Genomic DNA, 121896 nt, shown 5'->3' with positions numbered 1-121896 from the left:
GAAAAAAAAAATCGTAATGGACAGCAAAACGAACTCTTTAGCAGTCACTTGGCAGGATTCCAACCAGAAACTGTTCGTTGACAAGTCTTGCCTGTATTTCGCGGAGATTAACGAGGAGAAAAAAAAATGAAAAATTTAATGTCTAAATAAAACTTAAGAAGGCTAACGAGCTGGAAACTCCAAATCACTCATAAAAAAATTATAATAAATAAATTACACGATTAATGGCTAGAAATACAAAAAAACTGCCCCCAAATGCGACCCTTTTACCTGGAAGGCACTTCAATTGGTCCCAGAAAGTTTATGATCTGTTTAAGTTGGATCTGGAATCGTGCAATTACGCAAAAACTGTGGTGGAGTGATAAAAAGTCAAATATGTTGTTTTTGTGCCAAAGGAGGACAATCGACTAAATTTGTTATAACTTCGATCAAATTCAAAATTTTGAGTTATTTTGGAGGTAAAGCTTCAAGAAAAAGAAAACGTAATAAAGAATAGCCTTGAGTTGAAAAAAGGGTAGTTTATTGTATGCATTATAGATGACGCACGTGTTGCCCAAAAATTAAAATCAAAAAATTTCTGTAATTGACGCTATCTTAAAAACCACTTTCCAGAACTCAGAACATAACAAAAAATTGCACGTGTAAATATTACATTAAAAGGTAGGTTCTCTTAAAATTTCATCTATTTCCATCCATACATTCAAAATTTATGTACAAAACAGAGTGTTGCATCTTTTTCGTATACATTCCTTATTTATATCGATTTTTCTGCGGCATTCAACAGAGTCAACCACGATATTGTCATTGGAAAGCTCGAACGCCTAGGTTTCTGTGGAACTCTTCTTGATTGGTTTCGGGGCTACCTATCTGAAAATAACAGTTAGCACGAGAGACTCTTTCTCCAGAAAACTCTCTGTCTCTTCTGGTGTGCCTCAGGGAAGCCATTTAGGACCGATTATCGTCTTAACCTACTTCAACGATGTGCTCTCACTCCTCGACGGCCCAAAGCTATGCTATGCTGACGACCTAAAATTCTAGGCTAGAAGTTTCAGCTCAAATGTCCTGTGATTGATTTTCGGAGCTCATTCATACTAACGTTTCTTCTCTGAAACATTTTCTAGAATCAGGATAAAGAAGTGAAATTTTGTGAGTCACGTCACTCGACTCGCAGAAAACTCCCCAATATAGCAAAAACAGTGAACAGATAATATGGACGACCATTTTTGCCGACCCCTGACTCGAGATTTGAAATCTGAGACAATTGAGCGTCTCGCAAAACTTCTATGTGGAAATTTTCATCTCAATCCAATGCACAATAACATGAATACCGCAAAACATTGAACAGTTTATATGGACGACCCCTTTCGCAGACCTCTGAATTAATATTCGACTATTGAAATCAATTACTCGTTCCTTGAAAATCCCATGTACCAAGTTTCCATCTTAATCCAATTTATTTAAGCATTAATTTCGCAAAAAACAGTGATAATATGGACGACCGCTTTGGCCGATCTTTGATCCTGAATTTGAATCTTGGAATCGATTGATCGTTCCTCAAATTATTCTTATGCAAATTTTCATCACAATCCGATGTATAATAACGCCAATATCGCAAAATCATTGAACAGTTGATATGGGCGACCCCTTTTGCCGACCCCTTCTACAAAAAGTGATAACTGAAATCGGTTGTCCGTTCCTTTAAATCCCGTCTGCAAATTTTCATCTAAATACAATGCATAATAACGCCAATATCGTAAAAACATTAAAAAGTTTATATGGACGACTCCTTTTGCCGACCCCCGACTCTGAATTTAATACCTGGAATCGATTGCTCGTCCCTCAAAATACTCATGTGCAAATTTTCATATCAATCCAATGCATAATAACGTCAATTTATTAAAAACACAGAATAGTTAATATGGACGATCCCTTTTGCCGACCTCTGACATGAAATTCAATGCCTGGAATCGGTTTCTGATCTCTCAAAGCTCCTATGTGCAAATTTTCATCCCAATCCGATGAAAAGTAACGTCAATATCGCGAAAACAATATTTGTCTTGTATGGGCGACCCCCTTCAGAAGGGGTCATCCGAAAATCTAAGAACATTTTTCATCATTCCTGGTCCTAATGAGCATCCATGCCAAATTTCAGCTCTCTAGCCCATAAGACGGCTGAGTCTATAGAGGACAAACAAACAAACAAACCCACAGAAATTGCTTTTTATATAGGGGAGAGTGGGGATACTTGATCCTCTTTTCTTATTTTCACCATATCTTTTTGGAAAAATTTAGCAACTTGCACTCTTTGACATTTTCTGACAGCTTGTAACTTCAAGTTTCTATGCTCCAAAAATTAGAACGATACTTGAACCCGTTGATGAACTAGAAGCATTTTCGTGGGAGTAAAAAAATTGCGATTTTTCTGAAGTTTTCAGGAAGCCCTAATCCTTTATAGAAATCAAACAAAACCCCAAGATAGGATGTTAATTGACTATTTTGGTCATGTTTGATTTCATTTCACAATTTATAGCAGACATAAGAAGAAAATTCTATAACTTTGTCTCAACGCTAATAACATTGCAAACTTAAACTTTATAATTAAGAGAAAATTAATTATTTTTGCTCTTTTCTTCAGACAATTGTTTGATAAATATTAGTTTTTGGATAAATATTAGTAATTTCGTGATCAGCAATCATAACGATCAATTCAGAAAAAGAATATGCCATTTGGAAGGGGGATCAATTGTACCCAACTCTAGGGGATCAATTGTACCCATAATCAACATTTTAGAAAACTTTTTCTGAAAAAAGTTGAGAGTTTTCCATTGCTTTGAAAATATGGCATTATGAAGTTCATTTTACGCTCGAACGATTGATACATTGGAACAAATATTTTTTTTCATAATTTTCCCATGTAAGGAACATTTTAAAGTGATGAAAAAAGATCTTCAAGTTACATTTTGTGAAATTTTTCAAACAAAGTTCAATAACTCAAACAATTATTTTGTTAAAATTTTTTAAACTACAAGCATTGTTATTTTGCTCGTTTTGGCACATTTTTCTAGAACATTTGATCTTTGTAAGACATTCCAGTTTCGAGATATAGCTAAGGAATCAAGTATCCCCAGGGATCAAGTATCCTCATTCTCCCCTACAGATTATCATTTCTTTGAACATACTTGGTGTCTAAAAAATCTCAGTTCTGCACTATGTTTTTTGACATTTTCCGAACTCCAACTTTTGTTGATTGATCGTGCTGATACGTAAAAAAATTAAAAATTAAAACAAAAGATTATTTCGTCGATATTTGCGACCAGGGGACGCACGCAAACTCTCGGCACTATTGAGGACGAAAGGCAGTCATGCGATTTCTCCATGGATAAATTCATGAAAAGGATATGGGCTAGATATGTTGGTCTTTGGATGAAGTTACTTTCTTTTATTAAACGGGATGGTCGCAACAATCATTATACGTTTTTTTATTATCAGAATAAGTTCTTTCTTTTTTTTTTTTTTTGAAAAAAGGTCCGAGAGTCATTTTACGTTGTTAATTTTATTGAAATTTTATATTATGAGATTCGTTAGATATAATAGGATAAGGAATGAGTTGCTTATTGAACTACTGGCTCATTAAAACAAAAACTTTGGTATATCGGCTTTATAGTACTTAACTAAGATGGCGCAAAAATTTGATTCCTACTTTCTAAGAAACACTTTGTACATGCACTCGATGGTAGTTGTAAACAAAAATATCGTTCACACAGATCACACTCTAGTCCACTTTTGTTTTCAATATTATTTGACTGTGATATTGATGCTAAGCTCCTTACACACACGCACACGTTGTCGATTTTCGTTAGCTATTTGTCACGAAACTGCTTAGAGTTGGATTCCATCTAATCTTTTCATTCGAAAAGAGCATTATCGTTGAGCTCTTCATTATTATCTTTGGTGATCTGGGCTTCGCCCTTGTCTGAATCTTTACTGGTACCTCCAGCCAACGGATTTTCCGTGGTTTTACTCCGATCGTCCGACTGAACGATTTCGTTAAGCGACAGCTTCTTTGGCAACGGTTGCGAATGTGCGACAATTCCGTACGGCCGCAGATGATAGACTAGATAGTCCAGAACGTACATCTGGTTCGGGGATACGTAGTGGAACGATATGGCATTGTCCGAACAGCAATCAAGACCCTGATGAAATGGAAAGAAAAGTATGAGTAAGAAGGACAGTATGGTGCGTTTTTCGTACGAAACTTACCTCATCTGTTTTATAGTAGATATATTTCCAGTACCAAAAATCTTTATCTACGTGATTGGGTATAAGATGATGTTCCGGAACAAATGGGAAAAATCGTCCCCGTCCGAGCGAATCTCTAGAGTCACCAGCTAACACCTTAGCCACTTCCATGCATTTTCCTTTAAGAAATCAGAGAATGATGTTAGATGCTTAGTATTTTTTTTTTTGTTTATTGTCTTCATACCCATTTCGACATCTTCAGCTCCGTTGTGATCTTGTCGACAGTTTTGGTTAGGGATGGCTTCTTCCACGAATCTCTTGACGGCAGTTTTGCTAAGAACGTAGCCTGCGCCCCCGGACATGTACCCTTGCTTCACAAAAGGTTTAAATTTGCAACCGAAATAAATTGGAAAGCTCGCTGAGTATGGATACAGCATGTATCGAAGATTCTCCAGCACCACGTATCTATTTTAAATGAATGGTTGAAGAATACCTTCTAACTTTAAAACTTTAAATTTATTTCAACTTACGTGTCATCATCAGCCTTAAGAAACCAGTCTGCATCGTCCAGATGATGCTGATAAATGTACTTAAATGCCTCTTTGGTTTTGGCCCAAAGATTATCCCGTCCCTCGCTGACAGGAAGAGCAACTGAATCCAACAGTGGATCTACATAAAAAAATGAGTTAGCTCTGTGTATTTACATTTTAACAAGCATCAATATGTTACCTTCTTTGGAGCTCATAAAAATGAGTTTGTTGCAACGCGCACCCCAGGTTCGCTTGACATGCAGTGCTTTCTTTTTGTGATTGCTAGGGTTGGTCATGATCCAACACAGAACCCGTACTTCTCGCTGCAACTGATTCGCCATTGAGGAGTTCTCGTGAGCGTGAGCTTCTTCGTGGGCCGCATGAAACCCAACGTCTTTCTCCGGCCCTGCTGCATCCTTCAGATCGTGTCCTGTGTGAGGATCACTAACGATAGGAGGGGGAGAACCACGCGAATGGTAGTACTCCGGAAACGATGGCACCCGACTGTTATTGGAGGTGATAAAGGTGGCAAACATGAAGCCCAGGACCGTCCCAAAGATGAGTGTGACCAGCGTTCGGGGCTGGCCATGGTTGCGAGTTCCTGAGTGAAGAAATGGAATTAATTGCATCAGTGGTTTTTTTTAATATAGGGTAATTCCTTGATCAATTTAATCTAATTTATTTAATACTATGACTATGTTACAGTTGTTTTTACCGTCGACAAGGTTCAAGCGTTACCTAATTCCGTGGGTTGGAATTTCAGTCAGGTGGAAGTTTACTGTTTACTTGTTTATTTTTTTTTGTTGGAATGCTTTCTGTAAAGCCATTTTACGTGAGGCTTTGATTTGTTTGACCAACAGACACGTAAGGTTTAGTAAGAGGCGTCAGATTAGACCAGCTGAACACTGAACGGGACCTGGTAGAGTTTCAGAGTCAAGCTAAAAAAACATAAATTGTTGTTTCATAACCCGTACCGATAAGATGAGCTTTTGGCGTTTGATTTTGAAAGAAAATAATGTGTAGTATGTAGTACAGTATCGTTCATAATTGTATAGAAATTGGAAGCACTTGCACTGTCACTTCGACTTTGAACTTCCATAACTTATAACTCTGATGATATTTTTGTATCATTTTTTTGCAATAGAAAGATCTATCACACTATTATATTACACAATTTGAGCTTTCTGGAGCTTGTGTGGCCTGAGATACAGTAATTCTACGAAAATTGGACTTTTTGGACTTTTCTCATTCAAACTGCAGTATCCCAGAAACTACGCTACACTTTTGATTGAAATTTTGAAGGAGATTGTTGAAATATTGAGCTAGCATGTCTGAAGTTTTTGAAAAGTTCTATCGATGAGATCGAAAGCTACGCGAGGTACAATATTTCAGGCATGAACCTAGAAATGCGATTTCTAAAGAATTTCGGACGATTCATGAGAACAATATTGTTTCCATCAACAAATCCGTCAGAAAATGTCTGGTAAAACAATGAAGAAAATAAAAAATGGAATAAACGATCCATTTGAGTCTTGAAATCAGAATCTCGCGATATTGTTTTGATTTTTTGGAAAATAGAATTTTCCTATGGAAACATTTGTCCATTTGTGACTTATCAAAATAACAGGATATATACTATACTGCAAATGGCGATGCTGTTCTTCTAAAACCTCATTGCTAATTTTGAACAACTTCTCAAAACAACCTTCCTCAATCTTTGGTTTGATAAAAATGAATGTCAATTTTTAAAACTCCGATATTATTTTTCTGGACGAGTAGCTTCTTGATTATCAAAATGATACCTTCTACCTTCTACGTCATAATTTGAATTTCAGACCTAATCGAGCTATAGATCGAACTACAAAAAAAAAAAGTATTAAAACGAGAAAGAACTACATTAGATGGATTGGGTAATTGAAGATGTTTCCCAAGGTGTTTTTTGGGAATTCAGAGTAAATACGCGACTACTCTGTTATTATATCAACAACTTGGATACCATAAAACAGAATTTCTAATCAAAGGTGTCTATCACTCCAGCTTTTCTAATAATTTTACGTTATACATACAATAAAATAATTAGAATGATTGAATTAATAATCGAACTTAATAACCGGACCATACCGATAATGACAATGCTGTTCTTCTAAAATCTCGAACTCTCAACAACTTCTCAGAGTAACTTTCCTCGATCTGTTTTGAATGAAATAAATTACACTCCTATTTATAAACCTCCAATATTATTTCCCTGGACTATTATCTATCTTTTACTTCATTATTTGAATTTCACACCTAACAAAAAAATAGACAAATCTATCAAAAAGTATTGAAACGAAAAGGAATAATTCATGACAGGAAACTGACCAAACAGCATTCTGATCCAATAAGCCTCTAGTTCTTGTAAAATGCTTGATTTAAGAATAAGCCTTCGAAATTCATAAACCGCAAATGCACACTTACTAGAGCATTGGGGAGAAGAATACGATTACTTTACCTTGCCTAGTAGCACATTGAACATTGAATATTTAACCATGTGCCAATTGGTAACATCCTCATCCAACTAATTCTTGTACAATTCAGTTACAATACTGTCAATTCTAATCTAACTTGTGCGTGGTGAAAAAGTGGGAAAATCAATATTTAAATTTGTGATATTTCCACTGCGCAATGCTGTTGTTGTCCAACGGAAGGGAGGGCAAGTGTTTTAACTCTCATTCACCTTATCAACATGGATCATCAAAGAAAAAGTATACGATATTGAACCACCTTTTAATTTATTTTCTATGATCTCATATCGAATACGGCTACGTGCAACCGCCCTTTCAGGTTTATGTTAGTTTAGAGTCTGTTTCCAAACTGTCAACTTCCAAAAACACAGTAATGCATGCCGTCGCCGTGACCCATTACAGCCTAGGGTACGGGTAAACAAATCGAGTTATCGAGATGAAAAATTACGTTATAAAACCTACGTTTTGAAAATACTCACTTGTCAGATGGATGGTTTGTGTTCGAGATATTGAGATAACTAAATAATATTTTGTCTGGGCGCTTATGGAGCTGTCAAATTTTAAACGCGGTTTTCTCGAAATTGAAATGTTGGCGCATTCGCCTTTTACTTAAATCGATACTGAACTGCATTTTAAGGCGCTTTTTAGTATTTCAAAGACTTTAGAATGGGTTTTAAGAGACGCTCCTCTAGCGCTAAGGAATTGGATATTTGAGCTATAATCCTTCATCAAACTGCTAAATTTCTTCATTAACATAAATTGACGTGAATGAAACATAGATTCTATGCTTAATTTGATTCCAAAAAACATGTTGGGATTCAAAAATACTAATGTTTTTTAACAGCCAAACACTATTTCTCCTTTTTTATATTATAGATGGCAGCACTATCTTGCGATTAAACGGAATTGAGACCCATTTTCGGCTATCCGGAACTATCAAGGTGTGCTGTATGATTTTGGTCAAGAAATAAGTACTTTCTACCGTGTGAACGCCTTAGAAATTCAAGAATCAATAGCTCAAAAACTTAGAGTTGCATCAAGGTCACTAGAAAGTTAATTTCTTGGACCGATAATCAGAATAATGTTGTATTTTTCGATGGCTTGATGAAACAGGCACCTATAGAAGTATTAGTAGTATGATTTGCAATTGAATCGGAAGTTTAGTTGAGCAGGAAAACTTTGGCGATGGTATATTCTTCTGCCGTGATATGCCGTAGTGACGTATATGCCATACCCAGATCTCGTCATTAAGGGTGTCCCTTCCCCCACTTTCCACTTCTCCACGACTAATCATGAAATGTGATACTGTATACAGATCACATTTTATGAGGGGTCCCGGAGAAGTGGAAAGTGGGGGAAGGGAGAAAGACACTCTTAATGACGAGATCTGGAAATGGCATATACGTCACTTCGGCATATTACGGCAGTCTTGTGCTGGTAATTTTTCGCAAATCCCGAAAAGCTTTCTGCAGCGTTAACTCCAACAAAAACGTTTTGGAAAACTACCTCAAAATGAATAATATGGGCCAATAACTCCAAAAAATCAATATCGAGAATAAATTTGGTTTTAACTGCAAGATAGTGCTGCCATCTACGACTTAAAACTGAAAAAAGTGCGGTTAACTGGAAAATAAAATCAATGTTTTTGAACTCCAATCAGTTTTTCTGATTCAAAATCAACCCAGAATGTTTGTTTCATTATTTCACGTCATGTTAATGAAGAAAGTAAACAATTTGGTAAAATATTACAACTCAAATATCAAATTCCTTAGTACAAGAGGAGCATCTCTTAACACTAAACATACCGGATTGTCGTGACTGGACGTTTTGCGTGTTTAGCTGCACAACCTTCTGTGTCAAAATTCGTTTCTAAACTGACTGGATGATGGAGCCTTTCCGACTTCGTTAAGCTACATTTTTCTCTTTTTCGCTCGTACGGAATTCACCATCGTTTTTTTCTCTCTCTCTCTCGTTCTCACATAAACGAAACCCGAAAGCGAAGACGTGTGTGTATATACAGTTTCTACCCAACGTTGCCACATCTAAATCTGTACCGCTCATTGAAAAAATCTTTTTCATCTGTATCGAAAACTCAAAAATCTGTACCAAAATCTGTACCGAAGAAAACAAAGTTCATCATCACATTCATCAGTTCAACATCAAAAAATATTTTTCATAACAATCACTTGCTAATGTTCATGATATTTATACAAAGTTTTGTTAAAACGATTTTTGAGCGTCACATTTAATAAGACATTTTTCGATCCGCCGTTTTATCTTAAATAACATTTCGTTCTAAGGATAGCGTCCAATGTGTCAACACTCAAACGATTACGAACTTTGGTTTTATTGGCATTTACTTGCTAGAAAATGCGCTCAACCACTGCTGACGAGTGGGGGATTATAATCGGATATTTAATTATTAGTAGCAAATTTTGAAATCTAATTGTTCCATCGTGTAATTCCCAGTAAGGAACTCCCACCGTCAGAGTAATAAAGGATAACTTTTGACTTATTTTCTATAAAGTTTTCAATAAACTCAATAAAAACAAAATGGAAAAACTTTTTTTCAGTTTTTAAAAGTCAAAAATCTGTACAAATCTGTACCAAATTTTGAAAATCTGTCATCTGTACGTACAGATTCTGTACCAAAAAGGAGCTAAAAAATCTGTACCGGTCTAGATAAATCTGTACATGTGGCAACCATGTTTCTACCTACCGTTCTGCAAATCTTACCAACACTTCTGCATTTACTTTTACCTGACTGTTGCACCGTGCCAAATGCGCAAGTTATATTTTCATAAATTTTCTTTTTATTATCTTTCTTTGCCTTATACTCTACATCCTTCCTCTCCCCTACTCTTGTTAATTGAAACTCATTTACTTAACAGTGACATAAAATTTGGCTCTAGGCTCACAATTTTAATATTTAATAATCTTATATTTCCAGAATAAAACATCGAAAATCACACACTCTCTACCAGATTTGTCTCTCGGAGCAAAATATTTTTCTTATTTTACTTGAATTACTCGTGATTCATTCAATTTTGCCTCTTAGAGTAAACGATATTTTCCAAAATTGACTGCTCGAGGTTTATTAGAATCACTCGGGAATTTGTTAAATTGGCCTATCAGAGCAATATATATATTTCATAGCCGCTCGAGGCCTACTAAAATCATTCCCAACTCTTCCAATTCAGCCTCTCAAATACATTTTATAATTTTCTTTCCTTTATCTAAAATGGCCTATTGAGCCCTATCATAGTCACCCAACCAAATTTGCCTCCCGGAGCAAAATACTTTTATATAAGCATCCACTCAAGACCTATAGAATCACATGAGATTCTCCACAAAAGGAAATCATTATTTTTTAAAATTACCGCTCAAGGCCTATCAAATCTCTCTATATTCTATGAATTCGCCTCTAGAAGCAACATTTAATGGCCGCTCCAGCATTTTAGGATCAGAATTCTTTCAATGTTGCCTCTCGGAGCAAACATATTTAATGGCGGCTCGAGTCCAATTAGAATCAGCGGTGTTTAAACTCGCCTCGGAAAGAATCATTCGGCTGATTTTTTCCGAGTTTAACTTGTTGTGTTGATTTTATCTTCGTTCCAATCATGACGTGATTGCACACAAAACGAAGAGAACAGTTCCGAGTTGATGTTTTCCCCTCCTCGCAGGAATAAAATCACACCAATGAAACAACAGAACGAAGCTTACCGTACACGAATGCTCACGAGCGATCGTTGCCCGACGGACCGAGTTAACATTCCTCGCACCCTTCTCTCGCTCGTTTCCCGTTCCCTTGTATCTATCACTTTTAGCCACGCCCCCATGCGTTGTCCGATTGATGTGTTCGGCTGCCGAACGAAAACGATTTTTTCTTTAATTCGCTGAACTGTTTGTTTGCTTCGCTGATGTTTCTCCCCCGATCAGAGATGCCAATGTGCCTGATTTTTCAGGCGTTGCCTGATTTTTCGAGGCTCTGCCTGACAACCTGAAAAGCCATTGATTTTCCCTGATTTTTGAAAATCTGCCTGATTTTGCCTGATTTTTGCGAATGTCATGAAAAATGGGTAGTAAGAAACTGAAGTAGGTACCATAGCTGAAGTGAAAAGGTGAAAATGTGGTTGAATCCAAGCAATCGAAAGATTCCCGTTAATTCTTATTGAAAAAGAGAATTGAAGGGAATCTTTTTATCTTTTGATTGATTTGATGCAGCAGAATTATTCAACTAAGCAGGCTCACAACACATATTGGAGTGAAAATGTGGAGCGATGACCAAAAAAAAAAAAAAAAAGGTCATCACTTTGAGCGAAATTTCCGTTACTTTAACGTAGCCTGATTTTGCCTGATTTTATTTCGCAAGTTCCCTGATTTTTGAAAATAAATGTTGGCAACCCTGCCCCCGATTGCTGTTTACTCCTGCCGAGTTTACCCGAAGCTTACTTCCTGATGCTTTCCGAGTTGAACTTTAGATAGCATCATTGCAGATTGAGTTTAACGAAATAAAATCGTTCTGCAAAGAAGGGCAAAGTGCGAGTATGTAGACTCGCGATTTTAACATCTCTGATTAGAATCACTCGAGATTCTTTTTGAATTTTGCCACTCGGAGCAGAACTAAAAATTTAGTTTTTATGCATGAATCACTCAAAAATTTTGGTACTTGCCACTCGAAGCAAGTACTTGGCCACTCGAAGCCAATTAGAATCACTTGAGATTCTTTCAATGTTGCCTCTCGGAGCAAACATATTTTCAAAATAGCCGCTCAAGGCCATTCAGAATCACTCGAGATTCTTTTTAATTCTGCCACTCGGAGCAAAATTATTCATTTCTTATCCAAGAATCACTCAAAATTCCTGGTACTTGCCACTCAAAGCAAGTATTTGGCCACTCGAAGCCAATTAGAATCACTCGAGATTCTTTCAATGTTGCCTCTCGGAGCAAACATATTTTCAAAATGGCCGCTCGAGGCCATCCAGAATCACTCGAGATTCTTTTAATTCTGCCACTCGGAGCAAAATTATTCATTTCTTATCCAAGAATCACTCAAAATTCTTGGTACTTGCCACTCGAAGCAAGTATTTGGCCACTCGAAGCCAATTAGAATCGCTCAAGATTCTCTTTTATTTTGCCACTCGGAGCAAAACCTGTGTTCTTTCTTACCTCTATTCGAACCTACCAACTGTGCCATTGTCGTGACTGGACGTTTTGCGTGTTTAGCTGCACAACCTTCAAAATAAAAGAGAATCTTGAGCGATTCTAATTGGCTTCGAGTGGCCAAATACTTGCTTCGAGTGGCAAGTACCAAGAATTTTGAGTGATTCTTGGATAAGAAATGAATAATTTTGCTCCGAGTGGCAGAATTAAAAGAATCTCGAGTGATTCTGAATGGCCTCGAGCGGCCATTTTGAAAATATGTTTGCTCCGAGAGGCAACATTGAAAGAATCTCGAGTGATTCTAATTGGCTTCGAAGGGCCAAATACTTGCTTTGAGTGGCAAGTACCAGGAATTTTGAGTGATTCTTGGATAAGAAATGAATAATTTTGCTCCGAGTGGCAGAATTAAAAAGAATCTCGAGTGATTCTGAATGGCCTTGAGCGGCTATTTTGAAAATATGTTTGCTCCGAGAGGCAACATTGAAAGAATCTCAAGTGATTCTAATTGGCTTCGAGTGGCCAAGTACTTGCTTCGAGTGGCAAGTACCAAAATTTTTGAGTGATTCATGCATAAAAACTAAATTTTTAGTTCTGCTCCGAGTGGCAAAATTCAAAAAGAATCTCGAGTGATTCTAATCAGAGATGTTAAAATCGCGAGTCTACATACTCGCACTTTGCCCTTCTTTGCAGAACGATTTTATTTCGTTAAACTCAATCTGCAATGATGCTATCTAAAGTTCAACTCGGAAAGCATCAGGAAGTAAGCTTCGGGTAAACTCGGCAGGAGTAAACAGCAATCGGGGGAGAAACATCAGCGAAGCAAACAAACAGTTCAGCGAATTAAAGAAAAAATCGTTTTCGTTCGGCAGCCGAACACATCAATCGGACAACGCATGGGGGCGTGGCTAAAAGTGATAGATACAAGGGAACGGGAAACGAGCGAGATAAGGGTGCGAGGAATGTTAACTCGGTCCGTCGGGCAACGATCGCTCGTGAGCATTCGTGTACGGTAAGCTTCGTTCTGTTGTTTCATTGGTGTGATTTTATTCCTGCGAGGAGGGGAAAACATCAACTCGGAACTGTTCTCTTCGTTTTGTGTGCAATCACGTCATGATTGGAACGAAGATAAAATCAACACAACAAGTTAAACTCGGAAAAAATCAGCCGAATGATTCTTTCCGAGGCGAGTTTAAACACCGCTGATTCTAATTGGACTCGAGCCGCCATTAAATATGTTTGCTCCGAGAGGCAACATTGAAAGAATTCTGATCCTAAAATGCTGGAGCGGCCATTAAATGTTGCTTCTAGAGACGAATTCATAGAATATAGAGAGATTTGATAGGCCTTGAGCGGTAATTTTAAAAAATAATGATTTCCTTTTGTGGAGAATCTCATGTGATTCTATAGGTCTTGAGTGGATGCTTATATAAAAGTATTTTGCTCCGGGAGGCAAATTTGGTTGGGTGAGACCAAGCCCACCGGACGTTGCTATTTTGGTCGGTATTTTAGATATTTTGATTGGTTGCGTTTTTATCTACTTACTGATTTTCGCACCCACTGTTGCCATCCAGGTCGGTATTTGTGTTTGTTTGTTTTCTGCTAGCGACGACCGGCTGTGTTGCTACCGGGTTGCTACATATTCGAATCCTGTAACAACCTACTGCTCGAATGCTATTTCTCGAATCAAGTTAGCAACTGTTGGTGCGATGATGGGTTGATAAATATGTTGCTGAATGTACTCGATTCTAGGTTTAGCAACCATTGGTGGGCCTGGTCTGACTATGATAGGGCTCAATAGGCCATTTTAGATAAAGGAAAGAAAATTATAAAATGTATTTGAGAGGCTGAATTGGAAGAGTTGGGAATGATTTTAGTAGGCCTCGAGCGGCTATGAAATATATATATTGCTCTGATAGGCCAATTTAACAAATTCCCGAGTGATTCTAATAAACCTCGAGCAGTCAATTTTGGAAAATATCGTTTACTCTAAGAGGCAAAATTTAATGAATCACGAGTAATTCAAGTAAAATAAGAAAAATATTTTGCTCCGAGAGACAAATCTGGTAGAGAGTGTGTGATTTTCGATGTTTTATTCTGGAAATATAAGATTATTAAATATTAAAATTGTGAGCCTAGAGCCAAATTTTATGTCACTGTTAAGTAAATGAGTTTCAATTAACAAGAGTAGGGGAGAGGAAGGATGTAGAGTATAAGGCAAAGAAAGATAATAAAAAGAAAATTTATGAAAATATAACTTGCGCATTTGGCACGGTGCAACAGTCAGGTAAAAGTAAATGCAGAAGTGTTGGTAAGATTTGCAGAACGGTAGGTAGAAACTGTATATACACACACGTCTTCGCTTTCGGGTTTCGTTTATGTGAGAACGAGAGAGAGAGAGAAAAAAACGATGATGAATTCCGCACGAGCGAAAAAGAGAAAAATGTAGCTTAACGAAGTCGGAAAGGCTCCATCATCCAGTCAGTTTAGAAACGAATTTTGACACAGAAGGTTGTGCAGCTAAACACGCAAAACGTCCAGTCACGACACGGATGACTATTTTTTTTATTCTCAAAATTACACGTATTTTATAATTAAAAAATTTTTTTTCAAGTTTGTAGACTTTGAAGAACGTATAAAATATATCGATTTAGACCGCCTGGGATCAAATGATCTCTAAACCCGCTAAAACTCTTTTGTTCTTGATTTTTGCAAAATTTATAGTTATGGGAAGCTGGTAACGTGATTCAAATATGATTTCCAGATAATATTCAGTTACAATCATTTATTTTTAAGTTATTCAAAGTCTAAGAAAAAAATACGAAAAAACACGCTTTTTTTGTGGCTAATCTACTCATAAACTTTATTTTGTGGGTTCCTGGAGAGTATTTTTTTTATTAAAACTAAGGAATTACCAGTTCACACTACAAATACATTTAAAAGATTAAAAATAACCTATTTCCAAATTCTTTTAAAACTTGCTCCTTATTCTTCCATCTCCATTCAATAATCACTTTCCTCAACTCAAACATGCTACTGTTAGGGTATCTTCTGATTATAAAACTAATCGTACGAATTACCAACCATACGCCTGTTTTCAAGGATTTATCGTTACTATTTAACCTCACACTTAACAAATCTTCAGGTTTATCAATGGTCAACTTTAAATTTGTTCTCAGAACATTTTCTAGCCAATTCCATAACTATTTCGAAGTTGTGCATTTTTTTATTCTATGCTCGTTGCTGTCCTCCTGAGCATTCTGAGCAGTTGCTATCTTGTAGGTTCCCGATGTTGTAAGCTCTTAATTTTCCTTTATTTGGAATAAGATCGTTGAAGAGCATAAACATGCTCGATCGATCGGTGCTGGATATCAATTTAGAGTTGGAATTTATCCATATTTCTTTCCATTTCAAACGATCCATGGGCGAAGGTTTTATCGATTTTCCATTGATGAAGCTCCAGTAAATTTTGTTCGATGTATCAAGCTGAGAAAATTTCCTTGATTCTCCTCGCCTCCACAATCCATTCCCTAGTGTTTTGACAAAATCTGTTAATTTGTGGGTGTTCAAGTAAATAAGCTTCATCATCATTTCTGATCAAATTATTGATAAACAGTGCTTTCGATTTGGCTTCTGGATCAATTAAATTCAAACCACCTTCCTCGCACGGTAGGTAAAGCTGAATACGATTTGTTTTGAACATCATTTCACGCCAAGGGTATTTTCCTATCATTGTCTTCATTTCCGCTAGATGTCGATTACTAGGGGGAATAATTTGCGCTAAATACCAAACTTTGGAAAGAACAAAAGAATTAAAGAACGATACACATTCTAAAAGATTCATTCTAAAATATGTATTTTGATCGGTTCAGGGCAACTTCGGGATTTTTTTTTCTTTTTCTAGGATTTTAAATCCCTTGAGTTATTCATCCTCAAACGCTTCGAGAAAAGTCATGCACATTAGACTGAGTCGATTTGGGGTCATTTTTGAATTTCGCAAACCCTGGGGTCTTAAAAGCTTCGTCTTGGTCCAAAACTCATCCATGATTTTTTGCAGAATTTTTAAGTTACGTTTACATGAGTAAATTTGAACTTTTAGGTTTGTATGGGAAAATTGAATATTTTGTACTGAAAAATCAACATCATTTTTGTTTCGTCTATGGAACCAAGTCAGCTGATGGCTTTTGTGCCAATTTATAAAATTCCTAAAGGAAATTTACCGCTAAACAACTTTGTCGAAGACCGTAACTTCGTATCTTATTAAGAAAAAAAGTTATTAGCTGTTTAACAGGGGTATGTCTTTTTGCACTGATAAACAATAAATTCAATTGACATCCCTGCAGAGTGCCTAGCGAGGTATTGCGTGATGATTTTCCATGCAACACTTCGCGAGGCTCAAGCAGGGATGTCAATTGAATTTATTGTTTATCAGTGCAAAAAGACATACCCCTGTCAAACAGCTAACAACTTTTTTTCTTAATAAGATACGAAGTTACGGTCTTCGACAAAGTTATTCAGCGGTAAATTTCCATTAGGAATTTTATAAATTGGCACAAAAGCCATCAGCTGGTTCGGTTCCACAGACGAAACAAAAATGATGTTGATTTTTCAGTACAAAATATTCAATTTTTCCATACAAACCTAAAATTTCAAATTTACTCATGCAAACGTTACTTATAAATTTTGCAAAAAATCATGGATGAGTTTTGAACCAAAACGAAGCTTTTTAGACACCAGGGTTTAAGAAATTCCAAAATGACCCCAAATCGACTCAATCTAATGCACATATGGATTTTTATTTTTTACTAGCTGACCCGGTAAACTTCGTTTTACCTTTTAATAAATAAATCGTAATAAATGTTTTGTTTCATCCACACGTCCTTAACTTCATCGTGCTCGCGAATCGAATTTTTTGAAAATCGTACTAAATTGTACGGCTTTCCCATTTAAAGTTGATTTAGTATGGGGACCCCCCTCCCTTCCATAAAAAATGAGATTCTTGAAACTATTATACAAACCATCTCTGACCCAAAAAAAAACCGCGGATACCAAATTTTACTTCATTCCGACCAACCGTTTATACGTGATGTTATTACAAAGAAAACGCTTCCATTTTTAATATATAAGATTTTTTGTACTCAAAAATGTATGGTAGCCCCCCTTTCCCCTTTATATCTGTCCGCTCAAAAAAGGTGGGGCTTCAATTTACAATAGAAACATTTCTCGTATCCAAATACCCTCACATGCCAAACATGGTTCAAATATACTCGATCAGATCTCCAGTTATACTAAAAATTGTAAGGGAGACCTCTCCTCCCCCTTTTCATCCACCTTTTTGAAGGATTAAGGGATTAAGGGATACCAAATATTCAAAGGAGCATTTCTCGTACCCAAATATCGTTCCATGCCAAATTTGGTTCCATTTGCTGTTGTAGTTCTTGAGTTATGCAATAACAATTGTATGGAACTTCCCTCCCTCTTTCCTTTCTCCCCGCTGGAAGAAGGAAGGGGTCTCAAACAATCATTAGAACATGTCACGTTCCCAAATATACGCCCATGCCCAATTTGATTCAATTTGCTTGATTAGTATTTGAGTTATTTGAAAATTAAAAAGAGGGCCCCTCTCCCCTTTATATCTCCTTACTGAAAAGAGGGAGGGGTTTCAAATAATCATAGAAATATTTTTCGTATCCAAATACCTTCCCATGACAAATTTGGTTCCATTTGCTTTATAAGTTTTTGAGTTATGTAAAAAAATATTAAAGAGGCCCTTCCCCTTTCAACTGCAAAAAGGGAGGGGTCTCAAATAATCATTGAAACATTTTTCGTATCAAAATACCTTCCCATTCCAAATTTGGATCCAATATCTTGAATAGTTTTCAAGTTACATGAAAAATTGTAAGGTAGCCCCCCTCCCCCCTTTCTATCACCCTACCGAGAGAAGGGAGGGGTACCTTATATTCATTGAAATATTCTCCATTCCCAAATACCACCCCATGCCCCATGCCCAATTTGTACCATTTGCTTGATTGGTTCTCGAGTTATGCAAAAAATTGTCTTTTGTTTGGGAGGCCCCTCCCCCCCTTGATGTTAGGGGGAGGGGTCCCAAACTATAATAGGAACCTTCCTCGGCCTCCAATACTCCCACCTGCCAAGTTTCACGTAAATCGGTTCCGTAGTTTCTGAGTCTATAGGGAACAGACAGAAAGACAGACAGACAGACAGAAATTCATTTTTATCTGTATAGATTTCTTAAGATGATGGTCACAAAAAATGTAAAAAAGTGGTGTAAAAAACAGTACTTTTTAATTAATCAACCGCCAAAGCCGTTTCAGAGACAATAAACAAATTTTGTAAAGTGAACTCGAAAATGGACGTAATTTGTGATATTTTGGCATTTTTAGGTTTATAAAATACGAAACACAGAATTCTTGACGGCAGAGAGTATTCAAATAGTTTGTAAAAGCATTACTATTCACATTTACACAGTAAATTTTAGGGAGTAATATTAACTTTTGTAGAAAAGTACTATTCTTATTTCGCACTTTTTTCAATATTTTTGTTCCTCAACGCTAATTCTTCGCCCAAAAAAGTAAACTTATGCTTGATTTATCCGTTGAACAATTTAAAGCAAGTTGTAGAAAATGATGATTTTATATCGTTCATATTTGAATAAGCAAAACACATAAAGTGTTACCGCCAAAAAGTACAACCACCGTTCCGTTAGCGATAGTTTTACCACTGACCACACTGACTTGACACTTAGAACAAAAATTCAACCATTTTCTGTCTAATTTTTTTTGGTCAGATTTTGTAGGTTCACAATATCGACGGCAGATAGCGAACCTGAAAATTCGACAAAAATGATGGGTTGATAAATATGTTGCTGAATGTACTCGATTCTAGGTTTAGCAACCATTGGTGGGCCTGGTCTGACTATGATAGGGCTCAATAGGCCATTTTAGATAAAGGAAAGAAAATTATAAAATGTATTTGAGAGGCTGAATTGGAAGAGTTGGGAATGATTTTAGTAGGCCTCGAGCGGCTATGAAATATATATATTGCTCTGATAGGCCAATTTAACAAATTCCCGAGTGATTCTAATAAACCTCGAGCAGTCAATTTTGGAAAATATCGTTTACTCTAAGAGGCAAAATTGAATGAATCACGAGTAATTCAAGTAAAATAAGAAAAATATTTTGCTCCGAGAGACAAATCTGGTAGAGAGTGTGTGATTTTCGATGTTTTATTCTGGAAATATAAGATTATTAAATATTAAAATTGTGAGCCTAGAGCCAAATTTTATGTCACTGTTAAGTAAATGAGTTTCAATTAACAAGAGTAGGGGAGAGGAAGGATGTAGAGTATAAGGCAAAGAAAGATAATAAAAAGAAAATTTATGAAAATATAACTTGCGCATTTGGCACGGTGCAACAGTCAGGTAAAAGTAAATGCAGAAGTGTTGGTAAGATTTGCAGAACGGTAGGTAGAAACTGTATATACACACACGTCTTCGCTTTCGGGTTTCGTTTATGTGAGAACGAGAGAGAGAGAGAGAAAAAAACGATGATGAATTCCGCACGAGCGAAAAAGAGAAAAATGTAGCTTAACGAAGTCGGAAAGGCTCCATCATCCAGTCAGTTTAGAAACGAATTTTGACACAGAAGGTTGTGCAGCTAAACACGCAAAACGTCCAGTCACGACACGGATGACTATTTTTTTTATTCTCAAAATTACACGTATTTTATAATTAAAAAATTTTTTTTCAAGTTTGTAGACTTTGAAGAACGTATAAAATATATCGATTTAGACCGCCTGGGATCAAATGATCTCTAAACCCGCTAAAACTCTTTTGTTCTTGATTTTTGCAAAATTTATAGTTATGGGAAGCTGGTAACGTGATTCAAATATGATTTCCAGATAATATTCAGTTACAATCATTTATTTTTAAGTTATTCAAAGTCTAAGAAAAAAATACGAAAAAACACGCTTTTTTTGTGGCTAATCTACTCATACACTTTATTTTGTGGGTTCCTGGAGAGTATTTTTTTATTAAAACTAAGGAATTACCAGTTCACACTACAAATACATTTAAAAGATTAAAAATAACCTGTTTCCAAATTCTTTTAAAACTTGCTCCTTATTCTTCCATCTCCATTCAATAATCACTTTCCTCAACTCAAACATGCTACTGTTAGGGTATCTTCTGATTATAAAACTAATCGTACGAATTACCAACCACACTGTGTTTCGACCACACTGACTTGACACTTAGAACAAAAATTCAACCATTTTCTGTCTAATTTTTTTTGGTCAGATTTTGTAGGTTCACAATATCGACGGCAGATAGCGAACCTGAAAATTCGACAAAAATGCCCTGTAGGAAAAATGAACCTGTTTAGCCCGATTTTATCGTAGAAATTGCCTGTTTTCATTTCAAAGTTGGGTGGCATTTCCTAACTGGGATAGCATTTCTTCAAATCGATCGATGCGATCTGGAATCGATATTGGGTACTGTTGGAAAAATTATCCAGAAAACAAAATCGAATGTCCAGTCAGTGTGGTCAGTGGTTTTACTATGCTATCAAGCTGTAAAAGCGATGTAATGTTTAGATGCATTTTTTATAATAAAAGAGGTTTCTGTACTCATAAGTTTCAGTGGCAATTGAAGATTCTTGGCGAAATTACAAATACAATTACAATTTGCACATACCATTCATGATTGATTTTTTTTATTGTTACATTATACGGCTAATAGCATCAAAGCATCATCCGTCAAACAAAACACCAGAAACAAAATGTATGAGCATGTGTTAATTCTTTGAATTCTACAAACAGACCTAGATTATTTTGTTATTGCTTTGTTACTTTGTTATTGCTTTGTTTGATGAATCTACGCCTGACCGTTTAGTGCAATCGTGATCATGAATAAATGAAAAAAAAATCACCTCGACCAGGAATCGAACTCGAGCCTACTGATTACTTCTCCGACATCTAACCAATAGGCCAAATCGTCAGACGATACAAGTTAAGCTGTAGCTCTATTACTCAGTTGACTTCATCGAGTCGAATTCGCTGCTAGATTTCCCGGCAGAAAACGCTCATTATGCCTTCATTAATGGTGCTCATACTGCCTCGGGGGGTTTCTCATTATGCCTCTACAGTGACTGATTTTCAGCTTTCGGCAAAAAATTTTAAAATGCATTTTTAAACATTTTTATCTACTTATTCAAGTTTCATCCAATTAGGCCATAGACTATTTGAGTGTCTGAACACGAAACAATGATGTAATTCACATATTACAGCTGTTCTCTATGGTTTAATAAGCGTTTTCCTTAAGGTGGCCATTATGCCTGATAATTTTCTAATTTATGCTTCTTTTCCTCTCTTCTATTTCCTTTTTTTTACACTTCTTTCCTTCCACCTTCTACACGCTCAACTTCCAAAACCTTATCCATGGTTAAATCCGTGGCAACATAGAGTACTGTTCTTGTTTCGCTTGCATGAGCAAAATTATTGTGTATTTTATTCTTGGTTACTTACTTTTGTCACTGAATAATTCGCAAGTAGTGTGTTTATAAATTATAATAGAATAAATTTTCGTTCACTGTACATACAAATACTAAAAAACGTACAAACAAATTACATTGATGCAAAAATAGATTGCATATTCGATTCAATGAGTCATTCTTGCTTTTTTTTATCCTGCGGTTCGTATTATCTCTCAAGAGATACTTGTGAAATGTGATTAATTTTCAATGTTTAAAATGCACTTCAAAGAAAATGTAGTTAGCCGGTATCAGAATGGGGGTAGTTTAGTTTATTATCTTAACATCGTCTGGCAAAGGAGGGTGTCTGAATGAATAAAACTTAAATCTAGGTTGGCTTAATAGCGGCACGTTATCCAAACAAACGGCAAAATTGTGCCTAGGAAACAAAATGAACGAAAATCAACATGAATCGATGGCTTTGATTGAAAATATACCTTTAACCCTCCATTCAACTGCATACTGCATGAATTATTAATTAGTTTTTTTGTCGATAGATATGACTTTGTTGACCTCTAGAAAAATCGTTTTTGAGTTTAGAATTATTTTTCAAATCATTTGATTTGTATTTTCGATAGCCATTAGTTCCTGAAATATGAATTTCAGGTGTTCGTAATGATAGGTTCTAGCTTTAGTTATTTAGGTAGAACCTGCATAGAAAAACGCATCCGATGCACAATTGTTTGCGCGGTATCAAGCGCTTTTTGCAATTTCCTGTTTATCACTTTATAATATACTCTAGAACATGGGTGGCCGAACTATGGCCCACGGGCCACATGTGGCCCGAGAACAACTTTTTGTGGCCCGCGAAGCTCTTTTTGGAAAAGACATATCCTAAAAATTGATCAATTTTCTTGGTCTGCTTATACCATTTGAAAAAATATATCTAAATCTACTCTAACGAAATTCAAAACAAAGATCTGAACATCCATTGAAGTGAATTCTTTTTCAACAATTCAGTTCATCCACCCAAATTAAATAACTTTTGCAAATTATGTGAAATATCGAAAGTTTGCTCTGTGAATTTTCCAATTTTTATTGTTTGCTAAGCTTTAACAGAAAAGGGTATATTTGTAAAGATTTAACCAAATCCAAACACATTTTAATTGGCATCTTGCTCTGTATTTATGAACATCAATAATGAAAAACTAGACAGAATTTACAGTTGGGTAGTAGCATTCAACTAGAACGACTTTATTTTAGCAAAATGTTGACTCGAAAAAGGTGCAATGATTAAAAAAGACTCAAATTCGTATTCAATTTGTTCATAGAAGGCTTTCCAAATCCACTTGTCAAATCGAGATATCGAAAAATGAAGACAATGTTCGATTGAATTGAGATTGATGTCCGCGTCCGTACTTTGAAAAATCAAAATTATTTATGTTATAAATAGAGTTTGTTACAAAAAAAATCTTTTAATTGTCAAAAGCTTGTGAACGCTTCTTTTTTTCAACAGTACCATTCTGCGTTTTTTTATGTATTTCAAATATAATTTTTTTAAAGAAAATTGGTTAACTTGAAAACTTTGGAAAATGGGCGGTCATTTTTATTGTATTTGAAGACCATCATAAAAGGGAATAGGCTTAATAGCGGCACGTTATCCAAACAAACGCGAAAATTGAACCTAATTGACTTTAGGTCCATTGTATTTTGTCACGCCATTTGACATTTCTGGTATAAAAAACAAACGAGATTTTAAATGCCTTGAAAAGATTGACGTACATAAGTTGGGAGGGATAATTCATTTCGTATTGTGTAATATTTCTAATATTTTTTAAATGTAGTAAAATTTGTAAAAATATGCAAGTAATAAAAACGACTTATTAAATTAAATTGAATCTATACGAAGGTTCCCAAAAAATTTTCAGCACGTTTCCGGGCCGAAAAAATCCGGACTATTTTCATCAAAAAACTTGGCAAAATCCGGGAATTTGATTTCAAAATTAGCGACCAAAATTCCAGGAAATATCAATAGCAAAAAAAAACTTGAAAAAAATGTCCATCAAAAGTTATCAGCAGATTTTAAATCGCATTTTAGATTGCCACGAAACCTTTCATGATTATTTTCATAAAACTTACTTAAAAATTCTCGTTTTGGATGAATAAATAACAAAATTTTACAATATAATTTGATTTTTTTGTTCGATTTGGCAAAAAAGGTGAATAAATCGAATTGAATTAAATTGAATTGAATTTTTTAATCAAATCTGGGCAACCGAACCGGACCGGACTTTTCCCAAGTTTTGTATTAAATATCCGTGCAGTCTGGCAAGCTTACTTAATCTTTACTCGATGTGACTTAGGCAAATGTTTTTGTAGCGATTTAAAAAATGTGATAATTTTTTTTAATACTCCAGTAAAATTTTTTGGCCCGCCAGCCAATCTCATTTCTGAAATTTGGCCCACCTGTTAAAAATGTTGGCCACCCATGCTCTAGCTAGAATCTAGAACGAACCAGTCAACAGCAGGCAAATAAAAGATGTGTTGGAGAACCACGTGAAATAAAATTCTAAGTTTTTCTTAATTTTTAGAACCGTTGATAAAATATCATAAACCGTTGTTATAAATAAAGGAACGCGTCGTGTTGTGGTGTTTACTAGAAATAATTGGTAGAAAATTATCCCACTTCATAATCTTAGAAAATAATCGACAAAATTTTAGTTTTAGATCAATATTGATGTTATGAAATCGTTTGGTACATCTTTGTACCTGAAAATAATCACATTTTCGTATATGATGGAAAGAATTAAAGAAACATGAGCTATCAAAGAACGAAAGAACATAAGCCGTGAATATCATGAATTTTTCGAAAAAGATACAACGGCTAACCGGCAGGACTTGAAGCGGAGATTGCAGGTTGACTGTCCTGCAAAACAGGTGTTCGCTACGAATCCGGTAGGAACAAGACGAGCGGGGGCGCAACGAGCGAGGTGGTTAGACCAAGTGGAGCGTGATCTGGCGAACGTGGGGTGCCCGAGAAATTGGAGAACGGTTGCTATGAACCGAGTGAATTTTAGGAATTATGTTCGTCAAGTTATGTCGTGAGACGGAATACTATGTAAATAAAAATAAAAATAAAGCTTAAAAAAATAAACTTTTTGCACTTGTTGCAATGAAAAACTAGTTAGAAACCATTCACCAGACATTGTTTTTGCATCTTGAATTCTGATTTACAAAGTTAAAAAAAATAAGGGCAACAAGTTACAGAGTCTTTATTAAACCGTTTTGGGGAATATTCAACAGCAGTTTCAAAGTTCGAAATTTAGACAAAATTTGAATTATTTATTCAATTCAGATGCACCAATTGATTTTTTTTATTTAAACTAAGGAATTTCATTTTTAAAATGAATATAGGAAAAAATGCAAAAGAATTTCAAAGTTATAATTTCTAAATTTATTAAAAATAAATCAAAAGTATTGTCAATCAAAAAAAGAAAAAAACAATTATTTTTGATTTTCAAAGCATAGTAAAATTAAATTTTGCAGTTTAAATTGATTGATACTCGAATTAAACTACCTATCCTTTTTTTTAAACTGAACTTCAGGACTCATAGATTATGAGTTCAAGATAACATTTTGATACATTGAAATTGCAAATTTTGAAATAAATTTAAAAAAAATGTAACTTTTGGTAGTAGCCATAAAAAGGTTAAAAAACATTTCTAAATCCTCTGCTGCATACTACTTCATATTTGGTTTCGAACTTTTTTTAAAATATTTTTAGCATGATTCAGTACTGTCAAACAAACTATTTTTACAACTTTAAAAAACTGATTCCGTACATTATTTTAACAGTAAAAAATTATTGAAAAACAGATCTATTTTCTGACAGTAAAAATGTATCCATCAAATAAAAATCTCAACGTTTTCAATTTTCATTCAGTAGAGGATTAGGTTTGTTATGCAGAAAAATGTGGATTTGATTTCAGTGAAAAAAGTAACAGTTAATTGTTCAACATATATTTTTATGTTGAGTCAATTTCTCGAGGTAAAATTAGATAAGTGTGCCGGTTAATAATAGAGTTATAATGTATTTTGTAATGTTTGCATGGAAACAACCCCTGTATCAAGAAAACAAATCTTATAAATTTCTTCATACACATGCTAAGCTAAAACTAACTTTAAGGATTTATGCAAAAACAAGTTGATAAGTGGACAAATAAGATTTGAAAAATCAAGAAGACTCAACATTTTTAGAAACTATGAGCTTAGTTATAAAATGCAGGTAACAATAAATGATATGTAACGAAGCTTTTTAGACCCCAGGGTTCGAGAAATTAAAAAATTACCCCAAATCGACTCAGTCTAATGTACATGTTTTCAAATCTGTAAAGCCTTTGTTTCACAAATTGATTGTGCCGTCCTGAATTCGAATCATTTATCAGATACTGTAAATTCTTGTTCTGGTGATATTGGGTTTTGAAATTCAAAAATCATTGATAACTAAGAACCCTAAAGTTTAAAAATCCTCAAGTTTAGAAATCCCCAAGTTTAAAAAAGCAATAGAAAAAATGTAACTATGTATTTGTGATATCATTGAAAAATATTTATGAGCTTTCGACATCAAAGATTAAAATTCAATGTACAACTTCGTTGAAGACTTCAAATTTGTTTTGACTTATGCTTTCAATAAAATTTTAATTTATTTTGATTGAAAACTATTCCAAAATATCGTTAAATTCTCATAATTCACCAGACTGTGAAAAATAAACTTAAGGCACGCCACAGTTTTCTCAAAAGTTTCAACTATTCGCTGTTAACCCCCCGGGCAAACGGAATAACGTAAATTTGGTTGACTTGTGCTATCGAAAAGAAATAAACTAAAAATTATCAATATTATTGCTATAATTTTCCAACATTCAAATTCAAGGATTTTTTTTTCTTAACACAAATATGTATATTTTGAGGAAAGTACCATACAATGTTGAAACATTTTAGATTTTTGAAGAATTTGCATAGAGTCTTCTATCGACATAAACACACCCTTAAGAAAAAAGGAAATTTTTTTTCCGGTTTTTCCTACATTTTATTTCAATTTTCGGCACGCATCAGGTTAGAAATAAGTTCATTTGAAATTTTCGCTAATTTTCAAATGAATCTTAACATATTCAAGCTTTAAAAAGTGTAATTTAAAATTTTCTGGATAAATTATGACCAGTGATCGAAAAAAGTTAATTTTCCAATCAGTGCGTTTGGTAGGAGATGGCAACTAGGCAAATTTTCGGCGATGTCAAATTATTATTATTAAGCTACAAAAAAAAAACACCGTGTCGTGCATAAAGATGATTGTCTTGTGTTTAACTCTAAAATTAAACACTATCACTGGAAAATTATAATATTAGCATCTTTTTACGTTTCCATTCAAAATTTCACTTCAATTTGCTTGCTTTTATATGATTGATAGTTTTTTTTTTCAAATAATTGTAATGATGTGCGATACTTGAACAAATTTTAAGAGACTTTTTGGATTTCTCAGTTTTCGGTGAAATTAGTGAGTTTTTTTCAATTCAGAGGAATTTAAAGTGAAATCAGAGAGTAGTTTAAGAATTTCCAATCTTATGATATTCTTCTTACACATTTTCAAACTGTTAAATTCTGACTTGGAAATTGAATTTTGTATTCTGGATTGAATCCCTGATCTTAGAACCAAAATTGAATTTCGGTTTCCTTTTCTTAATTTTCCCGGTTTTGGGTCTGATTTCTGGTTTTCCCGGTTTTCCCGGTTAGATTTTCAATTCCCGGTTTTCCCGGTTAGATTTTCAATTCCCGGTTTTCCCGGTTCTGTGGCCACTCTGGCTCTTGCCAAAAATATGGAAAGTGATACATTTTATCGCCAGATCTTGTCAAAACTAACCTGTTTCGTTGGTGTACAGTACAGTGTACAGTCTTTGTCTTTGTCATAGAAAATCGGACTGACGAATATTATGACTTCGATGTGAAAGGAGGGTTTTGATTGTTGCTATTTGAGGGTAAATTGTTGACGTGAACCACAATGCATGGTTATTGAGAGAATGTTATGCATTCTTAAATAGTAAAGCTGTTGAGAAGCAAAATGCAAGGGGAGCCTGAAATATTTTTCTGACATTTATCCTAAGTATTCCAGATTCTCGCTAATCCGGCCCTTGCAAATCCGGGAAATTTAGTTTAAAAACTTGAGAAAATGGAAGTACATATTCTGTAAAGCGTTGAGTGTCACAATGTCCGACTTATCTCGACGACGATACTGTCGATAAAATCGACAGATACCATGAATCGGAATCTAGTGACACATACTTAGAGTTTAATGTTTTTTCAGCATTCTGACGAACTGTTATCAATAAATTTGTAACTTACCTAGCTCAATAACTTTCATTTCTGCTCGGTGTCAGTTTAGGCGCCTGCAAACACTGATGATGACTGCGCTCTATGCTACGTTGCCAAGCTCCGCAGGAACTTATAGACACATTAAACCTTAATTGAAAACGAATTATTTATAATCTCACAGAAGAGCTCTGCTCCATTTAATTTTTTTTTCTGTTATTCTACAAAATCTCCAGTTCTATATGATCGGTTTCATATCACTCGTTTCAATGCACGTGAGCTTCCTGGGCCCTTGCTGATCATCACACGCGTTCTCCACCCACAATGTTCGGTTTTTGCCAGAAGCCACGGGCTATTATTTTCTCTATAGCCCTACATTGTTTTTCTCGTTGACATCAGAATGAAATTACTGCCATCAAAGAAGCGCGAGAGAAAAAGAGCTCTCTTGTAGTTAATAGGAAATCGGTTTTCGCGGCTCTGCGGTGCCACCGGGCGGTTTAATTTAGTCACGGTTCGGTGTCATTAATTCGACTGGTCAATAGCAATGACCAGCTGTTTAAATGCAGCATCAGCGAAATGATACGATATGGTTCGTTTAGCGCCACTTGTTTTGCTCGCGAGTTCAGTTTCGTCTGGAAGACCTGGCCGCACCGAGTACTGTCCCAACCAATGAAAATTGGGCTGTTGGTTCTGCCTGTTGTGGAGGCTTTTTGGGTGTGCGAGTTTTTATACAAGCACACATACACGGGGCTGAGCTTTTTATTTCACCGTCGCTTCTGCTGATAAGTTTTGAAGTGATGTTTTACTAGGTGATGATAAGACACCTGCCAAAGGTACAAATAACCGTAAGCAAGCCTGAAACATAGAAAAAGAAGACACATTGAAATAGATTCGAAGGTCTTATCCGGAGCTGTCACTAATTGACGTTTTGTTCTACAGTTGAAAGATTGGTAAAGCTTATGAATTGGGATGAGGGTTGAAAACTAAAGTAAGCATTGCATGAGATGAAAGAAGATGAATGGAATTAATTTATGGAACACAAGCTCATTTGACATAAATATCATCTATTATTCTTGGACCTGGTATAGTTGTCATTTGGAAATCTCAATAGGATAAAAACGTTTAAGAATGAAAGCTCAGAGTTCAAAATTCACAACTCAGATGAAAGAATGAGTTTTTAAATTTATATTTGGAATTTAGATTCAGAATTTGCAGCTCAAATTCCAATAGTATAGACTCAAACTCGAGATTCAGGTTCAGATTTAATTTTCAAATTCAGAGTTCACATTTAAAAAAAAATCCTGTTTAAATAATAACAATTTTAAACTAAAAAAATTTGGAATTAAATTTTAAAAAATATCACAGTACAGATAGCATTTTTCATTTAAAAAAAGATAATTTGGTTCCACAAAAAATGTGCGTAGATAGCCATACGTTAAGCAGCATTTTACATTTCTGAATTGTTGCGAAGCAGTTTATATTATGAGTTGCGGCAGCGGTATAAGCTGTTTTGAGTTTTTGTTTTCGTTAAGTTTAAGGTCGGAGACACAGTGAGCGCGAAGAAGTTTTATAACTAATGTTATAAAAACTAAAAATAAAGACAAAATAATGACAAAACTGTGGCAAAAATATATGAAAAACTTTTACAAGAATTTTAAAATCAAATGACAAAAATCGGAAACAAAATGATGACAAACGAAAAAGTGAAAAAAGACAAAACATTGAATAAAATACGGTATAACCAACATTTGAAAAAAAAAATGACAAAAACCTGACAGAACTAGTATAAGGACAAATATTTGACAAAAAATTACAAACATGACTTAATAACAAAATTAACAAAATTATGATAAAACTTTGGCAATAAAATGACGAAACCTGACATAACTAGTACACTGAAGTTTTTTTTACGCGGGGGATTCGTACCGCGTAAAAAAATCCGCGTAAAAAAACCGCGTTAATTCGAAAATCCGCGTAAAAAAACCGCGTTAATTCGAAAATCCGCGTAAAAAAAAACCTCGTTAATTCGAGAATCCGCGTAAAAAAACCCGTAATTCGAAAATTTACGTAAAAAAACCATTTTAATTAAAAAATCCTGGCAAAAAAGTACGTTGCTAATAAAACACGTAAGAACCATGATTATTAAAAATTTTCGTACAATGATAGTTTATTTTAAAGATAAAAAACGAAATCAATTAGATAAATAGAATACTAGAATAAAGTGAGGCTTATTTCACAGTGTGGAATTAAGTTCGTCTCATGTCCCATGTCTCAGGTCTCATGTCTCATGTCTCATGCATGCCTTACGTCTCATGTCTCATGTCTCATGTCTCATGTCTCATGTCTCTTGTCTCTTGTCTCAGGTCTCATGTCTCTTGTCTAAGGTCTCATGTCTCATGTCCACGTCTCTTGTCTCATGTCTCAGGTCTCATGTCTCATGCCTCAGGTCTCATGTCTCATGTTTCATGTCTCATGTCTCATGTCCCATGTCTCAAGTCTCAGGTCTCATGTCTCATGTCTCACGTCTCACGTCTCACGTTTCATGTCTCATGTCTCATATGTCTCAGTCTCATGTCTCACGTCTCACATCTTATGTCTCATGTCTCATGTCTCAGGTCTCATGTCTCATGTCTCATGTCTCATGTCTCATGTCTCAGGTTTCATGTCTCATGTCTCATGTCTCATGTCTCATGTCTCATGTCTCAGGTCTCATGTCTCATGTCTCGTGTCTCAGATCTCGAGTCTCATATTTCAGGTCTCAGGTCTCATATCTCAGGTCTCAGTTCTCAAATCTCATGTATCACGTTCTTAGTCTCAGAGCTAAGATTTTCCCAACTACAAAAAGATTCTAAAGTGTTTTCTTTTGAAAAAGTCTTAGAATATCTCTCTCGCCGCGTTAATTCGAAAATCCACGTTAAAAAATCCGCGTAAAAAAAGTCGCGTAAAAAAGTACCGCGTAAAAAAAACTCAGTGTATAAGGACAAATTGTTGACAAAATATTTACAAATATGAAATAATAACAAAAACAAACAATAAAATCACAAAAATCTGCCAAATATTTATAAAACTATAGAGAAGCAAATTCGGTTCAGAACTTCCACCATATTCAACCATATTGTTGATAGTAAATAAGTCCCGAATATTGAATTTCAAAAGACAGACTCCAAAAAGTCTTACAGACTGCATAAAGTTAGACTTAGCTTGCCAGATTGCCTAGATTTTGCGCGGATTTTCTCACTTAACTTGCAAAAATTTAAATTGAGTTTTTAGAATTATTTCCAAAAAAAATGTTTGAACAATTTTTGTCAAAATAAACAACAACAATTTTTTGGAAGCCCTAAATGAAATATTTACAAAATTTTCCTGGGTATTGGCTGGATTCTGGAGAAAATATGCCCGGTTTATGCAAGGTTTAACATAAAATATCCCGGATACAGATTACAGACTCGGGATAGAAATTTAAAATTTGTATTCAAATTCAACTCGAAATTAAGTTTTGTAATCAAGATTAAAATATCAATATGAGGATTTAAATAAAGATTCAAATTGAAGGAGATCGCTGTTTCATAACTTTTATTTGTAATCAAAATTAGTCTCTATTTAGAAACACAAACCTGGTGAAAATCACAAATTTAGAAATAGTTGAAAACTATTCACAGGGGATTTATTATGATATATAAATTGACTATTGATATTTCTTGTTGATGAAAGAACTTGTATTAAATCATCAGGTGGAATTCAGCTGGAAATTTTATTTGACATCAATTATATTTCAGATTCTTAAAAAAATTGAAACTAAAATTTTATTCAAATTTACAAGAGAAGAAAATTAACCCTATTTGAACCGTAATCCTCATTTGTTCCTCTCATTTCTGAATATTTGATACATTGCTTCACCATCAATGCTTCAAATGCAATGTTTGAAAAAAGATTGCTTATTTAAGTGAATACAAAAAATTTTCTTTCAAATGAAGTTTTATTTTGTTTCGATTATATAAAGCATGGATCACGACAAATCTGGACGCACTGTTTATTATACCAAAGCGCTTCTAGTTGTCGGATCTGGAATTTTTTTGTTATACAACAAGATTCCAACGAAGTTCGACGGATGCATCCTCATGGATGACGAAACGTACGTGAAGATGATTTTGGGCAGCTTCCTTACCAGGCTTGGCAAAAGTCATCGTCATGAGGCGTGAAGCTGTGACTGTGAAGCATTTGGTCCGTCAAACTCAATTGACTGTTCCTTAACGACCAGTCACTTCGTTTGCCAGTCATTCATTCCCCATTCATTTGAAGCTAAAATAATAACCTAGTCAAGCAATCGCATTCAAGCGACCGAAGACGAAAAAGAAACGCATTTATTATTATTGTTGCTCCTGCCAGCAAGCCGAAGACGACCGAAAAGGAACAAGAAAAGCATTTATTATTATTGTTGCTCCTGCCAGCAAGCTCGTTTTCAGTTTTTTATTGCTATTGTTGCTCTCTGCCAGCAAGTCGTTCAATTAGTTGTACATGAAGTCAGCAGCCGATCGAAGTGTGAAGAGATTTGCCAGTCATGCGAGTAGTGAGGCTCCGTCAATTGAGAACAGTGCCAGTCGTTCGATGAAACAAAACTAGTCGGTCAAGCGTGACGGGCGAAATTTACCATCACTGTTCCTTACCAAAAATTTCATAAGGTCTGAGGTCAGCGAGTAGGGTGTCCAAACTATGATGAGTGGTACTCGACGAAAAGTTCGAAATTTCATCAAAACAACATCGGAATATTTTTTTTTATTATTTTTTTTAAATGCAATAAAAACCTTACATTTAGGATGATCCATGCTTTATCTGAGTAGAACGCGCTCCCTACGACGGATGTTGGTGAAGCCCCTCGTAAGCTGGTTGAAAATGAGATGTGAGTTCCAGGCACGTGGAAAGTTGTTTAGAATATATAGAAATAAGAATATATAAAATTCGGAAAAAAATGTCAAATTGGGAAAACGTGTTCTCGAAACAATAGTTGTGAGATTTTCGGAGTAATTTGATAATGCAGTTTGTCAAAATTCAGTTAACCCTCATCCGCATCAGAGTGTCATTTTGACACTATTGCAAGTTAGATGGCTTATTGTTACTTTTTTCAGAAGCTTCAAAATACAAAAATTTCTTCGGGGACCCTAAATGAATTCAAAAGTTCTTTTATATTGTATTTTTACTTTTTTATGGACGAACCCTGGAAGCCTGGACAAAAAAACTCCCTTTTACGACTTAGAGTGTCGATTTGACACTCTAAAAGTAAAATCTATTTAAGTCGTTTGAATAATTATGAATTTCGTATAAAACTTATATCAATAGAAACCTTCTAATGTCAGTAAAATATGTTTAGAACATTATATATAGCTAAAGCTTCTAGTTTTCTCGTTATTCAGCATGAAAGAAAAACATCCGAAAAAACATGCCTCACGAAAAACTGCTGTAGTTCATATATTACACGTCCAAAAAAATATTTGTCTTATGCATATGAAAGCTGAAGTTAATGTCTACATCATGAAGCCAAGAAAACAAATTTTTTTTTATGAAATGCTCACAAAAAGTTCAAAAAAGTGGTCTGAAAACCCTACTTTTCAATCGATTGCTTGTAAATACTGTTTGAGCGATGCTAGAGTTTTTGAAAAAATATGACTACAAAATCTATTACAATTCAAACATTTAGCTGTCTTTAGATTTTCCATGCAACAAAAATTGAATTTACTGGAATTTTTTAAAGTTCACTACTTTGCGCGATTTTTTTACAAATTGAAATTTCATCTGTTTTTGTGGTCCACTGTCAGGTTGTACCCGGATTTTCAGTGCTTTTACTTTGTTTGGACCAATCAAATGTATATTCATTGGAAAGCAAATTTAATCTACATTCTAGTGAGGTGCAACAATTCACGCTGTGAGATTTCATAAAAATATGAAAATTATAAACGTTAAATCATTCCTGAATTTCTAGCCTCATTATTTCATTATTTCTTCTTTTAGCTTGGCTCTCTGCCCAAATCATCACCCACCGTACCTACTCAGAGAGAAAACAAACAAGAAATAATGAAATAATGAGGCTAGAAATTCAGGAATTATTTTACGTTTATAATTTTCATATTTTTGTGAAATCTCAAAGCGTGAATTGTTGCACCTCACTAGAATGTAGATTAAATTTGCTTTCCAATGAATATACATTTGATTGGTCCAAACAAAGTAAAAGCACTGAAAATCCGGGTACAACCTGACGGTGGACCACAAAAACAGATGAAATTTCAATTTGTTTTAAAAAAACACGCAAAGTAGTGAACTTTAAAAAATTCCAGTAAATTCAATTTTTGTTGCATCAAAAATCTAAAGACAGCAAAATGTTGGAATTTTAGTACATTTTGTAGTCATATTTTTTTCAAAACTCTACCATCGCTCAAACAGTATTTACTAGCAATCGAATGAAAAGTAGGTTTTTTAGACCACTTTTTTAAACTTTTTGTGACCATTTCATTAAAAAAAATTTAAAAAAATATTTCTTGTCTCCATGATGTAGGCATTAACTTCAGCTTTCATATGCATAAGGCAAATATTTTTTTGGACGTGTAACATATGAACTACAGCAGTTTTCGTGAGGCATGTTTTTTCGGATTTTTTTTCTTTCATGCTGAATAATGAGAAAACTTGTAACTTTAGCTGTATATAATGTTCTAAACATATTTTACTGACATTACAAGGTTTCTTTTGATGTAAGTTTTGTTTAAATCGGTCTAACACGCCAAAAGTTATAACGATTTGAGCTTATGGTGTCAAATTGACACCACAAGTGCTGATTAGGGTAATGAAATCTAATGCGGATGAGGGTTAAAAGGAACAACTGAAACGAAATTGATAAGTGCGAAACATTTCAGAGACGCAGATTTCATCACTGGTCATCTTTAAATTTCGGAAAAACACCATTTTGTTATTTCACAAACGTTTACTTAAAGTTTTCCACCGAGTTTATTAGAAGACATTACTCATGGGAAAAGAATTTGCTGCCAAACGCGTTCGAATTGCAACTTATTTTGCTTTCGTAAATTCAAACGGCTACTGGCGAAATGAAAAAGGTTCAAAATTACAAACAAAAAAAAAAAGAACTGGATACCAACTACCTCACGATTCATTCGAATTTTGTTAAGCGCGTGATTCCTACAAAGGTAAACTAATTTCTTAAATTTTTATGTACTTATATCTGTAGTTGAGTTTAACACGTAATTTCTATCCGTAGGTCAAAAAAATCATCAAACTTTCCAGAAAAAATAGCGAAGGAGGAAAACAAAATTCGAAAATTTCAACCTGTACATTGAAATATCAAATCATTTATTTTCATCTTGTTGATTTTTTTAAAAATGATTATTTTATGGAAAGTTGTTAAAATTTTGAGAACAAATTCAAGAAATAAACTTTTAATTTAAAAGGGATACGCGTATTTAAAATTAGTTACGCAAGTTTCAAAAATCCTTATAAGGTCACAAATTCAAACGAATCCGAAATATATTAAATACCCAGAAAGAGTTTATTATAAATCATTATTCGAATTATTCGAATCGCCATACCACTTAGTCTTTTTGGTCGATTTTGCTGGCCAAATACTCGTCTTTCCGACTAGACGAAAATCCTTTGGCTTTTTATGCTGTCCTCTCTTGTGCTGAATGTAGGAATTGTATAGACCACCGATTTAATATATTGTTCCGTCTTCGTAACGTTTTCAGATCAATAAACATGTTTGTTTTGGAAAAAAAGTGTATTCCTCTGGAATAAGACCGATTTTATTTTATACAAGCTTCTTCTTGGTTCGAAATCAAAATCTCAGTTGAATTTTATTAGAAAAATCCCGAAAAACTATACTTGTAAACGCAAAAAGCATTGAAACTACTAAATTGATGATTTTCTTACAAGATCCGGTAATTTTTATTTTTTGTAACTTACCAATTTTTTCAAAATTCTCATTTTTAGGAACAATTTGTATTCACAGCCGTGTTAAAAAACAGCTATCGTCACCCTTTTGTTGGTTCCATAAGTGAGATCCAGTTGGCGTTGCATGTCAAACAGCTTTGCTGCAAATCGCCAATTAAGTTTCGGTCAAAATACAGTCCACTTTGTTAATGTTTTATGAAATTGAGTGAGTGAGTGAGTTCATTCAACAAAGAAAGGTCTGTCAGAGCTGCGATTGCTCCCGTAGAACGAAAAGAAATTATTGAAATTGACCCAGCAACCTTTGTCACTTTTCAGCATGTTTGTCGATATCGTATTATCAGAACGATGGCTTTTATCATAGAAAGACGCTTACCGACCACGCTTTCCATGATACTTCCAGTTTTCTCTTGATCATGATTCATGAACATGTGCAGTCAATAATTTTTTCGAACAGTGACCATCGCTTTCCATTTTTGTCACTTCGCTAGCGAGACCTTCGAAGGTCAGTCAGAATATTTTATTGTGACTGACAGATTTCGAAAATATCAATCAATTTCGCATGTCCCGATATTTTTCGTCTTGGTTGAAATACTTTCTAAATATTGAAAGAATTTGATGGAAACTGATGTTCAATTTATCTGAAAAGAAGACTCCACGTTGAAACGGGAAACGATTTCTTCCTCCAAAAATGTTTATTTTAAATAAAACTCAAAATTTTGTAATGGAAGAATAATATCCTAATCAGAAACTGATAGATTCAAAAGTTTGTCTGGGTTCTGAATTGAATCAATTGAGAGCAAACTCGAACTACTATCAATAGAAAATTTCCAACCAAGAAACGCTCGACACGCATCATTATTTCGGCTCTCGGCTTTACTCTCTGCCCAAATCACCATCCACCGTACCTACTCGGAGAGCAAACAAACACGTTTTGCTGGACGTGCTGCTTGTGGTTCTAGAAATTCAGGAATGATTTTACGATTATAATTTTCATATTTTTGTGAAATCTCACAGCGTGAACTGTTGCACCTCACTAGAATGTAGATTAAATGTGATATCCAATGAATATACTTTTTATTGGTCCAAGCATAGTAAAAGCACTGAAAATCCGGGTACAACCTGACGGAGGACCACTAAAACAGATGAAATTTCAACTTGTGAAAAAATCGCGCAAAGTGGTCAACTTTGAAAAACTTCCGTTAAATTCATTTTTGTTGCATCAAAAATCTAAAGAATTAGAATAAAATTTGTAATGATATTTTTACATAAGCTCTACCACCGCTCAAACAGTTTCTACTAGCAATCCAATGAAAAGTAGGTTTTTCAGACCACTTTTTTGAACTTTTTGTGACCATTTCATTAAAAAAAAATTTAAAAAATATTTCTTGGCTTCATGATGTAGACATTAACTTTAGCTTTCATATGCATAAAGCAAATATTTTTTGGACGTGTAATATATGAACTACAACACTTTTCCTGAGGCATGTTTTTTTTCGGATTTTTTTTTCTTTCATGCTGAATAACGAGAAAACAATAAGGTTTAGCTATATAAATGTTCAAAACATATTTCCCTGACATTACAAGGTTTTTATTGATATAAGTTTCATTGTAATCGGTTAGATATTAAAAGAGTTACGACGGTTTTAGCTTGGAGTGTCAAATTGACGCTCCTAGTGCTGATTAGGGTAATGAAATCTAATGCGGATGAGGGTTAAACGAACCCTCCCACAACGGGCTACTACACATCATCTATGTAACATACGACAAAAATCAAATATTTTTTAGCATTTTTTATCAAAAGAGACTGGGCAAAAAAATATGAAACTTGGTTTTCTCGTGTACACGGACGTGCATCAACAGTTTGAAAGATCTTGACGAGACGAGCAAAAAAACACTAGGTATAGGGCCGAAAAAATCTAGCGTGGGAGAAAAAAGTTATGAAACAAAGAAGTTGGTTTTAGTAAAAAATCAGCTCGAAGCTGATTGGAGAAAATAGGCAATTTGAAGCTTCGAGGTGTATTCCACGTCATCCTCTATATATCATTCTGGAAAAGCCGGACCTGACCGGATTATTCGGCCGGGCCGGAGAAGGGCATGAATGTGTTAACGCAATGCAGAAGGATTCAGTGGCTATGGTGGCTCGGAAGAACCCGAAGTCGAATTGCCTCGAGCCTGGCGAAAAAAGGACTTGCCTCAACAATAAAGTCTATTCATCTCAAATGAATATACATTTTTGAATAAATTTTGTTTTGTTTTATTTTTATTGAAGAATCGAATCAAACCAACTAGCATTTACCTTTCAAATCAGTGAATGGGAACATGGTATTATTTACAATTTGGCTAGGTGAATGCGAAAAAGGTAAAATTTACCGAAAAATAAGGGTGGATAAAAATCAGCTCGCTTCTGAGTAAATTTCATCCATGTAGGGGAGATGAGGGCATAACGAGCACCCAGGGCATAATGAGCACTACTCTTTTCTACGAAAGTACGTATTTTCTTAAATAAATTTTCATGAGGATTTGTTTCGTACTTCCTATAGTATTAATTTTTCACAAAAAAGGAATCTCCTTATCATCTTTACAGAGATATTTAAAAAAAACTAGCTTGGTTCTCAAGTTACGAAAATATTATAATTTTTGAGCACCACGAAATAAGCTCTTATGATCTTAAAATTATCTTGATCTATAATGTACGCACTGCATTACGATGTACACATTGTTTCTCAATTTTTACCATCATAAAATTTTTGATTTTTCACTTTTATCAATTTTAAAACACGTTTTTACTTAAATTTATTGACTGGGGGCATATAGAGCACCATATTATCGAGGCATAATGAGCATTTTCTGCCGTAGAATCTAGCAGCGAATTAAAATTGATTTTTAGCGCCACATCTTGACTAGTTTTCATCCGACGATTTAGCCTATTGGTAAGGTGTCGGAGAAGTAATCAAAAGACTAGCGTTAGATTTCTGTTCGAGGTGATTATTTTCCATTTACAATTCATGATCGATTTTTTTATTGTTACATTATACGGCTAGCAGCATCATCCTCCGAACAAAGCACATAATGTATGACCGTGCGTGAATTGTTTGTATTCTACAAACAGACCTAGATTATTTTGTTATTGCTTTGTTTGATGATTCTACGACTCACCTGACTTCATCGAATTGAATTCGCTGCTAGATTCCCCGGCAGAAATCGCACATCTTGCCCTGATTAATGGTGCTCATACTGCCTCAGGGGGGGTTCTCATTATGCCTCCACAGTGGCTGGTTTTCAGCTTTTGGCAAATTTATTTAAAATGCATTTTTTAACGTTTTCATCTAGTTTTTCACGTTTCAGCCCGTTAGGGAATAGGCTTTTCAAGTGTCTGAACACGAAACAATAATGTAACCTCCATATTATAGCTCTTTTCTATGGTTAAACAACCGTTTTCCTTAAGGTGGCCATTATGCCCCCATCTCCCCTACATTCGAAAAACAAATTGCGCGTTCTCTTTTAGAACATAAACGAACTTTTGCTCTAAGATATTCAAACTGGGATGAGAAGTATACAGAATCAAGGCAAATAAGACTCAACTGAAACAAATTTGAGCTAATTTTCATAAAATTTGACACAAATGTTAGTTTGGACATAACGATTTGATATTTTGCAATGAATATTTTTAGTAACTCGCTGTAAAATACGGCACAAATCGACTGATATTAATCAAATTTCTTAAAAAAAGCAAATTCAACATAAACCAGGGTCTCCATCCGTGCGACAAAAGCGGGACATGTCCCGCTTTTTTATTGAACGACCCGCTCTCCCGTTTTTTCTCAAAATGTCCCGCTTTTTTTCTTGGAGAACTTTTACAGAGGTCACTAACTTACACTACAAAAAATCAAACTTTAGCCTCAATTTGAAATTATTGGTTCAACACAGAAAAGCTTCCAAAAACGTTTTTTTTTTTTCAAAATAAACGGCATTTTTCATATTTCATAGAAGACAATACTGAATAACTCTAATGTTCTAGGCATTACAGAAAGATTCTTATTTAGTTAATCGTTCTCGGAGCACGTTCAACCAATGCAATGTAAAAAACTTTGGTATGAAGAAAATACTGTTTAAGTTTACATCTTAATTTTTCGCCAGAATCTTAATTAAACAATATTACAATGATGGAAGTTTTCTTGAGTTTCTAAATTTTTAAAACAAATTTGATATCAATTTTTTATTACACGATGGGTTATCAAATCCACCGTTTAAATGTAGGACTTGAAATATTTTCTCTAATTCGTGAGATCCGTCGAAATTAAAAGTGCTCATGGCAAAAACCAGTGAAAATAGAAGTCATGTTAGAGAAAACTGAACAACATCAATGCTCGTGAAAAAAAACTTTAGCGTATTTTCTAAGAACAACGTTGGATGATGATTGGCTATATAATTGAGCTGTTTTTAATTTAAAAAAAAAATTTAAGTTTTTTAAACGTCCCGCTCTTTTCGGCTGTGTCCCGCTTTTTTGTGAAATGTCCCGCTTTTTTCTGAAAGTGTCTGGCAAGCCTAACATAAACAGCTTTAACTGAAAGTTGCATGGCTAGATGATTTCCAGTCCATTTAAGAAAACGTGATCTCCGTAGCAAACCAATGCAAAAAAATCGACATTACAAGATTATTTATTGTATTGAAATTATTTAACATTTTAAACTGGAGGAGTACAAATCAATATAAAATACAAAACATGCACTGAAAAAAATATCATGATATTCTAAAAATGTTTGATTTTCTTTAAAGTCGCGAATGTCATAAAGATGGTAAAAGGCTATAATCGAAACCAGAAATAAATAAAATAATTTACAAAACAATTACATAGTCACACAAACCAAAGAAACCATTATGATCTTTCTATTGATACTGACATAGTGCATATTCCCTTCATATCTTCTTAATTAAGTTTTGAAGCTCTTGAGCGTGAGAAATTGATTTTGCTACTGTTTGTGACCTACAAAATCAGTGCAGTTGTGCAGCGGATTATTAATTCAAATCCTGCACAGTGTCGTAGGTAATTTTTCAACATTTTCCGGATAACATTTTATGGAACCATGTTTAATTAGATTGAGTGGAACGAGCCTGTCAGGTAAATGACAATTTCGTGCATCATATTTCTTGCAAACAAGCACATTATCTACAGCCTGGATCCATTGCAACCTCCTAGAGTACGGAACCACCGCGTCTTATCAGCATTTTTAATAATAACTCCATAAATTCAATTGTTCTACCATTAATTGCAGCGGAAAATAATAAGTGGTTTGGTAAGCTACCATTCTAATCAGTTTCAGTAATTTGTTTCCAAATTGCAAAAACAAGTTTTTTTTTAGTTTTTCAGCACGATTCGTACATATTATATTGAGTTCGAGCTTAGATTTGAGCTTGCTATTAGCTGCGGCCCCTCCTAGCCAATAGCATAATGGTTGCACTTCGTGATGGTTCGAGATAATGAGATAATCAACATTGCACCATTGTCTGAACCAACTGACAGATTGCTGGGAACAAGCAATACAATCTCTCTGTACAATTTTGAGGATCTCTTCCTTTCAAATGAACCAATAACGAAGCCGGCCAAGTCCGTGTAGTCGATAGAGGACGGGAATCTTGAATTGTTTTGCGCAGACCGGCTGTGCGCCCTCCACAAATCTCACGTTGATTTTTCGGGGAAAAGGAAATGTGGCAATGGAGATCACCTTGGTAAGTAATGTGGCCAAGTAAAACTTATGCTCCTTAGCTCCTAAATATTATTCAGTGAAACTCCTATCATGTTCTCTGGTGCAATCAATACCTACACAAGTTTTAAATCAAATTTTCTATCTGGTTTGCCTATTTTTTTTTTTTTTTTTTTTTTTATGGCGTTTAAATAGCTCGGGGAGCTGACGCTGGAAATGAAAATTAGAATAGTTTGGAGAAGAAAATTTAAAGTTTAGAGAAGGCAGCGTAGAATAGTAAGCGATCTTGAGACGTTGGTTAAACCATCAAGCACTTCATTATATCCATGGAATATGGATAAAATGCAGTTCAAGATAATAAACCAACCCCTCCCGATACCAGTTGGAGGAAGGACATGGGCGGGTTCGAGACTGGCCTCTACATACTCCCCACGCATCTAACTACATTTAATTTTTGTGTTATTAAAGGAATCATTTTAACTTATCTTATATGTTTTTCCTTCCTTCATCGTCGTCTGTTGAACGTCTGCTTCGTGTCTCCGCCCCAATTCCACTGGTATGTGTGATGGGTTTCGTGATAGTTGTCTCGGGGTCCAGTCATCATATGACTCCGAATCGTATGCGCAGGGGTATATGAAAATAAAAGAAAGAGAAAAGGAGAGGAAAGAGAAATATAAAGGAAGGAATTAGTTCTTGCATGAAGTAATTGAAGTGTTATTTGCTGTTTTTCCCTAATTTTTTGTCTTTCATTTTCTAAATTTTGAAATTTTTGTTTTTCTTTTTAGAGTTTTTCCATTTCATTGCTAATCATACTCGCTAACTTTCAGCTACTCAGTTCAGAGTGGCGGTTACTCAGTTGTCGCCAAAACCGCACCTACTCAGTTCTGACTAAACGGCCTTTACTCAGAACTGACTAACAGCCCTTTTCACGACAACTGAGTCATGGTTACTCAGAATGCGCGAATAATTCTGAAGCGGTTTTTGGCCGCTTTTTTCATGCTAGAATAACGAAAACTTGTATTATTATTCAGACAAATGATGGATTTGTTGGTTGATGAATAATAAAAGTCCAAATATTACACCTTTATTTAAAAAAAAAATCCACAAACTTTTTGATTTTTTTTTGGCCCGTCGGGTTCCGTCTCCCGGGCCGGGACCGAACAAGATGACAAATCTATTTGAACCATCATTACTTCGTCGCAGAATTCTGTAATATAAATAAAACCGTATCAACATCTAGAAATTACCTTTAAAATCAATATATTCACCATGTAAAATTTCAAGTTTTTGCTGCACAAAACCAACCAAGTCTGACCACTTCGCACAAACTGATCAACATTTACTCAGTTGTCGCCGTCAAGCACTCGAGTTCTCTGAGTGCCGAATTTTCTGACATCTGAGTAATTTTTCCGCTGATATCTGAGTTCATTAAGATCAGCCGTCGGCTGCTTCATACATGTGGCGACGTCTGAGTAAAAGGTAGGCGGGCTCTGAGTATTTCAAATTTAGAGAGTACTATTTTACCAAAATATGGATGTGAGAGTTTGTTTTGCTTTTTGGAGCAAGCCTATTTCAAACTAATAAAAATTCTAGCTCAAATTAATAGTAGAAGTAAGCTACCTTATTCCTATCACAACATCACAAAATCATGAAAATTTACCAGAATATGGATATAAGAGCACATCTTACCGTACCCTACCTACCTCACATAGTTGAATGTTAAAATCCATCATAATTTACAAAAAATCTACATAGGGGTTCTATTAAAATATACCGCATGCCTATTGTAAAATGCCCGAAATCAGTAATTAGGACTACCTACTCATTGTTATTCTTCAAAACCGTACATTCTAATATATACTTCCATAGATGAATTTCAAACTAAACCGAAAAACGTAAAGATTTGCTAAAAATGAATAATTAAATAAAAAGCAAAAAAACGTCTTACCAAATGAAATATAACATTTTCCAACAACAGCATTCCCATCCAATGAGCCTCTAGTTCTTGTAAAATGCTTGATTTAAGAATAAGCCAACGAAATTCATAAACCGCAAATACACACTTACTAGAGCATTGGGGAGGCGAATACCATAACCTTTACCTAACATCGTAATACTTTTCACACGTTTTCTCTATTTTTAATTCTACAAGACTAAACCATCTAACTACCTAACCAAACGAATTATGCCCTATTGAAAGTATCAACTTTTATTATGGTAAATTGTGATACTTTCACTACCAAATGTTGCGATTGTTCTGCGGAAGGGAGGGCAAGTGTTTCAACTCCCATTCATCTTATCAACATGGATCATGAAAAAAAAAATAGACATCTTTGAACCTACTGCTGAATTTAAACTAAATAAAGATGTCCAGCTCCTCTTCTAATTTAGGCCATATTATGACACCATGTTTAACAAGATTGTGTGTAACGACACTGTCAGGAAAATGATGGGTTGATCCATCATTTTCACAAACATACACACCGCAGCCGTTAACCCATTGCAACTTAGGGTACGGAAATTTTCTATCTGGTTTGCCTATTCTATCAATAACATTGATTTGAGTTCTTTTAAACTCGTTGTAAAAATTACTATGTATTTGTCCTGCGAATCAATGAAAAAATAATACTTTCAATTTCATAGAAATTCATCTGTGATAGAATTACATACTTATACAAATGACTGTTATTTCTCCTTGTTTAAACTTTGAGAGATTGTGCTGATGAAGTTTGCTTCATTTAGAATTGGAACAAACTTTTGCTCATAAGGCTATGATCATTTAGTATCCGGACACTTTATTTCGGTGATAGCTACGTTACTAGAACTCGGATATGCAAAACTTTTAGTAGCGTTGTGTTGGTTATGAAAAGAACTATCTTGACTATTTTTGATTGATTTTTAAGTTAACATGTGTTTGAGATATTTACGATGCAAAAAGACATGATAAGAATAATTTTGCACAAATTTGCTCCTTTTACGCATTTTGCGCCTCGAAAATTCTTCATTGTTGACTTGAAAGCTCATAAACTGTTGATTTTTTCTGATTTTTTTTTTTCGGACCAAATAATTAAGAAGTATAAGGAGCCACTCTAGGATCCCCACGAAGTTCAAACCAACCATAGGAGTGCAACCCTTGATCCTAAATATGGTTAAAAGTTTATGGTTATTGGGGATAACTGAATGCAGACTCTTTAAATAGTGCAAAAATCCATTTCGGACCGGCAAAAAGTGTTGGCTGACTAGAAGACACCAAGTAAATAACTAAATATGATCAGTTCCAAAGATCGCAATCTGTGCATCCGGTTTTTACGCAATATGACAGATGTGTTCTGATTGAAAAAAAAAAAATGTTAAAACCGGATTTAAGAGATCAAATTCTTCGAGATGTCTACTCATGAAAAGGTTCCAACCAGATTCCAATTGCCTTTTCCAGGTGAGTTTGTGTAAAATATCATGATTTTGCAAAGGTTTTGCTCCGGTAAAAAATATAAATCAATACATGATTGAAAAAAGTGTGCAAAGATAAAAAGAGATTTTATGAAAAAGTTAGAGTATTTCTTGAAATCCTTGATAAATATATATTATATTTTTACATTAAATGTCATAATAACACCTTCATTTCCTCCATAGAAAGTTTTTCGATCAAATGAAATACACACGTTTGTAACTGCCCGGATTCTAAATGATCATAGCCTTATTGTGGCGCTCCTGGTGGACGGATTCGGAAGTTCTTGGTGTCCACGTGTCGGAAATTTTGTCAGCTTCATGTACGTGTTTTCGACATTCCGCAAATCGACCGTACTTTGTAAACAATCAACATAGAAGGCGAAAGAAGAGAAAAAGTTGAACACAGTTTTAGATTTGGATTTATTTAAGGCATCAGTTAGTGAATTCATGATATAGCATTCTTAGTGAGCAAGTAGGTAATTGTTCTTTTAAAGGAATGTAACGTTATGTTACAATGTTATTCAGATAAGTTATTTGTAAAATCCATTGTGCTCTGCATCTAGGCTAACTAAACAGTTGAAGAAATTTCGTATGGCGCGTTTTCAAACGGTATAAGGAAACAATACTGTCGTAACCGGCCATTTCGCACCTTGAACCCGTGAATATCCTTTTCGTGGTCAACTAAGTAGGCCATTATTTAGCCGAATGGAAATGGCCGGTTACGACAAATACGACGATTCGTATTTACCATCGAGTATAGAGTGCTAATAGATTTTAAAAGAAAGTTAAGTTTGATTAGTTAGTTTTTTACAGGTTTTGTTGCAACAATTATCTGAAAGAAGTGATGATTACAGAGCATTAAAAATCATAAAATCAAATTTGTATTAGTTCAATTGAAATTTCTCCCAAATAACTTATTGTACAGATTGACAGAAGCTCAGAACTTAAATCACTAGTTGCAGTATAAAGGGGTCGATTTTTTTTTTTTGAATGCCTGGCTGGAATGAATCCAATTTCTCTCAACAAAATAGTATAGCTGCCTAAACTTATTTTAAAATTAAATAAACATTACATACATTGATATCGACAACGGACTGCATGCTTATTAATTAGCAAAACAAAAAAAAAAACATCATTGTACAACGTCTTCGGACGGGATTTTAAGAGATAATAACTACTCCGTCTTCAAGATGTTTCAATCAACACTTACCCGTTTCCATGCCCCTAATAATTAACATGAGGAGTAACCATACTTCAAAGGCCAACGGAACGCAGACATCACTAGCGATGACCTACCGAAAGCTCCAGGATTGCTCGGCGTATTTCACCGGAAGTCGGAATGGCGTTTGTTGTTTTTTCTTCTTTCACTGACCGCTCGATATTACGTATTCACGGAATTCACTTCGCGACACTTCCTCCGGCGCATTGATGTATAGTTGGTACTGGAACCGACCAACTCTCTAATTTACTAACGAGTATTAGGGATTTCGTCTAACAATAGCCCGAATTAACTAATTCCGATTTTCTCCAGATGGAGGGCTGCGTATTTTAGAACACAACTGCAGCCATCATCGACTAGAATCAGAACGCAGAATGAAAATCACCGACAATCATCGAATCGCCACTCACACTGAAAAATGAAACTAGTCCAGTTCTGGTAGTTGTGCAATGGAGGATAAAGAAAACTCAAATTTGTGTTTTGCTGTGTGAGATCCTCAGTGCGGAACGAAATTAAAAAATCAATGAGAGGAAAATAATTAATACTTAAATGAATACAAAACGTCTAAATGGTCTTATACTTTACTAATTATTACAAAACTTTGACATCTTCATCAATTTTTGTTGTGTTTCATTCTGAAGGTAGCAAAGTTTTAAAATATGACAAACCCTTTTTTTCTTATAGTTTAAATTTTACAGTAAGGTGGCATTAAATTGCTATTTTCAAAATTTTAAAAAAGAGTGGATGGTTTTTGGTCAGAGAGAATTTCCACTTGATGGAATAGCAAATAAATTTCATTCATGTACGTCGTGAAGCTGAACTGACTCATAATTGAGTAGAATTGGTTGAAAATTCGTCTGCGGCGTGTTCGTCATTGAAATTCGATCAGCCGTTCCGAATCCGGTCGAAAATTCCGAACGTCAATCGCGTTTTTGCCTTCTCTTTTTTTGTCTCCGTTTGCCCTCTGCTTCGTTTTGCTTTGAACGACCGCTTTCTCGTGGATCTGTTCGCGGTTTTCGGAAACAAAAGCTCCATGTTGCGAAATTTGCTCCAAATTTGTTATGTTTGATGTTATTTAACTGTTTTAAAATCGGTTCCGCGAGTGATTCGAACATTTGAAAATCGTGCATCGCAAAGAATTGCCCGGAGAAAGAAATTCCGCCTTCGATAATTGTGAATTTTCCCAGAATTGCTTCTGCTGCTGTTGGACGGCGTCGTTCGTGAAAGTGATTCTTCAATTACAAGTTTTTACGTGAAACTTTGCTTCACTAGCTCGCAAAAATGTCTCTGCGCCAGTTCCGGAAGCCAACGCATAGTGGCGTCAACGGATCACTACCGGAAGGAACAGGTATTTTAGGAATAACCAATGTTTTTCCGTCAAAATTTATTGGCGAAAGATATCCTTGTACATTCAAGGACGAATACAACAATTTTTGGCAGGATTGGTTCAATTTTTTTAAAATAAGTTTCAATTCGCAAAATCTCAGACGTAGAAAGCAATTAGGAATCTAATTTTGATTTAAAACAAAAAATAATTTTTAGTCTGTGTATAACCTACTTTTTTGTATGAATTTTGAGGTTTTTTTTTTTTCAAAATTCTGGCTTGTTTTGGTTTATTTCATTTTGTGGTATTCATTCGTAATCCGACCAGCTTTTTGTTGAGACTTTAATTTGAGGTTATGTACTGGAATCATGAGAAACGTAACACCGTGGGGCTAATTTTGAGAATAGTGATATAAATTAAAAATGGTATAATAAATAAATAAATAAAATAAATAATGACTAACTTGATAGGAAATACATCCCAGAAAATAAAAAATCACTTCGATTTTTCATGACAAAACATAAAATTTTCCCATACAAACCTAAAATTGTAGATTAACTCATGTAAACGTTACTTTAAAATTCTGCAAAAAACATGGACAAGTTTTGAACCAAAATGGAGCTTTAAAGATCTCCGCTGCCATTCCAAGCAAGACTGTCCCATGTAAAAAAAACGTGGGCATCAAATTTATTGTAGTTCATTTCAACCGATAAACCATGGAGTTTTACTGAATACTTTTTTTACCAAAATACGGAAACATTACGCAAAAATCTTAAGAACAGCAACTGTTCAAAGAACCATGTGAATTAGCAGCTGAACGCCAACTGCCTATAATAATTCAGAGCAAATTTCATATTTTCCAGATGGTGTCAAACTCACGCTAGCAACGGGTCGCAGTCGCATTCAAGTTATGGATGACAGTGAAAGCGAACCGGAATCGCCCAATATTTCGGCCAACAAACTGCTAGTTGCACCTATTCCTATTCCGGCGGTTGGGGCCATTTCGTCGTCTCGGTCCTCCCCGACTCCCCCAGCTGACACCAATGCGACGTCCAATAGTTCAACGAATAGCAACCCGGCACCAGCTCCGGTTTTAACGGTCAAACAGAAAGAGCTTTGTCTGCAGCGTGTGCGGGCAGAGCGTCCCGACGTTGACACCATGACTGTTCAGGACGTTCTGGTGAAGAATGGCTGGGACGTAGAAAAATCTTTGGAGACCCTTAAAGATAGCTGCTACACTGGAACGAATAAAAGACGGTTCATCCCATCGCCGGCATCGGCACCCACAGTCCAACAAACTATTATCCAGAAAGCAGCTGAACTGAACAATTTGGCGCAACGTCCGACTAAGAAGCGTCGCCTACAGCCCATCAATGATGGCAGTGACAGTGACGACGATGATCGACCCCAAGAGCGCGTTTTTGACAGCGACGACGATAGCGATGAGGGCACCAACTATGGAATGTCGCGCGATCGGAAAGAAGTTTTTGAATTTTTGAACAAATCTACGGTAAATGAACTGTCGGCAGTTAAAACATTGTCCACAAAGAAAATCGACCTTCTTACAGAATTAAGACCGTTTGACGGTTGGGATGATATGGTGGACAAATTGAAATCTCATAAATCTCTGCAGACCGATATTTTAAATTACGCCCAGGAATACCTTAATCGTCGGAACAATCTTGTAACGATAATGAACAAATGCCGAAAAATGGTACAAAAGCTTGAATCTGCCATTGCTGCTGGCGGAGGATTGGTCGATCAACCTTCCAACATTCCAGACGGTTTCAAATTGGCCGAATATCAGATGGTCGGATTGAACTGGCTGTCGGTCATGCATAGGAACGATATGAATGGAATATTGGCAGATGAGATGGGTCTGGGCAAAACCATTCAGGTGATTGCTTTCCTAGCTTGGCTAAAAGAAAACGATCTGATCGAGCATCCGGAACTGATCGTGGTTCCATCCTCTACCCTGGACAATTGGGATAATGAGCTTAAAAAATGGTGCCCCGATTTGATAGTAATGAAATACTACGGCAGTCAGGAGGAGCGCCGTGCGATCCGGATAGATTGGGCCAAAAACGGAATTGACGATGTGGATGTGGTTCTTACAACTTATCACATGATGGGCGCCTCTGGAGAAGAGAAAAAGATGTGGCGTGTTACACCGTTCCAGTATGTTATCTTCGACGAGGCTCACATGTTGAAGAATATGACCACCCAGAGGTACGAAAATTTGCTAAGAATCCGTGCCGAACGCCGAATCCTTCTGACCGGAACTCCTCTTCAAAACAATCTTCTGGAATTGATGTCGCTGTTGTGTTTTGTAATGCCGAAACTTTTCGGTGGCAAGGTGGAAGACGTCAAGGCACTGTTCAAAGCGAATGTAAGTTTAAATATTTTTTTAATACGAAATTGTTGCAACTATGTAATAAAAATTGTTTACACTTTTCAGAAAACCAAAGAAGGAGAGGATCAAGGTTCGTTCGAAAAGAAACAAATTGAGAGAGCAAAACAGATTATGAAACCTTTCATTCTGCGGCGTCTTAAGCGAGATGTTTTGAGTTTCTTGCCACCCAAAACGGAAGAAATTGTATGTTAAGTCGTAAATTTCAAACGTTATTGGAAAACCAATACTACATTATCTTTATTTTATAGATAAAAGTACCAATGCTGGACTCGCAGAGGGAAAAATATATGTCGATGGTTCAGGATTATTCCAACGCAACCGGAGTGTTCAAATCCGGCAGCGAAATCAGTGGAATGTCGGTTATGATGGACATGCGAAAGTTGGCCAACCATCCTCTACTTCTAAGGTAGTATTTTTTAATTGTTTTTGCTTGCTGAATAAAATACATCATATTTTGTTAAAATTTGTTTGATTCACAGGTACTATTTCTCGGATGCGGACGTTCGCAAAATGGCTCGCAAGCTCGCTGGAGATTCCGATTACAAGTGTACCAATCCGGATGATATTTTTTTGGATATTGCCTATTTATCAGACTTCAAGTTATATCAGCTGAAGGAAAAATACACGGTTCGTTTAACTTAACATCCCTTTCATCAGTTCAATCTTTCAAATATTTTTCTCATTATACTTTTAGAGTTTGTATGATCTTCATCTACCGGATCAATTGATTTTGGCATCCGGCAAGTTTCGGCAGCTAGACGAGCTGCTGCCTAAGCTCAAGAGTGAAGGCCACCGGGTGCTTATTTTCAGCCAGTTTGTCATGATCCTAGACATAATGGAAAAGTACCTGTCAATTCGGAAACACGAATACCTGAGATTGGACGGTCAAACGGTGGTGACTGATCGACAGGAAATGATTGATCTCTATACCAACGACAAGAACATCTTCGTGTTTCTGCTCTCCACTAGGGCTGGTGGATTGGGTATTAATCTCACTGCTGCTGACACCGTTAGTATTTGTTTGCTTAGGCTAGGAATATTAGAAATTCTTCATATATGTCACTCGCTTCCAGGTTATTATACATGATATCGACTTCAATCCGTACAACGACAAACAAGCTGAGGATCGGAGCCATCGAATGGGTCAAACGAAGCCTGTTACAATCTACAAACTGGTTTCAGAAGGGTCGATAGAAGAAGGTATGCTGGCGATAGCTCAAGACAAGCTGAAACTGGAGAAAGACGTCACGGAAGAAGGTAAGCGTAAGATGTTGTCTACAACTATGCGCATTTTCACAAAATATTTTCTAAATAACAGGTGTCGACAAAAAGGAAGAACACAAATGCATGGTGCGATTATTAACGTTGGCACTTGGCATGGACGAAAACAAGGCTGAGACAATTCTGGCTAATGAATCACCTAAAAAAGCTAAAGAAGAAGACGAATTTTAATTTTCCACTTTTGTAATTCCCTTTTAATTTTAACAATTAGGTACTACTTAATGCGTTTCCGTGATTAAGGCACATTCTTGCTGTATGCATTTTATTGTAATATGCAAAATTTCGACAAAATATTTATGCGAAACCTGAACGCGCTCTGCAGCAGTGTTACCTGTATTAGGCTAGATGTGCCCGTTTAGTAACTTATTTTCTAAATTTTCTGTTCTGTTGACAGAAGGAGATTAGTGCTTAATCATCTCAAGTCTTCTCTTTATACACCGATCCATTTTTTCAGAACCATTATCTCTTCCCTGCACGTACGGGCAAAGATCATTGTCGAGGCGTATTCCTATTATCCGTAGGCTGTAAAAGTATCACGAACAAAATATTTAAATAAAAAAAACAATAATTGTACCAATAAACGTAAGCGATCAGGCATCTGATTATTATATTACTAAAAATGGATTCAGGTAGCATTTTCTGCCTTCGAAAATAAATCCTGTTAACCTTCATTTATCAATTTAGGAGTCCGGCACGACGATCGGCCTAGGGCCGACATAAAAGTGTGCGTTTTTAGCGGATAAAATACGACGCTATGAGCTTCTGGGCCGGATTCTCTTCAATGCCCGTCTTGATACCAGTCAAGCGTCTTTCTACAATTCAAGTTATCAGTTGGCTGGCCACCAAGCGCGGACGATATTCATCAGGCAGTAATTCACAAATACTGACAACCGAGAGATAATTTCAAAAATGGTTCTGTGGAATTTGATTCTTAATTAATTTTAAGTTTTCATGTTCATCACCATTCGGCTGGCAAATTGTGTGGATATTGTGCAACACGAGGCCCCGTAGTGGTCATATCACCTCTTAATCTTATTCACAACTCCTATCTCAACAACAACCGAGCGTTTGTTCTCCAGATCAGGGGCTGCTCAAAGAGCGTCTGTCTCGCAGCGAGTGGCCGGATTTATGAAATGCGGCTCCCGCCAGCTAAGTCCAAGATGGCAGCCCCATCGAGGGATAGGAACCTTAGGCTAACAACCTACTGCTCCCGATTTATTAAATTGTTACGGAATCAGAAAGAAATTACCGAACTGGAACTTTGGCGACATAGACACGAATTCTAACTTGGAACGTTTTAACCCCTGCCCAACACGGCAAGCTGGCTCAACTTGCTAGAGAAGTTAGCCGCCTCAAGCTTGAAACTCTGAGACTAAGCGAAGTCCGTTGGCCTAACACTGGAGAACACAAGACACAGTCCGGGCAAGTACTGCTTTACTGTGGCATACGAGGAGAACACGCTACTCGGGAACAAAGAGTTGGGGTCCTATTAAGCCAGCAGGCCCATGCGGCCTCATAAAATGGGAACCGATAAACGAAAGAATAATCGGAGCCAGATTCAGAGCACGGGTTAGAAACCTTACAATGGTCCAGTGTTATGCGCCAACTGACGTTGCCGATTTGCAGGAGAAAGAGCAGTTTTACAGTCAACTGAATAGCTTGGTTGAGAAAATTCCAAAGGGTAACATTCAAATCCATTTGGGCGACTTCAACGCAAAGATTGTTTCCGACAATCAGGACCTTGAGCGCATCATAGGGCGCCATGGCCTAGGATAGATGAGCGAAAACGGAGAGCTGTTTGTAGAATTTTGTGGCAACAACAACATGGTGATCGGTGGATTGTAGGTTTCTGAGGGTTGGATGCCTTCTTTCGACGAAGCATCGGACCGTGAAGGCCCTAGAAGAAATTCGAAGGCCAAGCCACACAGACAGGCAGAACCTTGCTACCGATGGGGGAACCATACATACATACAACAACATGGTGATCGGCGGATTGCTCTTTCCCCATCGACCAGCATATAAGGTCACTTGGGTATCAAGAGATGGCCGAACAGAAAATCAAAGAACCACATCTGCATCAGCCGAAAATGGAGAAGGAGTCTTCTTGATGTCCGCAACAAACGTAGTTCAGTCAGACATTTCATCTGACTAAGAGTTGCGCATGTTCAACGGCGCGCGTCGATACGACGTTTGCCGGTTAGAAAATCCAGAGGTGAAAATGGCATACGTTGAACAGCTTGAATCTCGAGGAGCTGCCGACAGACGGAACAGTCGGAGAACAGTGGTGTGGAATCAAGAATACCTTAACCACGACGAGCCATGGTACTCTCGGTAAAGTTTGTGGAAGAAGGAGTGAATGGATGTCGGATGAAACTTGGAGGATGGTCGATGATCGGAGAAAGGCGAAAGTCGGAATTGAGCAAGCTTGTACAAGCTCAGCCAAAGAAGCCGCTCGCTCACAACATGCGGAGCTGGAAATGGCAGATAAACGAGACAAGAGAGCTTGGACAAACTCCCTAGCCGAAGAGGGAGAAAGAGCAGCCAGCAATGGAGATATCCGATTACTTTATGACATTTCTCGCCGCCTTAGTGGTGCAAGGACTAATGCTAGAATGCCGCTTAAAGACCGAGCAGGTCAGTTATTGACTGATCGAACAGATCAGCTCAAACGATTGACTGAGCACTTTGAACAACTATTCCGAGTCACGAATAGCGATGGCCAACAGAACCCGCAGTAAGTCGCATGAATGGCATCAACTCGGAAGCGCCCTTGCTGGTTGGAATAGAAGACCAATAAAAAATCCAACAAAGCACCTGAGATCGATTGCATCCCTGCTGAATGCTGAAAGCCGACCCTGCTTTGTCAGCACATATGTTGCACCGTCTATTCACTGATATTTGGGATACTGCAACATTTCCGGCCGACTGGGTGCAGGGTATCTACGTAAAGGTCCCGAAGAATGGAGACCTGACAGAGTGCGGTAACTGGCGAGGCATAAAGTTGATCTGTACAACCCTTAAAGTACTCTGCAAAGTGATCCTGAACAGGATCCAGGAGAAAATTGACGCTACACTCCGACGGCAACAAGCTGGATTCCAATCCGGACGATCATGTGTGGACCACATCACAACGCTACGAATCATACTGGAACAAATCAACGAATTCCTGGACTCTCTTTTGCTGGTTTTCGTTGGTTTCGAAAAAGCATTCGACCGACTTAACCATGAAAACATCTGGGCGGCTCTAAGGCGTCGAGGGTCCCAGACAAACTAGACCATTTCATCGAAGCACAATACGAGGCATTTCCGTGCAAGGTCTTGTACGACGGTGTCTTGTCCGATCCAATTCCGGTAACTGCTGGAGTGAGACAGGGATGTATCTTATCACCGCTTCTTTTTCTAATCGTAATGAATGAGATTCTGACTGGATCGATCGACTGTGCACCGAACCGAGGATTGCCGTGGAATCCTTCAACAATGGAGCAACTGAAAGACCTTGACCTAGCTGACGAAATTGTTTCGCTTGCCCAAACACAACCTGATATGCATGGCAAACTCGACGACCTCACCGAAAGTTCAAAGGCAGCAGGTCTCAAAGTCAATGTCGGAAAGACCAATTCGATGGAGATCAACACAGGAAATCCCTCCAGTTTCATGGTAGCTGGGCAACAAGTTGAGGAAGTGGAATGCTTCCAGTATCTTGGTTGTTAGATAACGCCTGATGGTTGTACCAGGAAAGACATCGAAACCCGGATCAGAAAAGCCCGATTTGCATTTGCGAGTCTCCGGAACATCTGGCGCTCACGTCAGATATCTCTACGAAGAAAATTCGAATCTTTAACTCAAACGTCAAATCCGTATTGCTGTACGGGTGCGAAACTTGGTGCACATATGCGGAATATCATCCACGCTTGATGGCCTGGCAACTGGATCTCAAATGAAGAACTACATCGCCAGTGCCATCAGAAACTTGTGGCGGCGAAGCCTACACGCCGAAATCCGAACTGTCGACGAGAATCTTGACTGAGACCAAGTGAAGACGCTGGCTCTGGATCGTCAACAGTGGAAGTCTTTTACCACGGCCCTATGCACCAGAGGATCGGCGCGGGAACATCGAATAAGTAAGTAAAAAAAAGTCTTGGCACCCAATTTCCATTTTTTTCCATTCGAATTACCCAGAGTAGGAAGGCGGAGGAGTTCCATAACTCTGGAGAGTTCTACCACGCGACAGCAGTATTCGGCGATATTCGGCAGTTAGATTCGGATCTAAGAATAAAACGTGTTACATGTTGTTAGTGTTGTTAGCTGTTTCCCTTAAAACACGTTGTTATTTATAGTGATAGAAATCCGAAACTTGCAAAACGTAAAAACCTATTTTTCAGTGAACATCACTCTGTGAACGTGCATCATGAGTGGCAACGACCTCATCTGTCCCGACCCGACCCGAGGAAATTTTTGGTTGGTACCTCCCGAGCATTGGTCCTTCGAGTCGGATATACGGTGGACATCTAAGACGTTAACCGTGATTTGGACGCTTTTGGCCGACCATCGAAATTCAGCGATTGGGTATTGTAATTGCATGGAACAATAGCCCTTTGTACACCACTATTGCTAGAAGAAAAATTACGCGCTTTAAAGAATTTATAATTGGTACAAAAATCATTATCAGGCTCGATTCCACAGAAGGAATAAAAATGATGTTGATTTTTCAAAACAAAATATTCAATTTCCCCATACAAACATGAAGGTTCAAATTTATTCATGTAAACGTTACTTAAAAATTCTGCAAAAAATCATGGGTCAGTTTTACACCAAAACAAAACTTTTAAGACCCCTGGGTTTGAGAAATTCGAAAATGACCCCAAATCGACTCAGTCTACTAGAATATCACATAGTTTCTAACCCGTGTTCTGAATCCAGCTACCATTATTCTCTCCTTAAATGGTTCATGTTTAAAACTTCACGTGGACCCGCAAGTTAACAGGAAATTAACTCTTTATACACAGTAAACGAAAATTACCGAGTTCGGTAATTTTTTTTTACCGAAATCCTAACATGTGAAAATCGTTAAACTGTTCGGTAATTTTTTCGGTAAAAAATAAACGAACATCGGTAAATCGATTCTTCATTTACCGATGTTCGTTTATTTTTCACCGAAAAAATTACCGAACAGTTCAACGATAAACACATGTTATGATTTCGGTAAAAAAAAAAACCGAACTCGGTAATTTTCGTTTACTGTGTAGTCGGCTCGCACATTCTCCTCGAATGCCAGAATAAAGCAAGACTTGCATAGACTGTGTCTTGTATTCTCAACTCAAGTATTAGGACTCAGCTTAGTCTAAAAATCTCTAAAGCAAGGCAACTAGCTTGATCCGCGTGATGTCAAATTTTCATTTAACGATAGCCTGTTAATATCGGTAAAAAAAAATTGAAGATTATTGTGGGAGTTTTTCTATTAAATTTTTAGAGAGAAAGTTCAGCAAATTTGTCTCAAAATAAAGATATATATTTTTTAGAGTACTATCTTATCTAAGATTAAGGCTGAACTTGAATTTGTACGGCAGTTCAAATTGCTTCTAATTGCCAATAATTTGTATAAATTTATCGCTTATTATTTTCTTGCATTCTTCCATGTTATCATTTGTACCAAACAATCAGATTTCCTAATTCCAAAGGAAGGCCTCATGTTTTATCAAAACTCTACCACCAACTGCGTTACGTATCTCGTTTTTATCGCTGTTTACACATGATGCTCGATTTTCAGACAGACGCTCCACCCGTTCGATTGGCAACATCGTCGTTTGCATAAATTGCTTCCATTTCGTGACTAGAGATCGGGAGAAGAAATGAATCTGTTCAACAAGTTCAAGATCAACCGGATGCTTCTGCGGACATCTTCGGGCAGGGGGAGATGGGACGGTTTAGAATTGCGAAATTTTATTGCTAAAATCGCTTTTGGGCTCGTTTCGTTTCAATTTTGTTGCTCCTGGGTTGTCGGGGTCATTGAACGATGTTGTCGGGTTGAGAAAGTTCACGCGACGTAGACAGTTAGATCGCAGTTAAGCATTAATTCCATTTCTAACATAATGTTATTATTTTCATAAACAATTTTTTTTCTCAATGCATTCATAGTTCATGCAGTAGACAGTGATCGGTCTAGTCACAAATATAGACCATGAATGTTCACTGATGATAGAAATTCTGTCTTATTTATTTCAGATTTACATTATCTTATTTATACAAATGTGAAGTTCAGATGCTCGATAGCAAATTTATTTGCCTTCAATATGATGAAAATAAACCTAAAATTGATTTGATATAGCCCGAGAGTTTTTATTGATTTATGTAAAAGATTTTTTAAGAAAAATATCATTATTAAAGTAAATCTTACTCGAAAACTGTTCTGCCGAGACTTTTTCAATTTCATTTTTGAATTCAGCGGACGATTTTACACTAGAAATTTTTATTTTCAGTTCAAAAATTCTGTAAACTAGTGTTATGTTTTTTGATTAACATGTCATTTAAAGCGATTTTTTATTTATGTTATTAACAAACTCTGGAATGTTCCATACATACAAAGCCACTGAGTACTTACTTACTTAATGATACCGCGCCGATCCACCGGTGCATAGGGCCGTGGTAAAAGACCTCCACTGTTGACGATCCGGAGCCAGCGTCTTCACCTGGTCCCAGTCAAGATTCTCGTCGACAATTCGGATTTCAGCGGCTAGGCTTCGCCGCCACGAATTTCTGGGCCTGCCTCTTCTTCGATGACCTTCTGGATTCCAATCTAGCGCCTCTCTGCAAATCTCGTTTTCGTCTTTCCGCAGCGTGTGCCCAATCCATCTCCACTTACGTTCCCGAATCTCGATTTCTAGCGCCCTTTGATAACACCGGCGATGTAGTTCCTCATTTGAGATCCAGTTGCCAGGCCACCAAGCGCGGATGGTGTTCCGCAGGCAGCGGTTTACAAATACTTGCAGTTTTCGCGTCGTTACCGCATATGTGCACCAAGTTTCACACCCGTACAGCAATACGGATTTGACGTTTGAGTTGAAGATTCGGATTTTCGTTCGTAGAGAGATCTGGCGTGACCGCCAGATGTTTCGGAGACTCACAAACGCAAATCGGGCCTTTCTGATCCGGGTTTCGATGTCTTTCCTGGTATCACCATCAGGCGTTATCTGGCTACCAAGATACTGGAAGCACTCCACTTTCTCAATTTGTTGCCCAGCTATCATGAAACTAAAGGGATTTCCTGTGTTGATCTCCATCGACTTGGTCTTTCCCACATTGACTTTGAGACCTGCTGCCTTGGAACTTTCGGTGAGGTCGTCAAGTTTGCTCTGCATATCCGGTTGTGTTTGAGCGAGCAAAACAATATCGTCAGCCAGGTCAAGGTCGTTCAGTTGCTCCATTGTTGAAGGATTCCACGGCAAACCTCGGTTCGGTGCACAGTCGATTGATCCAGTCAGAATCTCATCCATTACGATGAGAAAAAGTAGCGGCGATAAGATACATCTTTGTCTCACTCCAGCAGTTACCGGGATTGGTTCGGACAAGACACCATCGTGCAAGACTTTGCACGAAAATGCCTCGTATTGTGCTTCGATGAGATGGACTAGTTTCTCTGGGACCCCTCGTCGCCTTAGAGCCGCCCAGATGTTTTCATGGTTAAGTCGGTCGAATGCTTTTTCGAAACCAACGAAAACCAGCAAAAGAGAGTCCAGGAATTCGTTGATTTGTTCCAGTATGATTCGTAGCGTTGTGATGTGGTCCACACATGATCGTCCGGATTGGAATCCAGCTTGTTGCCGTCGGAGTGTAGCGTCAATTTTCTCCTGGATCCTGTTCAGGATCACTTTGCAGAGTACTTTGAGGGTTGTACAGATCAACTTTATGCCTCGCCAGTTACCGCACTCTGTCAGGTCTCCTTTCTTCGGGACCTTTACGAGGATACCCTGCATCCAGTCGGCCGGGAATGTTGCAGTATCCCAGATGTCAGCGAAAAGACGGTGCAACATTTGTGCTTACAGGGCAGGGTCGGCTTTCAGCGTTTCAGCAGGGATGCAATCGATCCTAGGTGCTTTGTTGGATTTCATGTTTTTGATTGCCGCTTCTATTTCAGCCAGCGAACGCGCTTCCGAGTTGACGCCATTTATGCGACTTACTGTTGGCGCTTCGAGCTGCGGATTCTGTTGGCCATCGCTATTCGTGACTCGGAAGAGTTGTTCGAAGTGCTCAGTCCATCGTTTGAGCTGATCTGTTCGATCGGTCAATAACTGACCTGCTCGGTCTTTCAGCGGCATTCTTGCATTAGTCCTTGAACCACTGAGGCGGCGAGAAATGTCATAATGTAATCGGATATCTCCATTGGCGGCGGCTCTTTCTCCCTCTTCGGCTAGGGAGTTTGTCCAGGCTCTCTTGTCTCGTCTACAAGCTCGTTTAACTGCCTTTTCCAGCTCCGCATATCGTAAGCCACTGAGTAGCAGGAAAAAAAAGTCCCAGAAAGCCGATTTTCTTTCAATATCAACTTGACGTATTTCTTTCAATTTTGCATTTAAAAAACCTGAACACCCCTCATTTGGAAGGTGTGTGTGTGTGTGTAGAATCCCGGTAAGCGCGTCCTCTCAGAAATCGTCATAGCATGCAAAAAATTGAGTGTTGAGTCACCGGACTTAGAATAAAACGGTTCATTTCGGCGACACTCCGAGAACGCAAATATTCTCATTCAGTTTGTCCTGCTGAGATAGCTAGAGGCAACGAATACGAATGCGTACATGCGAAATCAGTTTGAATCGTACACTCGTACGGTGTGCTCGCACTTTATCCCCGTCTTTTTTATATGCGTGCTTTCAATCGTAGCAGTCGACTTCTCAGGCAGGCAAACACGCGTCTCAAAGAGAAACATACAAACACGATTCGGATTGTTTTCGTGTGTTTCTCTGGAGGGCGTGTCTTAGATTATTTCGTGTCACTCACCCAAGGCACGCGTATGGCGTGTTCCTCTCTGCCGATTAGATGATGCAAAATCGCAAGAGAGATCGATACGATCCCTCTGTCGATTTGAGTTACCTCTCTGCCGATTCATGTTTATTGGGATGTTGCTCCTATTTTGATTTTGGAACTCACTCTTCAGTTGTCAAAAAGCCGTCCAGGGAAGAAGAGCAGCGTATCAAGATTTTGCTCGCGCATCGTGAAAATCCGAGCTACTCGCACGCAAAGCTGGCAAAATCGCTAAAAGTTGCCAAATCAACCGTTACAAATGTCGGGGGAACGTTTGTCGACAGCCAGGAAGTCTGGATCGAGGGGAAATCGAAAACCGGAAGCCGCTGAAACGACAAAGAGAGTTGCCGGTAGTTTCAAGCGAAACCCTAACCTCTCTCTCCGAGATGCCGCAAATAAGCTGGGTGTATCGCCACAACCGTGCATCGAGCCAATAAAAGGAGCCGGACTATCGACTTACAAGAAGGTAGTGACTCCAAATCGCGATGATAAACAAAATAGGACGACCAAAGCGCGATCCCGGAGACTGTACACGACGATGCTGACGAAGTTTGACTGCGTGGTAATGGACGACGAAACCTACGTCAAAGCCGACTACAAGCAGCTTCCGGGACAAGAGTTTTATACGGCAAAAGGAAGGGGAAAGGTAGCAGATATTTTCAAGCACAAACTGTCAAAGTTCGCGAAAAAATATCTGGTTGGCAAGCCATCTGTACCTGTGACTTGAAAAGCAGCATTTTCATAGCTTCCGGGACTGTCAACCAAGAAATTTACGTGAAAGAGTGTTTGAATAAACGTCTGCTGCCTTTCCTGAAGAAACACGGTTGTTCCGTACTGTTTTGGCCGGATTTGGCATCTTGCCATTACGGTAAAAAGGCCATGGAGTGGTACGCCGCCAACAACGTGCAGGTGGTTCCCAAGGACAAGAACCCTCCCAACACGCCAGAGCTCCGCCCAATTGAGAAAAAATGGGCTATTGTCAAGCGGAACCTGAAGAAGACCAAAAAAACTGCTAAAGACGAGCAGCAGTTCAAGGCAAACTGGCTTTCTGCGGCGAAGAAGATGGACAAGGTGGCTGTACAAAATCTGATGGCAGAGGTTAAACGTAAGACCCGGCAATTCGGATTTGGAAAAGCGGAAGCCTAACTGATTATTTTTCCTGAATTTTGTACTAATTAAACTTGAAAAAGAAATTTAATTTTATTTTTTAAATAAACGATTCCACCGATTTACACGCATTTTCCCTTGACCAAATTTTGACCGTATCACCCTTTAGAACGAGTTTCCAAGTTGAAATAAAATTTATTATTCTGTAGTAAAAATAAAATCCCTACTACATAAACGCGATACATTTTGACATCTTTTAGAACATATATTTTACAAGTTAAAAATTTAACTGTCGGAAGACTATATGGCGCGATTCAAAATAATTATTTTCGCTCTGCTAACACGGAGAAAAAAGACGACTGTTGTTCCAATTATTTCAGCTAGTTACACCTATCATCACAATGTAGTTGATTTTTTCGCATTTAACTATAAATAAAATAAACACAACTACAAACTGCTGATTGACTTTACGCAATCAACTATGAAGATAATAGATTCAACTGTAATTGATTCAACGATAAATATAATAGATTGTACTATACATTTCTAGTTGATTTCTTCCATCTAACCATAAATATGAAAGATTAAACTGTAATGGTATAATTGATAAATTGACAGTATCTCCAAAATATTTTAACAATATATAAATTTGAATTTAATGGCACCACTGTTGATCATTTTTAACGACCAAAATCAATGCCACCACCACAACCAAGCACCACCAAAGAATTATTTTTCTCCGAATCGAAACAGAACATACCACCATTTTTTTTGTTTGCGACGGGAACGAAATCGTGCCTTTCAAGAATTTTTGGGTTCCGAGACCAAAGGATCTTTCACGGAGTATGTGGAATCGACGTGCATTTCAACGAGAGCTGATTGGTGGGTCTAAATGTGCACGTCTATTATCTTCCGCAAACGGCCATCTACAGGAACCCTCAATTTTTCTCTACGGAACCTGGATTATGTAGAAATTTAAAAGAACGGCAAGGGGAAACGCTAGGCATCATCAAAAGTCTGGCGACAATAGTGGTTTATAGTTGACGTGGAAAATAAATATATCTATAAGTGGCGTAACATTACATTGCCAAACATCCGGACAATCATAATTGCCAGCAGGAGGACTTGCAGGGGGGTAAAATCTGCTGCAAAAATTGAAATACCCCCAGAAGGATTTCAACCAGCAGTGATACGATTATTTGGCCATGGGAAGAGACCACTGAATGCTTGTTAGGAAACAGGAAATCACTATACTGTTGCTTCCACAGGAATAAGTTTCAACCCTATCAACGATTCCAGTATGCAACCTTTAACCATCCGGACTGAAAGTCCAGCGGGTCGGAGAATGAAAAGCTGCTCGTCAAGCAGCAGGTAAGAATTAATTTGTATATATTTTTTTTTAATATAAAGGATATTTTTAATTTAAGGGTATTTCATCGTTGGCACCACTGCTATTCCAAGCCGCGAAGAATGCACTTCGGCACTAAAACGAATTGTCCCCGAATCTGGAGAAAGTCGAGCTCTGTGACATTCTGTCGAAGAACAGAATTACCTCTCGCTGAAGCGAATCCAGATTTATAGAAATTAAGTCGAGTGTCTCTGCATGGTGAGTTAATTTATTTCCCGAAGTCCAATATTATTTAATTGCTTGTGTTTTGATTATTCTAGGTCGAGGCACGGAACGCAGAATTAGTCGATTCAACGGGAAACCTCTGCAGGTGATAGATGGCTACGGAAAAGTCAAAGCAAATTCGTTAACGCATGGGGTTGCATGGGAAAGAAGTGGACATCGGTTGATGGCCAATCCGTCTTTCTTGATTGCCAGAACCGTTCTTCGAGAGGTTGGTTTAAATTGAAAGCGTTCTACTGAATGACTATTTTAATACGATTGAATATTTATTTACCACAGGTTTATCATCTAATACCTTGCGGCTCGCTCACAGGGAACAATTTCTTAATCGGATGACATAAAGGTGGCAACATCAAGTTCTGATAAAGACGTGGGAGAAACAAATGATGCCGGTAAAGACACAAGTCTTACTTAGTGATTGCCATTCAATCCTTACGCCATCCAAACTGCATCAACCTACAGAGTTAAATTTATTGGTAGACATGGAGGAATGAACCACGTACAGTATTAACGCTTTTTAATTGTTGAAATGTAGTATTTGCCTGGAATAAAAAATATTTTTAAAAACATAAAATTATGCTGAAAAATAAATATGTATCACACTTCCAAAAACTTAATTTCTACCATGAATATATTTGTTCACCGCGAAATCAATCATATGAATATAATTTAATCTAATATATTTATAGTTAGAGCAATCAGAAAAACATAATTGAAATTATTATACTTATTATAAAATCAATCATACGATTATAGTTGAATATATTATATTAATAGTTAAATGCATAAAATCAATCATATCACTACAGTGGAATCTATTATATTTATAATCAAATGCGTAAAATCTATCATACAACTTTATTTACATCTATTACATGTAGTTGAACGCACAAAGACTTTCAGATAATCAATTGTTCTTGTAGTTGAAAGTTTAATATTTATAGTTAGCCGAGAATTAATCAGAAATATGATTGAATATAAGTGGATTATTGTTGGAAATACTATACTTTATTCTCCGTGAAGAAAGTGTCTTCAGCTTTGCCTCAAAAATTGTAACTGTACAATACTTCGCCGACACAAAGTCGGACTAATTAAAACTGCAAAATTCAACAACGCCACCAGAACTTGTTCCAGCTTGTCCGAAACAAATATCATAATGCCTCGAATATCTCGAGTTATCTTGATGGTTTCTCAAGATCATGCTTGGGGCTCAAAAGTTAAACGACGGGCGACGGCCAAATTCGGACGAAAATAAATGAAAAATATCCTCAACAGGAACACGCAAGAAAGCAACGAGCCTCCAAGCGGGTCAATGCTAGAATTTATCGATTTCGTATTTCTGGCACAATGATAATCCTCATCTGAACTCACTGGTCCAGCAGAATTATTTCCCGATTTTTTTTCTCATTCGCCAGTACATTCTATACGAATCTCCGTTAATTCGCGAATGAGGCTTCGGAATCCAGAACGACGAAAAAAATGAAGACCAAAGGTTCAAAAGTACTCATGTAAGCAAATATCAGCTTGGGTTGCTCAAACAAAGGGTTTTGATCACTTACGCCCTCTCATAAATGATGGCTAGAAATAACACAGTTCAAACACTTCTTTATAATTAAGAACATTTTACCAGAGCCAGAAAAAAAGCTCTGCGTGCACGGCCCAGGAAGAGTGTCATAAATTTTAATGAAAAAGGAGGTTTTGGTTTCGTCTTTACAGGATGCTATTTTTCTCGCGGCAACCATAAATGGTAGTTTTGTTTATTTATTTTTCTTATTTTTGGGTTTTCGAAAAGTAATCGGAAATTGGGCACAAGGAGGGGAGCAAATATAAATAATGTGCACGAAAATTGCGGCAGTGATCAATGTAAGCCCTATAACTTAAAATTAGGAATTTTGGTTGTTTGCTTCTTGGCGCATGTTGAGTTAATAAATGTGTTCTGATCACGGGGAGCGAGGATATTTGTAACTTAACTGTACATTTGCTGGTCAGCGATTTGTTTCAATAATTTATACAACTCTTGTTCATGCTTGTATTCTGGGAGCTGGGAGACGTTGATCGGGTTTTTTGACCAGCACCCATTGGATGTTCGTTCCTGCTCATGTGAAGCAGAAGGAAACAATAATTAAAATTTGAATCAGATATTTTTAATCAAACGAGTTTTAAGATCATATTACAAGTTCATTACGTAAGAAGTTTATTTTTATAAACTATCGGTCTACAGATCTTTTAACGGATTTTATCAAAATGCCCCACTTCCGATTTATATCGTTTCAAGTATACGGTTTTTGTTAATTAAGCAGATGGTTGTAAATCAGTCGGAGCTACAGACACTCAAGAATTTTGATATGCCACAAAACCGGATTTTGAACTGCGAAACTCCGGCAGGAAGCTCAATCAGGGTTCGTCGCTTGACCTATTTCGAAAGATTGAGCTCTTTTGTTCGAACTACCAGCAATCAATCCGCAATCAGTCAGAAACTTTTTCGCATCAATAAATTTCTTGAATTTACAATGAGAAAGTCGCCTATTCTTTATAGCACATTTCGCCAAAAGTCGCAACGCAATTCAGACAGGACTGCAGATCACAACATCCAGCATTCATCACAAACAACACACGAGCATCAGGCTGATGGAAAGCGTGTCCCAGAGTAGCGGTTTGGTTCTTCGAGATAACTTAATTTCTTCGATTACTGATTGTGGGGCGGGTTTTTTGACAGGCAGCTGGATGTCCGCTAAAAATGGGTGCTGTAAAACGAGATTCGCAAGATTTATGAGTTCCTTATTCGCCTCGATCCACGAAGCATCTGCGGAAATTTTGAAAACAATAACAACATTAAGAAAACGAATTTGTTAATATTCGTTAGTTTTTCTAGTGGAGATAGCGATTTAAAATGTTTTTTTTTATATGAGTACATTAACTTCTCACATCGATTAATTACAGATTATTTTCACATCCTCATATGACACATCGACTTTTTTTTCTAGCTGAAACCTTTACATATAAATGTAATTGTATTTGTAATTGTAATTGTTTCTTTATTCAGTGACGATAACCTTTTTGTAAAATTAAATTGTATCAGGTCAAGGAGATTTCATTTGGAAAGAAAAAAGAACAATGGAATGAATAAACAGTATTTTTAACTAATAATGAATTAAAACCAAATCAAACAAAAACTAAGTATTGGAGGTAATTTAACCTAGGGTTACCATATCCCGCGACACCAAAAAGAGTATATTGCGATGATTTATCCAAACCCCGTTTACCCGAGGTTGTCGGAGGAGGGACCACCTCGGATAAGTAAAACCTTTAATTAATCGAAATATGACAAACCCTATCCATAATTGCTCTGGTTCTTACATGGATTATATTATTCTATTTATTCGAAGTTTCTGTCAAATTTATATTTCAAACTTGCAAAAACGTCATATTAATAGCTTAATAATATATCGCGATGATAAGACACATTTTTACATGGATTTTGATTAAAATGGTGGCTCGGATTACGCAGCTCGGATAAGCGGTGTTCAACTGTACATATTTTGTGCTATCTGAGGCGGCACCGAGATATTTCAATTTTATCGAATACTGTTAATATCTTGGATGTTATGTGACTTAAATGACAATTATGAATTTTCTTTTAAAATATTCTTGTTCTATACCTAAATTTATTGGATATTAATTACTGTTTGCATAGTCAAAGGCGCTTATCGCGCTCACAATTTAAACGATTAAAAACGCATGTTTATTGAATTTGGTAAAATTTCACAAAAAGAAGAGTACACCCATTTCGCGATCGAAAAGAGTACAAGTACTCTTGAAAGAGTACGTATGATATATCTAATTTAACCTTCCAAAGCCGTTCGCTAAATATTCGTTTCGGAGAAAATTGAGTTGTGGTTTAATTTCGTTCTCCTGGCTGTAAATGTTAACCGATTTTGATGATGTTATATTCATTGTATAGGTAATTTATTCTTATTACTCAATATTTCAAAATTAAGTCGATATATATTACCAGGTTATCAGAAACTGGTTCAGAAACTAAAAAGTCCAAAAAATCAATTTTATTTTTAAAATGCTCATAACTTCTGGCAACTTTTCTGTATTTAAGTGTTTCATTGATGTTTGAAATCGTCAAGAATCCATCTATCCGACAATGTTTAGATATATTGGGGTCCAATGAAAGTTTTTACTGCTATCTCAGATCTTCCGGTAGAAAAAAAAATCTTACTTAAAAAAAACGACATCCAATTTTGGCTTTGCTTAGCTGTTTTTCATTTCCCAATGAACCGATTTTCAAAACTCAAGTTTTAATTTTTGGTCGTTAATTTTATCATTATTCATAGAACATACTTGATCTGTCAAAATTCCCAGTTCTTCAGTATATTGGAATGATGATAAAGATGTTTGAAATGTGCGCTTCGGGTCATATTGACCCGAACAGCTTTGGAGGGTTAAAATAACAAACGAAACGAAAAAAAAGATGATTATTGCAGCAAGACTTTGTATGTGGTTTTGAATGTGTTATATGAGAGCTTTTTCTTGACGGAGATAGGTGTTTCATGCCAAAGCGACACCTCAAAAACAAGCACGCTTTTCCTTCCAGATGTACCATGCTTCGAAATGATGAAACATTGGGTCCTCTCTTGACGTCCTCTTTGCAAATGTTGGGTAACATATCTTGGAAGAATGTTGTGAGAAACTTGTCGCATAAAACAGCATAGGTATTCGCAGTTGATAATTGGAGTCCAGCTCGTGACCAAGGATGAATTTCCGAACGCGTTGAGTCGAGTCTCTGTCCCGGAGGCTGAAAACAGGCAGTACAGCCACTGACCATACTGACTGGACACTCGATTTCGTTTTCTGGATAATTTTTCCAACAGTACGCAATGTCGATTACAGAGTGCGCATCGATCGATTTGAAGAAATGCTATCCCAGTTAGGAAATGCCACCCAACTTTCAACATAAAACACGCAATTTCTACGATAAAATCGGGCTAAACAGGACCATTTTTCCTACAGGGCATTTTTTGTTAAATTTTTCAGGTTCGCCACCTGCCGTCGGTATTGCGAACCTGCAAAATCTGACAACAAAAAATTAGACAGAAAATGGTTAAATTCTAAGTGTCATGTCAGTGTGGTCAGTGGTACAGCTGACTTAAAAGTTAAAACACATATTTAGTCGCTTCTTGAGAGCACCTCTTAATCCAGGATAATAGATAATAGATAAGATTACTGCGACAGTAAGTCAGCAAAGGAACTATCACGGATTAAATCAGTTTGAGACGAGTAGGTCGAGATAGTACGGAAGAGAAACGACGAAAGGTTCTGAGAGTACCGAAAACCTTTGCTACGACGTCATTCACTTCCTGGGTCCATGAGAGGTTGACGTCCATGTAAATTCCAAGGTTCTTGACTGAGATTGAGGTCCAATAACAACTGTCTCGTACCCAACCCGAAAAAGACTCTAGCTATTGTGCTCAGTAAAACCGGAAAAATTATGCCTAACGTAGCATTAATTTTTAAAGGAGAAGTGGCACCATTCTCCTCTAAAAACTAATGCCACGTTAGGCATAATTGTTCCGGTTTTACTGAACACAATAGCTAGGGTCTTTTTCGGGTTGGGTACGAGACAGTTGTTATTGGACCATTGCACGATTCTTTTCAGATCTTGATTAACTTCTCGTTGAGGTGGTTTAAATACTTCGCTAACAGAGCCAGAGATGTACAGCTGTAAATCATCAGCGTAGAGATGGTATTGGCATTTCATCAGAGCGTTCGGTAGACTATTGATGTACAGGCAGAAAAGAAGCGCACTCAGACAAGAACCTCGTGAAGTGCCATCGATGAGCTTCCGTTCAGTTGATTGGCTCGTTCCAAGTCGTACAATTTATGAACGACTGCGCGTACTGTTGGACAAATTAACCAGAAAACGAAATCGAGTGTCCAGTCAGTATGGTCAGTGGTTTAAGAGCAAGCAATCCAGTGAAATTCATTATATAAAGTTTTGAGAAACCTTACATTTAATCGTATTTCTATTGCATCTTCACATCACAATGTGCTGAATGCATGCTTTTAGTGAAAATGTAAAGTCCTGCTGTGTAGTTTTACACAAACATAATTTTGTTTGTAACCATTTTTATTGTTTTTGATCATTGCAAAGTGGGTAACGATTTGAAAAGATCGTGTTGATTCATACTAATAGTGAACGGTAGACAATGTGCAACTTTAGACCCCATACACCCAACCTTCGGGTAGTGGTCATATCACATCTTGTCTGCAACTCCGATTCTCTACCTCCCCGTGGTGCTTGCTGGGGTGCGAGCAACCTTAGCGGAGATCGGGTGCCCAACGCCGGGTGATGCTTTGGTCGCATGCAGACTGAGTTAGGGGGCTCCGTATGCGTCTGTTCTCCATGTCAGGGGCGGCGTGCGGAGTGCAACAACGTCCTGGTGGTGTTCGGGACCCAAAACAGCAACATCACGACGGTCATCCTGCGAGATAGTGGAGTAAGCTGCGGGCCTTGCGAGCCCGTGACTACAAAAACATAAGCAACGAACAACGAATAAAAAATTTCGGATGGAAATCGGCAAAGACCCACGCGACGAAAAGGGATTAGCGATTGGAAACTTGGAACATGGAACTGCTGCAAATTCGACATCGTAGCGTTGCAAGAGGTAAGCTGGAAGGAAACCACGGTACGAACGTACCCAGATGGTCGTGCCATCTATCAGAGCTGCGGCAACACACACGAGCTCAGAACAGCTTTTATAGTGATGGGGGAGATGAGAAAGCGCGTGATCGGGTGGTGAACGATCGATCTACAAATGTTCCGGTTGAGAATCAAAGGCCGGTTCTTCAACATCAGCATCATCAACGTGCACAGCCCTAACCTCGGAAGTACCGGTGACGACAAAGACAAATTCTACGCGCAGCTGGAACGTGAATACGACCGTCGTGCTGCCCGAAATATGCTATCAAGGTCATCATCAAGAATTTTAACGTTCAACTCGGCTAGGAGGAGGAATTCAAACCGACGCGACGGGCTTAGACTTATAGATTTCACTACCTTCAAACGAATGGCCGTACGTTGTACCATTTTTCCAGCATCGCCTCTCACACAAGTACACCTGGAGATCACCGTACCAAACGCAATCACAGATTGGCCACGTTTCGATAGACATCGAGTCAGGCCACTAACTGGTGATGTCGAAGATGCGCCTAAAACTCTCCGTAGTGAACAACATACGTAACCGATGCGCGCCTCTGTTAAATATCGCACGAATGAAGCAATCTGAAGTCGTGGCAAACTACGCGCAATCGCTCGAAGCAGCGCTTCCAGCAGAGGGCGAGCTCCCAACGATGAGCGAAGTCAAGGAAGCCATTCGTCAACTGTATAGTAACAAATCGGCTGGGAAGGACGGCATCGCAATTGGCCCGGACAAGTTGGCCGATTGCCTAGACCGGTTGATGGTCCAGATCTGGGACACAAAACAGCTACCGGAGGAATGGAAGGTGGTGGTAATATGCCCCATTTACAAGAAGGGCTAAACATTGGACTGTGAGAACTACCGAGGGATCACTGTCCTCAATGCCCGCTACAAAGTGATTCCAGATTCGTGGGAAGTCATCAGGCCGGCTTCATGTAGGGGCGATCAACGATGGACCAGATCTTCACACTATGGCAAATCCTCCAAAAATGCCGTGAATACCAAGTCCCTACGCACCATCTATTCATCGACTACAAAACCGCATACGACACCATCGACCGCGATGAGCTATGGAAAATCATGTTTAAGAACGGCATTTCCGGGAAGCTGACCAGACTGATCAAGGTAACGGTGGATAGAACGCAGTGCTGTGTGCTGATTTCGGGTAGTTGTCAAGTTTACTCGAATCGCCAGGGGGCTTCCAGCATGATGTTCAACGTGGCGCTAGAGGATGTCACTCGACGCGTGTGTAGGCGAAATACTGGGCACGATTATCCACAGATCCAGTCAATCTTATCTCCACATGCCACTGCGATCGAGAAGATTTAGCCCTCGCACGAAGTGTAACCTGTAGATGATGCTCATAAGATCGGTTTCCTCTACGGGCAGGAGACATCCCAGCAAACATTTTTGTAGGTTTATTTCTCAACAATTTTGTTGTACGTTTCATAAAAATTATATTACATTTACTTACCAAAGTGGAGGCAATTGTACATACATATTTTCAACTTCTGGCTAAAGCGATAAGAGCATACGATTTGGACGATATTCGACACCATATTCATACACACGGAAAGAATGCAAGAGAGCACAAGTTTTTCTCTCAACGCATGCGAACCGTTGCCAGCGACAATATTTGCTGCGTCTGTCATTGGGCAATTCTTGCAAATACACCATCTGATTTTTAGCAATCTGGTTGCACTGGTGGCCGCAGAGAGTTGTTCTCTCACTTGACCCATGAAGCGGGAGAAAAAAAGGAACGAAATCGTCTTCAAAGTCTGCAAACATGGCATGATTTGCAGTAACGGTTTTAATGACTTGAGTTATCATTTTTAATGCAATTTTATGTTTGCTGGGATAGATATTGCTCGAGGAGGACCAGCGTACACTCGGAGTATTCGAGCGACGAGTGTTAAGAACCATCTTTGGCGTCGGGCAGGAGAACGGAGTGTGGAGGCGAAGGATGAACCACGAGCTCGCGCGACTATATGGCGAACCCAGTATCCAGAAGGTGGTGAAGGTTGGGCGGATACGCCGGGCAGGGCATGTTACGAGAATGCCGGACGACTGTCCTGCAAAACAAGTGTTCGCTGCCAATCTGGTAGGAACGAGACTAGCAGGGGCGCAACGAGCAAGGTGGCTAGACCAAGTGGAGCGTGATCTGGTGAATGTGGGATGCCCGAGAAGTTTGAGAACTGTGCCATGAACAGAGTGAATAGGAGGAATATTGTCAAACGTCAAACGAAAGTCTCGCCAATTTGGACTAGGTCGACCGGAATCTTCACTGAGTTTTTCTTCCTTTTTTTTATAAAAGAAAGGTACTTTGAATTTTTTGCTTAACAAATAATCGATTTACACGCAATTTTTGATTAAATTTCGTTTTGATTAAATTTCGAACGTCAGCGACCATTCTGTTCCACCATCTCTACATCTCTGTTGCATTCCGAGTCGTCCTACCATTCTCCTCCATCTTCTGCTTGACAATTGCCCAACATTTTTCGATATGGCGGAATTGAGGACAGTTGGTTGGGTCCACCCCGTTGTCCCGATGGTCTTGTTTTTAACAAAATCCGGGGTTTGTTTCCTAGCCAGATCAATGGCCAGGAAGCAGCCCAAAATTCATCGTACGTTTCGTCATCCATGAGGATGCCGGATGCATCCGTCGTACTTCGTTAGAACCTTGTTGTATAACTTCCGGGCCCGTCCTTTGGTTTCTACATTCTTCTTCAATTTCCGGTTTGGTTGCTTACTGGCCCGATAAGATCGTATTCCTTCGCGCAGACGAATCCTTCTGACGGTGCACCGGTCGGCATTGAATTTCTTGGCAATGTCATAGTTCATCTGCCCTGGGTTCACCTTGATCGTTCTCAACACCTTCAAATGCGGTTTCCGATCCTTAGGTCCACTATAACGCTTGGTATGAACCTGCCGATTGATAGTATGCATCTCACAGAAACGCTTAAGAACGCTGCACACGGTCGATCTGACCATTTTTAACGATTTCGCGATTTTTGAACGCGACACGTCGGGTTTTTGAGTTGGATGTCCAAGGTTTATTTTCGTCTCGCGGCATCCATCATGTGTAACTTTTTTGAAACAAAACGAATCGTGATGAAATTTTCAGCACTGATAGAGGAAACATTTCCGAACAAAGTTCTTTCAAAACATTCCAGATCCGACACCTAGGAGCACTGTGGTATAATAAACAGTGCGTCCAGATTTAAGAAGATCCATGTTTTAGACTCCCTTCGGGCCCGAGAAAAACCAACCTATGTTCCAGTGAGAGATGTGCTGGCTGTGATAGACTTGGACTACATGTTCGAAATATACCTTTTCCTAAAAGCTATTGATCTACATTTGTGCGATGGTTAAAATCCTCTATAAATAAAGAAAATTAGAATTAGAGTTAGATCTTCAACTGTAATTCTTTTTATTTCCATATTTCCCTATCTTTTATGTTCTTTTTCAAAAAGTGGACTAGATATAAGCACACATTTGCAATCAAACAAAACGAGTTTGGCTTCTCAAAGCTTAAAGGTATGAGCCATTTCAAATAAAGAATTCACAAAAAACACATCAAAATTGCCTCTAAATGCCTCCAATGTAAGGTTGTCAGGATTTATCTGGACTTAACCGGATATTTGACACACAATTTGAGGAAAGTTCGGTCCGGCCCGGTTACCAGAATTTCGTCGAGAAAGGCCGGAATTTTAACTGGATTTATACACTTTATTTGTAAAATCTAACAAAAAACTCAATTAAGTTTTTAGAATTTTTCATTGTTACGTCCAAACGAATATTTTATGGCAAATTGTATAAATGTAATGGTGTTTTCGAAGCCTAAAATACGATTTAAAATCTGCTGTTGTGTTTTGATAGAAAAAAAATAGTTCAAGTGCTTTCATCTTGAGTGTTACTGAATAATTCCGTGGTTTTGACTAAATTTGCCCGGATATTATACGGATTTTGGGTTTAGTACTTTGAAGTAAAATGCCCGAATTTTGCCAGGTCTTTAGATAAAATTTACCGGATCTGCCCGGTACGGATACGTCGGGAAAAATCTGGCAACCCTACTCTAATGAGATGAATTTCATAGATTCAGTATAGGTTTAGTCAAGTAGGTTTGAGGAAACTATTCGCCGTAACTGCGCTGAAGATTCCGTGCGTTCCATAAGTTTTTCCTTATGAAACATGTGTCAAAGTCACATTCTAAAGATAAAACTCACAGTTCGTCCTCGGGGTGAAAACAGATGAAAAAAACAAAAAAAGCGCTCAAATGTCAAATTGATCTGGTTAAATAACCGACCAGTGAGCAGGCTACAAATTTTGTTTCATTAGAATGATTATTCTTAATACTTTTGTTTTAAGTCGTTGAGAGAGTTTTGCATTGGATAAATTTACAAGTTTCACCAAACTGAGCATGCCTCATCTATGAAACAATAACTTTGTTGATTTTGTTTGGTTCCGGCACGAATTTTCATCATAAACGATTACAAATCTTTTCAAATAGTGCTCATTTATTGTCGAAAGGTAAAAAATGCTGCAAAAGTGCTGCAGCAAAATTTCTATTTGCCTGACCTAGGTCCTCCCATATGGGATTGTCATCTATCGAAGATGATCAATTTGTCGCTTTAAGAGTGTTTAACAAAAAAAAAGATTGGGTTCTAGTGATATTTGGACAAAACATGTCGAAAATGGTTGGACACTGATGCTAACTAGTTGGTAAAACGTTCGAAATAAAATAACCAATATTATAATGATGTCGAAATCGTTACCAAGCCAGTTTAAATTGCTTACTTCACTTCGAATTAGATGAAGGTCAACACATCTTCGAAAACAGTTATTAAATGAGAGGATAATGTTCTCCCCTTAACTATTCCAGAACTTGGTCCTCATTGTAAATTCTGCAATCCTGAGCTTTATAGCACACTGGAACCTGGTTTTGTATGTCAGACGTACTGGGTTCGATTCCCGGTATCGGCAAGAAAACTTTTGGGTTTGAATCCCCTATGTGGCCGACAGGTAAGATATATTATAAATGACTATTTAATAAGAATGTTCAATCAGTTGCCAGCTGGCCACGGATGCCAGAATACCTTTAACTAAACTAGCCCACATGATTGTCTCGTTCTTCCAAAATTAGCCTACATCAACACAAAACTTCCACACCATAACAGTTCATGCGAAGCCATGGGATCCGGGTATGGTGTAAGCGTTGCATTGAAAAATTTGTCGAACTTAATAATCTAAACTGCGGTGAATCCGTGCACCCATGCCATCATAACCAACATACATACATACATAAGGAGTGAACGTATTTTGAGTTTTCTTTTATTTTGTCGAAAGTCTTCATACATATTTAAAGTTCCTTATGTCAGATCGTGCTTCAGTCCAAAGTCGGTCTAATGCAGAAGTAACTGTAGGATAAGAAATCTATCTTTAGTTTTTAACACAGTTTGCCACAATGTAGGAATATATTTTTAATGTTTTTTTTTTTTTTAGTTTTCTAGGTAAATCATAAAATCACTCAAAGAAGAGATTCAAACTTATTTACGTGTTTTTGAAATTAGATATGCTTTGAATGAGTATATTTATATAAAACCATCATAGTGCTGCCACTGATAAATTGCTGTTGAGCGTATGAAAAAAATGTATTAAAAATTTGTTTGTATTTTTGTCCAAGTTTCCCTGAATGTCTCTATTTTTAAGCAAAACATAATCTTTACACAACAATATTACCTTTAAAATTTACCAACCAACGAACAAATTACAGCCAGGATTGAGCTCTAAGGTGTTTGAACCTTTTGTTGGTGTAGCTCCCGACGAAAAAGCACCCAAGAAAGGAGGTCCCTCCACGCTCTCTTTGGGAGCCATCGATCTCACTCACTTTTCTCTGATGCTGAGCTGGAGCCGAAGTTGGATGGAGCAAAGCCGGTGGCCCCAGAAAACTATGTGGTCCGGTTCTGGTCAGTTGGTCGTTTTGGATGGCGTATAAAAGTTACCTTCGGGCAGATCGTTCGTTTAGTTGAGCGAACGTGGTCGCGAAATTGAGTCGAATTTCAGTCATCTAGAAAAGTGTGTGCTATCAGATCAGGTAGGGAAAGACTTTAAGCGAGACTTACCATAAGCAGTAAGATCCCAGTGATTTGAACTATATTCTCAGTAGGGGGAACCGGGGTAGTGCGCATTCTGCGGTAGAATTGTACTTAGCAGTGGAGTTGTTTACTAATCTAGTGGATGGGTTGGGTGAAAAAATAGTGACTTGAACAGTTAGAGCATTGGAACGTGGTATTTCCAGTTTGCCGGCGTGGGTGTCCTGAGAAATCGTGGCCAAAGAATATAAAGATAACAAGGAGATCGAGTTCGTCGCTTCCTTCCTCGTAGAGACTTCAACTGTGCAGTGAAGAACTATTTTGTTTGTATCAGTATTGGTAAGCGATTTGAGGTTTCGGCAGCTGAATCCTGAATTGGCAGCTATTCTACTGATTTTCAGTAATGAATTAAATTGATGGTTTCAGTTTTTTTATTGCATTCGATTTTAGGAAGTTCTCCGCCCTTTAAAGATGAAGTTTCTTACCGGTAATTTATTTGGATGAACTTCTAACAATTTTGTCTTCCAAATTTATTTTTAAGTGTTCAGTGAAAAGATCTGCATCTAATTGTTCTAATTGTTTTTTTTTATGAAAAAGCTTTTGAAAAGTAAAGGAACGAAGTTTCATGAATTAACTACCATGATATCTGATAACGATTTAAGCATGTTTTAAGTGTAAGAATAAATATTGACTCACATGTTCATTTCTTTTACTTATTCGTGATAAGATTTCAAGGTTATCTAACTATAATTCTAAATTTATTTAATTTAATTCTTAAACTTGATCTTTAACCAATATTGTCGAAAATAAGATGAATAAATCCAAAAACATTGAACTTGGTCATACAAGATAGATTTCCTATTCCTATTTAACGAAAGATTATTCCTATTCATCCCATAATTTGAGAAACCAAAAAAAACTTTGACTTTGTGATGACAATCACATGTTAGAACTTTCAATAATTTTATGATATGTTTTTGTCAAGGTTATATAAATCAACAAACTGATTGGCTTTGCAAAGCTGTTTTTTTTTTGTGTTTGACGAATCTTTCGGTGAAACAGCTTTAAAATGTAAAAATTAAAAAAACACACAAACTTGAATAAAAATTAATGTTTTGATTCAAAATAATTCATATTCAAAATTTCAAATCATTGTGAGTCATTAATAAGTTACTCTAAATGAGGTACCTTTTTCTGAATAAGAAATGTGCTTGAAAGTAATTTTTAAGCAAATTTGTAGGTTACAAATTTGAAATCCCTATTTTCGAAACACCAGAAAATTGATACGAATTAAACTTTCCAATCAAACCAAAATTTAAACTATGAACATAAGAATTTATTCAAAACACAAAGTTCATGATTGAATTTCAAAAGACATACACCGTCTTAGCCGATTTAGGCTTTATAGACTGAATAAATGACGTGGACAACTTAAGATTAACATTTAAACACCCAGTACCGAGATGGGATTCGAACCCATGCCATCAGTGGATCAGCGATTACCGTCTTACCACGCTAACCACTCGACCACCGAGGACGTACAAATCATCAATTGTAAAATTTTTATTAATTTAAATTGATAAAAAGAAGAACATATTCACATTTCTTTCAGGAGTGGCAGTAATCAAAGCTAGAGTTAAAATTCTTCCAGTTATCAAAATAAAATGCTTAAAAGTTCATTTTTGAAGATCACTCACATATTTATAACACAACATGCTCAATTCGTCACTGAAAGCTTAAACTGACAAAATTTATGTTGAGAAATTTTGTCGCTTGAAAAATCAATGAGTTGAGTTCATGCGCTTATGTTATAGTTTTAAATATCAAGCTCTGAATTTTTGTTACCGTCAATTAAAATACTGTATCCTTAAAAGTAAGTGTTCCAAATTTTCTGGGTTTACCCGGGCTTACCCAGTGCTTTTAAGAAAAAAAATGGGAATTTGCTGGTCTAGTCTGCTTGCCCGAATATCGGATTTTTTCACAATTTTAGAAAATTTAAACTCAAAACTCAATTTAGCTTACGAAATTTATTATTTTTGCGTCAGATAACAAATGTGTTTTCAACTTGTTTTAGCGAAATAAATTTGCATAAATTTCTTTTGAATTGTAAGATCATATTTCAATGCCGCTGATGTGCCTTGGAGAAAAATCATTTTTCATGTGTTTATTATTCACCCTTTCTTTCGCTTATTATTGAAAATACCTGAATTTGCTCTGATAGTGCATGGTTATTGGGTTTAAAATTTAAAACCCAACACACGGATTTTGACTGGTTTTTGAGTTAAAATGACCGAAATTATCTGGCAAGGCAAGGGACGCACAGATGAAAAAGATTAGTCATTAAACATTCTAAAAAAATCAATTAAATCATTTACTTATCCATTTAAAAAACTGAACTATAAAATGGTTGGTGTTGGTGTTATGGACTCGAATCTTTTGTCAGCTTTCATCTATTACCTCTATTTTTTTTTATTTGGCGTTTATAAGTTAAAATTTGAGTCAGATTTGAGTGAAATCATAATTGAAAACTGATGAACACAAACCTTTATGAACGTCGTGATTCTTAACTTGGTTATTATCCTCCATTCAATCAAAAAATAATTTTATTAGATATTCTAATATTGTGAAAACTTTATTTTCACAATATTTTTTAAATTGGAAGAATATCATAACAAGTATTTCCGACATTTCTATAAATTTGTTGAAGACTGCAAAACGATTCGACTTTTGCCTTAAAAAACATCTGAAAATTTGGTTTAAAACTTCTTTATAACTTTGTAATTTTCCCCTTGAATATTACAAAATGGGGAAAAGTAAACACACAAATTTCTATAACTTTTTTCGCAGAAGTCTAAATTGCTTGAGGTTTTGGGAAGTTGACCGTTGCTTTTAAACTTTTTTTAAATTTTGGTAATTTTTTACAGTTTTGAAAAATAAGTGCAGAAATTTTTTAACTGATTTTCAACCTATTTTCAAAAGTTATTCTAAAAAACAAAAATTGATAGAATCATATTTGGATTCAGGACACCAAAATAAATCAGAATTTGCTCCTAAATGTTTATTCAACTTGAACAAAAATTAATTTTACAGACTTGTCTAATTTACCAATCTCTATTGAATGTAGAATTGAGCATTTAGATGAACAAGAAACATAAAATAAAATTTTGATTGAAATACTTTTGAAGTGTATTACATATCAGTGATCAAAGTGATAAGTAATAAAGTAATAGATGTAATAGACTAAGTTTTACATGTTTTTTTGCAAATTCTGTTGAGTATCATGAGTAAGAAACATGGCTACTAGATTGTTGTTGTTTATTTGGTATTTGATGTTTAAATTTAAATTTAAAATGATTGATTTTAAATTCTGAACTTGTACGATTAAGCTTTTTATGATTTGAGTTTCAAAACAAAAGGTTTGTGGAATTGCAATTTGGAATTGACAAATAAAAATAAGGTTCAATAAGGTCGTAAGATGAAATGTCTTAGGGAGTGATATGAAGGCATTCAGACTTTTGTTTGTAACATCCGAGCCGAGTTATTCCGGGTATTTTTTCAAAAACCTGACAAAAACCGTCCATTTGCTTTAAAATGCCCTGCAAATCTAATCTAAATTCGAAGAAAAGAAAAGAGAAACATGTAAGAAAATCATCTTAAATTTAATTTTTTTTGTTGTGGAGGCACATCAGCTTCATTTTCAATTCATTACACATAATTTTGATTTTATTATTTGGATGTCGATAACTTTTGAAAAAATCGTGTTGCTAAAAAAATTTAAAAAATTCGGCGAACACCAGATAGTTTTTCACAAAAACCGGGCTCCCAGGTCGGGGCGGTCCGGAGTTGTCTTTAAATTTTTACTAGCATGTCCGGGTAATACTGTGCCTTGTTAAATAGGACTAAATTCCACCAGAGGCGAGTCAACTTTTTGATAATTTTGTTAACCTTTTTTTAAATACCTTTTGAAATCGAGCAGATTCTCGTCACAACGGGAAATTCATTTCTTGAACTTAAAATTTTATTTAAAAAAATCATCACGGGTGAGGGGTTCAAATTCCAAAGCCCACCCTCTTCGCACGGCCTTGCTCAACCAGCTTCGCAAGGCTTTGCCAGGGCGTATTAGAGCATCTTACCCTTAAAAAGAATAAACATTAGAATGTGATAATACATTTTAATTTTTATTCTTTTAAGGGTAAGATGCTCTAATACGCCCAGGCTAAGCCTCTTTGCCATGTTATCCATGTACATTTTCAGTAAAAAACTAGTGCTTGTGTTAGATAAGTGTTTTCTTCAAATTCCAGTAATTTTTTTAGGTTAGAATTATACATCTGATTGAAATAGGATTGAAAAAGGAATCTTTCGATTGCTTTGATTCAGTTGAATCATTCAATTGAGTAGGCTCACAACACAACAGATTATAAATTTTTATATTCTTGTTAAAACTTTAAATATTTAAAGTGTCTAACAAATACAAGTGAAGAAAACATTTAATTGAGAAATTTTGACAACACTAGGGTAAATTAAAATGATTGTGCTGGCATGTACACCCAAAGAACGGGTTGATAAATTTCAATGCCTCACGGCGCCAACTCTAAGGCCATTACACAATTCAGAGAAATCCTCAACTTTCTAACTAGACGTTGCAAAACAACTTGAAATCACGCTGTTAACAGCGAGTTTTGATATTAAATGTTATTTGGAACTCTGAGTATTGAAATGAAGCATAAATACAGTCAAAATAGATGTTTAGTTACCCAAGCAACACAGATTAACCCAACTAGCACTACACAGCAAGAAAAAATCGTGTAAATTTAGATCGAAAACGATGCACGAAAACGGAACATCGATTTTGATATAATATTCTACCACGGTGTATTTTTCTCAACAATGTAATTTTCGAGGCGTGTAAATTTAGATCGAAAACAATGCACGAAAACGGATGACATAAACCGTCGTGTAAAAATACACAATGATGTAAATTTCAAAACATATTACCGTTAATATTACAAATCTTTTTTAAATAATCAGATTTTGGGTGTTGTTTATGAATAAATACGCCACATGTGTCATTTTATTTAACATATATTTCCGATACACTGCAAACTCAAAAAACACCCACCATCACTGGCAGCTAGAATTGTGGTTGTGTCCGATGATCCCCAGCAGGGCGATGTTTTGCGGATCAGCGTCAGGCAGCATTCTTGAATCATTCCGGAACAGCATAGTAATCGGAATCCCCTAAACATTAGAAACATTCAACATTGGGGCTTATTCTGCAACTCGAGTGACGCAACTTAGGAAATTTCACTTCTTCGTCCTGACTACAAAAAAAGCTTCAGAAAAGAAACTTGTGTATCTATGAGCTTTGAAAACCAATAACAGCTCATCCGAACGAAAATTTTGAGGCTAGAGAGGCTATTTAAGCCAGCAAAACGATATGAAATTTCGTAAGTCACGTCACTTGCGTCGCAGAATAAACCCCATTGATTCGGCTTTTGATCCATTTATAAAACTGCAATTCCTGCAATCGAAAGAGAATTTGAAGTTCCATTTTTTTCATTTCGTCTATAACTATAACCTACCATTTTTTAATTCAATTCTGAAAGAATTTGGTTCGGTTTCAATACAAAATAAACTGCGGAAGCGATTTTTTTTCTTTTCGCATAATAAATTACCATCTCGGATAAAAACAGACAATTTATGCCGCGAAAAAAAGAAAACAAAGGATCTGTCGTGTTTTACATTGTTTTCGATGTAATTTTATATTCAGATATATTTTTTAGATCAGGGCGTGTAAACATACATCATACAAAATTAAGTTTATACCAACGATTCAAAAATAGATAAAAAAGAATGTAAAATTACATCAGTTTTGAATTACACTGGTCAAAAAGTAGATCACTCGTATTTTAGATTGCGTATACTTTTAGAAATTTTTTGCTGTGTAGGAAGCATTTGTGTGAAGCATTTTTAAAGAGTTATGAGTGCTCTGTCAAAACTGTTTATAATGTTTTATAATAACACTCAGTGCTTGATTATTATCGCCATAAAACTCAGTGACAGTTCTCGATCAAGATATCAAAACAGGACACGCTCAGGTTATATTACACATATTTGAATTGGAATTCCCATTTTACAAATTTTTGATAAGTTTTGTGTTTTGGTTTCAAGTTAAAATTGAAAAAAAAAATTAAGTTGAAATAGAAAACTTAAAATCACCGGAAGTGGTATGAATATCTCTACAATATGAGTATTGAGTGAAAGGACCCAAATAGAAGGGAAACAAATTTGTTGCTTGACGCCATCATTAATCCAAGATGGAGGATTTCGCCTTTCTTTTCAAAGCAATAAATTACTGAAAGTCTTATGAAACATCCACAATAAGGGTTATTAGGTGAAAGGGATCAACGAGTAGAATTCGATTTTCGCTATCCGAGGCCATCTTGAAATCCAAGATGGCGGCTTTCGATTAACTTTAAAAATGCTATAAAACATGAAACCTGACCTGCTTTCTGACGCCATCTTGAAATCTGAAATGGCGGCATCAGCTGAATTTAAAAATGCTGTAAATGACCGAAAATCGCATAAAACCCTCACAATATGTGTGTTGATACAAGCGATCAACGAGTCGAATTTGGATCGATGGCGTCAGTTAAATCAAAGATTGCGGCTTCCGCTGAACTTTGAAATGCTGTAGATGGTAACTTTTGTACCTAAGGACAGGAAGTCTCTCAATGCCCGGTAAAGACCCATTAAAAATACTGGGGTTTTTTTAAGCAAACACTACTAGGAGTTCAGTTCTGAGCATGGATGGCAAAACTCCTCAGATTGGCTTGTCCAGTGAAAGAGAGTGCATTTCTTTTCATCAAGAGTGAGATTGTCTAAACATAAGAGTGAGCAAGAGCATTCACATCCGCTGATGAAGAGAATTCCCTTCTCCGGAAAAATCTGTTGCGCATTGTGTTGAGAAGAGTCTGAGAGCTAACTCAGCTCATTCTTGTATGTTCACGAGAAAAGATGCTGCTCTCCTAATCAAAGGTCCCATAGGTGTCTAATGGTGTCCTGAAAAATCCTGTTTTTTGTTCATCGCGGTGTCCTTATTTTTTGACGAAACCATCTTGCACCTCTTCTTCGAACGCTACCTTTTGCAAGAAAAAAGAATCCAAAACAGCAAACTGCATGGTAGCGGGGGATAAATTGATGTTATTTTTTCTACGTTGTGTGGTGGGAGTCTGAATAATTTTTTTCTTCATTTACTCTGAGGTGTATGCTCTTTGTTTAGAATTCTCAATCTCCCACTCAGATGCAAATGCCCTCACACTTGCCATCCCTCACACTTACAGCTCGTGTAAACTCGGGTTACGAGTGGAGCACGATCAGCGAAAGAGGATTACACTCGGAAGCCGAACTGAAAACAGTGTTGTTCCCGGCTCTTTGTTGTTTGAGAAGAGCCGACCAACCCTGGTCCTGAGAAAGAAATAAAAAAAAGTTTATTGCTGTAGGAAGCTGTAGCAAAATGTGTACAAAATTTATTGAACAGTGTCAGGCTGAAAAAGCGATTGTATTTAATTTAAATGAAATGAATAGAGCTCACTAATTCGTTATAGTTCGTTGTCTGAAAATTTAAAAGGATCGATCAATTAGTTTTGTTTTTTACAGCGTTTTTTTTCGTTTGAGTCGGGATGGACCTTACGCTTAAAAGAGTACTGTGCCAAAGATGATATGATTGTAAAAGCATTATTTGCATAAGGAATCGTGCTTTCAAACAAAATGAAGCATAACCGTAGTTATTAGCTTAGCTTAGCTTGATTAACTACTCACATCCACCTTAAACCTTAAAACCCGAAATGTATGGTTGAAGAAAGTGTATGAATGACTTGTTCCAAAATGAAATTATGATAACAATCACTTCGAGTTCCACGATCAAAATGAAGCATAACCGTAGTTATTGAAGCAAAACAAGAAAAACAATTTTTTAGGTTTTCAACCTATTGGATAATTGATCCCAGAATAAAAAAAGTGAAAATCGAAACCAATGCAACATTCTTATTTCGACTTGGTAGTTCGATAAATTGACCAGTGCACCAAATGGGTCAGTTAGTAAACAAAGGTTTATTGTCATAGCCCTTCTCCCAGGTCTGTTCACAAAAATACGCAATAGGGGGAAGTGTTCCTAAATGCGCATGTTGGGTAATATGCGCATACAGCCGATTGACGATATGGCTAGAGATTCATCATATCTAATCAGTGCAGTTTGAGGGTAATACGCTTTTAACACATGGCATGAAAAAATTTCATTGTTATATAAAGTCGAAAAAATTTAAAAATTCAAACAAGATTTTTGACAGTTTTGATATAATATATTTAATTTTAATTATCGTGCGTACAGATTCTGTGAACAAAAATTTTAATGGTTTTTCTTTCTTATTCATCTGGAAATCGGAAATTCAACAAATTGAAGCTTTTTGCAAAGTTGTAGATGATAAGATATTGGAATACGAGACAGGTTCTGAATGCCCATATCAAGGCAGGTTAAATGCCTATATCAAGAAAAATAGATTATTCTTATAAATTTTGTACCTACTTTGGCCGTCTGTCTTTATCCTCATTTGTCTTTGATGGGAATGAGATGGAAATTGGATGGGTATGAGATGGGAATGAGAAGGGAATGGAAAACGAGAAACTGTTTTCTATTGTCAGTTTACATGCACACGTATAGCTGCTTACGGCCGGACATCTTAGTCGGTGGTTGAGAACGCAGAATGCTCTTTTTCTACTGCTGGTGATACTCACATAGCGCTCGGTACATCATTTGGCGATATCCTTGCTGGCTGATTTTTTCCATCTTGCTTTGTCTTGTGATGGGATATAGGATTTTTTTTATTTGGCTTTTCTCAGACATATGCAATCCGGTTGCTCTGGTAGGACAATGCCAGCGATGAAAAAGCTTGCTAGTGCCGGTCCGGCATATAATCTTATGTCGATAGTTTCACCTCCAGAGAAGATCATTATTGGAGTAGAGTCTGATTTGTGGGTATAGTTGTAATCCTGAATTCTGTTTTGGAAATTCACCTGCCTTTTTTATTCTGAATTGAAATCTGAAGTTAGGCCTGATTTTTTTTATGTTTACGTCTTTTAATGATCTTGGAATATGAAATTTATTATATGCTAGGTTAATGGCATTGCGGTGAATGTTATAATGAAAAATTCTTGATAGAAGAATTACAGATAGGAAAGAAATGACGGATAGATAAAGCAGATGCTAATTAGAAGAAAATTTATAGGTGTTGAAAATTGAGCCAAGAGCATATTTTTACGGAAAGCTTCAAAGGTGGTATGGTACCAGCTTGTCTCAAATTCCCATGCTTTCGGGCGTTAAATTCATAACATCTCAGCTAAAAAAAAATGTATAAACGGTAATATATACACTTTTCGGAGGATATTATAGTGTCTGTCAGGTTTACGTTAAGAATGTCATTTACCGAATACAGCCTCGTAAGAGGATAACGCCATTGCAAAATTTACTTTCAACCTTTTTTGTATCTTTTATATCTTCAACGAAGGGGAATTAATAAATTATTATAAGGGATAGCCAATTTCAGGAACCAAATAAAAACACCTTGTTCAGTTGGAGGATAGAATCAAAGAGTTTGTATTAATCCTACATTATACAAGTCTAGGTCCCTCAATCATCACCTTCTAATACTCTGAGAGAATTTCCTCTCTTGTTCGAAAGGGGTTAAGCCCATGATGTCGAAAGCGTTCTACACGCTGAGAGCGGATACATCAACTTTTCCACCCTTTTAAGCGAAGACTTACTTAAATATTATAGTATAAATGTAACAACCAAACTTTAACTATTTAAATGATATTTGAATGCACTTATTAAAACGTAACCAATAATTCAATCGATATTTTGATTCACTTATAATGTTCGTTGTTTAGTAGTAAATATAATCTTCTTTGCGTCTTCTCTTTGATCTTCGATCAGATCTTCTTATTCGAATTGCCTTCAAAGCATTTAAATCCATGGTCGGTGCAGTATCATCTGGTTGATCTGTTTCCATGTAGATAAACGAATCAGCTGGATATCCATAAAAGTCAGAATCTGAATCGGACAAAAACTGAGCTGTTTCATCTACGCTGCGTCGCCTTTTGCCATTGCCAAATTCACGGTTTTGTAATAAATCATCATCTTCTTCTTCTTGGATTGTAAAATGTACCGATGTCCTTCGTTGAGAAGCTGGCATCAATTTCAGCTGGCGCCTATGGGCCAGAACAATCCTTCCGCCTACCATCACCTGAGAAATAGTCGTAGAAAGCTGTTTTAAAAACTGTGCTTGCACCCATTTTTGAATAGAATTTTTATTATTATTTTTATAATAAATTGTATCTCCTTTAGTCAGATTCTTAAAATCATCTTGGCATGTTGTTTCCGGTTGTACGCCTTCAAGATATGTATCATCACATTTAAAAAGAACATGAGGTTTCGTAAGATTTGATTTGAAATTATGTTTGGGATTTATGAGATCAATTAATCCTTTTGGTTTATAATTAAATATTATCTCTGAGGGATACTCTTGATCTTTCCCAACACAAGTATTTCTATAGTTGAATAAGAATAATGCTATTTGTTCCTCTGTATCTAATTTTCTTATCTTAGGCTCCAAAATAAACTTTTTCAGTACCTCTTTAACTAATCGCACCATACGCTCTGCTTGACCGTTACTTTCAGGATGGTAAGGTGGACTTTTCATTACAATTATACCTTGTTTTTGAAAGAAATTTATAAAATTTTCTGAATTAAATGGAGGACCCCCATCCGTGACCAACACGTCCGGAAGACCAAAACGTGCAAACATATTGATAAATACTTTGATTACCTTGGCACAATCAGTTCCATTTTTCATATGTTCTAATTCAATCCACTTGCTATGGCTATCTACAATAACTAGATAAGTCTTTTTTTTCTAAATGAAAAAAATCTGCATGTATCCTACTAAATGGCTTGTTTGTCGGTATCCAGCTAGAATAGCTTGCTGGCTTCGAAACAGAATTCATTTCATTACATATTCTACAAGATTTTACAAACTCCTCAATGTCTTTGTTCATACTGAACCAGTAGACAGTTTTTCTTGCAAGTTGTTTAAATTTTGTAATGCCCGAGTGATTGGCATGCAACATTTTTAAAATTGGTTGCTTCATTTTTGAAGGAATAATAACACGATCTTGAAATAGTAAACAACCATCAATCTCTTCCAATTCTTGGTGAGCTGAATAAACATCTTTAAATTCTCCATTTATTCGCTCAGGCCATCCTTAAACCAAATATTGTAAAATTTGTGCAGTAAATCTATCAATTTTTGTTTCCTTGGCAATCTCTTTATAGTCTAAAGCAGGGGTGAGCAAGCCGCGGCCCGCGGGCCGCATGTGGCCCGCGAGACCCTTATGTGCGGCCCACGAAGCTTTTTTTAAATGTTCATGCCTAAACTTTTTTCTACAATGGATTATTAGGAAAAATGAATATGACATGGTCAAATATGCGCTAATCTGCATTTTCCCAACAATCATTCAGATTGTTAACCTTTTCCCTAGCTTTTAAAGCATTTATTATGTTCTGTTCAAGGAATAAATGCAATACTGTTTATTGGCATAATGTAATATTGGAGTTTTTTTTATTATTTAGGAATCAGGATACATTTTTCCTAATAATTCAACTCCTACAACTTTGAAAAGCAAAATCCATTACACAGAAAAAAATAATGAATATTACGTGTCATTGAAAATGGTTGCCTTTAAAATAAAACATCCTGTAATTTGAAAAACACGTAACTTTCAGTTGGTTAGTTTAAACGTTAATGAAAAATCATTTAATGTTACAGCAATTGTCCTGTAACAAAAAGGAGCAGGACATGCACTGTAGTTTTACAGGTCGAACCAAAATTACTTGTCGTCGATTTATACGTGTCTTCCAATATTTTCAATTATTCATTAAGAAAAGTGTGCCTGGCATCCCAGTTGTCCATAAACGTCAAAACGAGAGTGCGTATCGTTTTATTTTGTTTTGATTCGCGTGTTTGTTTCGTGCCGGAGCAAATCCAGAAGTTGCTCCACAAACAACAAAATAATAACGTCGAGGCGATCGGTTAGGTGCTTTATCGTTTTCGCAGATTCGGGAGACAACAATGTTGTTAATTTTGCGACCATCAACTGTAATGGCAAAACAGTGTTTTGCAGTTACAAGGATTCCACGGATCTCGAAGCGGAAGATGCAAAAATCATCCGGATCATGCTGTTCAGAAGCATATGCAGCACAGTTCGGACGGCCGCCGTCCGGGCAAAGCAGATTATCATGTCCGCAATTATGCCGTAAGTAATATTTAAAAAAAATTGCCACCATCCAGAAACTAACATCCGTTTCTTGTTCATTCGCCGCATCTTTAGCAGCAGCAACGTCCAGAGCTGCCACGACTTCCCACATGTATCAGTGGGCACACGGAGGAGGTTAAACTGGTGAGTTTTCGCAAGCGCCGGAGATCTGTGAAATATCATCGCCAGTCGGAAAACATTTTAAGCTGTCGGTTCCGAAAAGCTTCGCAAAAGTTGTACGGAAGCCAGAATTTTCCGCCAGTCTCAGGGTGGAACAGTATCAGATTTTCATCCAGAAGACGTAGCTTTCCAGGTGAGTGAGGAATCGTTTTTTTTATTTACCAGTTACAGATTTTTTTGTGCATGCATGGATTTAATTAATTTGTGCTATTTGAAATTGATAGTATTTGAAAGAAAATAACAAATCATCAACATTAAGCTTTTTTTTCTTAAATACAATTAAGACCTGATAAGAAATCTAATGTTTTCCTTTTATTTACAGCAAATAAGAGCGAAGTATAATATCCTCCAGCTCAAGGGTTTGCCCAAATGATTCTTCTCCAAAACATCCACATCCAAACCAAGATGACCTTTGGACTAGGTTTCGTCCCTCTATTCCACAAGCAGCCGTTTGCGGGTTTCAAACTGGCAGAAAAAGTAATACAAAATTCGGTTTGCCGACTAAAACGAAACACAGAATAGTGCTTGTGGATTGTGTTTTGCCAATGCAGGAAGTGTAGTGAAAATTGTATTTTTTTATCTGCCTTCATTTTGAGAAGAAAATAAAAAGGATAATTCAAAAACTGTTTATATGAACGTTTTATTATTTTTGAAAAATCCAATTGGAATATATACAAAGAATAAAAAAAAATGAACCAAATTTACAGGCCTGTAATTTCAAAGGAACCATTAATTGATATGCTTACTGTAAAACAAAGGACCTGTAATATTTTTTCGACTTGTAAAATTACGGCAAATGTCCTGCTCCTTTTTGTTACAGGATATTTGCTGTAATCTTACAGCAAATATTTTTTTCTGTGTAAAGAGAGGAAGAGTAGTTAAAAATCGGAAGCTACACATGATCGAATTTCGAAGTCTGTTATTCAAGACATTATTTCCGTTTCAAGCAAAAATAAAGTTTTATGATAAAAAATATGCTCAGCAAATAATATTTTTAAATTAATAAATAAAGGTTAGCATTAAAATACTGGAAAAAATTAAAACCAAAACCCTGTAAAATATTTTTTATTCCTGAATATTGACGAAAATTACGAAATTTTAATAATAATGACTGGGTGAACCTTTTGGATTTTTTTATCAACTTGAATTATCCGGCATCAAAGATACCGACAAAAATGAAAGTTTTTGATAAAAGCAATAGATGTCTGAAATTCTGTGATTCGACCCAAAAGGTCTTTGACAATTATCTGCGATGTTTTTTTTTCTTCAGAAATTTGATAGAAAATTTATAACAAACATCGGTATATTGAGTTATTTCACTTTTAAATCGCATTCCCCATTACCAAAGTCATTATATTACTAAAGAAATAATATCTAAATAAGATAGAAAAGATTAAAAAATTTGCATAAAAATTCTAGAATTAAGAATGTAGTTTTGTAGATAACTGCTTAAAAATATGTGAAATTGAACATTTTTCTCTGATCTCAACCACCTTGTTCAATTTCAATTTAAGAAACGGGGGTTTTACCGTTTGAAGAAAAAAAATCTAGGCTTTGAGGACAAGTTTTAATTGTTGAAAAAAATCCCACAAAGTCATTCAGCGATTCAACGTCCAACGCTAAGAAGACGGCGATTTCTTTGAATTCATATTTTTCACACTCTTATTTATCATTGTGGAAGTCTCCAGGAAATTTTTAAATGGAAGTGATGACGAATAATAGTACCATCGGTTTTAACAAGAATGTTTTATGAACGAATGTTTGCCAAGCAGTACTTAAAAAAATTGAGAGAATTGAAAAATGACAAAGATTTAATGATGCACCTTCTCAATATCGGGTATTCAAAAAGGCGTATTGAATTTCTGATGTTAAAAAAGTGAATTCAATTTATCTTTCCTTTTTCAGATTTGTTTTCCCCAAAAAACTTTCGGTTATGAAAATGCCAAGAAGCTCTGCTTATTATTGAAAAAAAAAAGCTATTATAAGTGCGGCCCGCCGACAAAATTTCAAATTTCAATTGGCCCGTGAGTTCAAAAGGTTGCTCACCCCTGGTCTAAAGGAAACTCCGACGAAAAATTTAGACTTTTTATGTATTCTCTATCCAAATCCTTTGGCACAGGCTGGTCTAGAGGGTACCTTGAGCAGAAATCTGCATTTCCCATTTTTGATGATTGACGATAGAAAATATCGTAGTCATAAATCGACAATTCCAAAAGATATCGTTGTAGCCTTGTTACTGAGATCGCATTTTTACCCTGTTTTCCAAAAATACCTATCAAAGGTTTATGGTCTGTAAATATCGTAAATTTTTGACCATAGAGAAATTTATGAATTTTTTTTACTGTAGTAACAATTGCCAAAGCCTCCAGATGTAATATCGGATAGTTCTTTTGTGCCGAATTTAGAGAAAATGAAGTAAAACTAATTGGTCTCTCCTCTCCATCAACCAAATGTGCAATCACACCTCCCAAACCATATGAACTTGCATCCGTAACAATCACCACCGGTTTAGCCGGGTCAAAATATTCCAAAAGATTTGGTTTCAGTAAATAATGTTTGCAATTCTTAAATACTTCTTCACATTCATCAGTCCAGTTAAATTTCACATCTTTTTTTAAAAGAGAATACAAACAATACAAGCGAGAAGATAGTTTCGGAATAAACTTGGAATAAAATGTTATTAGACCCAGGAAAGCCTTCAATTCTGAAACATTCTTAGGAGATTTTGCCTCACGAATTGTTTCTACCTTATCTGGGCACGGTAAAATACCTTTGTCCGTTAATATGTGTCCTAAGTACGGTAATTTGTTAACAAAAAATTTGCATTTTTTATAATTTACTTTAATATTCGCTTTCTCTAGCCTTTCCAAAACCAAAAAAAGTTTATTTTTACAGTCGCTGAAATTCTTCCCTGCTATTAATACGTCATCCAGATAACAGCAAACACCTTCTAAACCTTGTAGCACCGTGTCCATTACTTTTTGGAAAATCGATGCACTAGAAGCCGCTCCTTGGGGTAATCTGTTATATGAATAAAGGCCTTTTATTGTATTGATAATCATAAACTTTTTTGAGCTTTCCGAAAGCAGCAACTGGATGTACGCCCCCGCTAAATCTAAGGAACAAAAATAACTGGAACCCGAAATCTTCGAAAAAATATCTTGAGCCAAAGGAAGTGGATACGTGTTCGGTACTATCACCTTATTAATGGAAACCTTGCAGTCAATTACTAGCCTGATACCCTGATCTTTTTTTATGACTACGACTACTGGCGAAGCCCACTCACTCACTTCAACTGGTGTTATGATGTTATCCTTTTCAAGATCCATTAAATGTTTTAAAACTCTTTCACGTAGTCGTAAAGGAACTTCATAAGCCTTTTTAAAAATTGGAGTGCTATCTCGTAAAACCAAATTCCCCTCAAAACCAACTATTGGCTTAGACCTATTGTTGTCAAAAACACTAGGAAACTTACTCTTCACATTGTCAATCATTTTTTGTTCAATCAGTAAGTTGACGTTTTCTTCTGGGATCCTTGGCTTTACAAACGCAGCTCTCCAATCAGCACAGAAGATATCCAACCATGTTCGTCCTAATAGAGGGACGAAGTCGTTGTCACATTGTAGCACCACCATATGTACCATTTCCTTGATTCCATTGAGCTGTACCTTGATTTCAAATTTACCCAAAATATTCAATCGTTTACCGTCAATCACAACCAGTCGCTTAGTGCAAGGAGTCAAATTGTAATCATGAAATTTTCTGAGAAATAAATTTTCTGAAATCACGCTTTCTGCCGATCCCGAATCTATTTCCAATATCAAATTTTGCTTCCCAACAATAGCTTGAATGTAACATGGATTATTTATTTTTTTAATCGTTGAAATCATTAGACAAAAATCTTCTTCTTCTTCTTCTTCTGAATCTGAAGAATTGTCTTGTTTTAATCTTTTAAATAATGTCGATGTGGAAGCTTCTGGTTTAGGAGAATCCAAAAATCTAACTGCTGATTGCTGATTAAATTGTCGCCTTCTTGGAGATTGATTGCGCCTTTTTAGCAAGTAGCAATAATCTCGAGTATGACCTTTTTTGTCACAATATGAACAAATAAAAACAGATTTAAAATTTCTTCTTCCATCCCTGCTATAGCTTCTTTCTCTGAATCTCGAAGTCCTTTCCCTGCTGCCACTCCTGTTGCGGTACCTGTAGTCAGTTCGATTTGGTTGTCTATCTTCCCTTCGTCCTAGTCTGGCAATAACGTTTAATTTTTCCTCTGAACCATTCAGTCGACGCGATTTTTCCAAAGCTAGTTCATTGCTCAAAAGCATTTTTTCCGCTTTTGAAGCAGTTAAATTCTCTTCTGCAAAAAACCTACTTTGAAGATTTTTGTCATAAACTGCAATCACCAGTAGGTCCCTAATAAAACTTTCTTTCATTACTCCAAAGTTACAGTCTTCTGCTGCTAACTTGACTGCTAATAAAAAATCTATTGCCTTTTGATCGTGTCTTTGTCTCATAGTCCAAAAATCGTTTCGAGAAATAACCTCGGAATCAGATTTATCGTAGTACTTTTTAAGTGACTCAATAATCTCATTATAAGTTAGATCTTTTACGTTCCTGCCCGGAAATAACATTTTGATTCGGGAATAAACTTCCGTACCGCAAACAGCTAAAAACGAAGTTTTATACCTCGCTTCAGCATAACTATTGTGGGTGAACAACCATTCTAGTTGTTCAACATACTGCCCAAATGAAATTAAACCAGGAATAAACTGCTCCGTAGTTGTTGAAAGAGCCATACTTTAAAATCAATCAATAGACGTTTGTATAATCAACAAATTGCGATAAAGAAAAAAAAAAACACAAAAAAACAATCACAAAAAAAATTAAAAGAAAAAAAATTAATTAGTGATTCAATAAAATATGTTGAAAAATGAATACGGTAAAAATATAGTTATATAGAAAAAATCATAAAAAATCACATACCTGAAAATCCTCTTGCTAGTTTTCAAAAATCACCTTTTCAATATAAAAAACCGGCTAACAATTAGATTTCCTATCTAGCACATCAACAGCAAACAACAACAAAAACTCAGCATTCAGCAACAACTGCAGCAGCAACAAACTCAGCAGCATCCAATCCTACGGAATACCGCAGTACAGCTAGTAACATCAAAAAGTCGCAAGAATTTCTTAAACAGCTGTTCAGCAGTTCAGCAACTCCACGAAAAATTTTCCAACAGTGTTGGTGTGTTCCGTTTCCTTCTCAAATCTATTATAGATGAGTTGATGAGTCGATGAGTTGAACACGAAAAACACGCTACTCTTTGTCAAACTTCTTCTTCTTCAATGCTTAAACTCTTTTGTTGAAAATAACGTGGTAACTGCATAACCAAAAAAAACGTGGTCAACACCGATGATAAAGAATAAAAATCACTAATCTTTTAAAAGCGAAATCCGATTCTCATTGAGTTCTTCAATTATTGTTTATATCATTAAACTTAAGCATTTCTTCAAAAACTTCGTTTTTCCAAATGAATATTCACCACGTGCTGGAGAAACCACACTTATGGAGTCAATCCAATTTTTGATAAATTTCGGCAAATTTGGGTTTTCTTTAACTCACGCTTAATCCTTGTAAATATCTTTTTTTTTAAAACAAAAAACTTACTGCCAGGCAAAATGTAAAATAAAACTTAAAAGTTCCGCTTAATCCTCGTCGCCACTTTTTATATCTTCAACGAAGGGGAATTAATAAATTATTATAAGGGATAGCCAATTTCAGGAACCAAATAAAAACACCTTGTTCGGTTGGAGGATAGAATCAAAGAGTTTGTATTAATCCTACATTATACAAGTCTAGGTCCCTCAATCATCACCTTCTAATACTCTGAGAGAATTTCCTCTCTTGTTCGAAAGGGGTTAAGCCCATGATGTCGAAAGCGTTCTACACGCTGAGAGCGGATACATCAGTATCTTTTATGTGCTTAATCGATAAGTAATCCTGTTTAACCGATAAATTAAATTGGCGAAAGGCGCGTGGATCGAGAGTCAAAAACTCCTTTTAATTTTGCCTTTCTCTCTTCTCCGAATCCTACGGCTTTAGGCAAAAATTTCTTCTCAGAAACTCCAACGCAACGGTACAACCATGTCAAATGGGATATTTCATAAGGCGATGCAAATCTGACATGGTGTAATCCCAACGCCTGAGAATACATAATTCGATTAGGTACCTCGCTGAATAACGTTGGAAGATTCGTGCATAAATTTTGCGATCTCTGCAAGCGCAACTTTTCGAGCCTTGGTCCTCAATTACAAAGATTGATGAAACCAAACCCGACTCGATCTGTGGTATTTTGCGAAGCTTCCAATCATAAATTTTGAAAAGGTCTTGAATGATTAAACTTGAAATTGTGATACTCTATTTACGATTTCAGTTTATTAAACACGTCAGAATATGACTTCAACTTTATTATAATTAGAACTTCGGAGGAGGTGTTGTTGATTTTGAAAAACTTGAAAGGCATGCTCAAATTGCTCAATGTGTCTTTGTTGCGGATTGTGAGAGACCAACAATAGTAGGCAACACAATTTGGATCATCTTGATCGCTGTCGTCGTCTTCGCCGAAAGGTCATCTTGTTCTATTCGATGAAAATTTTTCGGCTGATTAGGCCAAGTTTGAATTTGATTGCCCTTGTTATCCGACTTGTGTCATTCTGTGAAGTTGGTTTGGTAGTTTGGGCTAGACGGGGAGAACGTTCGTCATGATGACGAACAATGGATGGACGTTATTCAAGGCTTGAGTTATTCGTCTCATTATCCTATTGGTTGAAAGAGTTTACCTGAAAATTTGAAATTTGGTTGTCAAGTTTTTATCTTTAATGAAAAAAGTTACTTTACAAAATTTTTCGCATAATTTCGAGAATTCATTTTGTTGCAATGCCATTAAAATATTATACACTTAATCAACAGTAATTATTATTTCTATCTACAGATTTTGTTTTTTTCATTCTACTTATTATTCATATCTGTAGATAAGATCTATCCAAGTTCCATTCTAAAAATTGTTCAGTGAGATTTCAATACATCACCATCAGCAGATGCCTTAAAACATTCTCTACGGCCTTCAATCTTCACTCCCGACCTTGACTTGCGCAAACCACAACCAATAGTGCAATTCTAGAGTGACAAATGATCATTTGGAACCGCTGCTGTTTTCTGACAATGGATCGACTTTTGCCATTCCCGCACTCAATGAAAGAAGAAGCATTCACCGAACCGGTCTATAATGCATTTATGTTGTCCACAAGTTTACCACTTTCGACATTTGTTTGGCGTCTCACCGAATAGGCCGAACCGCAGCTTGATATCACCCATCCCCTATAGAGGCCTGTTTCGAGGGGCTGATATATAGATTTTATTAAATAAATTTATAAACAGAAATCCAAAACAAATCGCACACCGTCCATGGCTGTGACTTTTTGATGCACGAAAAAATTCATTCAGGGTGTCGAAGCTGTTTACGTTCGAGATAATGGGTTTAAAATTGGCGAAAAAATATTGCGGGTGTAATTGCGTGGCTGTCGTGCATGTGATAGTTGTTTTGTTTTTCTTTTGAATTTCGGTCAATCTTCTATACGGCTGATGCGTTTGCCTGAGAGTTGTTAAAAAACGATGTTCAGTTTGCGTTTGTTTTTTTTTTGTTTGGAGCAAGTATCATTTGAAATTTTGGGACCTCTCGATTGTCAAATTGATACAATTAATTACAGTGATTTAAAAATGGGTACAGCTTGATGATCCACAACATTTTTATTTAGAATCTTAAAAGCAAATGTGAACGAGCAAGAAATCAAAAGAAACTTTTCAGACAAATAATTATCGATAACGATTTATTTTGGTACCTTTTATTCTAGCAACTATCGTTAAGTTTTTACCGCACAAACTGAGTGGCAAACCTATATATGATACTTGTTTGGGTGTGTTTTACCCAGCTTAGAAGTTCGTCGCTTATTCTACCACAAAGTCTCTGGGCGTTTATGCTCTTAATGTTAAGTCCGAGAATCAACCAGCACAGACCATAATCGAGCAGGCTGGTAATGTTTATCTAGAATGACCTTGTGCATGCCTAGAGAAACTTTCATTTAGCAGAATCAGTTTTTTGTGGCTTTCCTTCTAACATACATATCTCGTTTGCGGAAGAAGGAATTATCAATTTAACCGGTTTCTATTTAGACTGTTTATAGCTTTGTTGAAGAGGTTACACGAGTATTTTTTTTTCTCTCTCGAGAATCTGAGCAGGTTATTACATCTGGATTCAGACGTCAGTGAAAGGATCTTAGTAAATCAAACAAACATTTGGGTAGTCCAAACCGATATGTCTCAAAATTAGAACCTTGGGGCTGCATTCATGTAAAGGGCACCATGTTAAATTGGATTGCGGTATAATTTATTCTTAATTTCTGTTGTTCTAGAAATAAATTTTCATTTCTGAGCTAAAAATTAAACTTTTCGACACTGAAAATGGTATTGAAAAGCGCTTCTTTTCGATCCTGTTTTTTTTTGGTTGCAAATGTACAGTCCACGACCTTCTTGATCAGAAACTTTTAGTCATTGACATGCAATTATTGTTTAATTTTTTCCTTTCAAATCGACGAAATACATATTGGTGCAAATGGAAATCATCATTTGGACCAATATGTGTTGATATCAAAGGAGTACTAATTCTAAATAATTACAGGGTTCTCAATACACTTAAAACATCATTTCGGAAAACATTTCTCGAAACGTTGAAGTCGAAGTTCTCAGAAAAACGGTTGAATGTTTTCATAACACCGATGATAGCGCTACTAGCTGTCCAATCCGAAGGGAACATACAATCGAAGATCTTTGTTTCTAAGTCCACGGGGTCGCACACTTAGAGAAATGTCAAGAGATCGGTGACAAAGGAAGCTCGTGCTGTGTTTCTGCGGGCTTGAAGAGTGTCCATTAGACTGAGTCGATTTGGGGTCATTTTTGAATTTCTCAAACCCTGGGGTCTCAAATACTTTGCTTTGCTTCAAAACTTATCCATGATTTTAAGTTAAGTTTACATGAGTAAATTTGAAGTTTTAGGTTTGCATAAAATACAATATATGTTGTTCTGAAAAATTAACATCATTTTTGTTTCTTCTGTGGAACTGAGCCTGCTTATGGGTTTATCAATTTTACTAAAGGAAATTTCTTGCTGAACAAATTTGTCCAAGACGGTAACTTCGTATCTTATTAGACAAATGAGTTATTAGGTTTTGAATGGAGGCATGACTTTTGGCTCTAAGAAAAAAAAATCAATTGACATCACTGCTGGGTGCCTATAGCGAGGTATTGCTTGACTTTTTTTTATGCAATACCTCTCGAGGTACCAGCAGTGATGTCAATTTAATTTATTGTTTTTCAATGCCTAAAAAACATACGCCTGTTTTAAAGCTAATAACTTTTTCCCCTCATTAGATTAGAAGTTACGATCTGCTACAAAGTTGTTCAGCGAGAAATTTTCTTTAGAGAATTTATAAATTAACACCAAACCCAGGCTCAGTTCCACAAAAGAAACAAAAATGATGTTGAGTTTTCAGTAGGTATATAATATTCAAATTTCTAATACAATTCTAAAAGTTAAAATTTACTCATGTAAACGTCTTTCTGCGAAAAAAATCATGAGTGAGTTTCGAAGCAGAGCAAAGCTTTTTAGGCCCCAGTGTTTGAGAAATTCCAAAATGATCCCAAATCGACTCAGTTTAGTGTCCATGTCTATGAGACGGCAACGATGTTGGCAAGAAAACGGGTCTTGCCAAGGCATGTGTCTAAGGGCGAATCACTAGAAGCTCTGTTGTGTAGCCTCGATCTATGCGGCTCCACTCTGGGAGTAGGGACACCAAACAGCTGATGTATATTCAAGAATAGAGCAAATAATACTGCAATACAAACTTTTAAGGCAATGCACATCCTTGAAGTCCTTGGACTCTCGAAATAAGAATCAATGACTTTTCGAGGCTTTGTCGACAACGTCGTCCTGAATTCCAGCTTTCGGTCTAGAATTACGCCCAGATCATTGAACACGTAGAACACGTACGGTTGGCTCATCTCCGAGAAAGTACTCAGCGGGAAAAGGCTGCCGCTTTCTTGAAAAACTAATGACTGCACACTTACTGCGATTCAACGGCAGACAATTTATATCACAGCAGTGTGCGAAGAGGTCGTCCTGGCCGTTGATGTTGTAAAATAGTTCTAAGTCTTCCGCATAGCATAGAGTAGATAATGAAGATAATCGGCCCTAAATGGAATCCCTGAGGCACACCAGTAGAAGCAAATAATTGACTGAAGAAAAAGTCTTCCTGCGGACTGTTAATTTACGTCCAGATAGGTATCTCCGGACCAGCCAAGAAGGACTTTGTCGAATGCCGCTGACAAACCGGTGTAAATAGCATCAGTTTGAGACTTCGCAGCAAAATTTTTGTGCACGTAAGAAGTAAAAGTCAGAAGGTTAGTTGTCGTGGAGGGCTTGGGCTTGAATCCGTGTTGATCATCGGCAAAAAATATTCTTACAGGACAAAAAAATCGGATCCAAGACCAACAATTTGAATAGTATTACTACTACGCACAATGCCGTGATTCCCTGGTAGTTGTTGATATCTATCCTGTTACCTTTTTTACGCACCGGAAACATGTAAGCCTCCTTCCACAGTGAGGGGAAGATGGCTCTGTCAAGCGAAGCTAGGAAAATAAGACTAACAATCAATAAAACAGGCAAAAAATGTTTAATAAAAGTAGGAGGTATTCCGTCCGGACCCGTAGAGAAAGAATTATTGAGCTTAGCGGCTGCTTTAGAGATGACTGCATCCTCTACTACAATGTTGTTTATGGATAAGCCCAGTGGCGCAATATTCCTGACAGTTCTATCCAAATGTTCAGGGGATGTTGAAGCTGTAAGACAGACGAGTATGTTTGGGCAAAGAGAGCACAGACTTTATGATCATAGTCCGTCGTATTGTCATGCAGAAACATTTGGGTTGGCAGACCTGGTTGATTCCGCTAACTTTTAGCACGTTTTCAAAACAATTTTGATCTTGAGATCACGTTGAACTCGAAGTAGATAGTTTTGGGGACAACGTTTGCTGACTATTTTGTAAGCAGAATTTAGTCTACGATAAATGTCCTACCTTAGTGTAGGAGGATCTTGACTTATTATAAGTTTTAAGGGCGCATCTCTTTGCCGTCTTTAGTCGTCATGATTCTGTCGTGATCCAAGTAGTCCGTATATTCTCTTCAGTAGTGTGTTTTGGTACGTGGCGATCGAAATCGTAATGGGCGATGGAATCGAAAAGTTATTCTTTCTCTCCTTAAGAAAAACCCGTAGGTAATATCTGTCAAAAGTTGGGTGATATTTTATCTGCATCCCACTTACACTAGTGGAAAACCATCACCCAAATTCGGCACCGCTTCCATTGCCTATTCAAGAGAAGTTTTTGCCGCAGCATTGGGATCAGATATGTCGAGCTCAGATTCCCAAACACTGGAAAAGAGAGTACCGGTCGGGAGTGCCATTCTTGCCTGAGTTCACAGACTGGAGTAGTTCCACCTCCCCGTGGTGCAGAGTGGAAACGTGTCTACAGACTTGTCACCTGTAGGCGTACGGCTGAGAGAACTACACGTCACACTCGGTGCAGCCAGCCCGCCGACGAGCTGCGTGCCGAGTGTGGCACAATCGTGGTGCGACTGGGTACCTTGGTACCAGTGCTCAGTTGCAAGAGGGAGGGTTCGTAACGTGTTTCGGGTAGTTGGGACCCCGATATGCGGGACGACCAAATGTTCGTGCGGGTTTTGATCGATCTGCCTTTTGGGGAGGTTCCTGGCCCCGATTAGCGGATACGATCGACTCACCACGGACAGTAACATGTGGCGCCCAGTGGATGGGCCTCAGGATGAGTCTCGATGAGTCGAGACGGAGAAATGGTTGGATGTGTGGATATCTCCAGACCCGAGGAGAGGCGAGTGGCTCTCGTCTCGAATTGGGTCATGAGACGTACAGAAGAGGGCTCTCAAGACACTAACAGAGGCGGGTAGAGACTTCTCAAATTGTGTCGAGAGGACGAGCGTGAGTGGGTCTCGATTCACGAGGAGAGGCGGGTCAAGACGTCTAGAATTGTGGCAAGAGACCGAATGTGGGACTGGAGTCACGAGTAGCGGCGAACGGATAGCTGACCCGTGAGTCGTGAATCGTGACAGCAAAGTGGATGATGATCTCTGGTGTAGTACGAATAAATATGACCGTGGAGCGCTTTGCGCGAGTATGGTCTTCCCATCATGGGTATAGACTTTGTTGCAGGTCCGGATGGGAAATATGGCCAGAGGCCCCAGGTGGACTTTATGGTGTAGGGGTACATAGTATCATGAGGCGTCCAATTGCACCCATGGACCCAGAGTAGCAAACTTGGGGAACGCGGTGGCTCGCTGCACCTTGGATTACAATCCGTAAAAAGGATTTACCACCTGGGTGATCAACTAATAAAAAAAAAGACTGGAGAAGTTGCGTTAAGTGCTGCCCGTGTGCTGTGCCAGGCGCGAATCTAGGATAAGCTGCTCTCGATCGACAAACGACGGGCATAAAGGTGACAAACGTTGATTCCTGAAGATAAGAGGTCGTGCTTCGAGTCGTTATAGGAGAGGTTTGTGTGGTCAAGAGGAGAGATCAGGCCTTTAATCAATAAGAGAAGGGATATAAGTGGTCATCTCGAGTCATTATGAGGAGAGGTCAGATCTCGAGCCGCTAGAGGAGATATCGAGCCTTGAATCGTGCAGAGGAGAGGTCAACCTCGAGTCGATGCGAGCAAGGGTCGGATCTCGAGTCGTTATAGGAGAGATCAGGCCTCGATTCGCGAAGAGGAGAGGTTTATCTGGGAATCTCGAGCCATTGCGAAGAGATGTCGGTTCTCAAGCCGTTCGAGGAGAGTTCAGACGTCGAGTGGTCAGGATGAGAGATTTTGCTGAAAGTGGTCTCGTTAATGAGTATTCGCTTGGAACGTACCAGCGCGAATAGACCCCCCATTGTTGAAGCAAACAGTGTGTTAAACAGTTCGAGGTGGGAACCAAGTCTGTGGCCCCAGGTGGAGTTCAGGGAGTAAGAGGTATACACGGAATCGAAGGGCAAATGGGTCTCCGTTAGACCTGATACGATGCTTCCCGGTGCTGAAGGCCAAGTACAAGTTGCTTCATTTTCAAGGTTCGGGAAAGCGCGTGTCTAAGAACTAGTGGGCGTAACACGTTGATAGGCTCGCAGTGTACTGGAAAGGGAGAGTCCATCACGAGGAGGAAGGTCAACATAAAATGTATACTTGCCTGTAGTTGTAGGCTGGAGAACCCCTTATCGCTAAAACCGAACTCAAGGCCGGGACTACTGATGACGCAGGCGGAAATCAGCGTGACTTCGATGGGCTCAGGAGTCTCCAAAGTGCCTTGGTCGTTGCGTCCCGGTGAAGAAGCTGTAGTACGATCATACTCGTAGGCAGCAGGAGGGTGATTCAGGTTAGACCAAGCCATGTCTGAGCAGCTGGAAACTAAAATTTCATACTCAAGATTCAGTGCAAAGTTGGATTTAAGTTTTAGAAAACCTGGAAAAAGGCAAACTGACAAAAAGTTTGAAATAAAACAACTATTTTGGAAAATTGATCAAAAATTCTGTGTTTCATAAATATTTTGAGAATCTAAAGATGCCAGAATGTGTCAAATTGCGACAATCTCCAATCCACTTTTCAATATTTATCTACTGTGACTAAATCAATTTTGACGGTTCATTGATTGAAAAGTATTGTTTTTACACTACTTTTTTACATTTTTTGTGGTCATGATCTTAAAATAAATTAAAAAAGTATATCTTTGTGCGCAACGTATAGCTTCTAACTTCTTAAACTATAAAATTTATACAAATCGTTTGAGAAACAAAAAAGATTTGGCGGTTTATTCAGGAGTTCCAAATTGACACAACAGGGACAATAACGGGATAAAATTTTTGGGACGGATGAGGATTAAAGGAGGGATTGATGAACATTGCATTATCAAAAGGACTACACAATGGTATTTATGCCAATTATTGAGAGATTCAAACGGTACAATAACCCTTTTTAAAGCTGTTTAACGATTTTTTTCATTTTGATACGCAAAACAAATAATTTGTTTAAAGCTGATAAAATTAAATGCGTGATGAGCTATTTTAAAATTTCTTTTGGGACTTGTGATATAGCTCAGTTGGCAAGTCAGTTGCTTCCTGAGCCGATGTCTGTGAGTTCGAGCCCAAGAGTAAACATCGGTCACAGTTATACCGGATAAGTTTTTCAACGACTGTCCTCCTACTGCATCGTTGATATAAGTCGCGAGTGACATATAAATAAATGTTAAAACGACCATAATCGAAACACAAACACAAATCCGTTGGAAAATCACAAAGTTATGTGGTTATGTTATGTTATTTTTTTACAAAAAATTAAGCTTGAATTATCTCGATAGTCAAAAATTAAAAAAATCTGAAAAAAATCATTCGTTTCTAGATTTGAAGACCCCCGGCGTAAACCCGTCAAATACAATAGAAAACAACAGAAGCCACACTTGAAAGATCATGATGCGTAGATTTGGTACTGTTACGTGGACAGTTCGTCTATTTCTATTGGACGTAACTTAGGTAAAGTTGCCAGAATTTTTTCAGCACGTCATCGGACCGAACAAATCCGGGCTATTTTGTTTAAAAACTTGGCAAAATTCGAGCATTTGAATTCAATATGCTCGACTAAAAATCCGGGAAATATCCAGGCAAATTTGATCGAAACCCAACAAAATTCGATTACGATACTCAACGAAAATAAAAAAAAAAGACTTAAAATATCTGATTCATCAGCAAATTTTTAAATCGAATTTTTAGTATTTCATAAAACCCTTCATAATTTTATTTTAACTTGCTCATAAGTTTTCGTTTTGGATGCATAGATAAAAAAAAATCACAACTCAATTTGTTGTTTTTGGTTCGATTTGGCAAATAAGGTGAATAAATCCGGACGAAGTTCGGGCTTTTTACAATGAAATCCGGGCAACGGGCCGGATGATCCCCAAATTTTAAAAATGAAGAGCCGGGAAAACCTGGATAAAACCTGGTAATCTGGCAAACTTAGGATAGGTCCTTCTGACTCTGATGATCGTTTGAAAAGTAGAAAAACTTTTTAAAGGCTGTTTGATTTTTTAAGTCTTTGTTATGAAAAATTATGATGACGCAATTCATGTTACCTTAAGGTAACTTTAATTATGTAGAACAATTCAATAAAATAAAATTGAACAATCTGTTGAAGTACATAGATTGATTTATTCATGAATTCATATGCCATTGAGCACCTTTAAAAATTATTAATTTTAAAAGAGCTATCAAGAAACAGTTCCATCTACACACTCATTTGGTACAAGAGGTTGCTTGTAAAATTGACCTATTATTGCGAACAGCCGAGATGTGTCAAAAAAGTGTTTTCTCATCGATTCAATTTTACACATTATTTAGGAAAGCTGGCATACTAAATAAAGAGTAGTTCTTTAATTTGTCATTCTATCCGATATTTGTAATGATATTGTATGAAAATTTGTATGGGAAAACAATATTTTTCAATCAAAAATCGCCAGATAAATTATAACTCTGGATGAAAAGTATTCCTTGATTCTTGTAGTACATTTCATGTCAACAAAGCACAAGCTTATCTTGTACCCCAGAAAAGATATTCAATGTTATACAATAAATCTTTTTTTTTTTATTTTAGCGTTTTGGCCTATTTATTTGAAAGCTGTGTAGCCGTAGGATTAGAATATAAAAACTGTTTTGCAAAGCCATGGAATATATTGATTTGTATAACCTTTGCAAAAACATTTCATGAAATTATTAAAGGCTCTAGCAAGCAAAGTCTGCAATTTTGAAATACTTTTCAATGTACCGTAATCCGGGGTAAGATTGATCACTTTTTTTCAATATTTTTCGATTATTTTTTTTTGTTAACGGGAATGTTGCATGTTTCATATTTTTAAAACCAGTACTGGACTCCTCTGAACGTAAAACATGGTTTTAGAAATTTATTGGACTACTTTATATTTGATTTAAAAATCGAATTTTCTCTCTGTTCAGAATTTGATGCTTTGGGGTAACATTGATCACGATCAGTCTCTATTTTGACGGTTTTATCGAGCTTTCTTGATCATAATGGATACAAAAAAAAAACTTCATAATATTCACAAATGCTAGTTTATCATTTTTATATTGCTTTTGAACGTTTTTAAGAAAAAATCATTTATAATCAAAAAAAGAACAATGATGCTGCATACATTTAGGGGCAAAAATTATAACAATGGCTAAATAGTTTTAGCTTCAAAATACAAATGAAATTTTACTTCACCCATTTTCCTAGGCCCTCTTACTATTTCCATTTTCATGTTTTCTTCAAAGTTAACCATTTTATAGGGTTCCTATCCATTTTTCCAATACGAGTTTACTTTTGGAAATTGTAATTATTTTTCAAATATCAAAAAATTATCATTTAATGGCTATAAAAATAGCACTTTAACAAACATATACAAAGAAAAACAGGAGTTCTTACACATTCAACAACCCATTTGCTTCTCAATGCTTTTTGGTATCATCAGGAGAGCTGTTTGTTTGCGAGCTTTGGAAAAAGTAGATATTTTAAAATTTTGAAATAACATTTAAGTAATAGAAAAATAAATCAAATACAATCCAAATTTTGCCTATTTCATACTCAATTAATAGGCTTTCAAACGTAGAAAACAGTTTTTAAAAAATTCAAACTATAGACTGAGTTATTGATGATAATGTGGAAAAATTTATTGTTGGTCAAAGTTACCCCGGTGATCAAATTTACCCCGTTTTACGGTATTAAGATTTTAAATTTAGTTAGTAAAAAATGAATCTTAAATATAGTCATAACCAAAATACAAGATCAATTTCATTGCAAGCTTATATAAAATTCCTGGATGATTTAACGTGCAACAATGTCTGCTTCCATACAAAATCGATACGCTTGGTGCTAACGCAGGAATCAGCCAAATCATCCCCATTTTTACACTGATGCTTTGTGACCCAAAAGGCATCGAAAAAATAAAGGGAAGAAAAAAGTCATTTTTGCAGCGGTTTATTGTACATCTTTTCATCTGTGATTAGAATACTAAGTTTAGGTTATCGTTTTTGTATGTGCCAAATTAAGCTTAACACTACTTCACACTGTCGATTATAATAAACAGAGAAAAAAGCAGAAAAAATGAATCGATAATGAACTGATTTTATGCATTTTTAATGAATGAGCATAAAGATCTAACGTATGAAAGTTAAATCTAAGATGTGGTAGGTGATCTCATTCAAGTTCACCCCTACACACAATGTAGCTATAGGTCAGTAACGTTCTAAAACATCCACTATCGACTAAAACCTGTCCAACAACAAGTCATCGAACGTATGCCAATTTGCATGTCGTTGGAATTTATAGAATGACGTTTTCAGAAGCGGTAGAACATTTATTTAAATAATAAAAAAATACTACAATACAATTTTTATATATTATGAAACCTTGCAAACAGTAACTCCTGACAAAGCAATTTGATAAAGGTTATTGCGTTTCTAGCTCCGAAGAAACAAAAATGGTAATTAAAAGGTAAGCGAAAAAGCATTTGCAATTTAAAATTCAACTCTTGTTAATCATTATCGCCACATTTGGGGAATAATTGTTGCTGATAAGAAGGACAAAAAAACACAACATACATTTATGTATTTGTTTGATTTATAACCACAGAAGATATTCCACGATTCATAAATAATTTTGGATGCTTTAGGACATAGATTATAAATAATTACCAAGCTCGTGGTTTGCTCATTGACCTTGTACCGGGTCTCTTTGGCTGGAATAATGTTTGATTAAGATCCCACTTTAAAGTCATCTGCTGTCGAGTTCTCGGCGTCCGAAGATGCAAGCATTTTAACGTTATCCTACGTTGGAAGACACCGGATATCATCTATCTAATTGGTCGGCCGCGTTCGTCAACACCCATGGAATGTTTAGGTTCTTTTTTATCCGCAGCTCGCTCTGTCATTTATAGCAGAGCGCCATTGCTCGAGCCCTGTTGGTGCGCAGATTTTCCAGCAAATTTGAGCGGTGCCTTCGAGCGGAAACATTAAATTTAATCAGCGTATCCAAATGGCTCACATTTAAATGGGATGACCCAACGGATGATGGCTCTGCGGTTCTTCGGGGCAGTTGATGAAGTTCAAATTCTCGAAAGATTATTCTTTGTGTCTCAAAAGTTAAACTTAATCGTGATGTTGCCGGTCCGGGTGGCTCAAGAAGATTCACATCGCGGCTGGATGAGTTACAATCTACGGAAAATAAAACAAACTGCAAAGTTAAAAGAAGTTGAACCGCCCGTGTTCGACCTTTCCTAGGACGTTCCGTGAGTAGGGTTGCCAATATCTCAAATCGAATGAAGCTGTTATAGAAATAATCGATACTTAAATAGAATTGAACATCGTATAACTTGTAATATTTTGTAAGTACTTTAGAAGAACCTACTTAAAAAACTAATCAAAGTGATGAATAGAGTAACATTGATTGCAAAATATCATAGCCATTGATTAAAACTGTTCACAGAGGGTAGCCCTACACGCGGCGCTTAATGTTTGCTACCGAATGCGACGACGCCATTAACAGCTTTTGGTGGCCCTAGGGTTAAGCCTTGAGTTTGATACCTTCGTGTGGACCTACAAATTGCCTTCAGATCGGTGGGTATGGTTCTTTGTTTATCGGAGCGAATAAACTGTCGTCTTCATCGCTTCCGAAAACAGTCATCATTTGGACGCTCGAGAAGGTTGCCGGAATTCTACCACATCGAGTGCGGAACATACCAACAATGTGGTGGTCGTTCAATAAAAGCCAGTATGATTGTAAAGTTATGTAAGACTCGATGCTTGCAAAGTAGGGTGTCGTCCTCAAAGATATTTACAACCATAAGCTGCACATCCTGATATGGTCAACTGACATGGATGGCTGGAGTCATCGATATGTGTTTAAGTGCAATGACCAAATATACTGATGAAACCGTAGTAAATTTTGATCACCGTGTTATGTAACGGGGACAATAAGGACTGTATCTAAAACTCTTTAGCAATATCTTACTGTGAATAAAAATGAAACAAGTTTATTATTTCAATTTTTCCTACTCGGTTTATTGAAAATCAAAATGATCAAGTCAAAAACAATATCATGCTTAACACAAGTATAAAATGTTATGTTCTAAATAATGATCGCACATTTGATGAAATGCTTTTCATCAGATTCTAGGCAGTAACTTTTTCTAGATACTGCCTCCCACTTTTTCTCGAATTCTTCCATGATTTGAGAAACTGTCCCCTTCTTCCTAAAGATCCTCTTCACAATCGCTCAGTATTGTTCAATCTGTCGGAGATCTGGAAAATTTGGTGGATTGATGGTTACTCGACGAATTAGATGTTATTGTTTGAAAGCCACGGCTTGACGACCAGAAGAGAGGGGGATACTGATGCTTTTTATAGAGGGACAGCAATCTTTTTTTTTTGTTAACTTGAACATTTATTGTACCTCATGTGAAGAAAATACTTAACCGCAGACCACAGGTTCAAAAAGCTTACCATACTAGAACCTTCTGCCCAAATTTGTTTATCGCAATCGGGCAGTCGGCAGTCGGAAGCGTTCCTGAATCCGGTTTGACGTAGGTTCCGTCGTCTATTAGGATGTACCTGTTGCTGTTTTCCAGAATCCGTTCGTAAATTTTCCGTGCCCTTGTTTTTGCTTGAGATTGTTGCTCCATTGATTTCTTAGGTACCTTCTACATCTTATACGTCTTCAAGGAGGTCCTGGCCTTGATTCTCTGAATCACTCTTATACTGGTTTTGAACTTTTTAGCCAGATCACGCGTTGATACCGATCGGTAACGTTTGGTACTTTAACATCGAACTGGGGCTGACTGGGACCAGGTTTTCTTCCAGATCTAGGTAGATCCTTCAAGGACGACTCATTGCCATATTTTTGTCGATGATATTTTCACGCTCGTGTGATGTACTTTGATCCGTTTTGTGATTTTGTTATAGGTAACTTCCTTTTCAGTGCGCCAAGTGTGCAGAACTTTCTTTCTAATTTCAAGATCAATACGAACCGTAGCGAAGATGAAAAAAAACTAGGAAGATGGCAACCTGGTTCTTCTTGCGTGCAATAATCTTTTCTACCCATCGGGAGGCACGTTTATGGTGTTTCGAAGAAGTAGGAACATGGTTGAAAAAGTCAAAATTTTAATCAATGAGGAACTAGAATGATTTTTGTGTTAGTGTGCTGCCAACCATGCTTCTCTAGCATTTGACATTTAGTTCGGGCCCTTGACAGTCAAATGGGCCCGGCCCGGTTGCCCGGATTTTATTGGAAAATGCCCGGATGTTGCCCGGATTGATTCACTATATTTGGTAAATAAAACAAAAAAAAACAAATTGTGTTTCAAAAATTGATGATTTATGCCTCCAAAACGAAAATTTTGAGCAAGTTTAATAAAAAAATAATCATGAAAGGTTTTTTTTGGAAACCTCTAATACGATTTAAAATCTGTCGATATACTTTGATGAAAAATCTTTTTTTCAATATTTGTTTTCTTAATGTTTGTTGAATAATTTTTGGGCTTTGACTAAATTTCCCCGGATATTGCCCGGATTTCGGTCGTCAATTTTGAAATCTAATGCCCGGATTTTGCCAGGTTTTAAAAAAAATTGCCCAGATTTATCCAGCCCGGATGGGTACTGAAAAAAATCTAGCAACCTTACTGAAGTATCAATTTAATACTCATCGCTCAAAAGCGCTGCATGTCGCTTGTTTCTCAACGGTACAAATTTTACAATTTGTACAAAGTTTTCAGTTTGCATATTCATCTACAATAATTTGTCTTCATGTTATTCAAGGTCGAGGAATCAGCCATCTATTGCTAGGCAAATCACTTAGTGGCTGCATAAACCTGGTATTAAAATCTATGTGTTGCATATTTAAATGTATTTAATTTATTTTTTTTAAGCAGCCTTAAAAATCTTACTTTTCAATCGATCAACCACCAAAATTGTATCAGTCTCTAAAGAAACATTTTGAACATTGTATAAGAAATTTGAAATTTTTTACACAATTTGGCATCATAAGATATTGAAAATACGAAAAATGGTGTTTTTAAAAGAATATTTTTGAGCTTTAAGAGAATTTTCTAGGGCTGTTTTTTCTAGTGAAGTGGTTATGCTGCGATGTTTCACAAAAATATGATAGACAGACTCAACTGTATCTATCAAAATTTGATATAAAAGTTTCCTGTGAAATTATACGTATTATTAAGATTCTAAATTTAAATCTGATCGAGAATTGAACTCCAGTTCGACAATCTAAATGTATTGTGAAATGTTGTTTATTTTTCAGCCCTTTATAAATTCAATGCTCATACATTTTTACATTCTTTATCTTCACCGTATAAAACTCTAAATTCATGTAGAATTTTCCTCACCAAACGGAGAAACGAACAAGAGATATTTTTATTTCATGTCTGGTGTAAACATAAAACCAAACGGCCGATATGACCCTCATATCTCAGAAACAACACCACAATCTGAAATTAACGGAATTCCAATTCTTGAGTACAAGCAAACATTTTTTCTGGAGCGTTTATAGTTGTAAGTTGATAGATAAATTCTTAGGACTAGTGTGTAGTAGAGCGATTCTTATAATTTCTTGTAAATTCGGTTGATGGAAATCTCTTTGAAGAAACAGTTTTCCCGCATGCTTGGATAACATACCACTATTAAGCCTACGCTTTTTCTTCATCGAGATGAATCAATAAATTGAAAAGGGTCTAGAAACCCATAATTGTTGATATCACCATGATCGATAGCACAACCTTATTGTAAGAAAGACATAATTTCGGCTTTTTTTTTTATATTAGCCTGATTTATCCTGATTTTTATACTCAAGGTTTCCTGGATTTTGAGAAAAAGTTAATTTTTATGCTAAATTATCACTAAAAAGTGTTTTTCAGCTTCCTGTTCACTTTTAATGAAAATTTGCTGTTTTGAAACATTAAGGCTATTTTAAGTATATCCTAACGATTGGCGCGTTATAACGAGCACATGAAAAATACCCATGGAAAGTTTATCTTAGCGAGTTCAGTATGATTTTTAAGCATAAGTTTATAGTTTAGATTCTCCTTTACCGATGTGTCAGAAAATATTGTCTTACTCATTTCATCTACTTGAAGCTACCTTAATGAAAGTGCCTCAAATTTTACAATGAAATGAAGAACAACCTATATTGTGAATTTTCACGATCCAGGAGTATTTTATGAAAAAAAAAAATCATATTTCAATCACAGCATTTAAAACAAATTGGTAATATTTTGCAGGCTTAAAATGTTACAGATTCTAGAATACACGAGGGACGCATATTAGGCATTATATAAAAATTCTCTCTATTAAAAATGTCAAACCCCTGATATTTGTTGTGAGCTTGCTTGGTTAAATAATTCTTCTAAATACCGATATTTCGATAGCAACTTTAGATATAAGTTTAGTATTATAATAACAAACAACTTTTGTCCTACGATTGAGGAAAAACTTTCCCCAATTTTTGAAAATTTGCATAACCACAGTGGTATAACAAACTTAATTTTCGGTTGTTATTTTGACACAATTTAACTAGTTTTTCTTAAGATTTTAAACACATTAAACATTTTACAAATAACAGATATTTCAACTTATACTTTTTATTTTATTTTATTTTTTTTATTTTTTTTTGTTTGTTTCGATTATAGTCGTTTTAACATCTTTATGTCATTCGCGACTTATATCAACGATGTAGTTGGCGGACAAGTTATTGAAAAACTTATCCGGTACAACTGTGATCGATGTTTACTCTTGGGCTCGAACTCACGGACATCGGCTCAGATAGCAACTGACTTGCCAACTAAGCTATATCACAAGCCCTATTTCAACTTATACGAAAAGCTAACTTTGGACACAAATGTTGATATGTTTTCGTTTCTTTTTCAACCCTGCGGTACTCTTCTTCCTAACTTTGGATAATTTTTCTTTAAAGTAATCCAGATTGGTTGTAACTTTTAGACCTAACTGCTTAAAATTTTTTAGATCGTTATATTGGAAAAAAAGTAGAGGGTGCCATAACAATTATTATTCGAATAATAAGTCCGTTTTTAGATTTCTCATGAATTTGAGCTCCTCTCACTGTATTTGATTGATGATGATAAAATAATGTATGTATGTATGTATGTATGTATGAATCCACCTTGGGTTTGCGGCAGCGCCGCAGTTATGGCCAAGAAAATAACCCACGCGACCATCTTGGCTACCACGCAACACAGTCATAACCCCTCTATGAGACTTTTAAGGGAATGGAATCGCAAGCAGAGGCACTTACGGTATCCAGGGTTAAAGGGGAAAAGTCTCGAGAAGCTATAACCGTGTTGTTGACTAACCAAGATAGCATGCAAGCTATAATCCCGCCGCCAAGGCTTCCGAAAAAAGAGTGCGTCCTTCTTTTACAAAAAGTAATCAAATACGATCATTTTCACAACCATGCCAAATTCCCTTGACATAAATTAAGAAACGCCAAGTATTCGAAACGGGTAACAAGCACATACTGCTACCCGCTCCTTTTGCAAAACAAAGATACCCTGATGCCCCTAACCCATTTTTCGCTTATTAAATGTGCATTTATGTAATATAATATAATAAAATATAATATAATATAATTAATAAATATAATATAATATAATACAATATAATGTAATACAATATAATATAATTTAATATAGTATAATATAATATAATATAATATAATATAATATAATATAATATAATATAATATAATATAATATAATATAATATAATATAATATAATATAATATAATATAATATAATATAATATAATATAATATAATATAATATGAATATGGTACACTTATAAGGTTCATTTATTGTTTCCTGAAAGATAAATTACAGTGATTCATTTATCACTCAAAACAATAAGATATTCAAATATCAATACAAATAATTCTATATTCTGTAGGATACAAGAATGGTGATTAGCTGAATATTATAAATCAAAGCGATCGAGATCTGAAATAAACAGTTGATCACTTATGGAAAACTAAACCTTTTATTTTAGTTATAGAATAAATAGTAATATCAGCTAATCAATCAATTTCTTCGTAGCTTCAACTGGAATTTAAAGAGGATAATATTCCAGTTTAGACGCTATAATTTGGATTCGCCAGTTCTGCTTATCTGAAAACAAGGGCATTTATTAATATTGACTTCGGTTGTAAAGATCAAATGTTAGTCAACACTACAATGACTAGGATTTTTTCTTTATCATAGAAACTTCGGAATCGAGTATCTGTTGTACAAGTATTTGCTGAGAAAAAAAATGAAATAAAATAAAAATGAAAAAAAAAATAAAATTCAAAATAAAAATTAAAATAAAAAAAAATAAAAATAGAAAAAATAGATAAAAAATAAAAAAAAACTAATTAAATAAATAACAATAATAATAATAATAATAAAAAATATATTTTAATATTCTTATGTAGGTTAAAAAAAAAATTAAACGAAAAGGAATAAATTAAAAAAATGGTTCATTTTTTTTATATTTATTTTCCCTTTTTTGTAGTGATTGGCGGCGTAACGTTAATGTTGAAAGCTTAATACATCAACAAAAATTCTGCTCCGGTTGCTTGACGGTTCATTATTCTGGAATATATGACATCTGCTAAATTGATTTTATACAGAACATTACTTTACTTGCATAAATATTTACTTGATAGTGGTTTGTGCATCTGTTTCACTTTCTCCATCTGATATTTCACTATCACTTCTATTGTGAAATCAGTTTAGAAATTACAAATATTAAGAAATATGATGGAAATCGGTGACGCAGAGTGATGATTCCGATGCTAGATGAAAGGATTCAGTAAGATGTTGTTGTTTTTATAGAATTATGTAATGTGATGTGGGCGTCCGGTCGTTCAACTATAATACATAAAACATCAATAAATTGTCTTGAATAAAATAAAAATATATAGATAAAATAAATTAAACATAACAAATGTAATTTAAAAAAAACAACACTAAAAGGATAAAACATAAAATAAATATATTCCAATATATTTCATTAAAGAATAAAACAATTAAAGAATTAAACAAAAATAATAATAAAATATTTATTTTATAACTCTTAACAATAAATATCAAATGGTTTTTAACAAATGTGTAAAATGATAACTAGAATTAAAATTAATTAAATTTAGTTCATATCTCACACAAGATTAGGCTGAAAATGACAACATAAGGATCAATGATTAAAAAAGTGCTGAAATTTCTCCTGTAAAAAAAGAGCATAAAAGATGGATGGCACGAAAAACACTTTTATACTATGGCTGATAACACTATGGTACCATGGTAAATCTGATATCCGGCAACGTCTGAATAAGGAAATGATGCCCTGGATGGAATCTTGAAATACGATTTAAATTTCTGTGAAAAAATTACCGCTTCCATGTTTAAAGATCAACAGAAAATTGAGCATCGGTATTAGCACTGGTATTAGTAAGAAATATGATAGGAATTATTCAGCGTCCTCGCATATCAACTACTGTAGGTAATGATAAAATTCTTTACATCGCTTTGTATGCGAACAATAAAATATAATTTTGACTGTAATGTAGATAAACAATGAATAAAACAGAAAAGTTAGTTCAATAAAAGAAGTCTTCCTGATAGGTCTTTGTAAATTATTTTTAAAACTTTTAAAAAGAGTGATAGATGCTGATGACTTACTAAAAACATAATAGAATTATCACCTGAAAATCGATTAGTTTAAATTAAAAAGATTTATTTAAATAGGTTAATTGAGCAGTCCAATCAATATAACATTGGTAGAAATTGAAATGAAATGTATAAGCGGTATATTGATGAAATTGAATCATGGGTGCTGTCAATCATGACATATTCTTTGAACGCTGAAATCATATTTAAGATCATGAATTACAAGATAGAAAACAGTTTCAATTGTACGAAAAGTTAAAGAAACATGAGGCTAATATTTACGCTTTGATCTTGGGGTGCTGTTATGCTGAGTCGACAAACAGCGCGTTGGTTTGCGTTGTGTTCACGCGACATATGTACCTATCATTTGATCTCCATGGAAAAAGTGCAGACCTGTCATACTGAGCACTTTGGAAAGCGCGACAAAGCTGATGCGCGGGTGTTTTGTAGCGTGACAAGTAGGAAATCCAATAGAAATATTGTTTTTTTTCTCGTTTTGAAAAAGTGATTTCGGGTTTAACCATAATAGTTCGAGATCCGTCCGAATTTATGAAAATAAACTAAAGAGTATCTTAATCGGTGACTAAATTACCATGCGTTCTTATTCCAGTAAAAAAAGAAACCAATTTTGTCGGTTGAAATTTCAGCATTCTCGCAATCCGGATCATGAAAGCGTCATAGCGCACCAGTATGACATACAAATGCGTTGCTTTTCTTTTTTATCGGAACGCAGAACTCAAAGCGACGCTTGTCGCCCCAGCATGACCTTATTTTGAAAGGACCGCTAATACATTAAATTTGCCTAGCATACTTTGATCGTTTTTAATCCCCTACAACACCTGAACATTGAGTAGAAAAGATAACTTGGTAGCTCGAACACAGGAGAGAGTAGATAGAGAGAATATTTAAAGGTGCAAGTGGAAGATTGGAATTTTCTCACCGGGTTTTCTGCTCTCGAAATGATGAATCATCATCTCATTGATGGATGGTTTCGGCTCGCCTGCTTCGATTCCGTTGGCATGTTCGGACATGATCCAGGGCGATGTTTTTATGTTTTATGCAACATAATTAAAGAAATCTCGATTTCACTACACAAAATCACCAATCGAATGAATTTTAAGCACTTTTCTTCCCATTCCACCGGCTAGCACTTCATTAGTTAAGACCCAAACAAAATAATTTCCCGCGAGGTTTGCATTAGCATAACTTGGATTTCGAGGGATTTTTAGGGCCACAAAATTGATGTTTGCCTCGCTATTTATTTCTATGCAGCATTTTATTCACTTCTAGCACAGTTTCACTCCCGTATATATTCTTTTATCTCTCAACATTAAACACTTGAGAACAGCAACAACAAAATTAGAGCAGCGCGTAAGTAATAGAGAAAACGATCCGAACGCGACGGAGGCACGAAGCAAACTGTGATTGATGATGATAAAATAATGATTTACTTTCGTTGAATGTTGATGTAATTGGACTCCATTAGACTTATTTGAAAATTGTTCAAAATCATTGCCTCAAAATTCATTTTTGCTCGAAGCTTTTGATTACTAATAGACAGATATGAAGAACAGAATCATGGTCAACAATGATGATTAACCCTAATCCGCTCCTGAGTGTCAATATGTCACAATTGGGAGTTTGACGGCTTATAATTTTAAATATTTATAGATTAGGAAACCTTTTTATGTAGGAAACTCAAATATGTTTCTCAGACATTACTCATCTGCAACACTTCAGTTTTCCGTTATTCAAAGTCTAAAGAAAAAATCCGAAAAACATGCTTCGAAAACAAACTGTAGATCAGCTGGTCGGGGTTCGACCAGGCCGAACTGAACGCCATTAGCATTTTTTCGAGTCACTTGAGTATAATGGACAAATATTTTCATCTATAGTCGAAATATGTAAAACTCATCAACCATAATCAATAGTTTCTTATCCAAGGAACAAATCCCATTGTTTTATTTTAGATGTTTCGGTAGCGTTCAATAATAACAAGAGTTTCAAAATCTGTAGTTAAAAATTTTTCTCATGGCGTTCAGTTCGGTCTGATCGAAGGCAGGCCAGCTACGGAATGCTAAAAATAAATTTTACTTAGTGTCCAAAAAGCTGAAGTTGGAAGCTATACACATAAGGATCTATGTTTTTAGGTAAAAAATTGATTTAAAACCCGTAGTTTTCAATCAATGAACCGTCAAAATTAATTAAGTCATACCAGATCAATTTTGAAAAGAGTATTAAAAAGTTGACGAAACTGTGCCAAATTTCGTCAACTTTTCAATCATCTTTTCCTTTCCTTTTTCGAAAATCGAAAAATGCAAAAATGTAAAAAATAACGTAAACTTTTCAATTTCGTTTCTAAAATTTATCTGGTGTGATTAAAACAATTTTGACGATTCATTGATTGACAAGTACGGTTTTGTCAATTTTTGTTGTCTGACTTTTTATCATTTTTGTTGTTATTATCTTGAAAAATTAAAAATATATATATATATATATATATCCTTATTTGCAACGTATAGCTTCTAACTTCAACTTTCTTTGAAACTTTACGGATTTTTTTCTTAGATTTTAAATTACGGAAAACTGAAGAGTTGTAGCTGAATATTTTCTGAGAAACATATTTGAGTTACATTACGTGGTTTCCAAAAATATATTTTTTTTTGTTAAAATAGGCTGGGACTCAAGATAGATATAATGGTTTTGGTCAGGAATGTGAAATTGACACTACAGGGACTGTAACGGGTAAAAATTTCTGGAACGGATGAGAGTTAACTGCTCTTGGATTTTATTGACTTTTTACGTCAAGAAAAGTGGAAAATTTGGTATCAAGAAATACTCCATGGATTCATCGAAATCGCTTACCGAGATAATACAAACAAAAACAGTGAAAGCGCACGAATTTTCAATTGGGATTAGAGAACTTCTTTTTGATTCCTTTCTTCAGATATTAGACATGTTAACTTATGTATTTTTTCTTCTGTTTCCAGAAATGAAGTTATTCAAGTTAACGATATTACTAGCGGCATTAGTTGCTGCTAGTGCCTTCCCAACACCGCAAGAGGATAAAATCGCTGAAGTCGCCGAAGAAAGCTCAGTCGTCGTGATTCCATCGGTAAAGCTTACCAAGGACGCTGCCAGTGAGGAAGTTCACATGGTTCAGAAGATCGAAATCCACGTTGAGGTGGCAGCCCCTTCAGGCATGATGATGCCCGCCACGGTTCGAGTATCGGAAGTCCGCAAGAAGGTTCCAGCGATTGCGACTGAAGTTGAGCCGGAAGAAGCCGTTGAGAAGGTTTCTGTGGCACTGAAATACCCAGAAAGCGTGAAGGTTCCAGCGGTGACAGCGGAGGACAAACCTGCTTTGAAGACACCGGAAGCCGTGAAGGAAGATTCTGAAACTTCCGAAACTGTAGAAACTGAATCGGCCGTTGAGGTTGAGAAGCCAGCCAAAACTGATGTCAAATTCCCTCCGGAGTTCATCAAAGTCCCACCAGTAGAGGAGGAATCGGAACATGCTGAGGTTGCTGCCGATGAAAAGGTCGATGAAACTAAGTCTGATGAAACTGTCAAGTCTGAAGAATCGGCAGAGAAGCCTGTTGCAGATCAAGCTGCCGAGGAGACGGAGTCTGTTGTCAACAAAGCTGAAGAACCGGTTGCCTTGAAGACTGACGTTGTTAAAGACGAAGATTCGAGCAGCAAGTCTGAAGAAGACGTGAAAGTTCATGATACCGTTGCTGATGACGCAGCTGTTAAAGTGAAAACCGAAACAAAGGAAGAAACCCAGGAAGATCCAATTGTGGAAGAGGAAGTCAAGGTTACCGTTGAATCCACCAAGAAAGATGACGTTAAAGTCGTTGCAGCTAAAAAACCTGTGAAGAAAATTACAAAGGATGATGAAGAAAAGGTCACTATTACAAAAGAAAAAAGCGACGTTAAGCCAGCTGAGGTTGAGAAGACCGATGTTGAAGTAACCGAAAAGAAGGAACAGGTAGAGAGTGAGGTTGTTGACCCCTCCGTTGTCAAGAATGTACCGATTGTTGAGGATATTTCTACCCAAACCAAGAACACCGAAGCCGAACCCGTCTACAAAGTTATTCCGGTTGAGGTTGTGAAAGAAGATGCCGTGGAGGTTGTTAAGACTGAAGAAGTTAAAGAAAGCGAAATCAAGGCTGTTGAAGATGTGAAGGAAGAGGAAACTCAGGTTAAAGATACCGAAACGAAAGAAGTAGCAGAGGAAGCTGTTCAACATGATGAAACAGTCAAGGCTACGGAGTCTGAAATCGTCAAAGAGGAAGAACCAGCCAAGAAAGTTACCACTGCATCAAAAGTGATTGTAAAGCCAGCCAAAAACCAAGATGACGAATCTATTGTATTCGTTGTTCATGCCAAGCGGCCCGAGGCTGATGAATCTGCTGATAAGGAAGCTGAAACTAAAGTAGAAGACGCACCGGTACCAGCAGAAGAAACCGCTGCCGTTGCTGCCGATACAGAAGGGAGTTCAATTAAAGCAGCAGCCGAAACTGAGACAGCCGAGAAGAAAGTTGAAGATAAGAGTGACAGTGAGAGTTCAGCCATTAAGCCCGTAGAACCCGCAGTAAAGGCGGACGAAGAACAGAAGCCAGAAACTCCAGTCAAGGTCGAAGGCAAGAAAGGAAATAAGAAGAAGTTGCCAGGTTCGAACAAGAAACAAAATACAATGTAAATCACACCAAATTCACTTGAGTCCTAAACTTTGCTTGTTGCTTGAGCTTCATTTTCCATTCTAGTTGTAGTTAGTCTCAGTTGCATGTAGTAGCTGCACATGGATGGGTACAAATAAACCCACCCATGTGTTCTATTAGCACTGATATTGAGAAGTAGCACAGACATTTTTAGGCATTTTTACTATTTGTTTCAAAATTGTTCTATTATATCAAAGATTTCATGTGTTACTTCAAATTATCAGTATGTATTTAGACATCTTTCAAGCAGGCACACAAACCTCACTCTTTCCCACAGGAGTTCAATAAATATCTAACAACCTTATTTTTCATTTTAGCTGATTTCCGCGGTTATCGAAAGCGTCTACAGCAAGAACAACATCAGAAATCGTAAAGCCGGACTAAAAACAGGATCATATCAAGGAAACAACCAAGTTGGAATACAATTCCACTCGAATAAGTCATCCCCAGCAACGAATGTGAAAAAAAAAAAATATCTTCGATCCTCTGGACAGGACGAGAAATGCGTGCATTATTTAAATTCTAATTTTAAAGCTCGACATACATGTTAGGTTAAGTTTTGAACAAAATACTCATGCAGACGGGAACATTTTCGCTCCCCGTGAAAAACCTTTAAAGAACTTTGAGGAAAACATCACACAGACCACACAAACAAGTAAACATCATGACACAAAACATCAACGACACATTTCAGTACTGTGCTATTACGCTTTATGTAAGTTATGCTCAAGACGAGAATAAATCCTGACAACAGTAGATGGTAGCATTTTTTCTGTTCAATATTCGAAATCCAAATTGCTTTAGAAAAAATTAAGTTTTATGATTTAAGTTTTTTGTTACGAAACCTCAAACAAATTTTGTTTAGCTTCAAATCTCAACCTTGAAGCTCAATCATAAATGTTCATTTTAAACTGCCATCATTTGTGTTGAATAAACAACTCAATCAGGCAATCCAAAGAATCCTTAAAACTAAGAAATTTATTTTCGATATATGCGCTGAACTTTATTTATTTATTTATTTATTTATTGATCTTTATTCATGTAACATAAGATCTCAGATCTTTTAATGCGTTACAATATGGTAAATTCACTTGTATAAACTACTAACAACGTTTCGAAAAGTGTGCCGTTTTTAAATATATAAATACATATCTATTTTCTCTTAATCTCTTGAACTGTTCAGTTTTGCCAACAAACTCTCTCTGAATCCCTTTTTATGCTTAAGATTTTTAATTTCAAAGGGTAATTGGTTCCAGTAAACGATACCTCTCACAACAAACGAATTACTATAGTAAGATGAGCTATGGTATGGGACAATGTAACTGTTAGTACGTAAACTTCGAAGCGGAACGAGCATTGAGTGTAAATAAGACGGTTTTTTACAGTTAATAATATTATGCATTACCATGCACGATCGATAGACGAAAAAATTTTTAAATTCACAACCAAGAAGAAATTTCTGAAGATGCGTTACCCTAGAATATCGTGACAGTCTGAAGACGTACCGAACACAGGCGTTCAATGCAACTTTAAGTCGGTCGAGAAATAATATTTGAATATTGGAAGCAATAAATCCACCGTACATAAAATGAGGGAGAATGAAAGTTTTAAACAGCTTTATCTTGGTTGGAATATCTAAGTGTCGCGTGTTGATATTTAAAAGTTTTAAGGATGCATATATTTTTGAACACTGATATCTGATGTGCATGCCCCAATTGAGGTTATTATCAAAAACTACACCCAAGCTATTGATTTTATCTACAAATTCTAGTTTTTCATTATTTAAGAATAATTGGGGAGGTGTAAGAGCATATTTAAGACGAGAAATAAATAGAGCTTGAGTTTTAGAAGTATTTATTGGTAAACTATTAGTATTCGACCAGCGATGAATTTCGAATAAATCATTGTTTATTCTACTTGCAACTTCGATAGGGTCATAGTTGCCGTAGCTGCAAAAATATAATTGAACATCGTCAGCGAAAAGATGAGGGGTACAATATTTCAAAACATTTGGTAAATTGTTGATAAATAAAGAAAATAAAATAGGCCCTAAAACGGAGCCCTGTGAAACGCCTGACTTGATGTTCTCAAAGCCCGATAAAGAACCATCTACAAATACCACCTGCTCCCTAAGAATGAGATATGATTTAATTAAATTAGCAGCTGATGTGCCGAACGAAAAATCACTTATAAGTTTGTTAAACAACTTTGCATGCGACACTCGGTCGAAAGCTTTAGCAAAATCAATTAATAGTAAAACTGCAACTCCCTTTCTATCAATACATTTAGCTATGTCGTCGTGTACTTTAATCAGAGCCGTTTCTGTACTGTGGTTTTTACGAAAACCAGATTGAAATTTGTGCAACAAATTATTACTGTTAATGTAATTCGATATTTGTTCTTTTATTAATTTCTCGAAAACTTTCGAAAGGGAACACAAAATACTAACAGGTCGTAAATTAGAGATTGCGTTTGAGTTTGCTTTTTTGGGTAAAGGAACGATTTTCGATATTTTCCAATC

At 36.4% G+C, this 121896-nt stretch overlaps 3 protein-coding genes and 1 long non-coding RNA gene across 6 annotated transcripts; 3 read left to right on the top strand and 1 right to left on the bottom strand.

Moving 5' to 3' along the window:
• Positions 1 to 3534: 3534 nt before the first annotated feature.
• On the bottom strand, positions 3535 to 46974 carry LOC129745242 (glycoprotein-N-acetylgalactosamine 3-beta-galactosyltransferase 1-like). Its single transcript, XM_055738187.1, has 7 exons — positions 46588 to 46974; positions 28315 to 29136; positions 4969 to 5370; positions 4770 to 4908; positions 4484 to 4704; positions 4261 to 4418; positions 3535 to 4193 (listed from the first exon to the last, which is right to left on the bottom strand). The coding sequence occupies exons 2-7, from the start codon at positions 28331 to 28333 to the stop codon at positions 3906 to 3908; spliced, it is 1227 nt and encodes a 408-aa protein (XP_055594162.1). The 5' UTR covers positions 28334 to 29136; positions 46588 to 46974; the 3' UTR covers positions 3535 to 3905.
• Positions 46975 to 47566: 592 nt separating this feature from the next.
• LOC129745241 (SWI/SNF-related matrix-associated actin-dependent regulator of chromatin subfamily A containing DEAD/H box 1 homolog) lies at positions 47567 to 52238 on the top strand. Its single transcript, XM_055738186.1, has 8 exons — positions 47567 to 47944; positions 48784 to 50309; positions 50379 to 50516; positions 50582 to 50739; positions 50813 to 50960; positions 51028 to 51342; positions 51407 to 51590; positions 51652 to 52238. Exons 1-8 carry the CDS (start codon positions 47878 to 47880, stop codon positions 51783 to 51785), a joined length of 2670 nt encoding a protein of 889 aa, XP_055594161.1. The 5' UTR covers positions 47567 to 47877; the 3' UTR covers positions 51786 to 52238.
• A 10047-nt stretch (positions 52239 to 62285) lies between these two features.
• LOC129750099 (uncharacterized) lies at positions 62286 to 63851 on the top strand. The gene is made up of 4 exons (XR_008738285.1): positions 62286 to 63101; positions 63158 to 63336; positions 63399 to 63571; positions 63640 to 63851. It is a non-coding gene; the product is annotated as an uncharacterized LOC129750099 (long non-coding RNA).
• Positions 63852 to 76024: 12173 nt separating this feature from the next.
• LOC129746250 (nucleolin-like) lies at positions 76025 to 120131 on the top strand. Of its 3 annotated transcripts, none has more exons than XM_055739826.1 (3): positions 76025 to 76161; positions 117642 to 119327; positions 119693 to 120131. In XM_055739826.1, the coding sequence occupies exons 2-3, from the start codon at positions 117644 to 117646 to the stop codon at positions 119746 to 119748; spliced, it is 1740 nt and encodes a 579-aa protein (XP_055595801.1). In that variant the 5' UTR covers positions 76025 to 76161; positions 117642 to 117643; the 3' UTR covers positions 119749 to 120131. The 3 variants fall into 3 exon arrangements, with proteins under 3 accessions (XP_055595801.1, XP_055595802.1, XP_055595803.1); XM_055739827.1 differs by lacking the exon at positions 76025 to 76161 and adding an exon at positions 76254 to 76498; XM_055739828.1 differs by lacking the exon at positions 76025 to 76161 and adding an exon at positions 76258 to 76498 and having other exon boundaries at positions 117642 to 119352.
• Positions 120132 to 121896: the final 1765 nt, after the last annotated feature.

The sequence above is a fragment of the Uranotaenia lowii genome, chromosome 2, assembly GCF_029784155.1.
Source record: "Uranotaenia lowii strain MFRU-FL chromosome 2, ASM2978415v1, whole genome shotgun sequence".
Classification (NCBI taxonomy): Eukaryota; Metazoa; Arthropoda; class Insecta; order Diptera; family Culicidae; genus Uranotaenia; species Uranotaenia lowii.
This window is presented reverse-complemented; position numbering and strand designations above follow the sequence as displayed.

What these genes read in the sequence shown, in the direction of transcription:
- LOC129746250 (XM_055739826.1), top strand. Translation starts at nt 117,644, where the DNA reads ATGAAGTTATTCAAGTTAACGATATTACTAGCGGCATTAGTTGCTGCT. An exon ending in AAATAAGAAGAAGTTGCCAG is followed by an intron (nt 119,328 to 119,692) that starts GTTCGAACAAGA and finishes TTTTCATTTTAG; the next exon opens with CTGATTTCCGCGGTTATCGA.
- LOC129745241 (XM_055738186.1), top strand. Translation starts at nt 47,878, where the DNA reads ATGTCTCTGCGCCAGTTCCGGAAGCCAACGCATAGTGGCGTCAACGGA. An exon ending in AGCTGAAGGAAAAATACACG is followed by an intron (nt 50,961 to 51,027) that starts GTTCGTTTAACT and finishes TTATACTTTTAG; the next exon opens with AGTTTGTATGATCTTCATCT. An exon ending in GAAAGACGTCACGGAAGAAG is followed by an intron (nt 51,591 to 51,651) that starts GTAAGCGTAAGA and finishes TCTAAATAACAG; the next exon opens with GTGTCGACAAAAAGGAAGAA.
- LOC129745242 (XM_055738187.1), bottom strand. An exon ending in TTTTATGAGCTCCAAAGAAG is followed by an intron (nt 4,909 to 4,968) that starts GTAACATATTGA and finishes TTTTTTATGTAG; the next exon opens with ATCCACTGTTGGATTCAGTT. An exon ending in TCTACTATAAAACAGATGAG is followed by an intron (nt 4,194 to 4,260) that starts GTAAGTTTCGTA and finishes CCATTTCATCAG; the next exon opens with GGTCTTGATTGCTGTTCGGA.